Below are 144,179 nucleotides of genomic sequence, written 5' to 3'. Positions count from 1 at the left end.
GCCCTGGCAGAGTAGTTCTGGAGTAGTTCCAACGGATTGTGTGGCCTTGATCTTTCCCTAATGGGACTGATCGTGGGTAGCTACTGGGACGTAAGTCAGGACTTGATCACCCCGGCTGGGTCGCCAGAGTGAGGGGTATGATGTTCGAGAGACCAGAAGCCCCGATAACCTTGGGATACATCACTGAGGATACGTCCCAGGTGCATCTATATGCGATATTTTTATTATAGTTATTATTATTTTTTTATTTTTTTCGAAACTGTATATTATTATTTTTTTTCTTCTTCTTTTGAGTGGTGTAAACCACTCCTACAACTGGCTTTGTTAGTCTGTCTGTCTGTCTGTCTGTGCAGAAAAAATGAACATGGTTGCTACGGTCACCCAGTTCACCCGGGTGTGATTTCATTACGTCAGACATTATGTCAGACCACAGCTGATCAGGCTATATAAGACCTTACACCACTCAGTTCACACAGGTGTGATTTTTTATTTGTATATATATATTAAGTGTATATGTGTATGTCTTTAAATGTTCTGATGAATTGAAAAGGGAGGACCCTAATGTAAACAAGTCTTTTCTGGTTTTATCCTCATAGCAGTTTTTGTATTGACCTGTACTTTTGTTGAAATGTATACCCATTCTACAAACTGTTAATGTTCAATCAATCAGGAACATTGTCCGTCTCCGGCCCTCTCTGTCATTCTCTGCAGCTGAAACACTCCCACCTCCACTATTGCAACGGTATCCTCCATTTTGTGTTTACACACTTTTGTCTTCAATGTTTTGTTTACACAGACCCTCAAAGCTGGACATAGGAGGGGCCTTCAAAAAATAGATGCCTCATTGGCCGCTGCAGTTCATTGGAGCGATGTGTCTCCAGTGTAAGGAGGAAGTCATGCGAAAGTGCGGAAGGCACGCTGCGTCACTGCCACTCAAATGACCAATCACAGCGCGACTTGTCAATTCAATTCAAAGGAGCTTTATTGGCTATGCTTCGCAGGGAACCTCAGGAAAGCTTGCCTACTCTCGAGAAGAACGCCCCAGAGCCGAAGGAGGCGTCTACCTTTTTATGGCTATGGTTACTTTTACTTAAGTAAAAAAAGTGAGTACTTTTCCACCACTGCTACTACTGAATCTATAGCCTAAGGGGGGACACACAACATCAACAGCATTCATCACAATAAACACATAATCCCCCCCACCCCCCAGCACATTCCTATTATGCAAACAATAACACAGTTTTGCACCCTGAGGCATGCTGCCAACAATTCTCTCCTCAGCCTTACTACCAGTGGTGGGAAAAGTAGGCTACTCCATTTTTTGAGGGCAGTGTCCAGCTTTGAGGGTTTGTTTTGCTACCGTTTCTTATGACTACTTTTGAGGATTTGTGCAACACAAAATTGTGTAAACGCAAACATTGATGACAAAAGTGAAGACGCAAATTGTGATTGGCCAGAATGAGATGATGGCATGATGACGTATGAGGATAAGAGCGCTCCTCACTTCACACGGGTGTGATGTTTTACTTAAAGGGGAATACCACTAATTTTCTACATTGAACTAACTGCAAATTCAGTTTAGCCTAGAACTGGAGGTCTAGAACTTGGGGTCATGTGATCAGTGACATCACAAAGGTGTACTCTGCAGACTGCAGGCCAAAGAGTACATCTTCGTGATGTCACTGATCACATGACCTCCAGTTCTAGGCTAAACAAAAGGGGGGAACTTTTTTGTTATTTCCACACAACAACTCTAAGGTATATTAATGACATAAATGTTTAAAATTAGTGGTATTCCCCTTTAAGTGAAAGTATCAATACTGCAATCTAGAAATACTCAAGTACAGTACAGTAGACTACAAAAGTATTGGCATCAGAATGTACTTGAAAGCATAGATATATATAAACACTAGATGGCTCAAGGCGGAGTTTCTGACGTCGTTCACCCGGCAGCCATCTTACTTCGGGGCTACAGTACAGTATGTTCAATGGCAGCTCAAACAGAAACAGTCATAACTCGCTCAAATCTTGACGGATTTACAAACGGGTTGGTTTATTACAAACATTGTCAACGTGGCTATGATTCAGGACGCTTATCTGCTTAATTTATGTTTTTTATATGAACGTCGTATAAAATCATATACGTATATACGTAACAAACCAAACCGTTTGAAAATCGGTTGAAAATTGAGCAAGTTATGGTCATTTAAGAGTACATGCCCCATAGACACAATGTTATGTGTCCCGAGGTAAGATGGCCGCCACGTAACGACGTCGCTCTCCATTGGCCAACAGCGCGGGTGAGCTATCTAGAGTTTATATATATCTATGCTTGAAAGTACCAAAAGTAAAAGTACTTGATCAGAATGTCCCATGACATATGGGACATTCTTGGTGTGTGTGACCCACTACCGTTATTTTGATACCATTTCAAGTTTTCTAATATGTTGCAATGCTCACGATAATGTGAGCTTGTAGATCTGCTATTCTCAAGTGTAATGAGAATATAGGGCTGATGGGGTCAATGTATATGGTTTGTAGTAATAAAAATCAAATCTACAAAGTAACTAGTAGGCATATCTAAAGTTTTAAAATAAATGTAGTACAAGAGTATAGTAAAAGTACAATATTCAGGTTGTCTTCAGAGCTGTTGGGAGAATGCAACAGGAACTTGCCTATAGAGGGAAAATAATGTATTCTGCAAATAACCACCATCAGATTGAACATTGCCTGCATGGCCTTAATAATTCTCTCATGAGGACTGCATGATCATGATGCATATTTTTAATACATTGCTGGAAGGTTAATATTAACGGTACCATACACAAGCATCATATACTTGAATCTGTATAGTTGGATTGGAACACAAATCAAATCAAGCTGTATTTATAGAGCACCTTTAGAACAATTGAGATTAACCAAAGCATCAACAAAACATTATGCATGTAGACACCCACTTATAGCATCAAAGGGACCATTCAAGTAAGAAGTAAAATCTAAGTATCAACAAAACATTATGCATGCACACCCACATAGCATCAAAACACAATTAAAATACAATCGGTACAATAGCCTCAGGAGTGATCAAATGCCAAGAAATGAGACTTGAGAAGATGGAGTGCCGTGATCCTTTTCCACCCTAAAACATGATGCAGGTATTATTATTATTATATGAGGAGGAAGATAAAAAAAAAGATGAAAACTGTACAGTATTTGTTAAAATGTCATTATTATGTGGACAAGCCCAGCAATTCATTAAAGAGGGAGTGCCACAATTTTTGTATTTTTTCAGTTTTGTATGCGTCTATGAGGTGACAGTACTTCATTAGACCAGCGGATTCGACCGTTATCTCTGTATTGAATAGGCGAAATCATCCGTTATCAGCACCTTTCAATATAGGGCCAATATGGTTGAACGTGTCATTTCCAACTCTATTGTCGGCGCATGGAAACTAGGGGCTACTAATATATACTATTCTCTGCCTATCGGGACGTAACTCGGACGGCGCTGAGTCGGGTCTGGTGGGCGTCGCAACGCTCGGCACGGCGACTCGCTCGGCTAGCGCCTCGCTCGGCGGTGGCTCAAGGCCACCAGACACGGCGCGCCTCCATCATTGACATCAGTGACATTATCACCCGTCACAATAGGTGATAATGACATACTGAAACAGTGAGTATGCCAGTATGGCCATATTGGCCCTATTTAAAGGTGCTGAGAACGGATGATTTTGCCTATTGAATACAGAGATACCGGTCGAATGGGGTGATTAGATATGGAGTCGTTTTTATGTGCAATGGTGTATTAACTTTGTATTTAGGGTTTCTTCCTGGAGGCTGAACCCTTGACAGTCAAACGGGCCAATGAAATAAACAGTAATATAGTGACATCACACTATCAGCCCCTCCCCTAACCCCTCCCCCTTTATCATACAACTACAGCTGTGGGTGCGGCTTCAGTTCAGGTGGATCACCACCCATCACCACCCACCAGGCAAACCAGGCATACTTAATGAACTGGTGGGCGTGCCCACATAAAAACAACATTTTAACAAATACTGTACACTTCCTTATATAACAATAAGACCTGATGATCATGTTTTAGGGTGGAAAAAAATCATGGCACTCCATCTTTAAGTATGCTTGGTTTGCCTGGTGGATGGTGATGGGTGGTGATACACCTGAACTGAAGCCGCACCCACAGCTGTTGTATGTTAAAGGGTGAGGGGTTAGGGGAGGATGATATTGTGATGTCACAATATCACTGTTTTTTGAGTGGTGTAAACCACTCCTACGACTGGCTTTGTTAGTTTACGTGTCTGTCTGTCTGTGCTCAAAAAATGAGCATGGTTGCTACGGTCACCCAGTTCACCCGGGTGTGATTTCATTACGTCAGACCACAGCTGATCAGGCTATATAAGACCTTACACCACTCAGTTCACACGGGTGTGTTTTTTTTTTCATTGGCACGTTTGACTGTCAAGGTTTCAGCCTCCAGGAAGAAACACTAAATACAAAGGGAAGACATCATTGCACATAACAACACCAAGGGTTATAATGAAGTACTGTCACCTCATCAACGCATGAAAAACTATAAATAAATACTAAATACTAAATACTAAAATCACGGCACTCCATCTTTAACGCCTCAATGGGCACTTCTGATGGGTAAAGGGCAGGCTATATTCCAGAGCGTACGGCTGCAACAGCAAAGGCACAATCTCCTCAGCAGGTTCTTCTTTTTTTCCCCATGTCCTGAAAAGTTAACAATTTTAGACATACAAGGTTTCCACCCAACAGTGACGATGCAATAAAAGCCGAACCTTGCATGGGAGTGCCATGCCATGGGGGAAACCCGCCTCTCAGCCCGCTGCTCTGAAGCACTGCATGCTCTTGGGAAAGAGCCCTTAAACAAAGACTTGTGGTACCATCTGCTCCAGAATATGATGCAGGAATGTGGGATTAATCTATGTAGCTGCAGTGGGCGGTGGCATATAGGCTCCTATACATATCTATGCTTTCCTTTTCTCCCCTGTTTCAGGTGGGAAGTTGTTCCCTGAGCTTCATCCACAAAGGCCGGCTGGCTAAATCGCTGCTCTTCTAGGGCAATTTCATTTTTGGATCAACCATTGAGCTGAGCCACTATTTCAACCTGAACGTGGCAGCCGCAACTAAGATGCGGATGCTGCAGGTGCATCTACGTTGTAAACCGGGCACCTCCTCTGGTGGTGACTGTTGAGGACCCATGCCACCATCGCCCAGGCCCGGGGAAGGCCAGTAACTTCTGACAATAGTACCGTGTGGTTTCCGGTGCAGTCACTGCTGTCGGCTGCTGTTGAGGATTCTATAGCCAAGGTGCTGCATGGAGGGCAGTTGTGACGACATCGAGGGCCCACGAGTCACGACTGACAACGTGCACTTCTGACACAAACTGTGGGTTCAATGAGAGGCAACAACTGCTGACCGAAAATTTGGAACGCTTGGCACCTGGCACACCAACTCTCTCAAAACAGCGTGGCAGCGTGGGTGTTCTCTCCAAGTACTCCATCACGTTTTTCTCTCCAAATACACATCCTATATATATTATAATTGGCTAATGGGAGGACGGACCTCTGACATCACTCTGACTCAGCCATAACCATATCATTCCCAATGCAGTGCCGGCCAGTACTCTAGTTAGGGTAGGCAACCTTAGGCACTGGTGCCAACATTGGCACAGCAAAGGTTGATCACTGGCACATTGGCATGTGTGAGAGAGAGAGGATTTTTATTTTTAAATTAAATATTAAAAAATCACACCCGTGTGAACTGAGTGGTGTAAGGTCTTATATAGCCTGATCAGCTGTGGTCTGACGTAATGTCTGACGTAATGAAATCACACCCGGGTGAACTGGGTGACCGTAGCAACCATGCTAATTTGTTCTGCACAGACAGACAGACAGACAGACAGACAGACAGACAGACTAACCAAGCCAGTTGTAGGAGTGGTTTACACCACTCAAAAAAAAGTTTAGTTGGAAATTAAGTCCAGTCTCATGATAACATGAGTATGCAAATGACATCCTGCATATACTTCCACATTCATTCAAATTCACATTCATTGAACTCTGACCAGGGAGAGACTCTGGGCGATTGTGGGTTATTGAGTCTAATCAATCATACATCCTGATGTGAAAGAAGATATTTTTAAACAAGAAGAAAATTAAATAGATATTGCCATGTGTATGGACGATCAAAATCAGATGGACACTGACTATCAAGAAAATAAAAACATGGCACTTAATGTCAAAAAGGTTGCCAACCCCTGCTCTAGTACAGTATATAGATCAATAACAGACATATAATTCCGTCAATGCATTCCCATGGGCAAACACTATAATAGAACATTAAGGAATATGGACACAATCCCAAGATATGCTGGGACGATCTCTGCTCAGCCACAAAGCACCTGGGACGCTTTAAATGTTGCTACCTCTGGGAACACAATACAATAGTTATATTGATTTATATTCATACAAGTGCAACGCGTAATTGCGTATGTATACACGATTCAACAAATACGATTTGTATTATTTATCTACTCATATTGCTATATCAACCTTGTATAGGCCTACTGTATAAGCTTCTGCCTTCTGTCTTTAATGTTATTCACTGTAAAGCACCAACCTCACTGAGAAAAATAAGAAATATTCTGATTCTTATTTTCATAAGCCCTCAAATAATATGATCATCAAAATGATTGGTAATCAGTTATCTAAACATTGTTTTATAGTCACACCTGCTGCTAATGCAACCTAAATCCCTAAAATGTAAATGTCCATTAAATGTTCCCTTGGAGAAATCACCTGGCAGCCAGACAGCCAGCCAGACGAGACGGACAGTCATCTCGTCATCCCTGTCATCCATTCCTAACGGGAGTATTGTTTAGAGTGACACATCCCCCTGCGGGTCCCATGCACAGTAAACATGGTTTTAAGGGTCTAATAACTTTCAAAGGGACCAAATGACATTCATGTTTGAGAAAACACTGTCCGCATAGAGACACTCCATTCTGGTATCAAGGGAGTTGTATCAAAAAGTGATGCCATGATGACAGATAATTGATAAATAAGGGTTCCTTTGCGTGGACAGACACGTGGTATGTATGTTTTGTAGGGCTGTCCCCGACTAAGGATTTGTATAGTCGAAATTAATATGAATAAATTTGCTGTTAGTCGACTGATAGTCGACTGAACACCCCCCCCCCCCCCCCCCCTGCCTGTTTTTGCAGCGCCGTTCGCTACGCGTTGAGAGCTTGTAGATCCGTCTATTTTTAGTAGCTGCGCAGCCAGGGTAACAAAATAAAAAATAAGTTACAGGTGGAGATGAAGTGAAGTTGGAACGGACAAGCAGCTGCAAGCCCAGCTATACATCACAACCACTGGCTGGTGACAGTGTTGTTAGCCGCAGCAACATGTAGCCTGCCCTGGTAACTTCTCCTCCTCCCCGGAGAACTCTTGCCTCCCCGCACCGTCGGGGAGGCTGATCCACAAGCTCTCAAGGCATCGCGTCCTGCCTGTTTTTGCAGCGCCGTTCGCTACGCGTTGAGAGCTTGTAGATCTGTCTATTTTTGCAGCGCTGGTGTCGGGGTTCGTTCACGTTGTCAATAAAAAAATAACCTAGATTACAGGCGGAGATGAAGTTCAATCAGTGGGTTGAATCAGTAGCTACGCGCTAAGCTAACGATCCCCGACCCTACACTAACACTAGCAGCCTGTTTTTTATTTTCCCCCCGACTTCACGGGTGGCGCATTGGGATTGTGATGAGACACGAGACAGCAGTGTGCATTCTGTTGTGACTGTATATTATTAAACTGCATGGGTCTGGACTCCGGAGCATAAACAACATGTAGGCTACAGTACAGTAGCCTCCCTCGGCTCGGTCCCTCCCAGCCTTTACTCTGGCTGCCAGAGTGTTCCCCGATGCTGCGGTGCGGGGACTGGGAGCATACCATTATAACGGAGGGGGGGTTTTCCACCCGGCCCAAAAGAAAAAAATCGTCCCGACTGTTTTTTTTTTTTTGGTGAACATCGACTGAGAGGTTGTCAGTCGACTGAGACCCTTTCCGATCGATTAGTCGACTATTTGACTAATCGAGGTCAGCCCTAATGTTTTGTAGCAAAACTATGTATTTTAGTTTGACTTGACTAACGTCTATAATATTCAGTTGTGAGGTAAATGGTGCATTTATATATCACCTTTTATGCAAAGTGATTTATAATGTGTATTACTGTCACCCTAACACACACACACACACACACACACACACACACACACACACACACACACACACACACACACACACACACACACACACACAGTACAGTGGAGGAAGCCAAGCCTGGGTGAACCCTTCCCCCCTCGCCAGAATGAAGAAGAATCTGGAGGGGCGGGGTTCACGAGGCTAGAGAAAACCATGCCAAGGCACCAACCTGTGTCAGTGTCCTTGCTCAAGGACACTGACACTAACCCAGGGAGAGCCAGGGGTCGAACCCAGAACCTCAATTACCAAGGAGCTGCTCTATGTACCTTCTGAGCTACTGCTGGTGTTGTTTTGTGCCAGCAATAACTTCATCATAATGTATATGGTTTTCAGACATAATACAACCTTGAGAGAAGGAGGCACTGGAGCAGCTCAGACAATTTAGGCCCTTACTTTATTGACAGGGTACAGGTAAAAAGCGACAACGTTTCAATGTTTCAGTTACATCTTCGTCAGGTCATGACCTGATGAAATGGTCTGAGCTGCTCCAGTGCCGCCTCCTCTCAGGATACCTGTCCTGCTTCTGAGATGCACCAGCCTGCCATAGGCTAGAGGCACGGTTGGAACTCCCTTCTGCATATAACAACCCCTCACACTTGTCTCTTTGGACTGCTGTTAGAATGTTATTCCATAGTGTGTTGAATTCCACTGATATACTGCATGCAGGCAAGCTGTATCTCATTGGTGAGATGCTTCATCCTCTCAAAGACCCATAGATGAAACAAGCAGTGAATACCGCATAATGCATGAAGATTACAGAAATGTCACCCCTGCCTTCATATGAAATATGTGTGGACATATAAGCATCTCACTTGTGTGAATGACGTTTGAAATATAGAACCACACTGACGCAAAATGAGAAGCCATAATTCATTGCCTCATAATTCCATCAGCCGTTTATTTGTTTATTGTTAGGTGCTTTTTTTCTTCATTGTTCACATTCTTCACAGCAGTATTTTTATGTGAAACTTTGGGTCAACTTCAGCCTAGAGAGCAGCAGATACAGTGCATTGCTTTATGTGCGCAGATCGAAGCATTGTACAGCAGAAGCTAGTTTGGATCATTTTGTGTTCAGTCGTGCACCATAGGGCCAAGTGTATGCAGGTCTTCATTCTTTACAAACTCTCATTTCAGTCATTTGCACAGTTTCAACAGGCAAACACTGGACCCTTTGTGGCACAGCTGCCACTGTTTTGGATGAAATGTTGACTTCCATAATTCTGGATTGATAAAGTGTCCTGATGAGTGTCAAACACACTGAGCACTCACATGTCCATATTAACCCTGTAGTCCCTATTTTTGGGCAAACATTTTCAAAATTCCTTTGACGAATTTTAAAAGAATTGCAGATCCACAATATAGAAACATTTTGAATAGGGCTTACTGTAAGTGGTTAAAATCCCAAATTAATGTTTTTTAACGTTATTTTGACTTGCTCTTGAACACTGAAAGATGGCTGCCATAGATAGATATTTTGATATTTTGTGCTCAGAAATGAGCATTGAATCTGTATGCAAGTTTCGTAATGGGCTAACCATTAGAAGGGCAGAATTAGTTCAGAAGCAGTTGTGATGAACATGTATATTTCTTTCATTGTGTACTCCATGATCCCTCATTTCCACAAAAATATCTTTGGCGGCCATGTTATCCTAATACACGTGTTCACAGAGCACCCATCTGACCACTTAACAGGGCTGCTGCCTTGCATTTTCAGCACATGTTTATCTTAATGATCAGACAATCGATTGTATTCCGGCTTGGAACAATGGAACTGACATATTAAATTATTCCTATTCATCGGTATCACAATGAATACTCATTGTTCAAGGTTTTAAAGAGAAGAAATATAATAATACCATGACTTAATTAATAATGTAATGGTTTTGCCAATTATTTGGAGGCCCACTTGCAACATCATGGCCCACAAGTAGGCCCTGTTGGGAATCAATCACTGTTCCAGTTAAAATTTCTTTTTTCTTTTCTTTTTTGTGATTCTGCGATTCTGCTTGCCACGATTCCTGCCTACAGCCTTAGTGTGGCATGTTATTGAAGCATTCAGCTTACAGTGAACTGAGTAAAGGCCTATTCATAGTCCAGTTTTTGGTGAAGAGGTCACTGAAATGGTGGTTAGTAAAAAACATAGAGATGTGTTGTGTGAGCGGTGACCACCGCGGCGTGACGTCATGTTGTAGTTTTCGGTGGTCACCTCTTCACCGAAAACTGGACTAATAGGCCTTATTACAATGCGAACACAAAATAATTATGTGTATACAGTAAATAATGTTTGGCAAATGTTCATAAGTTCACTTGAACTGCACAATTTTACAGGGTTCCCACTTTTGTTCTGCTAATTCTTCCATATCAATACTCATGTGATTCTCACTGTGTCAATATTTGTAAGTGCCATTGTCAATTCCAGTGGTGGAAAGTAACTATAAGTACATTTACTCAAGTAGGCTACTGTACTTAAGTTAAGTACAATTTTGAGGTATTTGTGCTTTACTTGAGTATTTACAATTTACAATACCTTTACTTCTACTCCACTTACATCTTGAATCCAAATATTGTACTTTTACTCTACTACATTTATTTGAAAACTTTAGTTACTATAGTTACTTTCATACATTAACCACTTCAGACCTATATACATTTTAGCTAATTTGAAAATTGCCGATCTACTATCTGCTATTTTCAAAATTTTGAAATGGGACATTCTGTATGATTGATGATTATACTTTTGGTACTTTAAGTACATTTTGAATTATGGATATTAGCCTACTTGTAATAGAGTATTTTTTTAATATTGCAGTATTTATACTTTTACTTATGTAAAACATTGGAGTACTTTTTCCACCACTGGTTAATTCACAAATCGTTGCTTAGACGACTGTCCCAGTTTAGGTAAGATTTAACAGACCACTATAATTGGGAGTACAACTATTAAACCTGTTATGTTACATTATTATTTCTTTTATCCCACGATTTTGTAACCCATTTTCTCACCCAGTGTCAATTATCTAATGTAATCCTGGGCTCTACACTCCCTCTGCCAACCTGGGGAGAGCAACGGACTTCCTTCAATGCATGAGGAGTCCAAGCCGCTTCTTTAAGTTTCCCCGGTTGGACGTAGCGCGTGGGAGGAGCACACTATTCCAACCAGCAGTTTACAGACCAGAATTACAGCATGTTTTTTGTGACAGTACAGTACCTACCCTAGGAGACACGGTGGGAACATGCAAACTCCACACAGAAAGGCCCTTTCCCCAAAAATACATTATTATGTCTTGAGAGGTAATGGGATCTGCCAGCAGATATGTCTGCCTGTGGACCAAAAATAAAAATAAATCTGAGCACATTTTGGATGACCTTTCCAAAGTGTGCATGCACGATCTATGCTCCATAACTGTTATAAATGTTGACACAGATATTTTTCACAGATTTCCCTGACTTTTCAAGACCTGGAAAATGTTTTTTTTATTCCATGAATTTTCCAGATTTTCCATGACTTTAGGAACCCTGTATTAGCCCCTTTCCCCATCAGAACATAGCTTATACATTTAGATGCATACTGAAACATCAAAGCAAATCTTTAGCAGTTCACAAAGTTCTTATTCATAAGAGGGTTGGTGAGGAGGTCCAGAGTTTTGCAGTATGGGCCGCTTCTTTCAGGGGTGGTTACACATTAGCACTATTTTACATTGTATGATATCCATATACGGCTGCCACGTTTTGATTGAGCACATTTCAAATTAGCAAAATATGGTGGAATGAATACAATGAAGACATTACATACGTACAGCTATTCACACATTTAGGCTTGGCTTGATAACTCTTTAACATACTTTAAAGAATAATGTCTTGTGTCACAAAATATAACACTATACATAACACTAACAAGATAACAAGTTTGCCCCTCCCCCAAAGAAATCTACAAACAAATAAACAAATAAACAAATACATACTGATCTCCACACAAGCCAGGCACCTGTGAAGGAAACAACTGTTTGTAGGCACCATTGCTTCCCCTTATTGTTAGGGGTGGGTGGGTGATGGGGGACGGACGGGGGGGTCTGTCTTAATGTTAGTTTCATTCACTTGTGCATGGTAGCTTAGTCCTATAAACTGTTTGTGCTTACTCACCAACTGATGTTGAGGGTCAAAATGATGCTTTCTATACATTATCCACAGTTCTGAATGCTGATGACTGATGGAATGAATGCAAACAGAGATGGACCTCTCCTGCAGGTTGCTATTTTCTCCAATAACAAGAACAAAGAAAGGAAATGGAAGGAAAGAAAGCAAATATAGAGTGAAAGATTCATAGTTTATCGATTGCAAAAATCGGTCACAGTGCTTCCTCATTGAGACTCGTATATCATCCTCGGATACAACAGTGGGCTTCAGAAAAATCCATGGAATGGCTGTCTTCCATGGACCTCCCATATGTAGCCTAAATTACATTCATATGCATTCACAGTTAGGCTATAGGCCTACAGGACCAATGCAGTTCAACACTCCATTGCAAAGTCTACATGTAGGCTATGTCACACATTAGCATTGTCCTTGCTATGGTAGTAGTCAAATCAGTCTCTTTCGGATTATGATTCATTTAGGTTGTCACGTGCTTGACCTAGCAGCTGGGGCCAGGGCAACTAATAACATATAGCTAAGATATCAGGAAAATGAGCATTTATTTTTATTTTAAATCTCCCGATCCAAACGCTGCTGAGAGAATAAAGGACTTGTGGAAATGCACAAAGAAATAAACGTTGGATGTACTGTAGTATATTTGATGATTGTGAAGTATATATTTGTACGTCTTTAAATGTCCTGATGAATTAAACATGGAGGACGTCCCTGATGTAAACAAGTCTTATCTAGTGCTTTTTTCTGGTTTTATCCTCGTAGTGGGTTTTTTATTGACCTGTATACTATCATTGTCTCCACCAGGCCGAAGGCATGGGGAGAGAGTAGGTTTTGCACTCCGTCCGTGTGTATGTCTGTCTGTCTGTCCGTCCGTCCGTGTGTGTCTGTACCAGCTAATCTCCGACACCGTTAACCCGGTCGATGCCAAATCGACCAACAGGTGGATTTTAGCAAAACACATTTTTGGAACAAAATGCCTCAAATCATCCAATAAGGGCCTTTCTCGGCCCCACCTCTCTCCCTGTGTTTTAGGATCCAAGATGGCCGCAGCACCAGGATGGGGTGGGGCAGTGGTGAGCGGGCGGGGTCGACATATGACCTTACTGAGCTGTATTCAAGACACTTGCCTTGTGTCTGACACCTGACTTGTGTCTGAACACAGCTTTGATGGATGTGTTCTGCCCCCCTCCCCCCATCAAACAAAATGTTTGGTCAAACCATATAGGGTTCCATTGAAAATGCATTGGAGTGGCCATTAAACACAGACACAGGACAAACGCAAGACAGGTGTCTTGAATTTGTGAACGCAGCCCAGTAAGGCCACCCCCTCCTGGTGCTGCGGCCATCTTGGATCCCAAAACACGGGGAGAGAGGTGGGGCCGAGAAAGGCCCTAAGGCGTAAGAAAAAATGGCACCCTTTTCACATTGGCCTATTATAGCGCCACCAGGAGGCCACAACCTGACCTGCCCCGAGGGGCACTTTATCTTTTGAACTGTACCCATTCTACAAACCGTGAATAACATTTTCAATCAATCAATCAATCAATCAATGGTAATAGTAATAGTAGGCCTCTAGGCCTATAGACAGCAGTGGTGGAAAGTAACTAAGTACATTTACTTAAGTACTGTACTTAAGTACAATTTTGAGGTATTTGTACTTTACCTTTACTTCTACTCCACTATACATTTCAGAGGCAAATATTGTAGGCTACTTTTACTGCACTACATTTATTTGAAACATACATTAGCCACTTCAGCCCAATTAATATACATTTTGGTCATTTGAAAATAGCCAATCTAAAAGATTTCAATGTGTTGCATGCAGGCATTGTGAGCTTGTAGATCTGCTATTTTCAAACTATTTGAATTTTAAATCTTGAAACGGGATATTCTGCACAGGCCTACTTTCTACTTTTTGTATAGGCTACTTTAAATACATTTTTATACCAATACTTTTGTAGTTTTACTCGAGTACATTTTGAATTCCAGACTTTTAGGTGTAATGGAGTATTGATACAATACTTATAAGTTAAAATGCCACCACTGTGTAATTCGTAGGCCTATAGTCTATACTTATTCTCACGACCTGCAACATTTAAAGCGTATCAGCTTGTTGAACGCCTTCTTGAAGTCATCGTTGGACATGGTGTATATGATGGGGTTGATGAGAGAGTTGAGATAGCCCAGCCACGTGAACACGTCGAACAGCTCCGGAAAGAAGCACGACTCGCACACGGACACCACTATGGTGTAGATGAAGAACGGCAGCCAGCAGACGATGTAAGCCCCGAGGATGATCCCCAGCGTCTTGGTGGCCTTCCTCTCCCGCGCGGCGGCGAGCCGCTTCTTCTCCAGCAGCGCGTCGGACACCGTGACTTTCACCTGGCTCACGCCGGCGGCGCACGACACCGTGTCACCGGACACGGAAGAGGAGGTTTCGTTGGTGGTGGTGCTGCCATAATGCAGACACGTGGTGGACGCCGCCGAACCGGGTGAGTCCGTGATCAGGTGGGCCTGCGTTAGTCTCTTGCCCCCCGCTTTGCTGGGGGACTGTTTCAAGATGCGCTTTCGCGCCTCCACGTATATCCTGCCGTATAGGGCGATGAGCAGCAGCGTGGGGATGTAGAAGGCGCCGAACGTGGAGTAGATGGTGTAGAAGATGTGGTCGGTGTTCACGTTGCAGCTCGTCACCTCCTCCGCCTTCACCTGGCGCCAGAAGAACGGCGGCAGCGAGATGGAGATGGCGATCACCCACGCCGTGGCGATCATGCCGGCCGCGCGCCTCGGCGTGCGCTTTATGGTGTACTCCACCGCGTCCGTGATGGCCCAGTAGCGGTCCAGCGCGATCACGCACAGGTGCAGGATGGACGCGGTGCAACATGTTATGTCCGAGGACAGCCAGACGTCGCACATGACCTGTCCCAGGGTCCACGTGTGGCTCACGGTGTACAGCGCGCTTATGGGCATCACCAGGATGGACACGAGTAGGTCCGTCACGGCGAGCGACGCGATGAGAAAGTTCGCGGGTGTGTGCAGCTTCCTGGACTTGTATATGGTGGCGATGACGAACGCGTTGGAGAGCTGAGTGGCCAAAGTTATGAGCGCTAACGTCACGGCCAAGCCCGCTTGGAAAGCAACGCTGTCGGAGTCTTTATTCTGCTCCGCTTTCGGCGTGAGGTTCGCATTGGTGTCGTTGGTGGTGGAGGAGATGTTCAACAGATCCCCGTAAGTAATAGACGGAGGTTTGAAGTGATCCTCAGCATGCTCCATCTCTCTGCGTGCGCCGCGGTCCGGTCAGATTGCTCTACCATTAGGCTTTATAGCCAGGAGAGCAAATGAAATGCTTGTATCCATGAGTTGCGCCTTTTTGTCCTCGCTCATCCAAAACAAGCATGCGTCTCCATCATCTGCGCTGGTTAACTCCGCCACATATTTTTTGAGAAACATACCATCCTTGACCCCCCCGCCCCCCCACCCGCCCCGTCAACTTCACTTCAGACCTGACATAATTATTTGTCTATATCAATTCAATAAAATAAATTCATGAAATCGACGCGCAAAAATTGCAATCCATCTTTCTTTGATTATAGCAACTGCCCCGCATCAGCCTTTATAGGCGTCAAACTGTAAATTATATTATTATATAAATAATTCAATATATTTAGGTGTACATTGCGTGGTGTTCAGCCTCTATCCATCCATCAATCCATCCTCTGGGTCTTTGCTGTGGTGAGTTGTGCGGCGCGTCACAAGTTCAGTGCTGCTGAAGCTTGACACTTGGTTTTATACTGGCAGCGCGCAACAATGATGCTCTCTCTCTCTCTCTCTCTCTCTCTCTCTCTCTCTCTCTCTCTCTCCCCCCCCCCTCCCTCCCTATATCTCTCTCTCTCCTCTCAGTCTATTTATCTCTCTCCATGAAGTGTCTCTTTCCACTGGCCCTTATACCACTGTCCTTATCACATATTCACATATTTCTTATCTCACTCTTTCTCTATAGCTTCACCCTTTCTTGCTTTTCCGATCTCTCTCTCTCTCTCACTGTCTCACTTTTAACACACACACACACACACACACACACACACACACACACACACACACACACACACACACACACACACACACACACACACACACACACACACACACACATACACACCAAGCACGCGTGCGTTCTCTCTCTCTCTCTCTCTCTCTCTCTCTCTCTCTCTCTCTCTCTCTCTCTCTCTCTACTGGGTCTTAATGCCCACAGGTTTGGTCTAGATTATGTCTGAGAGTATACATTAACCACAGGAACCACATCCCTCTTCTCAGGTGAACATTTTGCAAAAGTCGCAGATCTACAAGTTCACAATCCATCACAATGGGACAGCTATTTTAGCCAAACACATTCGGTGTCAAAACAAAACAAAAAAGGGTATAAATAGGGTTTATGTAACTCCTCTCTGAGCTCTGCTGAGCGAGATTGCTGTTACTTCAGTACCCCGGACAGCTCCTCCTGTTTACTTCAGGACCGCGGACAGCTTCTCAGCTGCCGTTACTTAAGCACCGCGGACAGCTCCTCGCCGAGAGCTATTGCTGTTACTTCAGAACCACGGACAGCTCATCACTTATGCATAAGAGGCCATTGCCAACCTGATTGATTGATTGATTGATTGATTGATTGATTGATTGATTGATTGATTGATTGATTGATTCATTCATTCATTCATTCATTCATTCATTCATTCATTCATTCATTCATTCATTCATTGAATGAAGTTGATGAATACTTTATTAACATGCTTATTAATATTAACAGTACAGGTTTAATGTTGTGCTAAAATACAATACAACAACTATGATTGGCTTCTAATCTTGTATCAGGCAAAACATTAATGGGAAAGAGAGTTTGCTTTGCTTTGTTAAACTTGTCTTGTTCACTTTGCTTAAGTACTACAGCCCTTTCCTGTAGTTCCAATGAGACCGGCCCCTCCAGCTGGTGTCAATCACCTTGACACCAGTCAAGTCTAAATGTCTAAGTCTAAATGTCAATTACTTTGCCTACCAGCACTCCAATGTGCCAACTCCAACTCCACTTCTAAAGTTAGAAGATATGTAAACACCATCTATACAGCACTTACATTTGCAGACAACACAGATCACTAGTTTACCTATAGGTTAAAACAAAATGCATAACGTGCCAAAGTAATACCAAACAAAAGCCATACTAACAAAATAACTCTATTCTCTTCCCTGACCACTTGGTCCAGCCCGATAAGGTAATTGACAGTCTTATCAAGCTGGAAGGGCTGGTCTGATTGGAACTACAGGGAACATTGTAATCCAGGAAGAAGTGACATTCTCTTCTATGATGTCACAGTATAGTAAATCTTGTTCATAACAAACACAAAGCACACTCCAACATCAACATAATTAAAATGGGCTTAAAAAAACATGTTGACCTTTATGGAAATAAACTTTGTTTCACTTAATTCCTCTCCTCCATGCACATTTTGTGAGTGCGCAGATCTCTTTTTCTCCTACAGGTTTAATGTTTGTCTTTAGTTCAATGTTTGTTTACGCCATTGACAATGGGGGGAAAACATAATTTTGTGACTCATTACATCATATTGTCTCTTTATTGTTAATGGCATTTAATGTTTGTGTTGGCACCGTTTGTTTTACATCACCATTACATCACCTAATCAACATGAATTAGACTTTAATAAATTAGCGCCCCTCACTTCACAGTTCACATGGGTGTGATTTTTAAGTCTATATATTCCCGTTGATCGTAGGAGCACCCTACGCTTTCAAGGTGTTTATAATATCCTTTTTAATATCCTGTATATATGAGCATGATATTGACCTCTGTGTTTTCTCTGCATAATTACAATGAGTGCAAAATGTGCCCCTTAAGCATCACCAAAAGTTATGTCATATTTCCATGACACATTGTCCAAGACTAATGAAAAATGTACTTCCTTTAATACTCTTCATTAATACATTGTAAGAGGTCAACCTGTGCAGCTCTTGCAGGTGATTCATGAGGATTTCAATGTCGGTTGTATCAAAAGCTGCACAGATAAGTGTAAGTGTCAAGTCTCAGATCACTATCTTAGAGAGAGCAGTATCTGTGCTGATGATTATCAGCACAGATACGATGATTATCTTTGAAACCTGCATGACTGAAATGGCTCTTGTATCTTAATTGTTTGGCTTGACATGGGTCTGTATCTGCTTAAAATGGCACAACCTAAAGACTTATTCTTAGAGTTTTCACAAAAGCACTTTTGAATGATGCTTTTGCCTGTCTGTCTGTGTTCAGACACCACTTGCAGGACTATAAGGCGTAATAGGCGTGCACACTCCCAGACGTTCAAAGAAGAACCTCCACCCCAGATGTTTCAGATCACTTATATGATCTGAATCGTCTATGGCACTATAACATGCCACGACCCGTTTTGGCATATAGCTCCTGAACTGTATTGAATCATTTCCCCCCACCCTGGATTCCATTATTATGGCAACACTCTCCATACAGGCAACGGCCATTTTTGCTAGATGTGTGCCATTGCATGTTTTCTTCAAAACACTATTTTTGCGAGCAACACGCTTGTAGATCGGCTATTTTCAGCATTCAACCAAGTCTAAAATCAGTCATTATGCCATCAAGACCTGCAAAAATACATTTCAGTCGACAAAATCAACTGTAGATTTAGTCGACTAAAATCTTATGATATTTATCCATCCATCCATCCATCTTCAACCGCTTTATAGTCAGGTCGTGGGGGCAACAGCTCCACCAGAGAGCTCCAGACTTCCCTCTCCAGAGCAACATTAGTAACTTTCTCCTGGGGGATACAGAGGCGTTCCTAGGCCTGTGAGTCGATGTGATCCCTCCATCTGTGCCTTGGTCTGCCCCGGGGTCTCCTCCCAGTGGGAGGTGCCTCGAGGACCTCCCTAGGGAGACGCTCGAGGGGCATCCTGACCAGATGCCCGAACCACCTAAGCTGGCAGGTGAAGAAGGGTATCACCATGCTGATGATGAGGCTTTCAAGTACAGTATATTCATGAATTCCATAGCCTGAGTCAGCGATGGTGATCTGAATGTTGAAACCCACATTCAAAATTATTCTGACATATTTAGAAATGGTGATATGTGCCTCAGGGGTCTATACCGTATATATCGAAATAATAAGTACATCTGGTTCAGCGAGATATTTATAGGAGTAATGTGTGCAGGAGAGTCTTATGTGTATGCTGTACCAGCTGTAAAAGTGCTAAATCAAAGGGGAAAAAACAGATGTACAGCATCATCAACTGATTACACAAAATCTTGACTTACAAGATACACAACTACACACATCTGGAAAAAAACATAAAATTAACATGATTCATTGGATTTATTTTGACAAATAACATACATTGAGTAAGTTAACTTTTAATTTAGGATGACAAAAAAAAGTGTATATATAGTATATACACGTAGAAAGCGTATATGACAAGTTTGGCATTATGTTAAAATACAGTTGGCATCATATAAGAGTTGGTATTAAAAGTAAGTTTCCTTCACACCATACAGCACAAAGGGTCTAATCCTAAGTGAAGGGATAGTTATGGCTGGGCCAGCATATATTAGCTAAAAATGTATATGTTGTGAGCATCCAATCACTGAAGAAGAAGACCATTCCAGGGCGAAACATTGGTATTCAATTCATTTCCCCACATTGTGGCTATGAGTGTGCATCAGCTTTTTCTTCACTTTTAGACTTCTTTACCAAGGTCAGCAGCACCTCAATACTGCCGTGCATCTTTCTACTGTTTGTTTGCCTTAATAAGTGAGAAGCCATATTACCCATATTACAAGTGGGAATAAAACAGTGTGCAAGTGAGAAGTGAGCACGGAAAATGCGGCAGCCCATTACTAATTTAATATAAAACTAGATAAACTTGGCGTGTGCATAGCTGAGCCACGTTTGTTTTGATGTTTTCAGCACTCACTGGTGAACCTGCGGACAGAGTGACATACGTAGAGAGTCAGACAGCCTCATTATAGTAGTTTCAAATTTATGCTTCGCACAGCTCTGTGGAGGATAACGGCTGCCTTGAGAGCTGCACTGATGACATCTTAGTCAGCTCGAAAGCCCAATTAACCAGATACCAGCACTATACATACAGTAGTACTTATAACTTACAACCAGTACTTCCTGCCAGCCTGTTCTTAATATTAGAAAAAAGAGCAAAGACATGCACATCCCCAACCTAAACTTGGGCAGGTGCTGAGCGACGAGTAGTACACGAATAAAAATCAAAATAAAGACGCTCGCACACTGAAGGCTCTGATGCTATAGAATAGAAAAAGGGAAAAGAAAATCTGATCTGATTAACTGGCTAGGAGTGGTGGATGGTAACAAAGTAGTCCTATACATACTGTATACTTGAATATACTGTAACTTAATTTAAAGTATTTTACTTTAGTATTTAGTATTTTTAGATACAGTACTTATAACTTCTTTCACTCTTTCAATTGTACTTTTGGCTGTAATACATTTCTATAAAGGGGACAGCAGATCTACAAGCTCACAAAATGTCAATATTTATATTTAAATACAGCAATGCACTGAAAATGTACTTTGTAATTTGCACCTTTTATTAAGTAATGCATATTTTTAAAAGCATGCACGTTTGAATACTATTTAAAGCAAGTAATCCAGTACTTTAACTTGTGTACAGATTTGACTGAGCTACTTGCACTTGTAGTGGAGTAATATTTACCAGGAGTATCTGTACTTTGACTCTGGGATGGTACTTTGTCCACCACGTAGGCTACTGCATGAGCTCAAGCTGGCCATTAACCCTCGCCCCCCAGTTCCTCCAGCTAGCAGCTGGAGTCCACAATTGACCATATTAGTCCTTGGACCGGATGAAATATCGTTGCCACTAAAAGGGATAAGACATACTGTATGTGGTATAATTTCGTTCGTCTGACATTCAGGAGTGATACAATGTGTGATAGCCGTTTCAGAAGGGCAGCTGAATACGATTTTAGGGGTTTCATCTGATTATGCAAAACCATATAATTCATTGTTATCTAAACTCCAAAATGATTCACTTTTATGCACATTTCTGTGTTTGTACCATGGATGGACATGAACAACATCATAATAGAACAACAGCATGCTGAAGTATACTTCTCGTAGCCATACCGGGAAAATCTCTCTCTGAAACAGGGTAGGCCTACTGTACATCTTAAACTTCTGAATTAAACATCATAGAATCATGAGTGATATGTCTTTTTATGGGTTTATGAGGATGTAGAAACCATTTAGACATTACTTTGAAGAGTCAGGAACTCTCAAACTCAAGGTTGTTCCCCAGCACACAACTCAGGTAAGTTCTCTGTTTAGCATTCGAAAAACACATCCCTTGTCCTATCTATCAGAAGCGTGGTACACAAACCGCACACTGTTTGTGGCCTTGTTTGGGAGAGAACCTCTGTGAGTCTGTCACATATTTACAGGATGTGACATTGTGAGTGCCTTTGCTGGTCATGGAAATCTGAATGCACTGAGGTTACTGAAGAAAAACCCAGATTTTCAGGAGACATTCAAACAACTTGGCCAGACTTTGGATGTTTCAACAGAGCTCTTTGACCAAGTGCAGCAGCTCACTTGTAGCTGGTACCTGTCTGGGACCACCTCCAGTGACGTGAACGACATCCGCTACCAGCTTTTCTGTGCCAGGAGAAGGGAGGCTGATTCCAGTCAACTTCCACCATGTAGAGACTGTCTATTTATCCATGTCCAATGTGCCAATACCAGACTCGAATATGGAGATGGTCTCTGCAGACTCACCCATCTGCACCAGATCCCATACAGAGTGGATGGACAACTATTAATGGTGGACAGTTAGCAATTCACTGGATGCACACAGCCTCTGCACCAGATGTAGTCCTTGAGTTTTTGTCCTGTAAATGTCTCAGCAATGGGTTGAGATGCACAGACCTCTGCAAACTCAGAACTGTACAAACCAAGCACCTGAGGAAGAATCAATGCCTACAGTTGAACAGGACAGTTCTGATGAGGAAGAGGTTGCATAGTTCAATATCATTGACTGCCAATGATGTCTATAGACATCATTTCAAATCCAAAGCACAGACCACCATTGACATCTATAGATGTGAATGGCATCATGTGGTGTTGTCAATGTTTACGATAGAGGGCGCTCTTCCGCAACCTGTGAGTTAATGTACAGCTTCAGGATCAAAGGATAACAGGTGAAAACATGATCAAAAGAAGTCCAAGACGGTTTAGTGTAGTATTATGTGACACTGCCACATAAAATGTGTGAAACAATGTATTTCCTGGCCTGGTATCAGTATTGAAGAAAATTAAACATACTGGGGAATAACAGGGGAATATGTTGGTTAAACTAGGGTTGAATATTTAACACTGAAATATAGTGTACGGAGAATACAATATAATGTGTTTTGTGTAGTTGAACCATGGTCATCAATTTTCTGTTGACAAATGACAAGGTTTGATCACAAGGGGAGCTGTGGGGAAATGTGTGTGAGCAATATTTCCAGGAAGCTATAAAAGAACAGGAAGTCAGGCGCCGAGCCTGGGTTCCATTTTGGGCAGTAAGAAGAGGGTTTGGTGTGGTTATGTTTATGCCTCTTTTAAAGGCCAATACTATGCCAATTCAGAAGTGAACGCAAAAAATGCCTGTCTGACCGAAGAACTTTGCTGAGGGAAGGAAAGAAAGTTTGGTAGGGCAGCTTCTGAGGTGTTGAGCTCTGACAAACAATCAGAGCTTGTATAACAAAGGACCCAGCAGATGACTCTGGACTTAAATGTCGGGTGAGGTGGATATATAATTTATTTTTCCCGGTAAGCAATGCATTGTCTTTTTGTTTCCTAACTTTTTTGGACTACCTAATTGAATAAAAGAGGATCTACAACGTTTGGATTACTTTGGATACTTGGATTACTTTTTTGCGCGATTACTTTTGAAATACTTTGACTTTGGGGCACCTTTAAAGGGACATTGTAGGGGAGAATTTAAAGGGAATTGAACCTTTAATTTACGTTTTGAAGGGATTGATTGCTCAAGTGTATGATTTTGGTTTGATCTACCTTTAAAGAATATAAAGATATTGCAATTTCACTTAAAAGGAAATAGTTTACTGAAATATTTACTGTCGCAGGTACAGGACCTTTATTTCTTTATTTTATTTAATATAACATCAGACTGATTGTTATAGTATTATAGGACATTTTGGATCCAAAATGACCTTGACATTGACCTTTGACACTTGACACATGACACTGCACTTGACGTCACCTCATAAATCAACTCGGCAGAAAACCTATACTTTGATGGCAGAATCATCCAAATCGGCCCATTATTTGCTTAGTTATGCCATTCACTTAGCCGCAATTTGCAACGCTAGATTTAGAAAAAGAATCACTGACCTGCACAGAATTTCTTGACAGAAAGTAGCTCATAACATGTCTACGGTGGATTTTTATGAAAAACAAGCTCGGCAGATTGAAAGAGGATAATTCAAGCTTGGACTACAGCTGCAATGTTGGTGAGTTTAACGTTGTTTAAGACAAGCAGATAGCAAACCAAATTGGATGAGTGGGGAGTCAATGGAGGGTATTGCAACTCTAGATTCATCCCATTATAAAACAATCTAGAGTTGCAAATTGCGGCTACCATTCACTATACAATTTTATATCAGATAAAAGGGCCGAAAACAAGTAATCAGCTGCCATTTTGACATTGCTATCAAATCATTTCATAAACTACAGACATGTAGCAATACAAAAATCACATTGTCCTTTTGTCCCTTTTTATGGCAACGATATCCGATAATGAGGCATCTGGTGGGAAGTCTATGATGACCTTCACTTGCATGGAGATTCTGTGTGCAGGAGGATGTTAAACGCACACCATCTTAATAGTGGTGCCAGCTCACGGCAGAAACATCTAAAATGATATGTCTTAAAAAGACAAAAGAGTGGCCGCACACACTGACAGCCAAAGTGACGATTATTTATTAGGATGCAGAGTAGGAACCAACGTTTCGGTAGATGCCTGAAGAAGGCAGTTGCATCTGTCTTTTTAAGACTTATCTTTACAGAGTGTATAGTCCCAACACAAGGACAAACCAATTGATATTCTATCTTACCTACAGTATAGGCCTATTGTGCTATGTGTGGGATCTGCCCTCTCAAGATACACTGACTGCATAGCCCGTCTCCGGACCCCCCGGGTTGAGCTCCTTTGGACCCCTACCACGTAGGGTCCGGTATCACCGGCTTCAAGCGACATGGGATGCAATCTGATTTACCCTGACTTAGCCCTGTGCTGCGCTGTGGGTGTCACGCTGACATATTCCAAACGAAGCATATGAACGCTATAGGAGACAACGAACCATCTGACCCCCCCCCCGCGAACGGCTCAGAAGCCGTTAAGTATTTGTAATGTTTGTACGACCGTTTTGGCAGCTCTCTTCCTTCCTTCCTTGACTTCCTTATTGACATCCTATTGTACCGCCTCCATCACCTGCGACAGAGCGCCGGAACTGGCTATCTGCGCGTTCCTGCCTCTGTCGCAGGTAGCTGCCAAAACGGTCGTACAAACATTAAAAATACTTAACGGCTTCTGAGCCGTTCGCGGGGGGGGTCAGATGGTTCGTTGTCTCCTATAGCGTTCATATGCTTCGTTTGGAATATGTCAGCGTGACACCCACAGCGCAGCACAGGGCTAAGTCAGGGTAAATCAGATTGCATCCCATGTCGCTTGAAGCCGGTGATACCGGACCCTACGTGGTAGGGGTCCAAAGGAGCTCAACCCGGGGGGTCCGGAGACGGGCTAACTGACTGCAGTACATTGGACAAATATATCAAATAGAATTTTGCAGAATTATGTGGAAAAATATGACTGATGAAAAGGCAAAGCACACCAAATGCATGCAGGAAGATTAGATTGAGTTCCAATGATAATTAACTTTAAAAAGATAAACATAAATATTCTGGACACAAGTTCACTTTATTCAATAGCAATTATAACCCAAGAGCTGCCCTCAGTTAAGTGGCACTGCCACTGAGACATGAAACAAATAACCAGACCAGAAACATAAACCCACTCTCAGACCCTCTGCATGCTTGTCAACAACATGCTAGAATTAATTAGATCAACAGCGATCTATTATTATTCATGTAATAAATACACAATACTTGAATGATGGCACAAAGAAATCTAAGCAAAGCACTGCTCAGTATGTCAGCACAAAGGGCAATGACAGGTGCTAGAAATTAAAGAATGCTTGTTTACTTTATTTTGTTGTCACAGTTTAAGAGCCCTACTTACTGCTTGTTGTCAATTTTAGAGCACTCATCAATATGAAAAGCACCTGGCAATATTCTTACTGTCATGCGGCATGCCATTACATTTGGATTCATATGTAGACCCAACGATGCTTCCCTGTAACATTTTTATTTTAATTAATTACTTAATTAATAAAAATTTTCTGTTCTTTTTTCACCTAAACATCATCATTGATGTTCATTGTTTATTCTTGCAATGCCATTGGTCATGATATTTGCATATAAATACCCCCCACACTATTTGGTTTCATTTTACATTCTCAAGTGTTAAAGATCTATACGGGTCCTGGGGTCATAGCCTGGGGTCCATTTGGTTACCAACTCTGCATCATTTATGCTGCATGGGCGGGATCACCTGCATGGAACCTCCCCTAAACCAGTGGTTGTCGGTTGTCCCCGGACCACTGTTTGAGAACCACTCAGACTTTAATATTTACCTTTACTTCATTCAAGCTCAGTCAGAGACGCCATGCATGGTCTGCTAGCGAGTAGCGAATATACACCCCGCTAATTAAGTTTCAATTGTAGATTAGCCAGTTATTTATTACATTAGATATTATTATTGCGCTACATGTCACTTGTCAGTACAACAAAAGTTTGTTGGCTAATGCTAACACGTTAGCTCTGACTGCACCCCATATGGATGGACGAGTTGAACATGGAAGTAAGTAAGTATGTACTTTTTTTTTTACCGCGTGGATATTTATGTTTCTATGAATGTACTGTAGGCCGGTGGTTCTAGAAGTGGGGTCCGGGGACGCCGAGGGCGGTATAGTCGGGGATTCCAGGGAGTCTCCAGATAAACGATGGATAGGAACCATGCAATTAAATTGACCTTATGTTGCTGTAACATCACCAAATGAACCCTTACTACGGGTCCATTTCGTTCCATTTTGTACAATCTCATGGTGGTCTCATGGTGGATATGTTTGAATATTTTTGATGGGGGTCCACGGCCAAATACACATTAATTTAGGGGTCCTTCCCATGGAAAAGTTTGAGAACCACTGATGTAGGCTACAGCAAATTGATTACCTGATAAGTCATGTGATGTTATTTATGGTACAGGACTGATGTATTGCCAACAGGTGTACTGTGGATGTTATTGGCTGTGTGTGTGTCTACATGTGTACATGTATATGGAATAGCCTACATGAAATGCATGTACTATACATACAGTACAGTAATATAACAGCCCTTGGGCTATAATTCTTACTGATGATGAGTTTCAATGATATGCTTTTGTTTTCTATTGCAGTGGTTCCCAAACCTTTTCATGTCAAGGACCCCCAAATGTACACTCATTGACCCCCATTTGAAAAGATATGCCAGGGACCCCCATAAAGAGAAGATTTTGATGGCTCTAGCAGTGATTCTAAACCCGTTTCATTTCAAGGACCCCCAGTTTGACATGCATTAGTCTATGGACCCCCATTTAATGGCATTTCTAATTATGGGATCAATCCCCAGTTTATATTGTAAAATCAAAGTTAAGTGTACAAATGGAACCAACGGTTACAATTTCCATAAGGGTCCATTTGGTTCCAAACTATCATTTAGCTGGGGACCCCCTGGAACTCCCTTAAGGACCCCTGGGGGTCCCCGGACCCCACTTTGGGAACCACTGTTCTATTGCACCTTTCCATAGTTAGTTGGCGAGCCTACAATCCTAGATACTGTAGTTAGAAAGATGGATATAGAAAATTTCTCTTCAATGAGCCCAGCTTTGAGGGTTTGTGTGAACACAAACATTGGCTGATGATTGGCTGATCACCCCACCATAGCGATGATTTGATTGGCTGAGGAAAGTACATATTGAAGATAAAAGTGAGTGCAGAAAAGTGAAGATGCCAAAAGTGATTGGAATTACATTTGTGAGGATTTGATTGGCTGGGCACGGAATGTGATGTATGATGATGTATGATGATAAGAGCGCCCCTCACTTACTTACTATTCCGACACTTCTTATTGATGTTGTTGAGTAGCTCTGGTCCATAGCATTAGTACTATTGTCCAGAGCTAGTTGTTGAGTATAATAAACTATCTAATCTACACAGAGTAGGCCATAGGGTGTAAATGGACATTTCACATTTCACAAAAAGAATAATGAAAAAAGTAATCGAAAAATCATGGCCCCCTCACACATTAGAAGGGGCCGTGATTTTAAGCCATAATCACCTGTTGGAATACCTTCTTAGACACGAAACACTCACGTCAAAGTAGATTTACCATTTATTGCAACAAATGGAATACAGTTCAAATTTGCGTTAATTCCTTTCTTGCCATCTACACTTATAAACGTAGCTAGGCTATTGGGACCTATTTATGCCAACTACGCTTATGCGTAGACAACCATTTAATCCATATATGAAATCCATATGTGCCAACCGTTTGTTTACCTTTTAGCATTGCTCCGGGTAGTATAGCCCTCCTCCGTCACCAGCAGCGATGCGATTTCTAAATCCAGCTCCGTTGAGCCTCCATTATAACCCGATTTTCAAAGCGCAGTAAGACGAGCAGGGGTGAAGTGAATGCAAGCCGTATTTAAAGGATAGAGCACCGAAGTCTGACGTCACTTTCAGTAGAGGGCGTTAGTCACCAGGTTCATGTATTTTTGAGTGGTGAAAACCACTCCTACAACTGGCTTTGTTAGTGCAGAAAAAATGAGCATGGTTGCTATGTTCACCCTGTTCACCCGGGTGTGATTTCTACAACTGGCTTTGTTAGTGCAGAAAAAATGAGCATGGTTGCTATGTTCACCCTGTTCACCCGGGTGTGATTTCATTACGTCAGACATGATTTAATTACGTCAGACAGGCTATATTACACCACTCAGTTCACACGGGTGTGATTTTTTTATTTGCATTGTAATCTCCATAGGGGGATTTTAAATGTTTCTTTTTGTGGCTTTCGCCTTTTATTTAATTGTTTTCATGGAGGGACAGACAGTAGGCTGACAGGAAATGGGGAGAGAGATGGGGGGAAGACATGCAGTAAAGGCCGTCGGGATCGGGAGTCGAACCCGCGGCACACTGCCAGACTGGATTACCAGCCAAGGTGCCTGGACCACTGGCCCAGGCCCATAGGGGGATTTTAGGTCGCTTCATATAAGAACTGTGTTTGAAAAATAAACCGACCACCCCGGCCTTTCTGTCAGGGGAGTGGCTGTGCGTCGTTAAGCATTTCCATTCATATTTGATACAGCCAGTTTCTGGAGAAAATGGAATTAATGTGGCCGCAAAAGCCTTGAAACTACATATGAAGGCAATGTCGCTGCTAATATACATCATGCCCAGCTGTCAACACATTGCGTTCCTGAGATTCCTCGTTGACGTAAGCTCAGCTGGTGGTGACTCGACTCGTACTAACCACGAAACATTAAATATCAATAAAATTAAAATAAACGTAATTAACATTCCGTTTCTGTTGTGCGACGGGCAGATGCAGCCACCCGCCTACCTGGAAATGTAGTCTCTGGGTTGTTTGGCTCGTTTCTAACGCTTATTTTGTTACTCTTTGGGTATATTTGTACATTTCCACCTTCAGTCGATGCTTCATATCCATATGAGTGAAAAGGCCGGGGTGATCGGTTTATTTTTCAAACACAGTTCTTATATGAGGCCATCTAAAATCCCCTATGGAGATTACAATGCAAATAAAAAGTACATGAACCTGGGGACTGACGCCCTCTACTGACAGTGACGTCAGGACTTCGGTGCTCTATGCTTGAGTGTGAATTAGATTGGAGTATGCATTTGTGACATAATGATCAGCTGAGATGTGAATGAAAATAGGAATAACTGACGCTGACTACAGCTTTGGGATGCGACTCATGTGTCCCTGTATAAACTAACACTGTTTCAACCAAAATGTCTGTTAAAACTATACTTTAATCATATCCTTCGTTGATATCTTCATCTTCTACACCGGTGGTTCTTAACCCTTAGAAGGTGAAAGACGCCAATTGGCGTCTTCATCAGAATTCCGTAAATGATCAATGACGCCAATTGGCGTCTTCACAGTTTTTGATGAATCTAAACATATTAATATGCTCCGAAGCGCTGTTTAAATTCCTGAGCTTATATTCCAACTACATTACCCAGAAAACCCGTGTCATGTGACACACGTGTACGTGTTGCCATTGGAAGCTGGTCCCACCCCCTGTAAACAGTGGGGGCAGAGGGAGTCTTCATAGTTTTCATTGTTTTGCCTGTTTTGCCGTCTCGCCCGAGCGATTTTCTAGCAGAAAAAGTTGAAAGCAGTACTATTTATTTGAGCGAGTTTTGTGGTAGTAGTATTGATCCATACGCGTCCCAGTCGCCTTCTCCAGGCGGAGTAGCCCTGGTCCAGTGCTTACAGCGAGACTCGCTGCTCCCTCCCTCCTTTTTTCATTGTCTCCCCATCGTCGTCCGATGAGCTATACCGGGAAACCATTGAAGAAGACGATCAACCCGGAATGTTTTGAGGTAATCTTATTGTAGAAAATGCCCTTCTATAGTGATCAGAAATCATAAGATGATCGCTACAAATAGATGCTTGGATAATTACTACTACTAGTCAGATCATGACGCCAGAATGACTCACCACGATGGCCCCCAGCCATTAGCCAGCACCAAAGGTGCTGGCTAATGGTGTTGGTCGGTGCATTGGTGCTGGATAATGGCTGGAGGGGGGGTTGGTGTCGATCGGTTGGTTGGTGCAGTACAAATGTATCGTAGCAGGCATGCACGCATGGCAGTACAAGTATTTTATATTGTAGCGTGCCTTATAGGCGATCTGATCTTTAGAGTAATGTTCGCTCCTTTTATTTACTGTCTACAAAGACGGAGAACAAACATGCATCGTTTACTGAAGCAACGCGTGGTTATCATGACCTTGCTACAAGGATCGGAGGGGGGACGGGGAGTGAAGCTAACAGTAGCGTATTATATAAGATCTGTATGACGTTTCATTGACGTCTGAGCTTGCATGATAATTGCATTCATTGTATATTGTGTACAATCATGATTGTACATTGTTTAGTGTGTCTCCGTGTGATGATGATGATGACGATGATGTCAGATAGCCTACGTCCCCCCCCCCCCCCAACTGGCTATTGGCCGGGCTGACTACAGCTAAATGTTTATTTTTATATATTTAGAACTGGCATCAGATGAGGAGGAGGAGGAGGATGATGATGATGATGATGATGATGAAGACGAAGAGTCAAGACTGCGATGGAGTTCTCCGACACTGAACCGGATGCATTCATTCATTTCAGTTGTTGTTTTTTTTTAAATTTAGCCTACACACACACACACACCGTCAAGAACAACTGGAATGCAGTGGTTTGGGGACACTGGGGAGTTTGGGGACAACTGTTTTGTATGTAGGCCTATTTATTTTCTGTAATATTTATTATAATTGTATTATGTTAGTAGTCATAAAAAATAAAAGACAATCTTTTACAATGAGTTAGACCTGTCATGGCTATTTTGTTCACTATTCTGAGGTTTATGGTTTGACTAAGCGAGTTTCAACTGTGATTTACTCTGTAACGGTAGATGGTAAGAACCCAATATTTTGTTATAATACAGTATACATTCAAGTCTATATTTTGATACATATCATGGGCACAAAGTCATATCAAAACAATGTCCTTGGATGTGTTTTTTATCAAAACTGTTTCTTCACAACAGGTTTTTGAGATACATGCATGAATAGACACGGTACTGGTAAGACTATGTAAACATGGTATATATCAAAATGTGCGTTAGAATGTCTAATTTTACCCCAAAAAAGAATTGAGTTTATATGATGTTCCATTTCAGAGCTAGGGGGACGTTTAGCTGGATAGGTCAGATTGATCATGACTGACCATGCTATTTATAGATGGCAAAATATCTACAGTGGTACATGTGAGAAACTTTTTATTTTATTTTAATTGAACTAGACAACTCACCCTTTAAAATGAGATATTGCATGGCTATGTACGCCCAGCAGAAAAAAAGTTATTTAGAAAATAAAACTTCAACCGGGCATAACTTTTTTTGTTGTCCTAGAAACACTACCCAGTGTAAATGCAGGCTCTTTTAAATGGCTTCCAACACAAAAACTAAACATTTTATCAACTCAGTTCATTTTTTTCCTGGAAGCAGACAAGCCAAGCTTTCTCTGAAGGTCTTTCGTTGTCACACATTCACAACAGAGAATTTTCAATAAATCATTCAAAAACGCCATTCTGCCATAGAGAAGTCTAAAAACTATATAGAAATCCTTGAAACTCTCAAAGAGTTAAACTCTTCTTTTTTTTATTTTATTCAAGGATCCCCCACATAACCCTCAGTTACAAACTTGTAAGCCAAGGTCCTATTTGGAATCCCACAAGGAACTGCAAGCAAGAGTTCCTTTATCCGCTCACTGTTCTATTCATTATGTGGATTGATTGGTTTGAACATAAAGGAGTAGGTGTCGCACGACTCGTAGACACGACGTTCTGAAGGAGGCATTTTTTTGCCGAAATGTTGGTAATCTTATAATAACGTTTTCTTTGCATCGTGACTGAGTTGTGCAACCTCTCCTCCTTTCTGTTCAAGTTTGTCTCCCATGGTCAGCACCTCCCCCACTTTTGGCATGCGCTCCTACCTTTTTGTTTGTGTGGATTGATTAGTTGACAGTAAACCTGCACCCCTTCTTTCAGATGCCCGAGGTGCCGAGTGGCTCTCAAAGAGACATTGGCTATCTGTGGCCGTGGCTGTAATAAGGAGCAGGCCCACGGGGAAGAGTGGTAGGCAGCATGCGGAGGCTCTGGCCTGCCGGCTGAGGGACCAACATGACGACTGGAAGAACAAGGCCCACGGGCTCCAGGAGGAGGTCCTTCGACTGCGTCAGGAGCTGCTCCTCTCCAGGCTTGCGTCCCAACCAAAGAGCACAGTGGCAGGTGGGTGGGTGCCTTTAATACCCATTAAGACCTGAGACCAGATCAGTGATGCCAGTGCCAATAGCCTGCATCCTGCAACCACAACTAAACCCCAAACCACACCAACAGGTTGAGACGTTCATCCCAGCAGTGTGGTCCCCTACGTAGGGCACCATCACAAAAAACATGCAGTAATCCTTGTCTCTAAACTACCTCCCCCTGGCCAGTGGGGGCACCTGATGGATGGGGAAGTAACTGGTTGGAATAACGTGCTCCTTCGACGCGCTACATCCAACCAGGGAAACTCCCCCCTGTTAGGTGAAAAAAAGCGGCTTGGACTCTTCATGCATAGAAGGAAGTAATAATGAGGTCAGTCCGTTGTTCTCCCCGGGTTGGCAGAGGGAGTGTAGAGCCCGGTATTTCATTAGATGATTGACACTGGGTGAAAAAATGGGTCACAAAATCATGGGATAAAAAATAAATATATATATTACACTCTTCTGTACAGAGTGTATTTAGCGTACAGAGAAATAAAACTGACAGTACTGACAGTGTTTTGTTTTCAGCAGCAGCATTTTCAAAACAGCCGTTGTTGATAAGTCTGCACTGATATGAATAATATATTTGGTTGCCTACTCTACTGAAGATACAGGCTACATTCTGAATACAAATCTATAATAGGTTACCTTCATAAAAATGGATACTTCACTGTAGCACAGAATTACAGGTTTCCAAAAGTATAATCAGCTAAGAGGTCCCATGTGTGAGAGGTCTGAAAAAGATCTGCTTGGGCTCGAAACGTCATCAGTGGTGGAAAAAGTAGTCTTCGAAATCGGCATCCAGGGAATGTGTGCACAGTTTTGTAGCAACCGGGCCAACGGTGCCGGAGATTAGCTGGTAACAGACGGAAGGACGGACGGAAGTGGGCGAAAACATAGCCTTCACCATGCTATCGCCTGGCGGAGACAACAATTAAAATGTTCTTAGATCGGGGACCCGGAGTTAAAAATCGTAACAAACGGGGATCCATGGCTTAATGCATATATGAAATGAACTAGACATATCCTCGGTAAAGGAGAGGAATAGCTCAGCTACAGCACACCTGCACGCATGGACAGTTCTGAGATCCAGCTCCCTTAAATCAGTAAATATGAGTGTTGGGGTGTTGGGGTAGGGTCGCGGCCAACAAACCTCAGGACAGACCTCATGGACATTGTTTCTCATTTCGCTGTTGTCTGATTGAAACACATTTTAATCACTCTTTGATGATCCCGTCGCTGTAGGAACAGATTGTGCAGCTGGTGCGTGTTTGTGGCGTAGACAGAGCGAGGTAGATTGAGTGAGAGAGAGCGCTATGTTCAGAGATGTTTGCTTGTTGTTGAAAGAGAGAAAGAAAGAGAGAAACAGAAAGCAAACTCCACTTGCATATTTGTTTTTACTTGCCCCGTGCAGACAACAATTAGTGTCGGCACCTGAAATGTACAGTAGTACCCATCCTTTAAGGTATTTCTTGTCACATGAAATTTGTATATTGAATTTACCCATCCTAACTATTAGGAGCAGTGGGCGCTATTAATACAGCATCCGGGGAGCACTTAGAGGTTAAGTGTCTAGGACATAGTGGGCAGGCCTCTTATCTCTCTACCCATTCAGGCCACCTCAAATGACCTGATGTACTTGAATATTTCTGCCAAGGTATTCGCACAAAACCAGGCTAAGGTCTCCCAAATGGGCCATGAATAATTCAAGACCTGTACAGTCTGTGGGGTGGGCGTATGTGTGTACACACACACACACACACACACACACACACACACACACACACACACACACTAGCAGAGAACACTTTATGCTAATGCAGGAGAGGGCTGTAATGTGTACTGCACAGGGTGCTTATTCCATAGAGTAATAAAAGGATAGAGACCGAGAGCGACAGCCCCCCCGCTATACATTTCAATAGCAGTTGCTCAGTGGCGCTTTGAAGCACCCAGAAGACTGCCGGAAGTACAATTATAACGCAATGGCTCGAGTGAGCGGAAGTTAAGCCCGGACCTCAAATTTGAGGTCCGGAATGACGCACGTTATGCACATGAACGTCCGTCCACCTCCATGAACGTGCTGCAGTTCCACTTTTTGCCAGTAGGTAGTGGCAGCTTCTACGTTGGATAGCCTTACTGGGCTTGGCATATCCCCATCACCGTTTGGGGGTTAATTTACAGCATACCCGGGACCCAGCTTTCTGCTGAGCTTGCAATACACTGGTTGAAACTGTGCAATAGTGATGCTGCTATTTGGTCACACTTGCTTTATGGTTGAGTCCATTTTAGTCATATAGTTATTTGAATAACTATTCAAAAACTATGTTTTAGTGTTAGTCTAGTTTTTGTTGACTAAATCTACAGTTGATTTTGTTGACTGAAATGTATTTTGGGGGGCCCTGAAGGCGTCATAATGGCTGATTTTACACTTGGTTGCGTGCTGAAAATAGCCGATCTACAACTTGTGGATCGGCTATTTTCAGCATGCATAAAATGACTTGTCTTTTAGTTCTATTGGATCTCTACTTTTTTTGTCATAGTTTTAGTGGACAAAATCAACACTAGGTGAGGGTGGACTGAAGAGAGTTTGTATTTGGTCAGACTTGCTTTATGGGTGAGGGTCGACTGAAGAGTTTTGAGACTGGGGCAGGCCTGGGTGAAACTAGGCTACACAGCATAGTTATAAACATTTATTTTGGTATTTTAAGGAAGGGTCTATAATGCATTGGAAGTGCATTTATAATGGATTATAATGCGCTTAAAAGTTTATTTTCTCAACAACAGCTGCCGGAAAATGCACTCGCTGTCTCTCCCGGTTATTGGGGGAAATGGAATGTCTGTACCAAGCGCATGGCTGTCTGTAGTTCTCTGTACCAAGCGCATGGCTGTCTGTACCAAGCGCATGTCTGTCTGTACCAAGCGCATGTCTGTCTGTACCAAGCACATGTCTGTCTTGGTTGAGTCTCTCAAGTTTCTCATGTACTCCAGTTCTCTAGGTAAAATAAGAATTAATCTTATGGGGCAGTACAAGATAAGACATACTTATTGTCCAATGTCTCGCGAGGGAAATTTGACTTGGTCACACACAACAACACACTTGCCAACAACATCACAATGCACATACACACATTCATTGATCTCCTACATACACTTGTTCCATGATAATATTTATTAAAAAAATAAAAGATAAGATAAGAGTAACTACAATGAATTGGACAGCCAACTAGTGCTGCGCGATTCTTCACAAAATGAGATTGCATAGGTGTCTGAATCTAGGTCTCGATCTTTTTTCGATTCGTTTTTTTTATCTTGCCCATTTTGATCAAGTATGGGACAAAACATTGGTAATCCGTGTTCTAGGACCCTCCAAAATTGGGATCGCTTGGGCTCTTCTAGTAACAACCCAATTGGTCACGAGTACACTGTTTTGAAGTTGGTTTTAATTTAGTCAATTAGCTAACAGCAGGGCTCAGGTTCCAAAATGTGTCATTGGTATAACGGAGAGAGGATTACTCATTGTGTCTGCTGTGGAGGCTAATTGGCTCACCATTCTCGGCATGGTGAACAAGCTGTTTTTCCAGCAACAAGTGGAATTTTTGCTAATCTAACGAGACCAGGCATTGTTTGACCAGCTTTGAAAAGAGGGTATTTAAAAATACGTGAAGCCAATGTCGAAATTGCATTATTGAATGTTAACTGGGTTTTTTCTGCGGGGTATAATTGGATGACTTGTAATGGCAATTCGTATTGCCTGAAATGAGGTTGTCCCAATGCTTGGGGATTGGGACTGATTCAATTTCTATCCTGACTTAACCTATCACTCTGTGGTGTTTGTTTACTGGCATCTTTTCTTTTTAATTAGTTGCCGAGTGGAAATTTGGAGTGAGTTGAAATTTGGCATAATTACATTATAATTTGGACACGCTGTATTTTTACACAATCTAATCACCCATGACGCTTCATTATGTTGTGCGTTCTAGCGGCATTAGGTAACAGTCTCCAACTTGATTAGATAACATTGCACTTTTTTATTATAATGCATCACAGCCGACCATTGCTGACTGGATAGAGAAGCTGCCTGGGAAACAGACGTTTTACGGCAACTTTAAAATTACTTACTATACCTTGAAATACAAAGGTGAGCTTGTGACGTGATGAGACATTAATTTTATTCAACAGGGATCCTAGAGGAAAAACACCCTTCTAGCATGAAAGGTGACCGTCTGCAGAACACAATATGTGACATACTGTACATATTGTACTAAAAAGAGGAGGACATAGACAGAGAACAGTGGTTCCCAAACTTTTCAGATCGAGACCCAAAAGAGAGAGACGTTTGCTCGGGACCCAAACTAAAAGCTTGCAACGCGTTGTGTGCTTGTAGTGCTATTTTCACTACTTCTTAAACATTTGTTTTCTAATTTATGGGATTTTTTTATTTGTATTTTACTTATTCATGAAAGGCATTGAATTTGTTTTTAGTTAATGACATTTATGTGTTTTTTGGGGGAATGTTAGAGAAGCACACTCTACAAATGTCTGATTCCAATCTCTACAGTTCTTGAAATAACAGTCTGATCAAAGGTGTGAGCTGGGTGCAGGTAAAGCTCAACAAAATCACTGCAGTCCTTTATCAGTGTAGTTGGCAGGATTTCTCTTTGATGTTGCTTTGCCAAATTTATTGCCATGCTTTCTTTTTTTTTATCTGCGCTTGGCACCTCACTACACTTATTTATTCAGGGATCGTTTTTTTGACAACTTTAGTTGTCACTGTACAATATTTTAAAACAGTTGTCATGTTGCACACATTCTTACAATTGCTGTTATTTGCTCCACCTGCGTTGAAAACAATGTATTTTCAAACTCCAGCTTGTCACACTCTTGTCATGCTCGAGTGCTGTTTTCTGCCCCCTCAATGGCGCAAAGTTCTCTGTCGTACTTCAATGGCTCTGCACAATGAAGTGGAGAGACCTACTTGGCATTATTAAATCCATTATTGGCCTGGAGAAAGTTTACAGCCTCCTCCTCCATCTCCGAACACTGGCACGGCTATCGAGTTAGCCATGTGCTATCTGGTGTTTACCAGACAGGAACTGAGAGGGTTTTCTCGTCAGCGAAAAGTTGACACGCATGTTGATCTTCCTTAATAAAAAAAAAGGCTTATCCCAAGCGGCCAGTGGCTTTATAGGTAGCTAGGTTGCTCAGATCTGGACTGGACATGACAGCATTGTATTTATTTATGTTTTGGAGTTAGCGGACCCCATATAGCTATACTAGGTAGACAGGCAGATGCATGCATGCATGCTTTAATTATGTATACATGCATATTACATTTGGGGTATTAAAAAAAAAGAAAAGGGGGAAAAAAAATCAACAACCGTTAATTAACCGGATAATTCTATCGGCTACCCGGCTGGGAAATTATCCATTACCAACATCCCTAATATATATATCGTATCGTGGCCGTATCTATCGTGCGGTTGCAGGCAATACCCACCACTACACCATGCCCAATACCCACCACTACACCATGCCCAATGTGTGTTTTTAAAAACATTCTCCACATTCCTCCCAACATGTGACGACGCCACTACCTTCTTAGACCTATTCTCTCAGGACCTGATGTCTGCGCCTGACTCGGGCTGCGTTACAGAGAATGACATCGACCCGCCCCATCCCAGTGGGACGACCCCCCCTCTGCCCCCCTCTGTCACCACCGGAAATCGACGACCAGAGCTGGCCGCCTCAGGCCCTGCTGCGGCGTCACTGCTGGCGTTCTCTGCCTCCACCGCTCCGGGAGGAAGCCATCATCATCCTCGGGGCAAAGAGGCCATGCTCGTCCACATGCAGTTCCTCCAGAGCATGTGTGGCCTCCGCAAGGCAGTGACGGACAGTGAGGACCGTTGTGGTCCAGGTGTTGCGTGGCTCAGTCCGGATGGCGACACATCGGTGATGGGAGAGACCGTCTGCCGACTGCTGGAGTCCGTAGTGGTGGCGTGCGAGGGGCACGGTACCCGAGCCCGAGCCCTGCCTCCCAGCTCCATGCTCCAGCAGGTATAGAGCAGTGGTTTTCAACCCTTTTCATATCAAAGCCCATTATTTAATCTGCATTTGAGCCATGGACCACTATTTGATGACATTTAGACTCTCACACCCAAAACTAAAGAATATTTTGTTGTCGTTGGATATGTTTTTGTCCATAGGGGGCACGGTGGCACAGTCGGTAGTGCTTTCGCCTCACAGCTAGAAGGTCCTGGGTTCGATTCCCGCTGGGGACGCTGTGGGCTGGGGGTGTTTGCATGTTCTCCCCGTGTCCCCTAGGGTAGGTACCCTCACAAAAAAACATGCAGTAATCCTGGTCTCTAAACTACCTCCCCCTGGCCATATATATATATATATATATATATATATATATATATATATATATATATATATATATATAATTATTATTTTTATACATTTCAAAACTTGAAATGAGACATTCAGCATAATGTGTACTTTTTTACTTTTGGTACTTTTCAAATTCCAGGACTTTTTCTTGTAATGGAGTACTTCTATGTTGCAGTATTGATACTTTTACCTAAAGTAAAACATTTGAGTACTTTTTCCACCACTGTCCAGGCATGCCGGGTGGTAGCTACTGCTGTGGATCTCTGGGCGTCTGGGAAGCTTCCGCTACCTGAGAAGCTGCTGAGCTGCGTAGAGGAGTCACTGAAACAGCTGATTGGGACGCTGCTGAACCATGATGGACTCAACAGGGTGAGTAGAGAACACAGACATGAGTTACTGTATGCATGTATGTTTATGTATTCAGTCAGGGAAGACCATTGACAGAGGTGGAAAAAAGTACTCGATGTCTAATTCAGTAATAGAATGAATGCAGTACTAATGCTTTTATATTACAAATTAAATGCAATTTGTAATTTGTACTTTTGAATACTTTTACACCTTTGAAAGCATGTACTTTTTATTATTTCAGTATTTTTTAGTACTTTCTTTCAGTACTTTTAAGTAACTCCGGTACTTAACTCAAATACAAAATTGACTGTGCAACTTCTTCTTATTTTCTTCTTATTTTTACATTAGTTATTTGACTTGTAATATTTGACTAGGAATATCAATACTTATCTAAGCTCAAGTTGGGCATTGGATATTTTGTCCAACACTCATTTTGTATGCCGTGCCACCTCTAGATTTAATGTATCGTTTATATTCGGCAGCACAGAAGCACTGCTAACAGAATCTAAAAACCTCAGAAACTCAATTCATCATCTGCCAAAACAAACAAATCGAGGGCAGGGGCATTAAAGTTGTATTAATCTCATGTTAGAGTTCCCAGCAAGTTGTTATTAATAACTGGAGTGAGGACAGACATAATGGTCATAATAACCATAGATATTAATAACTGGAGTGAGGACAGACATAATGGGCATAAACTTTCAAGGTCACCATTTCCATAATGCAATACACCCAATGAAAATGAGCAAATTATGATGGTTAGAAGAGATGTTGGAGGAATTACATCAAATAGGAAGATTTCTTTGTCCGCTTGTTTTTATCAGAAGCAATAATTTGGGCTTAAATTGGGATACAAGAGCGTGCGGGGGGGGGGGGGGGGGGGGCTCTGCAATTTTAGGGTGACAATGTGACAAAGTTACAGTGATTACTTCTGTTATCTGTGTAATATAGAGTCGCAGTCCCGCCCCCGACGAGTGGCCCAGAAGAGAATTTCACATTCATCTTTTTCCCATAGAAGTTTCGGGTGGTATTTATTTAAAGACCTGTAAAGGCTCATTCATAGTCTGGATTTTCGGTGACCACCGAACTACAACGTCACAAGCCGCGGTGAAGAGCAAACCACCGCCACCGCCACCGCCCCAGCCCTTCTCTCTGTTTTTACTCACCACCGCTCAACGTTATTTCAGCTCCGGTGGTCACTCTTCATATGACCACCGCGCTCAGACTGTAGGTGCGCCACCCGATTTACAACATATCAGGATCAGGAGATGGGTCGCACACATCAAGACTGTGGTTCAAAAAGTTTTATTTCAAACCATATGACAAACGTTTCGGCTATCCAGCCTTCATCAGCTCCGGTGGTCACCTCACCACCGGAGCAGTGGTCACCTCACCACCGAAAATCCAGACTATGAATGAGCCTTAAGCCTCGGTCAAAGCCAACTCAGATGGTGACAACTCATGACAATAAACAAACTCTTCATCTCTGGCTACCAGTGTAGATTTTCGTCTTACACAAACATTAAATTCCCATTGACAATGAATGGAGAATTTTAGGTCATAGTGTCTGAGCAAATCGGCTTAGCGTCTATTTGATGATGTACGATGATAAGAGCGCCCGTCACTTCAAACAGGTGTGATTTGTTTTTTATTTGACTCTTGAAAAGTAACAGTTTTGGTCATACTGTATGAGGTCTCCACTCTGCAATATTTGAAAGAAATATTTTTCAGACAGATTTCTCAGACGGCTTGCATAGTACGGTATTCTGGTGTCTGTGTCTGTCTGACTCTTCTGCCTTGGGGCAGAGCTTTCATTCCATTTCGTCTGAACAAATTCTAAGCACTAGCAATCCTAAAAAATCAAAACGAAAAAGAACCAAGTTCAGTACAAATAAAATAAGTATAGAGATTCTGTGAATGCAAATATTCTTCAGAAATGTCACAAATAATTAATTTGTAATTTGTTGCATCTCTAGAAAATCCATTGAATCCACATTCTTTTGAAGGACAACATTCTTTATATTATGACACTGCTCCCGATGTGCAGATTAGTTCCTTGCATGGTTTCCTCTGCCATTGGTGTATGAATGTGTGTGTGAATGGGTGAATGTATCAATGTAATGCACAATCCATGTAAAGCGCTTTGGATAAAAAAAACGCTATATAAATTTACCATTTAGTCAACAAGCCATAAATAAGGGTTTCTCCAGTTGTCAATTCAAGGTACTATTGTCTGCCACAATCCTGTACCACAGTGGTTCCAAAACCTTTTAGCTCGAATAGAGCGTTTGACCGTGATCCAAACTAGTGAAAATAGCTCTTTTTTGCCATCTTTATTGCAGATATGCACAGATCACTGTGTGGGCTTTAAATTAGTGTGTGTGGGCCGTACACTCCAGTCTAGGAATGTGCACTTGACCTGATGTCCCTGTTCAGAGCACTCGCATGACATTAATAACGAGTAGGCTTACTCGGTATCACACGGCTAAACCAGGGTGTGCGCCCCCCTCAAAAGCCATCAAATGTATTGCAATTAACACAGGCATTCTATCGTATGTCCTTTTCACACGGAAATGAAATTCAGGCAGAGATGCTGTATCATATGATTATGGACTGACACTAAAGTGACATTGGTTAGTTGATGTCTAACTAACTGGTTATATTTAGTTACACACAAGTAATGAATGCTAATGAAATGAAATTCAGGCAAATACTGTATATGATTATGGAGATGGAAAAAGTTAAACTAAAGTGAAATTGATTACTTTATTGTGTGTAAGTAACTAACTTTAGTTAGTTACACACATCTTTTCCCATTTTGGTAATTAACGCTAATGTATTCAGACATATAATGTATTCCAAAAATCATGGACGAGAGGCGAGTGCGGAAACAATTGGCAATTAGTCCCGCATTGGAAAATGCCATCTCCTCTGGGACAGATGTTGCAGGGAATTGAGAGGTACTGCATGGTCTCTGTAAGTGGAGGAAAGTAACATTTACTTAAATACTGTACTTAAGTACAGTTTGACTGCTTTTTCCACCACTGGTCTCAGTACACGGGGAGGTTTTCCTTGACCAGTGGAGTAGAGAGTTGTTGTCAGGTGTAGTGATGCATGGGGTCGCTCAGGTTCAGTCTTTGGTGGTCAGCCATGTGTTCACTGTAAAACCACTGCTGAAATGATGGATCGATCGCTACGGTGCTTATGATGTGGGACTGTGTGGGCCCAAAAAAACCCAACAAAAAACATGCTTCCATCAGTGCTTTATTCAGGGACTCCGACGGTACTTTCTCCTTGATCATTCATCAGGGCAAGTCCTGTTCTTGCCCTGATGAAGACTGTGAGGTCCCTTAAAAAGGAGAAAGGAAATGGAACACCTATAAACATCACAATACCCCCCTCCCCCCATTTTTCATATATTTTTCCCCCTGTGTCTATATTTTTAAGTGGTGCAACCACTTCCTTAAGTGAGTATGTGTGTGGGTGCCTGCCTGCCTGGGTGGCTGGGTGCGTCTGAGCACGGAAACAGCATGGTTGTTTTTCACCACCGGTGCGCAACCTAACACACACACAAACACACGCACATATTAACTGTATATATGGTGATTTTGGGTGTGCCAGTATAGTACAGTAGAGGGTACAGTAGAGGGACCCCCACACGGTAACTCTGTCATTTCTCAACCGTTTCGGACGCGGGGCGGCTCGCCGGAATCGGGCCGGCACCCTGGGTGTGTTCATGTGGGTCTGGAACTCCCCCCCCCCCCCCCCCCCCCCCCCCCCGGGGACCCCCACACGGAGTTGCACCACTTACTTCACACGGGTGTGATTTTTGTCTACTTGTATTAAATGCACCTTACACTTTCAAGACGTTTTTAATCTCCTGTGAATACCCAGCTGGCCTCTGTGTTTTTCATTAGTATTGTCAACATGTCTTTATTAATATTGCTCCCCGCTCCCGTCCCCCTTATCCTTGCCGTGACCTCAAAACTTTGATGATTTGTTCTCCACTGTGCAACTTTTGTTATTCTATCTTCTGTACCCTCTGCCTTCCTTGGTCTCATGAAACCTTTATATTTCACGTCACTTTTTAGGAATTTACTTATCTGTCACATAACAATTGAAAGCATGTTGGATATTACAGAGAACATGTATTCTCTTCCGCTACCTAATCTATTTTTTTTTCTCTCATTCAATTTTTTATTTGTTTTCTGAACAAGGACAGCATAATCATTTTACAGTGTACAAAATTGAACTCAAAACACTCACTCACGCACGCACGCACGCACGCACGCGCGCGCACACACACACACACAAAACCCCCTCCCTCCCCCCCATCCTATTCACAGAATAATCAACCCACAACACATCCATTACATCACCGGGTCAGTAATTCTTTCAGGTCTGATATTAGGTCTGTCCACATTGAAATTGTGCCCTCCTGGGCCTGATTAATCCTTGCCGACGACAATTCCAGATAAGCAATGTCCAGAAAGCTTCGCAGCCAATGAGTTTTTGAAACATGTGGGGGATTCCAGCGTTGGGCTATGATCTTTTTGGCTGCCGTAAGCCCAGCCAACCAGACCTTCCGTGTCTTTGCCGTAAGAGGCAACATAGAATCATCGTTCAACAGATGTACATATGGATCCATCGGAAATTGTACTCCCAACAGATCTGACAAAGTCCTTGTAACTCTTCCCCAAAACTCGAAAATCCCCGGACATTCCCATACCATATGAACAAATGAGCCCAGGGTTCCCGGGACACAGAATGTGCAGTGTGGATCAGGTGCCAATCCCATTCGGTGCCTAATTCTCGGCGTTACATACGCTCTGTGACAAAACTTATAATGTATATACTGATGATTTGGATTCTTTGATGCTCCAGCCACATTATTCCAAACGACCTCCCAATCTATTTCCCGCCCTTCATCAGCTATATCCATATTCCAGGCCATCATTCCTGTCGAGGGGGCATATTTCTGGGCATTTAATTGATCATATAAATATGACACGGTTCGTTTAGGGGCATTTTGAAACGAGTTAAGAATGGGATGGTCCTTCAACTCTGCTCCCCAGGGAACCCCATAGGTTCTACAAGCAGATCTAATTCTGAAATAAAAGAACAGAGAATGCCTATCAATCCCGTACCTTCTAACTATGTCCTGGAAGTCCATAATACTATTCGATCCATTAATATCTTGAAGGGTCCTAATGCCCTTCTCCTCCCAACTCCTATTAGTGAATGGCCTCCCCCCAGATAGCATATAGTTATTGTTCCACAATGGAGAAGCTTTACACCACTTAGTTCCAAACCCTATATATTTCTCTACCGCTCTAAACACCTGAAGTAGATATGAGAACATTGGTCCATAATACAAATTACATTTCTTAATAGAAATACCCATCAAAAGAAAACCTTTCATTCCCACAGTGTCTAATAATTCCTGTTCTAATTTTTCCCAAGAAGCTGTCTTATCCTCATCCATCCAAACAAACAATGAGATTTCTCAACACAAAAGCCCAATGATACAATTTGAAATTAGGACATGCCCATCCCCCATCAGACTTCCCATCGCTACCTAATCTATTACTACTATTTTGATATGAGTATGTCCGTAGACCAGCTCAGTGGCCTTGTGGTTAGAGTGTCCGCCCTGAGACGGGGGGGAGGTCGGGGTTCGATCCCCGGCCGGGTCATACCAAAGACTCTAAAAATGGGACCCAGTGCCTCCCTGCTTGACACTCGGCATCGAGGGTTGGATTGGGTTGGATTGCGACATACTAGCGTCATGTCCAGGGGGTGTACTTGTACATCAAGCTGCCTCACGCTACAGAAACAGGAGATGGGCCTCATGGCTCGGCAAGGCTACTTACTTTTACTTATGTCCGTAGTCCGTACTAGTAAAATATAAGTTATTAAATCTTATTTATTTGTGTATTGTTTAGTCTTTGTTTTCTCAGATTATATATGCACTTAATGATACATAGCTAGCGGAGTTAGTTCAGTCAGATATACTCGAGCGGGTTCATGCTATGCTCAAGGGACATGAATGTATTCGAGAGGTTAATATGCTGCATTACTATGTGGGTGTACAGTATACAGTGTTTGCAAGACCCAAATGTCATTCACTGATATGGCAGCTGTCAGCTGACCAATTGGGCTCACCTACAGTTGGAGGCCATCGATATTGTCCTTTTCTTTTTGCTGAGGTTTGCGTGATCTGCGCAAAAGGACAGTTAACCCATTTTGGGCGGGAACCCCTTTTGGTGTTTTAAACATGTTATAATTTAGCTATTGAAAAATAGCATATCTACAAGCTCATAGCGCGCCACCGAGTGGCGCGCTACGAGCTTGTAGGTCTGCTATTTAGAAGGATTTAGAAGGATTTTTTTTAAATTTTGAGGTCAGGCCTAAATGGGTCAAATGATAAGGGACAATATCGGTGGCACCCAACTGTAGACTGCATGTATTCTTCCTGCCTTCCTTCTGCCACCCGATGTAGTATGAATCCACCCATCGATGGGTGGATTCATACTACATCGGGTGGATTCATCCATCGATGGGTGGATTCATACTACATCGGGTGCTTCTGCATATGGTTCCTGGTTGTTGTTATGCACCGTTTGCTCCCACCACCACCCCAGCGCCACCTGTGGGCTCTGTTATTTCTTTTCCACATGGGGGGGTTGTTATTGTATATCTATCTCCCTGCTCTTTGTTTAATGATGGTTTTTAATTGTGCCGAGCAGGGAGAAAATTGCAGCAGAGCCGAATGCCAAGATAATATATTATATGCACACTTGTATTCTGATTCTATAATACATATTGGTTAAATGTGTTCGTGAGTTATCTGACTGAACTGTAGTAATGTAATGGATTACTATCTCAAAAATGGTGTAAAGCTGCTTTGTTAGTAGGCTAATGCTTAAAAGCTGCTGGAAAGTCAAAATTAGGGATGTTCGATATTGACTGTTTTGCCGATATCCCGATTCCCGATATTGTCCAAGTCCTAATTTCCGATACCGATAAATGCGGTCGTGGAATTAACACATTATGCCTCATTTTATTGTGATGCCCCACTGGACACATTCATAAATGTAAGGTTTTCCAAATAAAATTGAGAGGGACCTACAGTATAGCAGCAGTACAAAATTGCAAAAGTATACAATGTCAAACTTGGCCTTTTGTCTACTCAAATATGCGTTAAAGGAAACCAAAGCAGTGCACCAAAGCATTATAGTCATTGTAGGATTCCAGCAATCCAGTCAAACCCTAGTCAAATACACATCTTCATAATTTTTCTGGCCATATAGGGTGCAATTTTCAAATGGTGCTACTGTCTACTACAAATACTATTAACATTGAGTGACTTCAGTTTCTTCCAGCGGTGAAATGTCCCTTTCACCGCAACATCAACATATCGCATGGTTCAACACTTTGTAGGTTGTGCCCTGGCTCACCATGATGTGAACCGTAGTGGCCTAGCTTATCTGCATACTACGAAACGTCTAACATGACTGGCAGGTTGGCAGAAGGAGGCAGAATGGGTCCCTGGACAACTGGTCTGACCTTGTTCTGGTCAGGCAGCTACTCAAACAAAAGCGTATTCATGAACACAATTTGGCATACACAGTTACACACCATACCATTGGCATTACAACAAAGATAATCCATTTGCTTGGACGCAGAGATGGGAAGGGTTTCATTAAAATGGGTTCATCTTTCTCCCAATTTTTTGATTGAATGGAAATGGCTGAAAAGGTTTTTTTTCTGTTTATAAAACAATTGGCATTTGGGACTATTTGATTTCCCCTTTTTGTTATATAGTTTTGTGTAGAAATGACATATACTATAATAATCCGATCACTGATTTACGTTTCCAGAATCATGAACATAATAATCCTTGATATAAATTCACCTACTGTAATAGAGGTTCGTCTGACCTTCCAAACGAGGACATCTTGCCTAAATATCAAATCGCATGTCAGGTCAAAAAGAATTATCTCTTGTGGCGAAAACAGTTTTCACAGATTAAAAGCAATAGTGTATATCTGAGACAGCCACAGAGGAGACAAGATGCAGAGCCTTGGGTGTGCGGTTAAGTACTCTTGAGTCTGAGCAAACTGTTTTTCGCAGAGAGATATAAGTCTCTTGTGATGAAAAAGCAGGCGATGACTGATGACAGAGTTTTAGGCACTGCAGTAAAACTATCCATTTCACTAGCTGAGGACATGTGAAGCCTCAAATTAATGAGTCACCAGCTGGCTTCGGAATGATGTTTTGTTATCTATCCAAGGGGCTGGTACTGTAGAATAGAAGGAAAAAAACCTTGCAGCCATGGACACGTCCTATCCATCTATCTGCATGACTGTCTGTCATGTCTCTTTAATGTTTTTGTTTCTCTCTGACCTTGCCTGGTGTTACTTTCCTACATGACTTGTCTTGAGCATTGGGAAATGCCTTGATTTATGCCCTTTAGCCGCATGGCCTCTCAATTTTGGGAAGGTCATTTTAAGAGCAACTACAGGAAGCCTACAACTTCACAACATGTCCTATATTATTGTTTAGTTGTATAGTTTGAAGATGAGATTGTAGATAGAAAACATTTTTTTCGCTGTTTTATTTTTTAAAGTGCACCAAGGCAATGACAATATATTGCACTAAGTAATTTGTCCGGAGGAAAGAATGTTTAACCCTGCTGAATATATCCCACCCTGTTTCTTCTCCGTGCTCTAAGCCAGAAGGGGTGTGCGGTTGTGACTGGAATGGAAAGCATTTCCACGGGCAGTATGGATGGCAGTATCCACGGACAGAACAACACCGTAACTCCACTCCGCGTGACACCTTGTTGTATTCCAGCTGAGAAGTGAAAAACCTGGTCGATCTTGTAACATTACAATTACCTGCACTACAGTAGGCCTACATGAATCACAGTAAGCTGTACGTTTGTGAGACAGGAGGGCAAGATGCAGAGCCCTGGGTGTCAGATAGTCCTGTGTGAGACAGGAGGGCAAGATGCAGAGCCCTGGGTGTCAGATAGTCCTGTGTGAGCAAATAACATCTTACTAACACAGGAGAGAGCCAAGCCACACTGGATGGATTGGATTTTGTTTTATTCAAGTAAAACTATAAATACCACCTGAGTATTCCAATGGCATCACAATATGCATACAAAGTAATAGTACTCAAATTTTCCGAAAATATTATTATTATTTTTTTCAAAAATAACTGATCGACAAGCTCATCGACCCTCATTTGAAAAATATTTTGTGCCAGAGACCTCCAAAAGCAATGATTTGAGTTAAAATATTACCTTTAGCAAAACAACCACTCATCACAGGACAAACTATATACAGCAGACATACTTTAGCAGGAAGTCCCAGTTATGTGAGCGCACGCACGCACGCACGCACGCACGCACGCACGCACGCACACTAAGAGATTTGCACTGATTTTCACGATTACCACTATGTGACGCTTGTATAGTGTGTATATATCTGCTATGTTTGAACAGCAAAAGTATAAAATATGGTTACAATGATTGGGACGCTACAGTATATTAACTAATGTTGCTGGGGACCTCCTGGTATCCCCCAAGGATCCCTGGCAGCCCCCAGACCCCACTTTGAGCACCATCTACTTCACTTACTACATAATAAGCCCATTGGTTCTCACTGTCTTTTTTCAAGGACACTGCAGTGGACATCGAACCTGTCACTTTCCAGTTACAAGCCGTAACCACTCTTGCTGCACATCTTAGATGTCCAGTCAGCACCTTTTTTCGATCTTTTTTTTATATTTTGATATCTAATGAGAACACAATCCTCTCCGAGACGTCTGCCTTTCAAAAACAAGGACGCAGGCGATATTTGATCCCCAAAATACAAATTTGAGGGTCTCTTTTTCCTCCCCATCCCTTTGATCAAGACACGGTAAAGTTTGTCGGGATCGGGACTCGAATCCGCGACACACTGTCATGCTGGATTACCAGGCGAGGTGCCTGGACCGCTAAGCCGGCTCAGGCCAGATCTGCTATTTTTTCATTTGAATCCTGTAAAGTAACAATTTTGGACATGATGCTTCCACCTGACAGAGACTATATGAATGTTCCCATCTGATTTACACATCCATACAGATTCAGAACGGTCGCATTTCAAAGAGTCTTTTCTGCGACTTTGTTTAATTTGAGGCTTTAAGAACCTAAGGATGTCACACCTAAGGGCATTCACACCACTGGTGTAATGATACAATTGCAGAGTGTATTTTTTTGTAGGGGATATGGCTATCCCATCTTTAAGAATGCACTGAAAACTAATTTTGCAACCATGCAATAAAGTGCATTTAAAATGTCCCCAAAAGCACCTGGAATGGGCCTGTTTCCGCAGGCAGTAACCAGCGGGGAAGCCTGTGGTGACCAGTAAGGGGAGTAGATGACAGGACATGACAAGACAAGATGAAGAGTAAGATGATGACATTGCAAAGTCTCTTCACTCTCCCAGTTGGCTGACTCAACCCTAAGATATCACGCTAAAAACCTCTCACAGAACAGCGACATATACTCTAAATTCCAGAGGTGGAAATATCTTTTTTATACTCAAGTACTGTTGTACAACTTTGGGTACTTAAGTAGTATTTAAAAAATTAGATACTTTATACTTCTAACTCCACTACATGACAGAGACGAATATTGTACGTTTTACTCCACTACAATTATTTCACCACCGTACTTACTAGCTACTTTGCAGATTTGTGTTATTAATACAATTTAAACCCCCAAATCTATACTTAGGATGTTTGTAAATTGCTGATCTACAACCTTGCAACGCGTTGTGATGCAACAATGCGCTGTGAGCTTGTAGATCTGCAATTAAAAAAGAAATACAAATTATACATTTTGAATACTATTACTTTTGTTACTTTAAGTACATTTCTATGCCAATACTTTTGTTCTTTACCAAAGTGAAAGTTTGAATGCAGGACTTTTACGTAACATGAGCATTTCTACATTGTTGTATTGCTACTTTTACTTGAGTACTTCTTCCACCACTGCTAAATTTGCGTGGCAAAGCCTGCCTCAGTTCTCCATATGATGATAATTTATTTACTGGAGAAAGTATTAGAAACCATTCCAGCTTAAATGATTCATTTATGTGCCTGTAATTGCTATTTTAAACCTGTCATGAGTTGAATTTAGCGCTACTCAGCACACACCCGTATATCGATGTAAACCTGTCATGAGTTGAATTTAGCGCTACTCAGCACACACCCGTATATCGATGTATAGACTGGTACCTCCCACCATTTCTTATTGCTTCCGTCATGTGAGTTTGTAGATAGGGATAGGGGTTGATTTTTAAAATGTATTATTAGTTTTTCTTTTTCATTTGTCATTGATTAAATCAGGGGTTCTCAACCCGTGGGTCACGACCCCTCGGGGGGTCGCCAATTTAATTTGGGGGGGTCCCCACATTATAAAAAAAAAAAGAAAAGATATAAAAAAAATATATTTTTTGCAACTGAATGGCTGGAAAATGGAAATGAAGAGTTTACATATAGTACATGCATACACCTTTCCTAATGATTATATCTGGTTTCAGTATTTATTTATCGTGTATTGTCTCTATTATTAAGGTTATTGTAGCAGTCAATTTATATTGGGGGTCGGGCGGGGCGGGGTCCCAAGACATTGCCAATGCATTTCCGAGGGTCCCCGGCCAAAAACGTTGAGAACTCCTGGATTAAATCATCAGTTCGAGTGAACTGTTGCATCCTCCACAGCCCTAGTCTTGCAGGAGCATTGTTATGGTGCAGACTGCAGTACAGAAGGATGCTGGTGAGACGAGGGAATTAGCACTTTGAACCGAGAGCTCAGTTGTCAAATGTTTTGATATACTTTGGTGGTATTAATTTCCTCAGTGAGATAATGAAGAATTGCAACTAATTGTCTTTAGTAGATTTATTTGATACAACATATGGCAATAATATATTGAAATGAGCATAGGACAGCGTCCAGTTGCCTCAGAATGCAACGCGAGGCCGACACCGATCCCAGTGTTGGTAAAACCTACATGCAGAGAGTTCCAGGAGGCTGAAAGGTTCACCCTAACGATAAGACTTGTAGTTCCAGACTATATACTGTATGGAGATTGTGGAATAGTTGTTTGGCTGTGCAAGACTACAATGATACAAATGTAATCGGACAAACTTGATGCAGTATTTTGGCTAAGCAGTTCTCATTTGCCAGTTAACACTGCTGGGGCACCCCATTCAGACCTAATTATAACAATGTGTAGTTATGATTGCAACTAGATATAGTGCCTCCACCAGGGCAGGTCAGGTTGTGGCCTCCTGGTGGTGCTATAATAGGCCAATGTGAAAAGGGTACCATTTCTTCTTACGCCTTGGATGATTTGAGGCATTTTGTTCCAAAAATGTGTTTTGCAAAAATCCACCTGTTGGTGGCGCTATAACAGGCCAATGTGAAAAGGGTGGGATTTATTCCTCAGCCTAGTAGGAAAGTCTGTGAAAGATTTCACGTAAATTGCACGCTGCATTCATGATTTGAGGCTTTTTGTTCAAAACGGGCCAATCCTGCAAACTTTGAAAGCCAATGTTAGCCAATTAGGATGGAATATGAAATATTAACGATTTGCGGGACTTTTGGACAGAATCTGGAGGAGTAATATAAAAAAAATGTTTTTCAAAAGTCGGCCTTTTGGGGCAGAGGTTCATCGTTGGCATACAGGGAGTGTGTGCGCAAAATTTGGCATCGACCGGGTTAACGGTGCCGGAGATTAGCTGTATATGGACGGACGGACACACACGGACGGACGGACGGACGGACGGACGGACGGACAGACAGACAGACATACTCTCTCCCCATGCCTTCGGGCTGGTGGAGACAATAATTCAGTCATATATAAGGTAATTCTCAAAGGAAGTGAATATATATATATAATAAATCAATACTAGTAAATCGATAATTATACCGTTACCATTACAGTAATGGTATGATTTAATATGCCCACAGTATTCATTCATTAACATTCAGTTCATTAACATTTTTTATTCCTGTATCAGTTTTAGCAGAAATGCAATGTCCAATTGCAATGACTTACAGGTTATACAGAGCGGCGGGTCCACTCTTCTACTGTGCTTCTCTTCCATGCTGTGCAGGTGGTAGAATTATTATGTGAGGTGTTGATCACTGCTTTTTAGTCTGTACTTCACCAATATAAAAATCTGTGGCAAAATGCTGTCTGTCCATTGATAGTGTTTTCATAAATCTGTGGAAAGCTCCCGAGGCTATAACCTTAATACAGTAGTGAGTAATGTGGAACGCCATCCCCTGGTGATCCATCAGTGGCAATGTCTCTCCAGCCACAGTTTACCATTAACCATTTAACCCAGTAAGACCTGAGGCCGATTCTAATGGCAAATGGCATCTACAGTAAATAGTTCTCACACTTTCAAGATGTTTCCACAAATGGCGAAATAGCAGGTGTACATATTTTACATCTGCTATATTTGAATAGCCAATACAAAAGTCTAAAAAATGTGGATGCTTCCCATATTAAGGGGTTAAGAGCCGTAGATGTGGATGCTTTTTTGTTTGTTCGTTTTTCTACAATATTTCCTTGGCATAGTTGTCGACGAAATCAACACTGCTCTTTAGCTCTCTATCCTTCTCCAATGCACAGACAAACAGGCTCAGTCTAGCGGCAACAAAGCAACTCATTTTCAGTGTAAGCCAGGGACCTGATTGAAGCTACAAACTGACAAACTACCAGGTGTGACGTGCTACAAATCAAAGTTGAGCTGGCCTCAACTCTTTTCAGTGTGGCAATGAGGCACCACCATTCCATTCCCCTTCTTCTCTCTCCCCCAAATTCATGTTTTGTTCCGTAATTCTTAGAAAAGAAGGAAAAAAAAACTTTACCCTGCCCTTTCATTTGAGACAAAACTAGATAAAGTGCCCCTCGGGGCACAGGTCTCCACCAGGGCAGGTCAGGTTGTGGCCTCCTGGTGGCGCTATAGGCCAATGTGAAAAGGGTGCCATTTCTTCTTACGCCTTGGCAATTTTTGATTTGAGGCATTTTGTTCCAAAAATGTGTTTTGCAAAAATCCACCTGTTGGACACACACACACACACAAACAAAAGCAAGGGCTCACAATTCACTTTGTAATGCTCCAAGTCAGTTTATTCACAATCACAGCAGGCAGGAGCAGACACACACACAGACACACGGACAAAACATACTCTCTCCCCATGCCTTCGGCCTGGTGGAGACAACAAATGCTGCTTGGCAGAGGGTGGCAGCTGTTGTGGGAATATGGGTTCTTGTGACTGTGAGCATTTTAGTAGGCCATGCTTGGTCATTCCGTAACATAGTCTGAACACAGCATGAGGCTCACCTCAAGGTTAACCTCCTCAACACTTTAACCACTTAAACCCTTTATATATAGTCGTGTGACAAATTGCAGTGTGACACAGGTTGTAGATCCTGCTGTTTTCGCTTAAAAAAATAAAGATAATGTTGTTAAAATGACTGCTAAGCTTATTAGCAACATAGACATAAAAAGGTTAGAAGCCTCCTTCGGCTCTGGGGCTTGTGCTTCTCAAGAGTAGCCAAGCTTTCCCGAGATTCCTTTGCGAAGCATAGCGGAAGCATGACCGGAAGCTTGCCTGTCCTCGGACATATGCAACCCCATGTGTGTGTGATCAATCATGGCAATCTCCTCATCTCGAGGACCTTCCAATTACATGTGGATCAGAGTTGAATTCCACAGGCCATCATTCACTGACCCAAACATTACTTCCACCTGATAAATGGCTCTGAATCCCAAGAAACCAGCCGACATCAGAATGCGCCGATGTCCAGTATTTGGCCTGTTTGAGATTTATTGTTAAGTCTTTCTCCCTACAGAAATAACTGCTGCCTTTTTTCTCAGGGATGTGGAATACAAGAGCATTTTTTTATAATATCTTGTTCATTTTATGTACAGTACCTTGTATGTTTACATGTACCATTGAAGTCACCACATTCTTAGATGTTGATGATGATAAATGTAGCATAGATAATGGCTATGAAATGAATATTTCATTACATCTCATCGCATATGCATCAAAAGCTTTTATAACGGTGAATTCAACATTGAGGTTATTTAAAATCCTCTCGCTAATAACACACTTTTGAAATGTCAGGTTTTCAGGTTGCACTGCTGTCTCGTTAAACCCAGCTGGGTGAATAACCTAACCAACTTCACCATGGTAAACGCTAGTCTGTTGATGTTCACTGCATACACAAGCTACAAGCAAGTTACATGATAGGCAACGCACATTACGCGTGTATACTATCAGGATTTGAGAGGCAATGATTGAGTAGCCTACTAGATTATAGTAAGTTGGCAGTTGTTATAATATTGTAGCTCTGTTCAGGACTGTTGGACGGTGTTTTCGTTATTAACATGGATAAAATGGATTTTGAAGTTACAATGGGTTTGTAGCCTATAGGAAGGGGGCGGGGCAGCTAAAATTAATTTAACATATGAATAAATACCGAATGAAGCAACTTAATATCTGTCTGGAGTGTTCACGAAAGCCTGAGTAGACGGTGAAATTACCTATTACTATTTCTGAACACACTGTCTGCTGTGTAGCTGAACACACCGTCTGCTGTGTAGCTGAACACACCGTCTGCTGTGTAGCTGAACACACTGTCTGCTGTGTAGCTGAACACACCGTCTGCTGTGTAGCTGAACACACAGTCAGCTGTATAGCTGAACACACTGTCTGCTGTGTAGCTGAACATACTGTCTGCTGTGTAGCTGAACATACTGTCTGCTCTGTAGCTGAACATACTGTCTGCTCTGTAGCTGAACATACTGTCTGCTGTGTAGCTGAACATACTGTCTGCTCTGTAGCTGAACATACTGTCTGCTCTGTAGCTGAACATACTGTCTGCTCTGTAGCTGAACATACTGTCTGCTCTGTAGCTGAACACACTGTCTGCTGTGTAGCTGAACACACTGTCTGCTCTGTAGCTGAACATACTGTCTGCTCTGTAGCTGAACATACTGTCTGCTGTGTAGCTGAACACACTGTCTGCTGTGTAGCTTAACATACTGTCTGCTCTGTAGCTGAACACACTGTCTGCTCTGTAGCTGAACACACTGTCTGCTCTGTAGCTGAACACACTGCTGTGTAGCTGAACATACTGTTTGCTGTGTAGCTGAACACACTGTCTGTCTGCTGTGTAGCTGAACACACTGTTTGCTGTGTAGCTGAACACACTGTCTGTCTGCTGTCTAGCTGAACACACTGTCTGTCTGCTGTGTAGCTGAACACACTGTCTGTCTGCTGTCTAGCTGAACACACTGTCTGTCTGCTGTCTAGCTGAACACACTGTCTGTCTGCTGTGTAGCTGAACACACTGTCTGTCTGCTGTCTAGCTGAACACACTGTCTGTCTGCTGTCTAGCTGAACACACTGTCTGTCTGCTGTGTAGCTGAACACACTGTCTGTCTGCTGTGTAGCTGAACACACTGTTTGCTGTGTAGCTGAACACACTGTCTGTCTGCTGTCTAGCTGAACACACTGTCTGTCTGCTGTTTAGCTGAACACACTGTCTGCTGTGTAGCTGAACACACTGTCTGTCTGCTGTGTAGCTGAACACACTGTCTGCTGTGTAGCTGAACACACTGCTGTTTAGCTGAACACACTGTCTGCTGTGTAGCTGAACACACTGTCTGCTCTGTAGCTGAACACACTGTCTGCTGTGTAGCTGAACACACTGTCTGCTGTGTAGCTGAACACACTGTCTGCTCTGTAGCTGAACACACTGTCTGCTGTGTAGCTGAACACTGACTGTCTGCTGTGTAGCTGAACACACTGTCTGTCTGCTGTCTAGCTGAACACACTGTCTGTCTGCTGTTTAGCTGAACACACTGTCTGCTGTGTAGCTGAACACACTGTCTGTCTGCTGTGTAGCTGAACACACTGTCTGCTGTGTAGCTGAACACACTGCTGTTTAGCTGAACACACTGTCTGCTGTGTAGCTGAACACACTGTCTGCTCTGTAGCTGAACACACTGTCTGCTGTGTAGCTGAACACACTGTCTGCTGTGTAGCTGAACACACTGTCTGCTCTGTAGCTGAACACACTGTCTGCTGTGTAGCTGAACACTGACTGTCTGCTGTGTAGCTGAACACACTGTCGGTCTGCTGTGTAGCTGAACACACTGTCTGTCTGCTGTGTAGCTGAACACACTGTCTGTCTGCTGTGTAGCTGAACACTGACTGTCTGCTGTGTAGCTGAACACACTGTCGGTCTGCTGTGTAGCTGAACACACTGTCTGTCTGCTGTGTAGCTGAACACACTGTCTGCTGTGTAGCTGAACACACTGCTGTTTAGCTGAACACACTGTCTGCTGTGTAGCTGAACACACTGTCTGTCTGCTGTGTAGCTGAACACACTGTCTGTCTGCTGTGTAGCTGAACACACCGTCTGCTGTGTAGCTGAACACACTGTCTGTCTGCTGTGTAGCTGAACACACTGTCTGTCTGCTGTGTAGCTGAACACACTGTCTGCTGTGTAGCTGAACACACTGTCTGTCTGCTGTGTAGCTGAACACACTGTCTGCTGTGTAGCTGAACACACTGTCTGTCTGCTGTGTAGCTGAACACACTGTCTGTCTGCTGTGTAGCTGAACACACTGTCTGCTGTGTAGCTGAACACACTGTCTGTCTGCTGTGTAGCTGAACACACTGTCTGTCTGCTGTGTAGCATTAACATTAATATACTTGGCATCTTTGAAAGACAAGAATGCAAAATAATAGATAGGTTCAAGGTTCAAGGTTCAAGGTGTTTATTGTCACACAGATGTACAGGTACAGCATTGTGAAAAACTTACGTTGGGTGATGCTCCACAATACACATAAGTAAAAAAGTAAATAATTAAATAACGATACTAAGTATAAAAGTTTTAAAAAGTTTAAGGAACTCGGATCAGTATACAAGGCCGTAATACCATGGCATGTTCAATGTTCATTCATTTAGGCTTGTTAAGCAGCCTTACAGCCTGGGGGAGGAAACTGTTCTTTAGTCTGCTTGTGTTGGCTTTGATACTTTGGTACCTCTTCCCCGAGGGCAGCAGCCTGAAAAAAACTGTATGGGGGTGTGTGGGGTCCTTAATGATCCTCAGTGACTTCCTGAGGCATCGCTGAGTGTACAGTTCCTCCATGCTGGGCAGCCGACACCCAGTGATGCGCTCGGCTGAGCGCACCACCCTTCTAAGGGCCTTGTGGTCTCCGTCTGTGCAGCTCCCATACCAGCTGGTGAAGCTGCTTGTCAGAAGGCTCTCAATCGTCCCTCGGTAGAAGTTCCTTATGATTTTAGGACTCAGGCCGAACTTCTTTAGGCGTCTGAGACCATATAAGCGTTGTTGCGCTTTTGCAACCACCACAGTTGTGTGTGCCTCCCATTTTAGTTTTTCGTGGATGTTCACCCCAAGTACTTGAAGGTTTCCACCCTCTCCACCACAGCGCCGTTGATCGTGACAGGAGGATGTGGGTCCATACATTTCTCTGTCATGTTCCGTCACTCTCTGATCTTTCTGTCTCCGTTTTGTTGTTTGGAAGTGAAGCGAGTGTGATGGTCGCATACGCTACGTCATAACTGTGTGCAGGAGGCTGCGCAGGCTAACAAGAACAGATCTACAAGCTACCACGCATCTGTTTTTACACGTTGATAGCTTGTAGATCTGTTCTATTTTTGCATGCCATGCAACAACTTGCTACTATAAGTGCATAACTGAACGAATGAACAAAAACAAATTACGCTCATTTGTATTGAGTAACGCAGCGTGTTTTGGCCGAGTATACTACTTCGTTGTGACTGGGAAAAGTAATATTACAGTAATCTATTATACATTTGAAAAGGTGTACCCAACCCAGGAAAAGGGACCCAAAGTCACCAGCTACTACGTCACTGACACGCTGGGTGCCAAAGCCGAAGCAGGAGCAACACACACTGCAACAACACACTAACACGTCACAGACTTACCCTCCGCGTCGATCCACGGCTATCTCCTCATGTCGCGCCGCACGCCCACACTCAACACCACCCGCGTAAAAATTGTCATTGCACTGCCACTAAAGCCGGCTCCCGTCCAGACTCGCAAACAATATCAATATCAATAATAAACACAAACACGCCACAAGCACCGACACCCCCGCCTAATTTGTTGCCACGTCTATGAAAACAAGCACAGAAAAAATGCCATTCAACACGCTACTTACACACACTACCACTCGCTTACAATACGCGGACCTGGCAACACTACATTCCCTCTCCCATTTGCTCAAAGCCCACCACGTGACCCACACACACATACCAAAAGTAGAAGAAGAAGAACAACTACACACCGCACACACTGATTCTAACTTGGACAGTTAAAATAATGCAAACACGACCGCGTCGACACCTGGCTTGGTACAAGCGGGACGAACCGAGGCGCATATATGGATAAGAACAACAACACCAACACTACACGCACACGCGCGCGCTGCAACAACGCGCTGCAACAACGCGCTGCAACAACAAACAGCTACGTACTGTGTGTGTGTGTGTGTGTGTGTGTGTGTGTGTGTGTGTGTGTGTGTGTGTGTGTGTGTGTGTGTGTGTGCGTGTGTGCGTGTGTGCGTGTGTGCGTGTGTGCGTGTGTGCGTGCGTGCGTGCGTGCGCGCGCGTGCGGGGGGGGGGGGGGGGGGGAATTTGGATCGCCTCGCGATGCAGCGCAAATGGCACTACACTACACAGGCCTCGACAGTGTGACTAGGTACTCGCATTTGCGACTTAAAATATCACCGTGCGAGTTGTAAAATTCACTTTGTAGCACCGGTGCGACTACAGAATCCGATCTTTAAAGCTAAAAGTTGCGCAGTTTACATCCAAAAGAATGTGTCACTCTCTCGGTTCTGCACCGCTGCTGGAGAAGTATAGCACTGTCGAAGGCAGCGCAACTAATCCCCCCCCCCCCCCCCCCACACACCCCAGAGAGGGAGGAGAGAGAAGAGAGCGAGAGAGAGAGAGAGAGCACACACGTCTTCACCCCAGAGAGAGAGAGAGAGAGAGAGAGAGAGAGCACACACGTCTTCACCCCAGCGAGGGAGGGAGACAGAGAGAAAGGGAGAGAGATAGAGAAAGAGAGAGCTTTCCAGTCCTTACATTTTTTCTCAAATTGACCAGCAGAAAAGTGAGCAAACTATAATCCACATTGTTAGACAAAGTAGTGTGCCCTGAAACTTTCTTGGAAATGTGCATGTTGCCTGCAGTGGTAGCCAGCCGCGATGTAAGATGAGCCTGTGCATTTCACGGTTTTCACCCTATATAACTTGAACGCAATCAAGTCAAGACCATTCATTAATGACAGCTGTGTAGGGGTGACGATTGCGTGATGCTTCTATGTACAGGATTCTGTAGGTCACCACTTTTGGTGTGACACACACACGGCTTCTGTTTACAATGCGTTGTCAACACGTGCTGAGTTGACAAAGATTGACAGATTTAGGAGAAGACTGATAGTTTATCCTTTAGTAATTAGGCTGTGGAAGTATTCACACTAGGCTACTTTTGGATTTATTGGGATTGGCAATTTGGGGAAAGGAGGAGGAGGAGGTGATCAAGCTCCACAAGACCACATTATTGGTAGGCTCAAGGCTGCATTTATTTTCCCTTTTTTTTCCTCTCGAGGGTGCATGGGATGATGTGAGCCCCTCCAGCAGGCTAGGGAGCCCCGCTCAGGTTAGCGGAAAATGACCGCGGGGTGCGGGTTGCCAGGTTTTTTTATAAGTAAAATATTAAACAAATAAAAATGTTAAGTGTCGAGCCCTGACACTACACTAATAACAACAATAATATCAACGGTACAGAGTTCAAGTATTTATTTGCCATTTCAAAACAAGTTTGATAGGAAATTGTCATGATACTTCCTCTCACATACAAGACAACACAATAAATAACAGCACAAAGACAAGAACAAAAAGAGACACAAGAAACAGAACCAGACCAGGACCAAGCTGCAGCTTTGACGCATGTATACAGTACAGACAGTAGAAGAAACTGGTTAGTGAAATTATGTAGCAATTTTTAAAGTGCATAATTATAATTAAAGTGCATACCGTCTAGTTTGTGTTTGAAGTGCAAGAGTGTCGTTAAGGTACCTGACTGCTTGGAGGTATGTGCTGTCTCTAAAACGGGAGGTTCTACTCCCAATGCTGCCATATCTCCTACCTGATGGGAGGAGATTGATAAGGTAATGGGCTGGATGGGAATAGTCGGCTATGATTTTTTTAGCCCTCTTCACCAATCTAGTGGGATAGAGTGATGACAGCGATGGAAGGCTCGAACCAATTACCCTAGCTGCCTGACGTGTAACCCTCTCCAACCGTGTCCTGTCCTGTGCGGTTGTATTACCGTACCAGACAAGCATGGAAAAGGTGAGCACGCTCTCAATGACTGACCTATAGAAGTGTATCATAGCTGTTTTACTGACCTTGAACTTTCTGAGCTGCCGCAAGAAGTAGAGACGCTGGTGGGATTTACTGACCTTGAGGCTGGTGTTGAGTTCCCATGATAGGGATTCGTGGATGGTGGTTCCGAGGAACCGGAACGAGGAGACCCTCTCAACCTCTACTCCATTTATGGAGAGAGGAGGGAGGAAGGTTTTGTTCTTCCTCCTAAAGTCAACAACCAACTCTTTGGTTTTTGAGATGTTAAGTATGAGATTACGGTTCTCACACCACCTCACCAGGTCATCTATCTCATTACGATAGCCAGATTCATCACTGTTTGTGATTAGGCCTACCACAGAGGTGTCATCTGCAAATTTAAACAACAGGACTGAATTAGTGTGTGATTGACAAAAATATGTGTAGACAGAATATAGAAAAGGAGAAAGAACACAGCCCTGGGGGGCACCTGTGTTCAGAACCTTGGATTGTGAGATTAATTTGCCGACTTTGACAGCTTGTTTTCTGTCACTTAAAAAGTCATAAATCCATTTGCAAATGGATTGTTTAACACCCAGTTCCTGCAGGGTTTGGATCAACTTAACAGGAACGATAGTGTTAAACGCAGAACTGAAGTCGACAAATAAGATACGAGCATATACAGGCACAACCCTGGTTTCCAGATGTTGAAGGATAGAGTGCAAACACAAGGACACTGCATCGTCAACACTTCTATTTGCCCTATATGCAAACTGATGGGAATCAAGTGAGATGCTGGACATTAATCTACACACCAGCCGCTCAAAAACCTTCATAATGACCGATGTTAAGGCAACAGGCCTATAATCATTAAGACAGGTGATGTTGTTATTCTTCTTTGGGACTGGGATGATCACTGCTGACTTAAAACAAGCAGGCACGATAGAGTGTAGCAAGGACTGGTTAAAGATGGAAGTGAGGACTGGTGCCAGCTGGTCGGCACAGTGTTTAAGGGTGGCAGGCGACACGCCGTCAGGCCCTGCTGCCTTTCTGGTGTTTTGCTGGCGGAGCAGAACTCTGACGTCATGTTCTGATACAGTGGGAGGTGTGTCCCCCTGCTCTTCCAAAAAGGAGGGGGGCTGATAAGCCCCACCATCGAAACGACAGTAGAACTCATTGAGCCTCCCAGGGAGAGAGGGGTCACTGTCTAGAACATGGTTCTTGGTTTTATAATCAGTGATCGCCTGCAGCCCTTGCCAAACACCTCTGATGTCATTAGCTTGAAGTTTGTTTTCAAGTTTAGCTTTGTAGGAAGCTTTAGCCCTAAGCACGGCACGTTGGAATTCATATTTTAATGCTTTATATAGCACCAAATCCCCCTGCTTAAAAGCATCATGTTTCCTCCTACAAAGCACCCTCACTTCTAAAACAGAGAACAGTACAGTACACATGACTACAGTACAGTACAGAAAGAAAGCTCACATCAGAATATTAATCCATGTAATAATAATAATAATAATAATAAAAAATAAGAACACAACACTAATAACAACTATAATATCAACAGTACAGTTGATCAGAATATTAATCCATGTAATAATAATAATAATAATAATCATAATAAGAAAAAATAAGAACACAACACTAATAACAGTACAGAGAACAGTACAGTACAGTACACATGAGTACAGTACAGTACAGTACAGTACAGTACAGTACAGTACAGTACAGTACAGTACAGTACAGTACAGTACAGTATACTGTTCCTGCGCCTTGCCATGCTCTCTTTCATACACAAAACCAAACAAGGTCACTCAGCCAGCTTGGCAACTTTGCGCTTTCCAAGCAAATGCATAAATTAAAACATCATGGGTTGCCATTGCCTTCTTCCCATTTGCGTATCGCATGGCGCTAGGATGAGCGGGCCGAAGGCCCGCGAAATTCTAGTATATTACAAGTAACTCATTACTGCTCATCAGTAAATCCCTATCTCTGACCTCATTAAAATAAACCTGCTCGGAAAATGCACGTGGCAAACCTATCCAGATGGGCGGGTTGCAAACACTTACGATATTTTTAAGTGTGAGATATCTTGATATCTTGAACAAACCGTCTAGCAACCTGACATGCTCTCTATCTCACATCCTTTCAGTTTGGACGTTTTGATGGAAAAGTTATTATAACCTATCCATACTACATTAACTATGTTCTAAATTGAAAATAGGCAATTTCACACTTTGGCAGACTTGACCATGCTATAGGTTAGATTTTGAAGAATTAACTTTATTAAAGAATAAAGAACTTTGGATAATGATTTTCTTCCTAAAGGGCTCTGCACTGCAGTATGTTGGAGTTTTAGAAATAAAGGCATTCTGTAATGTCATCTGACGTTGTTCACTTGGGTACACACAGGCATATTGTTTCTTATAATGATATTAGAAATTAACTTGTATAACACTTTTCTGAATGCAGATTTCACAAAGAAATTTGCACAGTGCTGACAGTGCTGCACTATCCACTTCCGGCTCTTGCCGGCTCTTCTATACTGTAGAGCTAATTTAATTTATATTTTTTAAATTGTATTTACATTCTAGACACTGATTAAACTTACTGCATAAATTCCGCTTCAGTGTCTTGCTCACACACTGACGGGGCAGAAAGTCAACTAATTAGAAAGGGGTGCTCGGTGGAGAGCGCATATGTCTGCCAGGCCAGGTGGCCAGGTGTGTAACCTTGAGAATGTTTGAACTGTGTGTGTGTGTGTGTGTGTGTGTGTGTGTGTGTGTGTGTGTGTGTGTGTGTGTGTGTGTGTGTGTGTGTGTGTGTGTGTGTGTGTGTGTGTGTGTGTGTGTGTGTGTGTGTGTGTGCGCTTTAGTTCCATCTTGAGGAGAAGCGGACAAACACTGTGGTTCTGCTGGGAGGAAGCAGCCTGCTGAAGTCTGCCATCGTCCACCATGTTCTCTCTGAGATCAACAGGCTGGCGGAGCAGCTTTGGAACAGCTGCCAGGTAATGTTGCACCTACTGTAGCCTGGCCCAGCCAGCATGCTTTCTGGTATCGCATGGAGCAATTAAGCGATGTATAATATTGGTTCACCGATCTGATGAACTGTTTTGGACATGAGGTTTCCACCTGACAGAGACGATATCTGTACTACACTGCACAGTGTGATACTGAAAAATATGCATGGCAAAGGAAACTCAAAATCCAACACCTAAACCTTAATTCTTCAACTTAACCCAGGACCTCACCCTGAATCTTTGACTAATTGCAACCTTGGCTCAAAAACATATATATTTTTAGCCATGCCAATGTCCCTTTACCTCAAGGGTGACCAGAAAAATGGCCCCGCATGGTGAATTTTGCCTGGTCCCCACGCAGATGGTAATACACGCACAGGTCAGAGAGAATAGTACTTGGGCACTTCAGGAAAGAGCCCTTCAACTGGCTGTAGCACGCTTACACACACACACACACACACACACACACACACACACACACACACACACACACACACACACACACACACACACACACACACACACACACACACACACCATCCTGCCCCCATCCATCGCTGTTGTGTGTGCATAAGGTGTGGAGGAGAGGTTGTTTTCGTGCCGTCTTTGAGCTGACCGGAGGTCAAAGTGCTGAATGGGAATATGATTGCCGTCTGTGTTGAGAGTGCACAGCCCACATGTCGTGACCGAGGGTTGAAGCACCTTGTTTTGTGTGTGTGTGTGTGTGTGTGTGTGTGTGTGTGTGTGTGTGTGTGTGTGTGTGTGTGTGTGTGTGTGTGTGTGTGTGTGTGTGTGTGTGTGTGTGTGTGTGTGTGTGTGTGTGTGTGTGTGTGTGTGTGTGTGTGTGTATCTTGGTTGCATGCTGAAAATATCAGATCTACGGCGTAACAGCGGTGAGCTAGATCCGCTATTTTCCCGAGTGCAACCAAGCGTAAAAGGACTTCTCTTTTAGTTCTTCTGGATCTCTTCTCCACTAGTCTTAACAACACTAACATTTTAGTCTAGTTTTTGTTTGTTGACAAAATTGTCAGTATATTTAATCATAGTTTTAGTCATAGCTCAGTTGTTATTTTTTTTTTATTTAGTTTTCTTTAGTGACAAAAGGTAATCGAACATTTTTTTGTCTTAGTTTTAGTCCACAAAATCTTTTCTTTTCTCTTTCGTCCATCTTTTCATCTTTTCATCTCGCCCACCTTTCTGTCTGATCTCCCTCTTCTCTTTTTCTCTTTCTCTTCCCAACCTTTTCTAGATCAAGGCCCACATGAAAATCCTGGAAAGTGTCCGTGGCTCACTCATTCTGATTTGGTCAGATTTGTGGGGCGCGTCCATTTTCAGAGCATGTTTATATTAATCGATCACTCAATCGATTGTGTTCCGGCTTGGATCAATGGAACTAACACAGTATACAGTACATTAAGTTGCTATTTATCTGAATCAGAATAGAAACTAGAAAAAGTGCCCTTCTGGGCACAGGCAAAATGTTTAGGAGTAATATAAACATGTTTTTTTGTTTGTTTGTTTATGTGCAGCATTTTGAACGAAACAGGCCACTCCTGAAAACTTTGAGAAATCCAACAGACTCGTCTTGATCACATGACTACAGAGATCGTGTGTACCGATTTGCGTGAGATTTGGATGAAATCTGTGCGACTAACATAAGCAATGTGTTTAGCAGAAATCGGCCTCATGGTGGCGCTATAACCGACAGATGTGGAGGGATGCAGGGAAAATGTTTTTCCATGGCCTCTTGGGAGTGCGCATACATAAGTTGTATACAGATTGATGCAGTTATAGCTAAAAACAGGAATTGGCCTGTTATAGTGCCACCATGAGGCTGATTTGGAAAATAATGAGTGGCATGTCGTCCTCGGCCTAGTGGAAATGTGCGTGTATAATTTCACGGAAATCGCACACTGTTTTTGTGATTTGTGGCATTTTGTTCGAAACGGACCATTCATGTGAGCTTTGGAAGCCAATATTAGCCAATCAGGATGGAAGATGGGAAATGGTGCAAATCCGTGTTGATCACATGACTATGGAGATAGTGTATACCGAATTGTGTGATGTATGGATAAAATGTGTACGGGTAATCTACAGAAATGTGTTTTGCCTAAATCGGCCTCATGGTGGCCGTTGAGGAATATTTGGGGCAGAGGTTCATCGTTGGTATCCATGGAGTGTGTGTGCACAGTTTGGCATGGATCGGGCCAACGGTACCGGAGATTAGCTGATAACGGACGGACGGAAGGACGGACGGACGGAAGGAAGGACACACACACACACGGACGGAGTGCAAAACATACTCTCTCCCCATGCCTTCGGCCTGGTGGAGACAATGAATCCTTTAAGGTTACAGGAGCATTCAGTGTTTTGGGTGATTTGGAAAAGCCCCCGGTCTGCCCCGGTAACAAGATGTGCACACGCTCTACAGTGGGGGGGGGGCACGCAACAGGCCAACAGCACGTGCACCAAGGCCCGCCCTGCTCGATCATGATTGGAGGAAGGCCCCTCTCATCCTGATTGGATGAAGGCTGGCTAACCCTAGCCAAAAACGAAACCTAAGGTTTTTTGACCAAAGGGGTTAACTGGGGACATATGGAATATGGTCAGCACACTCTATAGTAGGGAGCATTATCCCAAAAAAATATATATATTTTTTAATTAATTGAAATCACTGAATATACCTTTTTTTTTAGGGGCACTAGCCCCTCCTCCTACTATATGTCCAGCTTTTGGTGTGTGCACAAACTTGGTCCTACACAAACATTAAAATGCCATTGACAATGAATGGATAATTTTGAGTGTTTGTGTAAACACAAACATTGCGCAACACAGACATTGATGATGAAGGTGAGGACGCTAATTGTGATTGGCCGAAATGAGATGACACTTCACACAGGTATATTTAAATATTGTTATATTATCACAACAATACACTTCATTTGCAATATACTCACGGCCCACCAGTGATCCCCGAACCACAAGTTGGGAATGACCATCTTACAGTCTGACCCCCCCCCCCCCCCCCCCTCTCTCTATATTGATCTCTATTGTTCTCTCCCTCCATGAAAGCTTTCTCTCTGTGGTATTCTGTGTATGAAAGGACGCTTTGGACACGCTGGCCTAGTGAGCGCTTCCTGTGGTCGCGGTAAAATCCCCTGCCACAGAAAATCAATACCTTCCTGTCTGTCATCTTTTCACTGGCATTGGAGACAGCCTGAGTCATTTAACTTCAGTGGGCTTTGTTGGCATGAAGGTTATGTGAACAGCCATGTTGTCACGGTGTAGAGACGGAGGGGAACCACGCATAAAATAAATGACTAACGGCGGAGAAGGCACTGTGAGCGGCCATCCGATATTAAAATAATATAAACATGTTTGCCTTTGATGGCAATTGGATGATTTGAGGCATTTTGTTCCAAAAATGTGTTTTGCAAAAATCAACCTGTTGGTGGCGCTATAACAGGCCAATGTGAAAAGGGTGGGATATATTCCTCAGCCTAGTAGGAAAATGTGTGAAAGATTTCACGTAAATTGCATGCTGCGTTCATGATTTGAGGCTTTTGTTCAAAACGGGGCAATCTTGCAAACTGTGAAAGCCAATTATAGCCAATTAGGATGGAATATGAAATATGGGACAGATCCGAGTTGAGCACATGACCATAGAGATACTCTGTAACGATTTGTGAGATTTTTGGACAGAATCTGGAGGAGTAATATCAAAAAATGTGTTTTACAAAAGTCGGCCTCCTGGTGGCGCTATAAAAGGCAGATGCGGAAAATGCAGGTCAAAGGTTTGTCCTTGGCCTCTAGGGAGTGTGCATGCAACGTTTCACGCAGATCGGTGCAGTTTTAGGTAAAACATGTGAAAAGCTGCCTCATGGTGGCGCTATAACAGGCCGTTCTGGAAAATGTGGGGCAGAGGTTCATCGTTGGCATCCAGGGAGTGTGTGTGCAAAGTTTGGCATCGACCGGGTTAACGGTGCCAGAGATTAGCTGGTAACGGACGGACGGAAGGACACACACACGGACGGACACACACACACGGACGGACGGACACACACACACACGGACGGAGTGCAAAACATACTCTCTCCCCATGCCTTCGGCCTGGTGGAGACAATCAAGGTACTTTATTAGAAAAGTTTGAAAAGCCAACATGTTTCGACTCACAAAGGGCAGGTAAGGTAAGCATACCTGCCCCGATGAAGACTCCTTTGTGAGTCGAAACATGTTGGCTTTTTAAGCTTTTCTAATAAAGTACCTTGATTTTATATCCACCCTCTCCTCATTTTTATACCTTTTTGAGTGCTCGGATCGACGCTCAAGGCACACAATGCCTTGGTCGCTCAAGGCATTGTGAGCTTTTAGATTGGTTATTTTAGTTTTGTATAGCACTTGTATAGCACGTTTCTAAATGCAGATTTCACAAAGTAACTTACACTGTTGGCACTGACAGTGCTACACTACCACACTTCAGCATGTAAATGATTTTAGGTGTTTCGCATAGCAGCTCTTCTATACCGTATTTATTTTAAATTTACATTCTAGACACTGATCTACACTCATTATGTAAATTCTGCTTCAGTGTCTTGCTCAAGGGCACACTGACAGGGCAGAAAGTGAACTAGCAAGAGGTGCTTGTGGAGCACAGATTTCTTTGAGTGGTGCAACCACTCCTATGCGGAGCTATGTGTGTCAATCTTTTCCCAGATTGACTTTCTGATCAAGCGGCGATGTTCACAGCACAAACAAAGCCTTTTTAATATGTTTCTCTTATGTTGTGTGCATGTGTTGTGGTGTTTGCGATTTTGTATGGACTGCATCTCATCGGTTTTACATCCTACACCGCAGCAAACCTGTAGGACAACCTTTGACACCATTATTTTCAACATTTCTATTTGATTCCACGGTATCTTTTGTATTCTATGTGAAAGGCTGGCATTTTCAGAACGAGCTTTCCTCTGAGAGGCAGCGCTGAGTGCCAGGTCACCAGAAGCTCCTGTGAAAGGGGTTGAATCACATGAATCACATTTTGGCTCCCCTCCTGTTGAGTGCCATTCCTCCTGGCCATCTCTTTTTTTCCTCGAGCCAAGTAAAGGAGAATTTCTATGATTTCACTTTGAGTGATTTCACTTCGAGGCGGCACCGCGAGAATGATGCAGTGCTAACCCTGTCTACTCCTGATGCTGATAATATATGCTGGTGGTGCGGTGAAGCAGTACAGCTCGTGATCTAGAGATAATGATGTGGGAATTAAGCGAGGCTCTCAATTCACCATGAACCGTGCAGATCTTTAAGCTCAGGACAAACCCCCTTTTTTAAAATAATTTGGGGACCCCCCAAAATAAATTCGGGACCCCCCGAGGGGTAGCGACCCCCAGGTTGAGAACCCCTGTATAAGAGTAATGTTAACTCCATCCTGACACCGGCACTGCAAAAACAGGCAGATCTACAAGCTCTCAACGCATATAGCGAACGGCGCTGCAAAAACAGGCTGATCTACAAGCTCTCACGGCGTCACGTACACAATGCCTTGAGAGCTTGTAGATGAGCCATTTTTTCGACCCGCGACCAGCAGGTCATTTATTTTATTTTATAACACAAATATATCGTCCATAGGCGATTTTGGGCCAGACGATTGGCGATAGGAAAAATGTGGTATATCGCCCAACCTTACATTACAGTAGGCTACAGTAGAGGTAACTCTACACACGGTAACTCTGTCATTTCTTGACTGTTCTCAGAGCGGGGCGGCTCGCCGGAACCGGGCCGACGCCCTGGGAGCATTCCCGGGGTCTGGATGTTCCGGGGACCCCCACCCAGTGACCCTGTCATTTCTCGTTTATAATATTTTTGAGTGGTGCTAACCACTCCCATTACCATCACAATACAGCTGGATGGCACTGTTGAGCAGCGACACACACACACACACACACACACACACACACACACACACACACACACACACACACACACCAGTATAGTACAGCACCACTCAATTCAGACAGGTCTGTTTTTTTTAGCACCGAATCATTGGGAGTCAATTAACTGAATATATGCCGCCATCTGGTAGCTCCACTCAGTAGCAAGTGCCAAGAAAAGGCAATAACCCAACCCTCTTGACAGCCCTGTTGAGCCTTGTTGACTCGGAAGTGAGATGACATGTAGCTTCAGTCCGGGAGGTCATCTCCCGATGTAAACATTGGTTTTCTACTTGCAAGGTCGGATTCAAGTTTTATTAAGATCTAAACATTGTACTTTACCTCAATCTGGGACCTCAAGATACTTTAGATCACGTACGAGGAGATTTTGGATATTCGATGACGCAAGTCACACCATGGGATACCGGAGGCTAGCCACGGATGCTAAAAACAACGAACGGTAAATAAAATAGTATTAATTCTGGATTAAATGACATTAAAGAAACCCGAGATTTCTCGGGTTGGCAAAGGAGGGTTTAAGCAGTAAACCAGAGAAATCGCAGATTCGTGCATAGATTGGGTTAAGTGGTTATGGTGACCTGTAATTGCCTGTTTTAGAAAGTCAGTGGAGACATTCTGTAAATGGCTAGGTAGAGGTTTTTTTTTTAACTAGCACTGAATCATTGGGAGTCAATGAATCCACCATGAACAGGCAGTTAGACTTCATGTCTCAGTGGAAAGAAGAGAGAGTGTCAGGGGAAAGTGAAGTTCTAGGCAAACAAACCATATGGTGTCACAGTACAATGATGGCACAAGGACAGGACACCACCTGCTCTGCACACTCATCATTTTCAGTGTGCGTTATTATCAAACAGGTGGCTGGGTGGGCGAGGTACAGGAGAGAGAGATGGGAGACACTGACGGCTTAGTCATTAACTTTTAATTTACGCATGTCAGTGTGACATTTCAAAAGCTTTTTTTCGGTAAATCCTAAAAGAAAAATGGAAGATGTGCATGCTCTCTTAAGCTCCAGCAACCTTTCTTACTGAAGAGTGGGTGGTAATTGCTTTTTAAGGATCAAGCTTTTTGATGTTTGACTTCTCTGTATTAGTTCCCGACCCCGTGATGACGGTGTTCTCAGCACTATTCTCAACACTGTCATCTTTTCGGTGTTGGGTGAAATCACCCCTGAGCTACATCTCTGAGAAATATGGGAGGAGATGGGGAGGGAAGCCTCTCCTCGCATGGTTGCTATGGTTAGCAACAAAAAAAACGAGCATGGTTGCTATGGTTAGTATGTGACGTCACTGACATCACAGATATCACGTCAGAGTGAATCAATCTCTATATAATCAATCTTTATACACAGTAACTATAACAATAAATGTGTAGTTGCACCACTCAGTTCACACGGGTGTGATTTTTACTAGTTGACTAGTTGCCTAGTTTACTAGTCGACTAGTTGTTTAACTACCTATTATGTAAAAAAAATAAAGGTTTTTATACCCAGCCAGGGACACACATTGCTGGGCAATGGAGTAGCTGCACCACTCAAAATAAATCTATGGTGTTTGTGATACCATAATCCCAGTAAACATTATCATGTCATCAAGAGTTTTTTGAGGGGCGCTAGCCCCTCCTATATGTCCAGCTTTGAGGGTTTGTGTAAACACAAACATTATCCTAACACAAACATTTAATGCCATTGACAATGAATGGCCAGTTTTGAGTGTTTGTCCTAACACAAACATTATCCTAACACAAACATTTAATGCCATTGACAATGAATGGCCAGTTTTGAGTGTTTGTCCTAACACAAACATTGAATTCCATTGACAATGCATGGCCAGTTTTGAGTGCAAACACAAACATTGCATAAACACAAACATTGAAGACGAAGGTGAGAATTGTGATTGTCTGGAATTAGCTGATGTATGATGATAAGCGCGCCCCTCACTTCACACGGGTGTGATTTTTTTTAACTAACTCCAGTCACTTTCAGTTCAGCACAGCTGAGGTGTGTGTGTCACTGTCCAGCTGACGCTCATCGACACTCATTAATGTTACTTGCATCATGTTGTGTTTGGGCATCCCTATAGTCAAAATGGGCATATTGTATACAGTAGTAGTAAATTGACTGTTGGAGAGGTGACAGTGTCACAGTGCAGTGTCTCGGGTGGAATCCGATCCCAGACTAGCAGCTAGGGGTTTGTGCACTTCTGAGGGCCAGTGTGTGTGTCAACCAATACACTTTTTTCAGGCCTAACTGCCACACAACTTTTTGAAAGAATACAATCTCCCTCAGGCTCAGGCCATGCTTTTATTTCTGTTGCTCGGCTCGGCTCTATAATCCTCTGTATCACTGTGGACATTCTCCTGGGATTCTGTCCTGACATTTTTGCAGATTCCTTTTCTTGTTCGTGCGGTGTGGTTTGTTATTTTGGCATTTGTAAATGAAGACTGTGGACTTGGATGTTTGAAGAGCGTAGACATACCTCATTCTTCTGATGTTTTAAAATATGGTCAACGTGCAGTCGTGCATGCTTACGCCCGCAAGGGCAGCGGCCTCGACACCATTCCAGGCATTGGTTTCTATAGAACCCTTAACAATTCTTACGCCCCAAGATTCTTTCAAAAATAATGGTGCTAGAGTGTGCAGCAGATGTGGACATTTTTACTCTGAAAAGCCCCGCCTTCCATTTCCCCTTGCTTGTAGATCTGCTATTTTTCAATAGCTAAATTATAACATAATGTTTAAAACACCAAAAGGGGTTCCCGCACAAAATGGGCTGCATTACTACGTGGGTGTATTTAGTGTTTGCAAGCATAGACATATAAAGGTAGACGCCTCTTCCGGCTCTGGGGCGCGTGTCAAAATTGAAGGCACAATTTTCCCAAGATTCCATGCGAAGCATAGCGGAAGCATGAGTGGAAGTAATGGAAGTCCCGGAAAAAGACGCGCTGTGATTGGCCAGTAGTCAGTTGAGTGACAGCGAGAGACACAGAGGAGTCGCATAAGTGCCTTCAGCGCTTCCCTATGGCACTTCCGCTTGACTTCCTGCCGTCAATGGAGACACGTCGCTCCAATGTCTCTTTTAATATCTATGTTTGCAAGACCCACATATACCAATATGACATAATTGGGCGGGGTATTTAAGCTCACCTAGACTGCATGCATTCTTCCTGCCTTCCTTCTGCATATGGTTCCTGGTTGTTGTTATGCATTGTTTGCTCCCACCACCAACCCAGCACCACCCATGGGTGGTTATTTCTGTTCCCCATGGGGGGTTGTTATTGTATATCTACAGTATCTCCCTGCTCTTAATGGAGGAATGTTTAATATTTGTGTTTAATTGTACCGAGCAGGGAGAAAACGCCAAGATAAAAAAAATGTTATATGCACATTGCACACTTCATTCTATAATAAATATTGGTTAAATCTATTTGTGAGTTATCTGACTGAATTAGTAACTAAAGTTTTCAAATACTTGTAGTGGAGTAAAAAGTACAATATTTAGATGGAGTAGAAGTAAGCCGGCATCTCTGTCTTCTCTACCTGTGATGTTTCCCGTCAGCCAGAGAGCTATACAGTAGGGCCAGAGTACTACTTTGTGCCGACATGTTTACTTCTGCTGTGATACAGTTGTTTTGGTTTGCTTGTCTCAGCTGAAAAATCACTCCACCTCCAAAGCGCCATCAGGCGCTCCCAGATGGGTGTTTAGTGTTTACTTTGTTTCAGAAGAGTGTTGTTTCAGAAGAGTGCCTTTGGGTTTTCAGCTGGGGAAAAATATATATATATGGTTTGAGAGACAATTCTGTGAAAAAGGAAAGTACATTGATTCAGGCAGCAGTAATGGGCCGTCCAGCACTATAACTCTAACTCTAACTGTAAAGATATGGAATGAAAAATGGTTCTAACTCAACTGGATTTTTCAACTATATATATGTATTGTTGCTGACGAGGAAAAACCTTATCTCCATATAAAACTTGTTGTGTTCATTGTAAACTAATGTTCTACTTGATCATACTACAGCATCACACACAAACAATCTGCTACTTTTGATACTTTTGATTCGAATCCTGAAAAGTAACAGTTTTGGAGTTTCCACCTGACAGACTATTATATGTGAATAATAATCGTATCTCTGGATAATGGCATCGGCGTCAGCCATGACAACAACAACAACAGTGCATAGATTCCTGGTGGGGAAGTTTGGTCAGTGTTACAGCTCATTAGTGCAATAGCAAGGCCAGTGTACTGCAGAGAAACATGAAGGGTCTTGCCTATTGATTTGCACTTCAAAATGTCACTGACATCGGTCGGCTACAGCTGCTGCTGCATGCTTTCAGCCAAGGCCACGGGTTGTCACGGGTTGCTGTGGTTCTGCTGCGGTTCCGATCACCCAAAGCTCTGTTTTCTATCCTCTTCTGAACTCTCAGCATTCACATCCACACATGTTGACCCAAAATTGACGCACGCACGCACGCATACTTCAGCGTTTTAGGACGGGTGATTTTATGAATGCCATTTTTGCAAGTTAGTGGCATTTTTAGTTCAAGCTGAAAATAGCAAATATACCTGTACAAGCTCACAGCACAGTGCACTGCACCAGTGTGGTTAGAGCTTGTAGACCTGCTGCTGCTGTGCAGCTATGTATGAAACCGTAACTCCAAACCCTAAACCAAACGTTTAATCCTAATCCCAATTGACCTATAGCTAAGCCCCTCCCCAAACTGATATGGTCCAATCACAGCTAAGCATAACATGGGTTAGACAAACCTCGCTACCAATAGTTTGATAAAACATTGTTTTAAAAAAGAAATGCCACGCACATATTTTCCACTGCATATGGAAGGCCTTGTTGACGGATTTGGAAGAGATTTTGATGGTCTGGTTCCAAAAATGAACCAGTATTTGTGTAAAATCCATGATATTTACATTGGAATGAATAAGCCTGGCTGGAAAGTAAGTAAGTCAATTTTATTTATAAAGCACCTTTCGAAACAAAGTTACAAGGTGCTGAACAATTGACACAGTATAAACAATAGAAGCAATTTAAAAACAAGGAACATATCACACAGTTGTGACGATATAATTCAGTAGTGCAGTGAGCAGAACAAAAACAAAGGGCTCAAAGGTACATGGGAGAAATATTTCCGAAATAAATGAGTCTTTAGGAGTCTCTTAAAACCGTCAACTGACTCAGCATTTTTCAACGCCAGGGGCAAGGCATTCCATAGGGTGGGAGCTACGGTACCACAGCGAATGCCCGTTCACCCTTTGTTTTTAGCTTAGTCGCGGGTATCTCTAGAAGACATTTGTTGGAGGACCTGAGAGGTCTAGCATTCGTCTTAGGAGGCAGTAGGTCAACGATATACAGCAGGGCCAGCCCATGTGGAGCTTTAAAACAAGTAATTAAAAGTATTTTAAAATCAATTCTGGCCTTAATAGGAAGCCAGTGTAGTGCGGCTAATACTTGAGTTAAATGTGCCCTGCGGTTTGTGTTGGTGAGGATTCTGGCTTCTGGAGTTTTGAACTAGTTGAAGTCGTGATAGTGATGATCGGCTCAGAGTGGTGTAGAGTGCATTGCAATAGTTCAGACGGGAGGATATGAAAGCGTGCATGATCTTTTTCCAGGTCTTGAGGTGAGAGAATAGATTTAATTTTACAAAAAAGGTAACATCAATAAAAGAGATTATGTGCAGGTGAGAAATGTGGTTCTCACCAAAGATAATATACAAATAGTAAGTAGACAAAGTAATCAAACATAGATAAATCACACACACACACACACTTATTGGAGTTTTGTGCCAAGAAGACCAGAGAAAGTTCTGAGCCGAAGCTTTTTCACTCTTTGGAGTAGGACTTTCTGTGTGAAACGAACTGATGCAGCAATGAGAGAATTGATTGGGTTTAGTGTAAGCCTATCTGACTGCGCCATATGACATCGCTAGGCCAGGCTGGACAAACATTCTGTGGAATTTGTATTCTGCCTGTGTCTCGTCTGGCTTCTTGGTTATATGTCAGGTCTCGGTTTCTGTGTACTACAATATGTGAGCAAGCGAGTCCACACTTGAAAGAGATTAGTGTGTTCTTCTTTTCTTCTTTCGAATTATTGTCATTAGTTGTCACCTGCTGAGTTGGCTTTGTCCGAGGCTTTAAAGGTCTTTAAATAAATACTTTTTGAAACGTCTATGGGGAAAATGAATGAGGAATTATTTCCTGGTGCCCTCATCATTCTGAAAGGGGGCGGGACTGCGACGCTCTATAATAGACCCCGAGTGGAATAGTATGAGAGGCAGCTACACTCCCTTACAATTATCCTCCAAGGAACAGGCAGTTGTTTTATGTGGAATGGATTCATTCACATGAAAAGAGAAAGCACAATAAACACAAACTACAAACCACTTGTTACAGGTAACACAAACTGGTAAACATGACGGGTACTGTAAGTGTTAACTAAACAGGTGAGCATTTGATACAACTACAAAGCAACAGCAGGTATACAGATAAAGGTATTGTATAACAGCATCCGAAAATACAGGTAGGCCCAAAGCCTGAACTAAGATAGTATACAAATGGGTAGAAAATAAGTTACAATATCACAATGATGGATAACATTTCTACTTACTCATTTTGCCACTCAAAGGGCTAGAAACCAACAAATGGCTTTGTATGAAACATCACACAACTCTCAAACATGATTCTAAACTACGTCCGTCTATAGACAAAGACCCGCCCATGGTAACGCACCGCCTGCCTCGCCTGCCTCTGGTCTTCATCGGGTCTCAGAGACCTGATACATTTTGCACAAAGTTCTTAATTTGTCACTGCTGATGTGTAAACTTGAAACATTATTGTACTGGAAATCCTATATCCTATAATTAGATTAATACACAATTATCAAGACAAACACTTTATTTAGAACACACCCAAATAAAATCATACTATGGCATACGTGTTCAATTATTCATATTCAATCAAAGCAAACGGCATAAACCATATTAGTTTGCCTCTTCTACAAAAGATTTTCAGTTTCAAGGCTGCATTCTAGAGCGTCATCTGTCGTGCGTGCCAAGCTGTCATTCTCTGTCCCTTGTATTCTACCATACTTGTATAAGTTGTATTATTTCCCACCACGGAGTAACCTTGCGTCACTGTCACCAGACTATCCACCATAGCTATCCACCTCGGAGGTCTGGTAAGACGGGCAGTGTCGGTAGGCCAATCAGAGGCAGGCGGGGGCGTTACCATGTCTATAGACGGACGTAGTTTAGAATCATGCGTTCCTAACATGTGGAAATGGATCACTTTCTGTACTATATAGACTGCAGCGCAGCAAAATAAACATCACCCCCTGGAGACAAGGTGGTACCAACTTAAAAACATTGTTGCAACTATGCATACAACATTTTCAGGTGGAGGTCTGTGGCCAAATATATATCAATTTGGGGGTCCTTCCTTGGCACAGAAAAGTTTGAGAACTACTGCTGTAGGGCCAGCAGGTTTGCCTGACTGGCATTTTAAGTGTGCCCCAGCTGGAACGACCACAAAGTTGGCAATTTGAGTGGATGATGTAGGATAGTGGCATCGATGGATTACCAGAACTGGGTCACTTTCAGGCTCTCCCGTTATTATGCGAGAGCTTCTGGGAACTGGGATTACTTTCTGAACGTGTAATGTGGAAGAGATTAGCAGGGGCTTGTTTGCACCTGTCAAATGTTGGGTCTAAGCCTGGATAGATTTTTAGCTAATTTCTCTTCAGACCAATGGAGTCGGTATACCTCTTTGAACTAACAACATGCCATGCCTGAAGAAGAATGTTACAAAAAGAAGGAAATCTTGCTCATAGACAGCAATTTCCAAATTTGTAGTATATAATAGGGCTTAAGTGGTTAAATTCCTTCTGATTATCTATGCTTTTCAAACATCTCACATTTTGCCTCAGTGCGTGCTGTGTTCTGTGGGATATACTAAATCATTGACCACTCTAAATTGCCTGGCTGGTGTAAATCGTTTATTTTCATAATGTATGTTTGTACGTTTGGGTCCCGGGAAGACACCACATTTGTCTTTTGCCTCTGGAGCTGAAAAGCCTTATTGGAAACCCCTCCCTTCTATACGGTATTTATCCTCCGTGTACCTTTGCCCTACTCCAGCTGTCAGCGGAGCAGGCATTCTTTCCATCTGTCAGAGAGAACACCCAACGAGCTGACTCAGGCCTTTCCGAGCAAGACGTTGTAGGAAAGGACACATCACTGGAAACGGATAGTTGAAGGCCTTCTACGGCAGCGATTCTCAACCTTTCTTCATTTCAAGGACCCCCGGTTTGATGTGCGTTAGATCACAGAACCCCATTTGATATATGATTTTTGTTATCTCTGGGAACCCAATCCACACTGTAATATGCATCCGGCATAGCAATAGTTCAGGCTTCTGCGGCAGTCGGGCTATTCCACGCGCTCCGTCAGCCTCCACCTTAGAGTATAAATGAATAGAGACGGCACCCGGAGGAAACCCTGAGGCGCAATGGACATAGTGGCCGAATTTGGTATTGCAGCGCTGGGCCAAGAACATGAACGCGCTGGTCCGTTGACTATCATTGCGCACGTTCATGATGACACGTGAACGCGGTTTCAGTGCAATGGCAGCGCGTTCATGTCTTTGACCCAATCAATCCCAGAATGCACTCTGTTCCTAACCGGAAGGAGGAGTGAAATCGCCTCATGCGCTTCTGAGCAACTTAATGCAAGTGGATGGAAGGAGAACTCGGGTGCCGTCTCTATTCATATATACTCTAAGGCCTCCACCCAGTTAACGTGAGGCCAGTGCCAGGTAAACGCGCAACATAAACAGAGATGAAGAAGCATTATCCGGTGATTGTCTTCCATTTCCGCGTCGGGGTCGCTCGCGGCTGTGAACTGCCGATCAGACTATTATTATGCTTAGCGTGACCTCGAATTAATGTTTTATTATGCTCCCAACATCCTACTTTATCCCATTCTGAGCACAAAAAAACATTAATGTGCGTGTGCACGCAGATTTGGTATGTAGGCTGTTTCTACCTTGGGAGGCCTATGGAGGCTAGCGACGGAAGCTAAAATAAGGTTAAACTATTTTTTTAAAGCTGGATTAATGCTCTTTAATCAAATCTCTTGATCTTGTGAATGGCCAAGATGGTAATAATAGCTTTTCTCAAGATATCTCGAGGTTGACGTGTTCATTTATAATAATATGTATAATATTGAACCTCTGCTGCCGGGCGGGTACAGTCCCCACAGAATCCCCTCCCTGTCATTATACAGTAAGTATAACTCTGGATCTGGAAACCATGTCTAAAATGTGAAATGAATTCTAAATGGTTGGCTGAAGCAGGTTGTTTTTGACACTTTAGCCACTGACCTTTTGTGACCGTAGTCTGGTGTCCCTGACTGTCCTCAGACCAGGGGAGGAACAACTACTCCCGAGTAAAAGTAGCAATACAGAGTATTTATAAAAGGTATCGAAGACAGAAAATTGTCCTTAGTTAACTTTCTACCACTAGCCTCCTATACATATTTCAGCAGAAGGGTCCATGCGCTGCTGTGTCTACAGCCATGCAACTTCCCTGGTGTAGATTTGGAGTTCACGGGCACTTTGGCAGAGTTGGTTGTGGTTTTACTGCTATTTCAACAAGTCATGGACATGGACAGTACAGCAAAGGTTCAGGGTTCAAGGTTTCTTTATTTGTTACATCAATGTGTATAAGTACAGAGGAGTTAGGTGCTATCTATGATCACTGCACTCCATCGTTTAGGTGCATGATCTGTAGGTGCCAGTGTCCTTGACTAGTGTTGACCACCCAGGCTGCCTCTGACCTCACAAAAGTGTCTTGTTTATCTGTGTATTATTGAAGTGAGCTGTTAAACTAAAGCAGTAGCTGATTATAATGGCATCGTATTCGTATTGTACCATTTAATTATATTCTCAGTGACTCTGAACAGCTTTCATCTTCTGGTAATAAAAATGTAATGCTCAGTGTAAATTGCTGGGTGGCAAAACGTTGCTAGTTTGTTTTTCCACTGTCAAAACAGATGATGGAGGGCTTGGTGTTTTTTTTTACTGCCGCCTGGCGCCGTCGCCCTTGGATTTACCCGGCACACATACAGATAAGCACGGCCATCTGGCTGGTGCTGTTGTGTACTGTCAGAGGGCGTGACAGTCTCGGCACACTCCACGAGACCCTGGCCCCAATTCAGACAAGCAAAAACGACAGCAATAACTGACTGAAACCACGCAGAGCACTATAACTGCCAGTCTGTCTATTATTATGCGCCCAGTGTCTGTTATCACTGTCTATCGCTGTCTATGTTTTATGCTAACTTGCAGTTGGTCACGGCACCCATCAGCGAACTTGTGTTTTCTTGTTCCTTGATATATTGGGGTGCAGGTGAATGCTGTCTCGAAGCTGGAAAGGGTGACCTTTTCTTTGCTTGCTTGTGTGCCTTCCTTCTTTTGTCCGACTTTTGCGTTCGCTGCCTGGCACCACTCGTCTCGAGGATGTTGACGTGAGTTGAAAGCGCCGGCATCATTCAATCACAATCCAGCAAAGGGCACATGAGACAGAGGTCCTTAAATGCTTAACTATACTGTCAGGCATTTACTGCCCTGTTCTGAGCAATATTATACAAACGCCTGTAAAATAAATAAATATAACAAGGCAGGGGAAAAACAACCGCTTTCAACCTGATGTCCCTGTTTCTCGCATGTCATTATAGGCACATTTTATTTTGTATGGCATTTTTTCTTTTTTATGGCAAAATGAACAGATATTCAAGGCTCCCAAGTAACACATGGCATAGCAAGGCATTGTTGCTAGGCGGAGCTTGCAGATAGAGTATTTTTTGCATCCATTCATCGTACCGGTACGTTTAAGTATATAGGGCTTGATGGTTAACAATGTACTGTGCCAACTGTGGTACACTCGGTCTCATCTGTCATGTACGTCTCCCCAAACAACTCTCTGTCTAATAAAATGTGAACTCAGGCTGACTTTGGAGTCAGAACTTCTGTTGTCTCGCCAAGGGATTGTCATGGATGAGTGCCCTTAATGATAGTAGTAGGTTTGGCTCTGAGGATGATAAATGGGTCTGATCAGAAATGCAGAGTTTTCAGTGAGAGGCCAGGCCAGAGGAAATTAATGGTATACCAGCTGATGCTTGTAAAGGGCAAATCTAGTTTAATTTGGTCTCTTGGCCTCCAGAAAAAGATGTGGGAAATGTTCAGGGAGCTCATTTCTGCTCTGGATCTGTCTGTCTGTCTGTCTGTCTGTCTGTCTGTCTGTCTGTCTGTCTGTCTGTCTGTCTGTCTGTCTGTCTGATCCCCCTTGCAGTGCATCCATATTGTCGTGAGTAGACTATTTTCAGGCTGCACACAGTACTCACTGTTTTCACTTTGACTTCAGTGGGTTGGAGGAAGTGGAAGTTGTTTTCAAATGTGGGACCCTGAGGAAGACTATACTGTCAAAATGTTGGCTTTAATAAATATATTTTGCATCGTACTGGCTATATTATAGTTCTACCGTGATGCTACCTCCTCCTCAGTACCGGTGTGCGCTCCTTCTCCAGTGTTTACCTGGCAAATCCGGGAGCTTACAGTAGTCGCAATGTTGGTTAACGCAGTGGGTGCTCAGCTACAAATTCAACTTAAAGACCGGGTGAAATGGTTAATTTGGGCATTTTATTTTGAAGTTTCAGCCAGTTTAAGCCAGTTTCAGTCGCATCGCATTTCTGCGATGCACGGTAGCTCTGCTACACGCACGAAGACGCATGGAGTTTGTTTGTTTACAAGGCAGACATTCGGCCAGCTCTACCAGTTTACTGCTATGTGGCTTATTTCTAACCTATAATGTTTTGAGATACAGTACATATTTTAGCGCGATGATAAAGTTTAAAATGAATTGATACTGTCTGGATGTCTTCTTGAATGAGACTAAAAACAGAGTAGTAAAGAAAAGGAAAAGACGAGGAGCGAGTTACAACGCGTTAACAACACTGTCACCAGCCATGGTGGTGATGTTAGCTTAGCTTGCTGCTGCTTGTTCGTTCAACTTCACTTCATCTCCGCCTGTAATTTATTTATCTTATTTTGTAGCCCGATACGTTCCCTCAGTCCCTACGCTCATTCTGTAGCTCCGAGATGCTACAGACTACAGAGTGTAGGGACTGAGGGTGCTGCAAAAACAGGTAGGACGGACACCTTGAGAGCTTGTAGATCTGGCTTTTATGTGATCCGCAGTGAGCTGATCTCACTTTACTTTTATAACACAAATATATCGTCCATCTGCGATTTTTGGAGTTTAGTGTCGTTTAGCATAGTTTAATGCAATCAGGTAGGACTTGTTGTAAGGCCAGAAAGTAGGTTTTTACCAGCTGCTGTGTAAGCACAGCTGGTCTATGTTCTCTCTGCTTGGCTTTCACGCCCACTCGACCTATCTTTCTCATTGGCTGCTGTATTGACTAATGACTACCTATCGTCCTGATTGGCTGCCTCGTCTCTAGGCAAGAAGACACTTGCTCCCTCTAGCCGACCTCTCAGCGTGTGTGTGTGTGTGTGTGTGTGTGTGTGTGTGTGTGTGTGTGTGTGTGTGTGTGTGTGTGTGTGTGTGTGTGTGTGTGTGTGTGTGTGTGTGTGTGTGTGTGTGTGTGTGTGTGTGTGTGTGTGTGTGTGTGTGTGTGTGTGTGTGTCTGTGTGTCTGTGTGTCTGTCTGTCTGTCTGTCTGTCTGTCTTTTAGCATTACCTTAAACCAGCTGAAAAACTCTGATCACGTGATTTATAGGTTTCATGCTGTGGTAGAGCACCTCGTAAACCACCGAAAACACATGAGGAGAATCTTGTCAGTGGCACTGGCACTTCAATGGTTGAATGTGAAACTACTCAAACCCTGCTTTGCGGAGGCCCAACAAGGCCTACTAGCGATGCAATCAGTGTTACTGTTTTGATTAGCGGGAGGTTGAATTGATGTTTTATTAGGGGCCGGTCATGCCCATTTCATCTCATTATGAGCCATAATGTCAATAAAGACGGCATGCACACGGGGATTTTGGCCGTTTCTTACGTGGACGCTAGCGGTGGCTAGCAACGTTTAGTTTTCTCCTCTGTGGTTCACATCACCTACGATCATCTCCCCCTACTGACTGCCATCTGACAGCACTGTTGAGACCACATGGCACAGTGCACACCCGCATGGTGCATGAATCTTCATTTATTTTTAATTGATCAGTCACTTCTTTCTATGGCCTAGGAAGGATTAGTTGGGCTTTGTGGAATGGTATTGCACATTTATTTTTAATGCAGGGCTCTTTACTTTTAATAATACGAGTGTTAAGTAAAACAAATCACTCAAATTGGCATTTATTGTACTATGCCTTCCGAAGAGCAGTAGCCTACGACGTTTTGTGGCAACTTTTAATTAGGCTATTTGTTTTATCCCCCCCACATCATTATTAGTTGCTTTAGAATGACACAAGGCAGAAGGATTTACTATTCAGCGTGAGGGAGTCATGCTAGTGAACTGTGGCACTGGGAGAGCACAATATTATAAATGGGGACAGCTATTTAATATTGAAACCGTTTTTCAACTAATTGGCTGTTAACTGCACTGTAATTTCATAGGGCAGTACAGCATTCACACAGGCTGCCTCAGCTTCACTTGTTGCAGCTATATTATTATTTCCCTTGCTGCTAAACTGCTGTAGGAGTTACATTAATCATCTAAGGTACCGACTTACAAAACCACTTGTAAAAATACATTTCTGGCTACTTTAAATTAGTTTTTTTATGGTAAATGTTGCATTTATATATGTATGCTTTACATAGATTGTGCATTACATCCACCCATTCACACACACATTCATACACTGATGGCTGTGCATTACATTCACCCATTCACACACACATTCATACACTGATGGCTGTGCATTACATTCACCCATTCACACACACATTCATACACTGATGGCTGTGCATTACATTCACCCATTCACACACACATTCATACACTGATGGCGGCGGAAACCATGCAAGGCACCAACCAGCACATCAGGAGAAATTGGGGGTTCAGTGTCTTGCTCAAGGACACTTTAACACCAACTCTGGGGGAGCCTGGGTTCGAACTGGCAAACTTGCGGTTACCATCCAGCCACTCTACCCCTGAGGCACTGCTGCCGCGCAGTTTATTTATCTAATGCAACAGAACTGTTGGAGCATAGTTAACTATGTAGCCAATTTACATTTGTATTTCATTTTTACATGTTACTGGAAAATGATGATTATTGGTCGCAATGTCATCCAAGCCTGAATAGAGGCCATTTAGCCACTGCCACTTTTAAACACCAGCCTGGCTGAAATGATTATGCTAAATGATTATGCTAAATCCCCCTTCCTGGAAAGCTGGAGTTTTGGCTGACATCGCTTCCAAAGACCAGCAGTGGGTGACGGAGTGAACTGCTCCAGCAGGTTCTCATGCACCCGCTGCAATGATGATAGCCAAATGTGTGTGGGGAAAACGTCTGGGTACTGTATTTCATGGCAGAGATGCAGTGATTAGAATATGTACTATGTGTTATGCTGACAATGAGTTTTTAGATGAGGTGTAATATTAGATTGTATAAAGCAGTCATGATCTATGATAGCGGTATTGTTTGAGTAAAGGTGCACAAAGTGCATCAGGGTGGTGGACTAAATGCAACGGTTTGGCGTAACAATATTCGATGGCAGAACACATGTCATGTAATAATGTTGCGTAATGTTCTTCTTCACAGCATGGTTGAGTGCCAGGGCGCACGGTAGTAAAACTTAGTAACACTTAGACTCGCCCCCAGTAATTGCAACTTTTGGGGACAAAAGTCTGACACTGTGCGACTGTACCCAGTTTGTTCCGGACGGTTTAATGCCCACCCTTCCACATCCGATAATTCACACGACGTACAGACATTAGTTGCTTTTGGAAAATAGTAACATATTAGTAATATAATATTAATATACATAATTAGTAATATATTCTCAACATGTAAAGTGTAATAAGTATATTACTAGTAAGTGGAAAAAGGTAATATACAATATATAAGTGATAAGTTACTTTCCAACACTGACCATAATCATACTTGTTTCAACAACCATGGAGGAAAATGGTATTAATTATGTTCATAACAGTGGCAGTTTGCACTGAGCGGCAAGCGATGCGCACAGCTAGGAAAAGTTGTGAGAAATTGAGTTTTAATCCCACCCGAACAGGATGAAGTGGCTGACCTTCGTGATGAACCATGCAGTATAGCCTTGGAAAGGTTAAATAACCGCAACATAAGTGGTCTGTTTCAAAACGCCCAGAATAAGATAAAACAGCACACATCCTCCGATTATACTTGAGAAAGACCAATACGTGTCGAAACGTTGTATGTCCTGCCTGCTGTGAATACATTTACCTGGAGTGTTACAAAGTGAGTTGCAAAACGCCAGCATACAGTACATGTATACAGTGTATACATGTACACATGTACACATGTATACATGTATACAGTACAGTACATCAGAGCACTGGGATTCATGAAGATATATATATTTTGGAACCAGTTGGAATCCTGTGTGCGCGCGACTCTTTCTGTCTACACCTGGTGCTGCAGTCTGTCTGTGGGCTGCGTGCACGCTCAGGGCTCCAGACTAACTTTTTCACAGGTAGCACTGGTGCCACCTACCTTTTAATTTGGTAGCGCCACCACAAATTAGGTAGCACCATTATTTTCTTTGTATAGCGTGGTATTTATACATGACCTTATCATGCCCCCACATCGGGGCCATTTATTTATGTAGTGGTAAAAGGTTTTAATCATAAAACCCCTACAAAGGTCACTGTGTAAAAAAAACAGCAACCTACCTGGTTATACTACAAGTGTAAATGGTTTCAACCCAACACAAAGTCACTCAGTCAATAAAGGCAATACTTATATTCCACACACAGAAAGTCAGTTTAAGGTTTTGTGTTGAAAATTAAATGCAGTCCAAACCTTTGGGATTAATAAAGAGAATAAATCAGGCATCAGTGCGCTTCACTCACTGGGAGATGTATTTTGTTGGCCGATCATCATGTATGCCTTGTATGGACACAGGCTACCTCCTCGATGCAAAAATAACAAGCTTTGGAAGCTATTTTTCGTGGCACATTATGTTTAATCAAACAACAAGTTTACCTCCTCACTCAGTGTTTGGGTCGGGAGTCGGCTGTCTGCATAGATGATCATCATGCAGTTAGATATGCGCGCTGTGCTCCAGTGAAATTGTCCAGCTGAGAAAGATTAGTTAATTTGTGTCGGATAAGCTGCGTTCAGACCTGAATATATATTCGCCTTGGTTCGTCCAGTTTGTACCGCGCTGTGCCCGTTTGTGCAATTTTCGTCTTTGCATTGACTTTGTATGTAATCGCGGCACTCTGACCATCCAAGTCTGAAGGGCTTATTGGTGGGTTTTCGTGAACGATCGTTCTTTGAACGCGTTCAGGGACAACACTGGGCATCAGGCGAACGTCAATGTTTTTATCAATGGAACGGGCAAGCACTGCGGGATGTTTTTTTCCCCTCCACTCATCCTTCCAGCAAGTCGCACCCGTGCGACCTCATTACCTCATTTTAACTCGCACATTAAGAAATTAAATATCATATGCGACCTATTAAGTCGCATGCTGGAGCCCTGTGCACGCTCACACAGCATGTGTCCCGGGGGGTATAAATACGCGTAACGGGAGTACATCATAATTAGATAGCCACATCTCCTCTGTAGGTAATGTCTGCATGCATTCTTTTACAAAACTTTTTTATGTCGGACAAGGACCCCCCCCGATTTTTTATGTATTTGGCTACAGACCCCCATCTGAAAATGTGTTGTGTGCCAGGCAGGGACCCCCAGAAGAGAATATTTGCAAACATTTTTGATATTCCTCAAACATTTTCAAGAATAGCAGATGTACAAGCTCACAGTGCCGCACAACGTGACACAGTGTCGGACCTCACTTTGAGAACCAGTGCACTGTTTGTTGCTGTGTTTGTTAGGCTAGGTCCACTCCTAACCCTGGAACAGACGAAATGCTGTGTTTGTTAGGCTAGGTCCACTCCTAACCCTGGAACAGACGAAATGCTGTGTTTGTTAGGCTAGGTCCACTCCTAACCCTGGAACAGACGAAATGCTGTGTTTGTTAGGCTAGGTCCACTCCTAACCCTGGAACAGACGAAATGCTGTGTTTGTTAGGCTAGGTCCACTCCTAACCCTGGAACAGACGAAATGCTGTGTTTGTTAGGCTAGGTCCACTCCTAACCCTGGAACAGACGAAATGCTGTGTTTGTTAGGCTAGGTCCACTCCTAACCCTGGAACAGACGAAATGCTGTGTTTGTTAGGCTAGGTCCACTCCTAACCCTGGAACAGACGAAATGCTGTGTTTGTTAGGCTAGGTCCACTCCTAACCCTGGAACAGACGAAATGCTGTGTTTGTTAGGCTAGGTCCACTCCTAACCCTGGAACAGACGAAATGCTGTGTTTGTTAGGCTAGGTCCACTCCTAACCCTGGAACAGACGAAATGCTGTGTTTGTTAGGCTAGGTCCACTCCTAACCCTGGAACAGACGAAATGCTGTGTTTGTTAGGCTAGGTCCACTCCTAACCCTGGAACAGACGAAATGCTGTGTTTGTTAGGCTAGGTCCACTCCTAACCCTGGAACAGACGAAATGCTGTGTTTGTTAGGCTAGGTCCACTCCTAACCCTGGAACAGACGAAATGCTGTGTTTGTTAGGCTAGGTCCACTCCTAACCCTGGAACAGACGAAATGCTGTGTTTGTTAGGCTAGGTCCACTCCTAACCCTGGAACAGACGAAATGCTGTGTTTGTTAGGCTAGGTCCACTCCTAACCCTGGAACAGACGAAATGCTGTGTTTGTTAGGCTAGGTCCACTCCTAACCCTGGAACAGACGAAATGCTGTGTTTGTTAGGCTAGGTCCACTCCTAACCCTGGAACAGACGAAATGCTGTGTTTGTTAGGCTAGGTCCACTCCTAACCCTGGAACAGACGAAATGCTGTGTTTGTTAGGCTAGGTCCACTCCTAACCCTGGAACAGACGAAATGCTGTGTTTGTTAGGCTAGGTCCACTCCTAACCCTGGAACAGACGAAATGCTGTGTTTGTTAGGCTAGGTCCACTCCTAACCCTGGAACAGACGAAATGCTGTGTTTGTTAGGCTAGGTCCACTCCTAACCCTGGAACAGACGAAATGCTGTGTTTGTTAGGCTAGGTCCACTCCTAACCCTGGAACAGACGAAATGCTGTGTTTGTTAGGCTAGGTCCACTCCTAACCCTGGAACAGACGAAATGCTGTGTTTGTTAGGCTAGGTCTGTGGTGGATTATTAATACTCATAACAGAGACTTTAAGAAATAATCGAGGTAGAGAGTGAACTGAACCAATGTCACGTTTATTACAAGGAACATGATCTGTACCAGTCCAGGGAGGTGCACGGATGCCAGCCTCCCTAGCTGTAGACATGAGTCTCTCTTATACACAGTGAAGGAACACAAATACATTTGAGGTGTGGTCAGTGGACATGGTCAAACATGGGTCTTGGGTAAGAATAGGTCATCTTGACAGACAATCAACAGGTGGAAGCCTTGCTCCAGGCAGTGTAGTATTTTCTGCCACTACAGTCCGCCATTTCAAATATGTAAATTAAATTCCTAATATTAATTTATACCAAGGAACATGAGATACTATACTGTCTGCAAATTTACTACAAAAAGATGACTTATATATGGACTATCTCCTAGAGTAAGAAAGGTTTACATTTAAGTGTATTCAATGTTCACCCACATGATAATTTTCTTTTTATTACACACAACTTCTGATGGCTGGTAGGGGCGAAAACCCTTTTTCTTCTTATTGGGAAATTCCAACCTACGACCCTCGATTTGTCTTGAGCGATCACTCATAAGCCAGCATCAGGTGTAGTCTTTTTCCGTGGTTCTTTCCTCCATGCAAATGTTCTCCTCTCCTTATGTTTCTGTCACACGTTGTGGCATGGCATTTTAGTCTTTTTTCCCCATGGTGGGCCCAGTATTTCGTCTTTATCCGGCTCCCATCGCTGTCACTGGGGGGTGACTGCGGGGATTGAATGCGTGTGGGCCTTGTAGGGACGTCTGGAGTCTCTGGACGGACATGATGATGTGGCTTGGCTCTCATTGGTGTCACTGGCCCATGTGACATATTTATATGTCTGTCAGGTTTTCTTAGAGGGAGAACAACTTGCAGGTAATTTTGTTCACTTGAATTATTTCCACCGTGGTTAAAAAGGTGGTTATACAAAATTCATTTCAATATTATTATTATTATTATTATTATTTTACATTAATTGTCTTCAGCTTCAGCTTGTTATGTAGACAGCTCTAGAATTGCACTTTATGTAGTCATAGCACTTTATAGTACACATGTATAATATATTATATAGTATAGTATGTATAGTTTACATAGATACTCCAATGTTACGTTCTTAGTTTACGCATGATTCATGATAACTACTTTTTATACATGTGATGTATGCCATGCTTTTTGTTATTGCTTAATGTAAGTCGCTCTGGATTAAGAGCGTCTGCTAAATGCCTAAATTGTAATTCATATAACACTAGACTGACGTCAATGTATGTGTGTATATTTACCCATCATACAAACCCAAATCCTTTCAGTGCTTTCTCTGGTTGTCTTCATTTGTTTGTTTGTTTTTTCCTTGTTTAAACACATCTCCTGATATGTTTCTCTTAATTTATTGGATTTCAGAGCTGGAAAAAAACAAAACAACACACTACCCCTATTCTAAAACATTTGTTCTATACTTTTCCCCAGATGATAATACATAATTAGGAATTTTTTAAGATCTATCTTGATCACAGTTGGTCACAATCTTTCACAGTCTGATTTATGGTTAACTCCCTCTCTTATGGTTATTAGCTATATTGACAGGTTACACATTATTGCATCTTTACACTGTATTTCATCACTACTAGTATCCTCCTGTCAATACAAATATTTCAATAATGTATGAGATCGTGTGGGAGTGAGTGGGTTCTTACCTTGTCGATGTAATGTCTATAGATACTCATTTTTCCCTTTGTCCTTCCTCCTGTAATTGCATTGTATCACAACACTCTTCCTAGACGAGTTATTCTAAGTTTTTAGTGAGTTAGTCAATATCGCCATATTAACCATGCCATGCACACTGGGAAAGGAAGATATTCATTAAATTGTCAACACATTTAGACCATCTCATTGATTCACCATCCAGTCCTGGAAAGTAGGAAAGAACAATTTTCATTAGAATGACTTCACCTAAAAATAACACTGTTGTACACAGTGATACCTTAAAACATTTTACTTACTTATAGGCCTACTCGATAAACATCACATTCCACACATACCCGGGCCATTCATTCTCCACACTTGCCACTGCGTAGGTCTTCATTCTACTTCGCTCCATATCACACCAAATCTGTGTAGTGGCCTAACCCATAGGTCGCCACTTGACCCCCGGCTGGGCCCCACCTGTCTGCTTAACTTGGTTGCTTCCTTTTACATGTGTCACAGACACTCTTGTTGTCACAATTTCTTTTAGACTGGTGACCTGATTTCATGCCCCTCATGAAGACAAGTTAATGTTACCTAGTTAGGTTGACATGACAACCCTAGGACCCGTAATTGCTAGGACCCTTAATTGGCTCAAACCTCCCCTGTCAGCCCATATGAGACCTTCTTGCACCAAGATGCTCCCCCTAAATGGAACTAATAATGCACACAGCTATATACTAAGAAAAAACTGACTCACACTCATGTGCAAAGCTATACCATCCTATGCCTAAACTCTTTATAGATCATACATGATGAATTATTTTTCAATAACCTTAGTTACTTAAATACAGTATATGCTATCCTTTTCTCGCTAATCACTCAACTAACACTTACAAATACTTAAAATACTTACAAATACTTAAAATACTTACAAATCCCTAAAATGAATTAAATTAAAATGTTCCAATTCTTAAAATGAATTAAATTATGTTCCAATGCTTAAAATGAATTTGAATTAAATTATGTAATGAATTAAATTATGTTCCAATGCTTAAAATGAATTTGAATTAAATTATGTTCAACTTAAACTATACTTCTTAAACTATACATGTCTTAAACTATACATGTCCCCCCTCTGACCAACCTAAATTCTCACACGTCTCCCCCCTTCTCCGCTCGCTCCATTGGCTCCCGGTCGCTGCCCGCACAGAATACAAAACTCTGATGCTGGCATTCAAAGCAACCAAAGGCATGGCCCCCCCATATCTCACAAGTATGATCGTACCCTACAAACCCTCCCGCTCACTCAGATCAGCCAACGCAGGGAAGCTGGAGGTACCTTCACTAAAAACGCCGGGACAACGCTCCACACGTCCCAAACTCTTCTCCCTTCTGGCTCCAAAACTATGGAATGCACTTCCCATTGCAGTCAGAACTGCAGCCTCACTCCCAATCTTCCGCCGTAGTCTGAAAACCCACCTCTTCAGACTCCACCATGGCCCGTAGCACTTGCCCTAGCCTAGCCCCTTAGATAGCACATTATGTAGACTTAGATAGTATTTTAAACAGACTTATAGCTTGTTATGTAGACAGCTCTAGAATTGCACTTTATGTAGTCATAGCACTTTATAGTACACATGTATAATATATTATATAGTATAGTATGTATAGTTTACATAGATACTCCACTGTTACGTTCTTAGTTTACGCATGATTCATGATAACTACTTTTTATACATGTGATGTATGCCATGCTTTTTGTTATTGCTTAATGTAAGTCGCTCTGGATTAAGAGCGTCTGCTAAATGCCTAAATTGTAAATTGTAATTGTAAATTCTTTCGGATATAGATAGAAGTTATCCATAGAATTGCTCATAATTGCTAGAACCATCGCTTTACTTTAAACATTTTTAATTTTACCTAAGCTATTTAACGGCATCAACATCCTATTAACACTATTTGTCGCTTTACTTTAAACATTTTTACTATTACCTAAGCTATTTTACACTATTTGTCACTTCCTCCTGTCAGTCTATCTATAATTGAAACAACGTACTAGGTATGTTTTGTGCACGCAGATCTGCTATTTTTAAAAATCATTTTCTATCTTTCGGTACATTTTTTTCCCCTAACTTCAAATAAAATGATCTCACATCTATAAAGAAATAAACTAAGGATAAACACATCTAGGAATACATTTTGAAAAACACACACTAACAATAAACTTTCTCCGGTAAGTAGGAAGGCCGATTTAAGATTTGTGACCATTATAGTTAATCAAAATATAAAACATATTACAACAGTTAAATGGTTTTTAACTGTTAAATCTTGTTCATTGAAAATAGCTGATCCGCGGGTTCACTCAACTGATCTCTTAAAATAAAATGCTAGTATTTACATTACTCGTAACTTAAAATAGTATTTACATAATGTTCTCTTTGTTATAATAGTATTTACATGACTCTGCTGTAGGTTCTCATTGTTAAAATAGTATGTACATGACTCTGCTGTAGATGGTTTACACTATTCTTGATATTTACATGACTCTGCTGTAGGTTCTCATTGTTAAAATAGTATGTACATGACTCTGCTGTAGATGGTTTACACTATTCTTGATGTATTTATTGATATATAAATAAACACCACGATCAACTAGACATTCAAATTGAACCTCATAACTTATCATACAAATGTGTATGCGTCTTAATTAATTGACCAGTATGCTTGCTGCTTGATTGTTTGATGGAAAGTCCAGACAATAAAAATCCTTCCTTCTAAAGTCCTCCTCCGGCACATAATTGCATGGACAAGTCCCTGTCTGAAACAAGGATGCCGGCTGGAAGCGACAACTGTTTACGCCCCTTTTTGGGATATTACAAGCCATATTCTATGTACAAAGATGAAGCTCGCACTTTCAACACTGGTAGTGTTGCTAACAGTAATGAAAACACAATCGGATTCAGAAATCCGGTTGCACAGGTATCTGACCATTGTTCATACAGGAAAAAGACTGACTACAATGCAACAGCAGCTGTAACCATGCACCGTCAGTGACAGTGCATGTGTGTATTACGCTATGTTACTGAACTGTGGAGTATGCTGCACTTTGTAAAAATGGCAAAATATAACTCCTAACGTTGTTGAAGTGGGACACATATATCCCCCTGACTTATTTACAAAATCATTCCTGCATCCCAGGACTCATTTACTTTTAAAAATTACTCTTCTAAGAAATTAAAAAATTACTGGACACATCTAGAATCAATTAAACACATCTATAGTTAAATTAGAAGATAGTAAACACATCTAGTTAAATTCAGGAAGAAATTTTAGGAAGATAGTAGAGCATTGAGAATCTATTTACATCACTGCTTGGAATCAAAAAGTGAAATGCCTGACCCCGTTCTCTAGCTGATTAAAGCAGATAGGAGTACAGGCCTATTAGTTAAATGTTGACAACAAAAATGAGTCAACAGGGCATTTGCCATGAGTGCGAATTATCCAGAATAATAATCATCACCAGTCCTCGTGGAGGACAGTAACGGTTCACATTGGTTTAAATTCTAATTTTGCTCACAACACATCTTGCTGACCAGAGACAATGTTTTATGACAGAGACACCTATTAGGGGACCTTCTCTTGCCCCCCCTTAAACACTGATGCCTGTCAATCACACTGCTACTCTGAAATGAGGGGTGCAAATGGACACTGAGCCCCCACTGTTATTTTAACAGCTGTGATCAGGCTATTTCTGCGGACAAGGTTACATTTTGCGTCTGAAAATGCCTATGCTATCTTGCCTTAGGCGTTGGGTGGGCTGGTGAACTAGTCAAGCCCAATGATTTAGGTACCCCTTGATATGTGAGTCTTACTTTTACAATATGAGATACTCAGTAGTATACGGTATCTATCTGCCTGTGTTATATATATTCTTCAGTGCTCCTGGGCACGCATGGGAGGGAGACATGACGTCATGCCATCCACCGTTTCCGTAACAACAACTTATTTCTTACTTTACTGTTCCATATCTATGTCGTATATTACCTATTTTGTTTAAGGGTGCTACAGTAGTATTTACGCATTTTAAATCTACATAATTAGTCAATGTATAAAGTCGAACCTTGTGTGCTCATGCCAATTTTGTATCCCTATTTGCATGATGTATCTGAGTGGCCATTGACCACTCTGCATTAAACATTACATAGGGAATCATCCCCTATTTGGCTGTGGGTTTGTCTGATTTGACCTATTTGTTCATTAATATTACGTTTGAATCAAGACCAATTTACTACAAAATGAGTGAGTCCTTAACCTCCCCTCATTCAATTGTCTGATATATTATTGACTATAGGACAGTTGTATGATCATATCGACATGCCATTCCTTATCCAAATCAAATCACCAGTATCTCATCTAAAACAAATATGACATGTCAGCTAGCAATAGGCATAGTGCTGGTTCACGTAAATACTATACTGCATGTCATCTCAACTCACAAGCCAAAGGACAGTATCCTGTTACCCACGTCGCAAAACTGCTTCTTTTAGGCACCAACAATGTCAACGCCGTCACCATGCACCAACGGAGGTGACGAAATCAACACCATGAATGACGCCAAGAGACCGTGGCCCAGGAGCACTGGGTTGCTGCTCACCACAATAAAGTTGAATTGAAGCTATCCATAATGCTGACAAGAAATAGCACTTAGGCTCATATGCCACTTTACTCACCCAGTCACTGCGAGACCACCAACGCAAACCACCGTCACAATCGCACACCGCCCCAAGAGATGCCCAATGTTCAATCACATGAAAGGAAAAAGAACAATCATTAGTTCATCAAGCCTGGAATGTTTCCTTTTTCACAAAATCCTCCATTGTCCCTCTGTCCGAGTGCCTCCTGTCACTCACGTGTCCATGTTCACAAAATGTCACTTTTCGGAAAACAGTCCTTTCCCGTGTGTTGGGCCCCAAACCAACACATGCCTATATCGTTCAAACATCAAAGTGCGGAAGCAGTCTACTGACTGTACATGTGACTTATTGACCTCTCTTTTAGCAATCGTGCGATGTGATAAGTGGTGCACTCAATGGTCCAGCAGTACCCAGGTTACGCAAAACACAGTACTACTCATTTATATGTCTGGTGAATCAACTTGGCCAATAATACCCTTTACATATCTAATTGCACGTCACTCACACTAACGTATGAGTTCTGTGTCTCACTTCAAGTTTTCTCATGAGGGAATTGCGCTTGTCCATATGATCAACTCAACACAACTTCAAACCATGTCTTCCCTAATGGATGACCTGTCCGTATATGGGACCGTAATACGCATGTAGTTGAATACTGTAATTACTGGTTACTGTGTAGATTATGGTTATTACAAATCATACATTAACCACTCCAGCCCTATATACATTTTTTTCCATGTTGCAAATAACTAATTTACAAGAACAACACATTGTGAGCTCGTAGATCTGCTTATTTTACAGTTATTTTATAATTAAAAATGAGACATTCTGCTAAATTGTTTTAGTTTTATAGTTTCTTAAATACAGCCACAGCCAACACTAATTTACTATTAAGCCTACATTTGAATTCTGGACATTTACTTGCTACAGAGTATTCCTATATCGTATATGTATAAGTAACACATTTCAGAACCTTTCTCCACCACTCATATTACTGTAATAATAGACTTATTTACACTCACCAGACTTCCCAGCTCGACCCGTCCCAAGTGTGTCCACTCAGAGCAGCTGCTGTCAATGGTAGGGGAGAAGAACGGGGCTACTTTCTGAACTGCCTGTCCTGAAAAATGTCCCTTACTTGAATCTGATCTTAAGTTCCCTGAGGACCTCTCTAATCTTTCCACAAAAAATGCCATACCGATATATTCTGTATAGCGACAAAAACGAAAGGTTCCTAGGAAAAACACAAACAGGGGTTCCTGTCTTGACTGGGTAAAAATGTGATGACAGTTACAAATATTACCTATTGTAAGGAGTTACTTACTACCTATACATTTCATGCTTTGAGTATAATTTTGCCTATCTATTTAGTCCAAATATAGAGAGTGACAAAGCCCAATTACACTCAACTTGCCGTGACTCTGGGAAATTGTTATATTGTCATTATTTTATAATAAGACGTAATAAGATAATATATATATGACCATGATGATCAGCTAACCACGTTACTGTTTGTTAATTACTTTGAATACTCGGACCTTAAAACAACCCTACTATTAACCATTACTACTATCTAGCCTGCTATACTGCCAACAAGACAGCACTTACTGGGATGTGCGTCCCGGTAGACCTGCTATTTTGAGTCTGCCGCTGACAACTGCTAACTGCTGTCCATGGGTGGTGACACTTAACTAAAATACCAGGACTACATTCTTCATACTTACTTGTTCACAACGCCACATTTATACTAGGAAATCACCATTTGACTTTTTACAAAAATAGTATTTTCCGTTCATCCACACGTACGTGTCCACCCACTTCCATACTTCATACTCAACATTCCACATTCCACATTCATACCTGCTGCTCGAGTCTTACGCGTTATCAGAACCTATGAATCAATCTCATATACAATTTGCTGTTTCACCATTCTCTTTTAATCTTCCCTGTGGGCTGTTTGGTCCCAACAGGAGAGAAAATAAAGAAAATAACGGTGGACGCTGTCTGTATGATTTCCTATGCTATTCCCTATCCTACTGATATAGGCTATAGTTTCTCTATATAAATGTCTATGAAAGACTGTTACCACTCGGCAACGATGAAATACGATGAGGAGGGACTGTCACCAGCTCCTTCAAATACGATGAATACGATGAGGGACTGTCACCAGCTCTTTTAAATACGATGAATACGATGAGGGACTGTCACCAGCTCTTTTAAATACGATGAATACGATGAATTAGTACTTTGTACGGCTGTGTCTCTAACGACACAGCCTCAAAATACAAAATGTTGTACATTGAGTCAAAACACTCTTACCCCAAAGTTCGTTTAGGTGTTGTCCCTGTCGGACCAGCATCTCAGATCCATATGCACAGCGCTCTCATCTGAAAAAGAGAATGCTGACGGACAGTAGAAACACGCCGCTCACATGCGCCATAATTGTGGTGGATTATTAATACTCATAACAGAGACTTTAAGAAATAATCGAGGTAGAGAGTGAACTGAACCAATGTCACGTTTATTACAAGGAACATGATCTGTACCAGTCCAGGGAGGTGCACGGATGCCAGCCTCCCTAGCTGTAGACATGAGTCTCTCTTATACACAGTGAAGGAACACAAATACATTTGAGGTGTGGTCAGTGGACATGGTCAAACATGGGTCTTGGGTAAGAATAGGTCATCTTGACAGACAATCAACAGGTGGAAGCCTTGCTCCAGGCAGTGTAGTATTTTCTGCCACTACAGGTCCACTCCTAACCCTGGAACAGACGAAATGCTGTGTTTGTTAGGCTAGGTCCACTCCTAACCCTGGAACAGACGAAATGCTGTGTTTGTTAGGCTAGGTCCACTCCTAACCCTGGAACAGACGAAATGCTGTGTTTGTTAGGCTAGGTCCACTCCTAACCCTGGAACAGACGAAATGCTGTGTTTGTTAGGCTAGGTCCACTCCTAACCCTGGAACAGACGAAATGCTGTGTTTGTTAGGCTAGGTCCACTCCTAACCCTGGAACAGACGAAATGCTGTGTTTGTTAGGCTAGGTCCACTCCTAACCCTGGAACAGACGAAATGCTGTGTTTGTTAGGCTAGGTCCACTCCTAACCCTGGAACAGACGAAATGCTGTGTTTGTTAGGCTAGGTCCACTCCTAACCCTGGAACAGACGAAATGCTGTGTTTGTTAGGCTAGGTCCACTCCTAACCCTGGAACAGACGAAATGCTGTGTTTGTTAGGCTAGGTCCACTCCTAACCCTGGAACAGACGAAATGCTGTGTTTGTTAGGCTAGGTCCACTCCTAACCCTGGAACAGACGAAATGCTGTGCCAACAATTCAACATTCATTTCTGACGGTAATCATAGTGTGCAATTGAATTTGCACAGGTCAGCTCTGCTTAGTGCAACCAACCATTGCTGCTGTACTGTGACTCTACAGTGAGCGCTGCACTGTGACTCTACAGTGAGCGCTGCACTGTGACTCTACAGTGAGCGCTGCACTGTGACTCTACAGTGAGCTGCACTGTGACTCTACAGTGAGCGCTGCACTGTGCCTCTACAGTGAGCGCTGCACTGTGACTCTACAGTGAGCGCTGCACTGTGACTCTACAGTGAGCGCTGCACTGTGACTCTACAGTGAGCGCTGCACTGTGCCTCTACAGTGAGCGCTGTACTGTGCCTCTACAGTGAGCGCTGCACTGTGACTCTACAGTGAGCGCTGCACTGTGACTCTACAGTGAGCGCTGCACTGTGACTCTACAGTGAGCGCTGCACTGTGACTCTACAGTGAGCGCTGCACTGTGACTCTACAGTGAGCGCTGCACTGTGACTCTACAGTGAGCGCTGCACTGTGCCTCTACAGTGAGCGCTGTACTGTGCCTCTACAGTGAGCGCTGCACTGTGACTCTACAGTGAGCGCTGCACTGTGACTCTACAGTGAGCGCTGTACTGTGACTCTACAGTGAGCGCTGTACTGTGACTCTACAGTGAGCGCTGTACTGTGACTCTACAGTGAGCGCTGTACTGTGCCTCTACAGTGAGCGCTGCACTGTGACTCTACAGTGAGCGCTGCACTGTGACTCTACAGTGAGCGCTGCACTGTGACTCTACAGTGAGCGCTGCACTGTGCCTCTACAGTGAGCGCTGCACTGTGACTCTACAGTGAGCGCTGCACTGTGACTCTACAGTGAGCGCTGTACTGTGCCTCTACAGTGAGCGCTGCACTGTGACTCTACAGTGAGCGCTGTACTGTGCCTCTACAGTGAGCGCTGTACTGTGACTCTACAGTGAGCGCTGCACTGTGACTCTACAGTGAGCGCTGCACTGTGCCTCTACAGTGAGCGCTGTACTGTGACTCTACAGTGAGCGCTGCACTGTGCCTCTACAGTGAGCGCTGCACTGTGCCTCTACAGTGAGCGCTGTACTGTGACTCTACAGTGAGCGCTGCACTGTGCCTCTACAGTGAGCGCTGTACTGTGACTCTACAGTGAGCGCTGCACTGTGCCTCTACAGTGAGCGCTGTACTGTGCCTCTACAGTGAGCGCTGCACTGTGCCTCTACAGTGAGCGCTGCACTGTGCCTCTACAGTGAGCGCTGCACTGTGACTCTACAGTGAGCGCTGCACTGTGCCTCTACAGTGAGCGCTGCACTGTGCCTCTACAGTGAGCGCTGCACTGTGACTCTACAGTGAGCGCTGCACTGTGACTCTACAGTGAGCGCTGCACTGTGACTCTACAGTGAGCGCTGCACTGTGACTCTACAGTGAGCGCTGCACTGTGCCTCTACAGTGAGCGCTGCACTGTGACTCTACAGTGAGCGCTGCACTGTGACTCTACAGTGAGCGCTGCACTGTGACTCTACAGTGAGCGCTGCACTGTGCCTCTACAGTGAGCGCTGCACTGTGACTCTACAGTGAGCGCTGCACTGTGACTCTACAGTGAGCGCTGCACTGTGACTCTACAGTGAGCGCTGCACTGTGACTCTACAGTGAGCGCTGCACTGTGACTCTACAGTGAGCGCTGCACTGTGCCTCTACAGTGAGCGCTGCACTGTGACTCTACAGTGAGCGCTGCACTGTGCCTCTACAGTGAGCGCTGTACTGTGCCTCTACAGTGAGCGCTGTACTGTGACTCTACAGTGAGCGCTGTACTGTGACTCTACAGTGAGCGCTGCAGTTACATTTGGGGCTTAAGCTTCCTGCATGCATTTTGCCTTTGTAGAGAAGAGCAGCACATTTTGCGCTGCCTCAGGTTTGGAACATCACCGCTGTCCCACGGTGTACCCCTGCTGAAGGAAGGACCTCACCATTCCCTCAGTGCAAGTTTCGACACCTAATTTATTGCATGCTTTACAGAAGGCAGTGCTCTTTAGTATATTGCCACCGTTGCGTAGAAACTTTTTATATCCAAAACAGTTTAACCTTTCTTAGGACATGGTGGACAGGACGGGGGACGGGGGGGGTAATGGTGGGACCTTTGTACCAATGGATCCAGTGTAGTTATTATTTAGGGAGAAAGGGAGTGACATCTCCCCTCAAACCGCAGCCTAATAATGCATGTCCAGTGCATCACGGGAACAGGACACGCAGTGGCGATAAAAGAAGCAGAGCATTGGAACAGCTTGGACAATTTAACCCATTAAGACCTGAGGCAGATTCTACAAAATAAATGTCTTCGTATCCTAACATCCTAAAAATGATGTTGCCATATCAGTGGTTCTCAAACCTTTTCACGGCAAGGATCTCGAGTCCATCAACCATTATATAGACGGAGTCTACGTTGGGGTATATATACGGACTATATACGTGTGTATATATACGGGGAAAAAAGAGTTAAAGGTGCTAGCAGGCTAGTCGATAGAAAGACGGACAACGTTTCAACGTCAGTGCAGTGGTTCAGCTTCATCAGACAACGTTTCAGCGTCAGTGTAGTGGTTCAGCTTCATCAGACAACGTTTCAGCGTCAGTGCAGTGGTTCAGCTTCATCAGACAACGTTTCAACGTCAGTGCAGTGGTTCAGCTTCATCAGACAACGTTTCAGCGTCAGTGCAGTGGTACATCTTCATAAGGTCATGTCAGATGAGGCGGCAGTGTGGCATTTAAAAACAGGTGGTGAGTAGCAGAGGGCAGGCATTTCAATTAGCCGATGTCTGTGGGCTGTCAATAATGAGACGTGAAGCGCGTCTTTCTGTACAAAATGAGCTGTCGGTGTGAAGAACATCATACATTAAGTCAGCAAGGTTAGGTTGGTCGACAATATTTGTGCAGCCATATGCCAACAGTATGGATGGCATGCCACACTGTACCCAGCGCGCGCGCGTGCGCGCGTGCGTGCGTGCGTGCGTGCGTGCGTGCGTGCGTGCGTGCGTGCGTGCGTGCGTGCGTGCGTGCGTGCGTGCGTGCGTGCGTGCGCGCGTGCGTGCGTGCGCGCGCGCGTGCGTGCGCGCGCGCGCGTGTGTGCGTGCGCGCGCGCGCGTGCGTGCGAAATAATTGTGATTAGGCGATTATAAATGTACTTCTTTCACCACTGGCCTATGATAGATAGAGACATATCTATACAGGTATCTTATAATTAAAGGACCGTTTGCTGTCTTTCCTTCTGTACACTTCCTTAGCATAGAGCAAGACAGCTGCTCGCCTCCTCACAACGCCACCACGCACGGACAGCCTCACAGAACCTAGCGTCGCGCAGCCCTGTCCTCCAACCTCAATGTGCCCTGCATTGCACACGCCAAACATTCTAACAATCATCTTAATTAAATTAATGAATAAGTCAAAAACAACTCATCTCACCACAAATCACGTGTCACCAGTGTCACCAGTGAAATGCATGGGAATGGGAATTGAAACCTATTTGTTGATCCTGTTCTTCTGAAGTGTATCTTCTGAAGATATGTATCGTGTCCATTCAAAAACTGTGGTTTTATCTCTTTAAATGAAAAGGATATTATAGATGTATTGGGTGTTTGCATTCATTTCTCAGAAATATAAGATGTTGTTACATATAATGGAACACGTAAAAAAAGAGAATTACGATCAAATACAAAAATAAGATTCACAGCTTGGGGAAATTTCACTGAAATGGATACTATTTCCTCTTTCCCTATTTTAGTTTTAAAAAGAACCATCGTGTCCATTAGAAAACTGTAGTTTTATCTCTTTAAATAGTCCGTCAGAAATAAAATAATCTTCAATCAAATTAAAAAAACTTTGATTAAATTCTTGATTAAGTATTTTGAAACTATTTTGACAACTGTTGAAGGAGATGGTAATTCATTTTAAACAATTCAAAAACATTATTTCGTTACGTAATTAACAACAATCAATTAAGTAATGATGTAATTAATACGGGTGAGTGACGGGTTATAACTTGCTCTCAATGGGGACGTAATAAAGATTTGTTTCAGTGTCTGGTGGATTAAAGGAAATGCCTCTATGTATATACTGTATGTACAGTATGTAATTTGTAAGTTGATTAGCGGTATACTGTGGTTACTTGGGTCGTTTGATGCGTATGTCCCGTAGCAGCATATGACGTGATGAACATATGACGTGATTAAAGGACATGCCTCTATGTATATGTAATTTGTGAGTTGATTAGTGGTATACTGTGGTTACTCGGGTCGTTTGATGCGTATGTCCCTTTAATCCACCCGACACTGAAACATATCATTACGTCACCATCGTAAACCAATTATACCCTGGCATTGGTACATATCTTCATCACGTCATGGGACATACGCTTCGTAGCACCGGACGAAAACATACCCGCACGGTCTGCTTGCGTATGTCCCGTGGCAGTGTATGACGTAATGATTACTTGTGCTTGTTATGGCAGTGGTGTCAGATTACATACATGTATACATAGGGGCATTTCCTTTAATCCACAATTTATTTACATAATTTAATGTTTGTGTTGGCACCGTTTGTTTTACATCACCATTACATCACCTAATCAACATGAGTTAGACTTTAATATATTAGCGCCCCTCACTTCACACGGGTGTGATATTTTTTTTCTGACCATAGGGTGCAAATTTCAAATTGTGCTACTGTTAACTACTAAAAATACTATTAACATTGAGTGACTGCAGTTTCTTCCAGCGGTGAAATGTCCCTTTAATAAGTGTGTTTAATAATCATTGCAAGTCATCATTGTCATTGTTAATTTATGAAATACTGTACAGTATATGAGGTTTCTGCGATATACAAACCCTCAGTGAGCGAATTATTGGCTTCCACAAATAGCTTTGTCAGAAGCCTACAGTATATCTCATCCTGTCTATTTCTCTTTTCGTACAAGAGCACGCAGTGTTACCTCCAAAAACTTGTGATGAGAAAGTGAATCGATTTTCTCCCCTGTTTTTTTTTTGGGGCTACGATATCTATATGAATTGAGGGGTTTTGAGACATGTCGTGGAAAATGTTTTTTGGGGCCAGTGATAGACTGCATCAGCAAGATTTCCTTTCCCCAGACAGGAAGAGCGGATAAGAGACACCTGACGTGTCCAGGAAAGAACACTGCTGCCTAGACTTTAACTCTGCCCATAATAACTGCATTATGAACTTGATTTCTGCCGGATTCTGATCATCCATTGCAGTGGTTCCCAAACTTTTTTAGCCTGGGACCCAAACTATAGTTCAAATCGCAGCTCTACAAGCTCACAACGCGTCGCTTCACGATGTGTTGTGTGCTTGTAGATCGGCTATTTTTACTACTTCTTAATACTTTCATCGCCAATCTAGTGTTCATGTGATGTTACCGCAGGCAGCCAGGCAATATCTGTGTATTTGCGCCAACTACTTCCGGGTCACACAGCCCAACACAGCGAGAGGAGGAGCAAAACGTTGTACGAGCAGCAGCCGACATGTCTTAGCTTTCGCCAAAGTGCTTTACACAATCTATGTAAAGCACTTTGGATAAAAGTGCTATATAATTGCACCATTTACCATTAGGCCACAGACCCCCATAAAATATACAAATGGAACCAAATGGACCCACATTGTTCCATTTGGTTCCTAACTATCAATAATTTAGCTGGGGACCCAAACAAAGACCCCAGTATAGTACCATAGTATGCACTCTGGTAGTACATTTGTGACAGGATTCACTGGCAAACTAATCATTCTTTACCCAGATAACTGCAAAGGACCACAGTTCCACTAATATGCCCAAAGGTGTACGGTTTTACCACATAAACCCTATAGTGTCCCTATTCTGAGCATGTCATAGTAGGTGAACATTTTGGTAAAACATTTGTTGAAAATAGGCTTGTGGATGGCTGTTTTAGCTGACATACACCAAAGTATAAGGGGGCAGGGTTTAAACGCTTAACAATGTAGACCTGAGGCCGATTCTAAAAAAAATCTGAAAAACATATTTATTAAAAAATTACAAAAAATGGTGTTGCTATAATATACTGTACATAGCAACAACTACCCCAAAAGGGGTTCCGCGATTGAAAAGTAAAACCCCCAAAAGTGTTTCCCGTCCTAAATGGCATTAATACTTAAATGTGACTTATCACCATAACAAAGCACTAAACAAGCCAAGGACAGTAATTATTTCCTGTCCATGTTCTTGAATGACCCACCACTGCACAACAACGATAAACTGTTACCGTCAGACATCGTCATGGCTCATAAATCCAGATGACCAGTAGATTATGATTCGCAGCAGCTTCTGAGCGGCAGGGCTCTGAGCAATAAAAACAGACTCATTTAATCTACAGTAGCCCTGGTGGACAGGCTGGGGTGTAAACATGGCAACAAAGTAGAAACACCATTTATCCATGGCTTTTATTTATCACCTACCATATTACAGTTGTAGATTCATATTCATCATGGGGTCACTGTGACCTCGGCAGTGGCTCAGGTGGTGCAGCGGTCCTGTGGGAATTGGAAAGTCGGTTCCAATCCCTGGGTTAGTGTCGCAGTATCCTTGAGCAAGACCCTAACCACTCCTGATGAGCAGGTTGGTGCCCTGCATGCTTTCCTCTGCCATTGGAGTGTGAATGGATGAATGTGGTGCATATTATAAAGTGCTTGCTACTATATGCAGTTATGCGCCTTCTTGCGACAGTCGAATACACCGAGCTGAGCGTTGCCTAGCGACTTTACGGTAGCAGTGGCGCCTGAGCCATTGAGCAAACGGAGCAGCTGCTCCAGCAGATTAAAATGCACCCCCAGAGAGAGAGAGAGAATTAATCCAAGGTTTGTCATATTATGGTTTAAAGTAGGCATAAACTTTAGCTGGTCAGTCAGTGTGTGCAGACTCAGAGAGAGAAGCAGCACTGCTCTGCTGATTAAATTGATATGACCTAGATATGTCATATGCGCATCTGACTGGCAAGATCATTAGTTATTTGGCAACACCTGTGTGAAATACCAGAATATGCTTTTTCTTTTTTTTGGTGGCCATCTACAGGCCGGCCATATGTACTACAGCTTTCAGATTTTTCGTTCACAAACTTCCACAGCTGGAAGTTTGTTCCACAGCTGTGGCATTGAGATCCTTTTTTTTAACCCATATAATCTGCTATGATTTCTTAAATTATTATTCATGACATGAATGTGCAGTAGCCTACCAATGCTTGTTAGCCCTGCAGTTAACCATATGGGTATTTTTAAACAAAGTAGTGACTTCTTAGTAGTGGCTGTCATGCTTTTAACAGAGTTAGAATCGTGCTAAAACACCCGACTCGGCCCAAAAAAACGCCAATTTTGCGCGAGCGCTAAGCGCAAATCTGTGCTCCCCCACCTGGGAACAAAGTTAGGCGCCCCTGTACGGTAGATATTAGCGAGACCATTCAGAATTAAAAAAACTAAAAACAAAAAAACAAACAAGTAAAACACATTCCTGGCGCTCTGGGCTTTCAATAAAAACACGTAAAACATGTGCTTGGCAGTGAATGAGTTTAGTCAAGTTTAACTCAAGCTACTTTCACCTGTGGTTGATTAATACTTGACCCGGAGTATCCACAATTGACTTTGACGCAAGTACTGAGGTTGAGTACTTTGTCCATACACCACTGGTGGTTGGGAAGTATTGCTCGAACAGCTTTGACAGTGAGCATATTTTTTTGCAGTTTCTCTCAAAATCGCCTTCCCCAAAGTTCCGGCAGTTTGACTTTCAACACTACCACTTTATGCCATTCTACTCTGGAGTGACAGATTGAGTTTAGTGAGCAGGTTGAGTGTCTCACACAGGTAAGCAAGTTTTGCGGCTCCCATTCCTCATCATTTAAATGTGTTGCCAGTGGTGACTTATCCTGAATGAAATATCTGCAGAGGTTCATGTAACTCAAACATGCTGGCCAGCGACCGGTTCATCTTACCACTTAACAGCAAAGTATTTTGAGTGCTTTTAACTAGAGATGTCCCGATAGTGTATCGGTATCGGAAAAGTATCGGATCGGCCCTTATTTGGTCATATCGGGTCATATCGGTATCGGCGAATATGCCAGTCTAACCACCGATCCGACACAGGGGTAAGGGGTTGATAACCTGTACAGCAGCACTGTGTATGCCTTGATCCCGCCTCTAGCTGCCGCTTATTGGCCAGGCCGTTTTGTGGCCGGGCATCAAGTCTGCCTGAGAGTTCCCAGATGGGAGCAGGAGGGGGGAACCCAGTGTACTCTCTGCTGCCCCATCTGGCGGAGTCAGGTTAAGGGGTTGACACCATGGCAGGTAAATAGTAATACAATGTTGGGGCATGTGGAGTTTGCTTTTCGAGTTGCCCAAACTGCAAGTGCACATTTGAGTGAGGAGTCTGCTATAAACACAACACAAGATATATAGCTAGATAGCTACAGGTATAAACACTATTCCCCGTCGGTGGGGAATATCTTCAAAATAAGATTTTTTTTCCTTTTTTTATTATTATATATATTATTCATTCAAGTTCATTTTTCCCCCCTTTTTTTTTAATAATACGCACGTTTTTCACAGATTTTGCCCTCCTATGATAGGGCCCCCCCATGATAACTATTTTTCATTTTTTTTGTGAAAAGTCTTGATGAAATACCTCAACTTGCCATGTATTGCTGTACTTGTACTCGTTTAGTGATGGCTTGACAAAATGTTTTAGTGTTCTATGGTTAATAATAACTTAATATATTTAGCTACCAATAAATACATTTGTACTTTCACTCGAGTGACATATTTTACACAGGCCCTTTGCTTTGTAACAGAGTATTTTAATATTGCAGCTATACTTTAACTTAAGTAAAAACCAGTGTGCTATGGAGACAACTGGGGAGTGTATCCGTCCAGCTTCCGTGCGATAGGCTCTGTTTTGAGGGACAATCAGATTAGCGGTGCGGCGGGCGGGCACGTCGAGAGGGCACTGGCTTTTGGGATCGAAGTCGACCTCCGTCCCTCCCGCGACACTTTCATTAGAGCCATATCCACCGGGGGAAATGAGACCGCTGCCTTCTGCTGCGTCAGAGTCCCGTTGGAGACGTTAGTTTGATTTAGTTTTAGTCAGTCTTTTGAATTCAATTCCATTTTGTCACGTTGTAGTCATCTGAAAGGTTTGTTTTAGCCTACTTTTGACTCGACTAAATAGTATCCCGTATCCATTCATGTATTTCGTTTTCCTCTGTGACACCGGGTACTGCACTCCCTGTGGTGGTGTGGAACGCGTGTGCCAAATTTGAAGTCTGTGTGGTGAACGGTTATCGAGTTACGTGGATTCTAGACATACACACGTACAGTACGTACACACAGAGGCATTTATACTGTAGATATATAGTATTATATAGTATTCTTGAGCCGTGCACCCGGCAAGTTGTATCTAAATGGACTAAGGCCCTCATTTATCAACGCTGTGTACGGCCAAAAATGGGCGTATGCCAAGATCACCGCCATTTTCATTCCAGCATGACTTTCAACTTTGGCGTATGTAGGCTTTGTCCTACACCTGTTTTTCTGCTGTAGAAAAGTAGCAGAGCACATTGACTGACAAGCTGACAGGCTGTCACAGGCATCTAAACATAATGTATTCACTCCTAAAATGTATATAAAACTAGAAAAAGTGCCCCTCGGGGCACAGGTCTCCAGGCCAGGTCAGGTTGTGGCCTCCTGGTGGAGCTATAATAGGCCAATAGGGTGCCATTTGTTCTTACACCATTAATGGCAATTGGATGATTTGAGGCATTTTGTTCCAAAAATGTGTTTTGCAAAAATCCACCTGTTGGTGGCGCTATAACAGGCCAATGTGAAAACGGTGGGATATATTCCTCAGCCTAGTAGGAATGTCTGTGAAAGATTTCACATAAATTGCACGCTGCATTCATGATTTCAGGCGTTTTGTTTCAAAAGGGCCAATCCTGCAAACTTTGAAAGCCTATGTTAGCCAATTAGGATGGAATATGAAATATCACACGGACGGACGGACGGAGTGCAAAACACACTCTCTCCCCAAGCCTTTGGCCTGGTGGAGACAACTAATAAATATGAAATATGTGAAAAAATATATCTTGTAAAGGCATACATCAATGATGTGTCATATGAAATTGGTAGGAGATTTCCAACTGTACAAGCAATTAAAAAATATAACATGTTTACAATCTTACAAGTTTAGATGCTTAATCAAACCAAAGTGCTTTACTGGCTGTTAAAACATATGCGAGCACATATGTGCGAGATGATTTTGACCAGGGGAGCACGGTGACATCAGACGCCTATAAATAATCCCTGTGATAATATAACATTTTTATTTTGGCATAAATGGACTGCACACCTTTATTTCCAAGTGACATGACAATGACTAGCCGTGACATTTTTCAATGCTCCGACCAAAAATACTCCAGGATCAGCTGTTCCTGTGACCGTACGCCAAAACCCACGCTCGAATTTAAGACAGAATTTACACTCCGTTGATAAAGGATGGCCTGAGTGTTTGCTTCTGCCATAAAACACACAGGCCGACTCAACCACTTTAACTTTTGAAATGTTTGGCTATCTCCCCTACATTTCCCCTACATTTGCGTGACACTCAATTTCAACAAATAAAAACTAGTTTAAATGTACCAGTCATTCTTAGTTGTGTGCGGGTGTCGCTCTCCGAAAATAGACAATATACAATCTCACAAGGTGTCACAGAGTGACACGGTGTGAGCTTGTAGATCTGCTATTTTCGGCGCACAGACGAGTACAAATCATTTGCTGCTGTCACGGCCGGCCAAAATACTTTTTAGTCTACTAAATCAAAGTCTGCACTGAGTGTACATATATCTACCGATGCCTTATCTTATGGTATTTAGTCAACTAAAACTAGACTAAGACTAAAACATTTCAGATGACTAAAATGTGACTAAAACTAAATGGAAACAACACTGCACAGAAAACACACACGCTAAGGCCTCACTCACACCTATACAACTAGCATACAACAATGTTGCATGGTAGATGTAAACAAAGGGTAAGTGTCATGGCCGCCCCATTGCATTTCCAATGGAAGTCACATGGTTTGACACAACATTTTTGTTGTACGGCTTTCGGCTGTGTTTCGACTGCCCCCCTCCCCCTCATACAACAAAAATGTTGTGTCAAACCATGTGACTCCCATTGGAAATGAATTGCGAGCTTGCAACAGTCAACAAGTCTCATGCATCAGCTATACAACAATCTGTTGTGCCGGTGTGAGTGAAGCCTTAGGAATACAAATGCACACAAGCATGTGAAAACAAATAATAAAAAGGAATGTGTACTGTACACACAGCGATGGCCTGTTGGATCAAAGTCACGGCAGAAGGCGGAATCGAGGCTTATACCTCGGCGTTGGTTGTTTATCATCCGTCTCATGCCAAAGCACAACAAACATTTACTGCGATGCTATGAACAAATGGTCCAGGGAATAGGAACGCCTTATGTGTACAGAGAAATATTTACTCTCAGTGGCCACTTTAGTATTTAGTATAGCGAACCTCCAAACAGAGCGTGGTATGGCTGCCACTCGGTATAGTAACGTATTGTATGGACCAGGCAGTTCAGTTGCAGTTCCACCAAACATCAGAATGAGCAAGTGACGTGATCTGAAAGTGACTTTGAACACGGCTGATGATTGTTTGTGCTAGACGGGAAAGAGCTACAGCTCTGGTTTGTTCTCAATGTGGCGTCCTTTAGAACTGAGTCCCAGTGATGAAAAGAAGAAGAAAATGTCAAATAGAGCTCAGTGGCCTAATGCAGTGACTCTGAAACTATTATTTTGGGGGGTCCCCAGATGATTAGCTTAATGTGCAACATTGTTTTCTCACTCAACAGTAAACAAACCAACATACAGTGTATACATCTGCATGTTGACTTTTAAGACCCTTTTAATACCAAATTGTCATATTACGTAAGGCAAACATTGTGAAAACAGCCGATCTACAAGCTCACAACGCTTTGCAGTGTGAGTCATTGTGAGCTTGTAGTTCACAAATGTAATGGCTACAATTCTAAGTGCTTGTCAGGGTGGGGGGTGTGTGTGGGGTGACAGGCTGTGGGGGGGGGGGGGGGGTGGTTGTGTGTGTGTGTGTGTGTGTGTGTGTGTGTGTGTGGACGTGAAGTAAGGCTGCACAATATATCGTTATCGTATTGCGCACTGCCGTTCACTTCCTTGTTTACGGCTCAGAAAGAATGGCTCGTATCTCCTAATCTAGGGAACTCACCGTGGTTTTGACCAGATGGGCAATGGCTGGGTTTCCCAAAGAAAATGTGTGTAGCTTAAACACACCCCTCTAGGCCACAAACAGAAGCCTGTGTGCAGCCTGATTGGCTGCCATGCAGACACTATGCTCTTTTTTTGGGAAACACTGTCAAACACAACATAGAAATAGACAACCTAGACTAGAGCACAGCCATACTTGTCCTCATTGCGCACGTAAGGCCTCCTGCATGAATACATTTAGAAGCAAACCTGTTTCCCTAAAGCCTACACACACCTGTCGACATGTGGCAGTTAGTTAGTAAAACCATTTGCAGAGAAATGTGAGTGGTGACTTTCTTCATTTCATTTAAATATAAAAACATTGAAATGTTTAGGCCTACTTCAGCATCAAATAAATTAAATTGCCATATATATTTATATATACAGCTCCATTTCACTGAATTAGAATATTTTGTAAACGTTCATTTTCTTCTGTAATATAATTAAACAAGTGAAACTTTCATATATTCTCAATTCATTGTCAATGAATTAGAATATTTTACGAGACCACTAAAAAAATGTTTTTTTAAATGAGAAATGTCGACCATCTGAAAAGTATATTAATGTATGCAGTTAAAACTTGGTCTGGACTACTTTTGAATAAATTATTTCATCAATGGGGCGTGGCATGGAGGTGATCAGCCTGTGGCATTGTTCAGCTGTTATGGAAGCCCAGGTTTGCTTTGATAACAGCCGTGATGGAGCTGTATATATATATATATACTTTTTTTTAAGAGTGAAGAGAGCCTACTGTCAGCTGTCCAGCAGTCCAAATATTATTAAATAAAATGTCAGAGGCGAAGTGATGTCTGCAAGGTAAATGTATAGGCCTATATGAAAACACTACTGTCCCATTGTGCAAGTGAATTAAATAAAGTTCACAGTGAAAGGAGGTGTTGTTGAGAAGAACCACACGCATACTCGCTATGCATATTTCCTTTGGGAAACCCAGCCAATATTTCTGACTTAAGGATGCCTCTCGTTTGAAATATTAACGCTTCTAGAGAGACTTTAGCGTGACCATCGCGAGGTAAACCACCGGTTTTGGTGGGGAACAAAGGATGCCTCTCGTTTGGAATATTAACGCTTCTAGAGAGACTTTAGCGTGACAATCGCGAGGTGGGGAACGGAAGGCAGGGCATTTCCGAGTAAAATCTCCCATATCTACTGGCAGTTGCTTAGTGTGAAAGATGCTGGCAGCATCCGATGTGTTAAGCGCCATATACTGTAGATGAGAAAGTTGTGACAACTCCACTCACTGCATGGGGCCAGTCCAATGGCGGCTCTTCTACATAGACGAAGTTGGCGAAGTGTGACAAAGTCCTGGACCGGAAATTGGCAGAATGCACTGGACTCAGGCAACAGCCCAGCTTTAATGATTTTAAATCCTTTTATTTTAGATTGTTTTTTTTTTAGTAATAGTACAACATAAACATTACAGAGACTTCAGTTGTCACTGTACAAAACTTTAAATCAGTTGTCATGTTGTACACATGCCTACAATTGCTGATATTTGCGCCACCCTCGTTGAAATCAATGCATTTTAAACTCCAGCTTGTCACACTCCAGAGCTGCATGAACAGCGCTCGAGTGCCGTTTTCCGCCCCCTCAATAGCGCAAAAATGGCTCTGGGCTTCAGCCCCCATTGACATCACTTATAAAATATGAGAGAAATATTACAAAAGGTATAAAACCTGGGAAATAACAGCAAAGTTTGGTGCTGTTCAGTCCAGTGGTTTAGGAGATTAGCTCTGGGACAGACAGACAGACAGACAGACAGACGCACACGCACACACACAGGCGGCTGGCTGGCCTCTTGTAAAAAGCAGCTAATGCAAAAGCTCTTACACTGATTCATGTCCCGGACACTCCATGCTTTTTTATTGTGTTTTTTGGGCAGCTCTTTCTGTTGAAATATAGTACAAGAGCCTCCCTGTGCTTTCATTATTGTTGTGCAAATGGCCACCATCTCTTTATCACCGTGACAAATTGTTGCCATTTTGCTTGGCCCCTGTTCATCGCTGCTTACATATTTATGTGTTGTGTCTATTTGTATTGGTTTGATCAGAAGTTAGCTTGGCAAGGCAATATATCTTCTCACATAAAACTGTCGACCCTCATGCATTGAGTGAGTTGACAAATGATCCTGCTCACACGCACACACTGAAAAAATGAATATCTGCACTCTCTAGAGTATAGTTTTCTCATGAGCTTCTTTATTTTTGAGGGGCGCTAGCCCTTCCTATATACAGGTTTAATGTTTGTTTTTCCTTAAACAAACATTAAAAACCCCATTGACAATGGACAGAGTTTGTTTTGCCACTAACACAAACATTAAATACCATTAACAATGAACAGAGTTTAATGTTTGTTTTGTCCATGTTTGTCTTGTCTATTAATTACGTCATAAAATATGTATATATACATTGGTAGTGGAAGATGATAACGGCGCCCCTCACTTCACACATGTATGATTTTTAATGAACACACAGCAGCAGTCTACCTAGAGAAACAGACGTGTTTCGGCACGTCGGCCTTCCTCAGTGTTTCAAACTAGAGTATGTCTGACAAAGGTGACATATATATATAATAGGCTACACACACCCCACACCTATTTCTCACGCCGTGAAACCCCAAATCCAAATAATGTTACACTTATATACTGTCAGAGCATACGTATTTACACACACCTCGACAGTAGGTGCAGGGCCAATAAGGGAATCATGGAAGGAGGTGGGGCCCGCACACCATTCTTAGGCAAAGGAATGACTTTATTGGAGGTTGGGCCCGCACACCATTCTTTAGGCAAAGGAATTACTTTATTGGAGGTTGGGCCCGCACACCATTCTTAGGCAAAGGAATGACTTTATTGGAGGTTGGGCCCGCACACCATTCTTTAGGCAAAGGAATTACTTTATTGGAGGTTGGGCCCGCACACCATTCTTAGGCAAAGGAATTACTTTATTGGAGGTTGGGCCCGCACACCATTCTTAGGCAAAGGAATTACTTTATTGGAGGTTGGGCCCGCACACCATTCTTAGGCAAAGGAATTACTTTATTGGAGGTTGGGCCCGCACACCATTCTTAGGGCAAAGGAATGACTTTATTGGAGGTTGGGCCCGCACACCATTCTTAGGGCAAAGGAATGACTTTATTGGAGGTTGGGCCCGCACACCATTCTTTAGGCAAAGGAATTACTTTATTGAAGGTTTTGATCTCACAGGATCTTCATCATTGATGCAGATCCTATGAGATCGAAACATTGTCTTCAATAAAGTAATTCCTTTGCCTAATGGTGTGCTGGCCCTAACGCCTAAATACTGTACCATATATCAGACATTTAGGCGTTTATTCACCACCTCATGCATGCTATTCCTATTTCTCCGATACATGTATGATCCTCAAGGACAATCATTGTAAAAATCAAAGCAATATCACCACATGTCTTTGTCCTCCATGCCATGCTGTTCATCAATCATCATACAATGATGTGGTGGTGTTGTAGTTCGAACCCAGAACCTTGTGATTATGAGGCAAGCGCTTTACTGAGTGTAGTACAGAGTCTCCCCAAAGTGTATAACACGGTTGGCTGTGCTCTAATGGCTGTGCTGCACTTCTCAGAGTGCATAGATTTTGTGTTTCATCCTGTTCAATCAATTAAGAAATCAGGACAATGTGAAAATTGGTGCAAATAAATGGGAAATGTTAGCCTGACACTGAATTTTCATTTAGTTTCACTTTATTTTAATGGTAGCGATTCAGGGCTGGAGCCAGGCTGGGCAATGTGTCATTGTAATGTAAATTAGTTCATATTTGGATTATGTTTCTATCTTCTTTTTCTCTTTTATTTTGTAAAGTATGCAAAATAATGACAGGATGTCAGGAGTCCTGGAAGAAGCAGAAAATGTGTTCTGGGAGACTAATGTTCTGAAAGCTGATATGCAATAATATTTTCTGTCTCTGCAGTACTTCACTCCTCACGTCCTTGTAATAGAATATTATGACAGTGTGTAATTGCAATGCACCAGTGACCAAAATGACTGACTGGTTTTGTAGCTACTTGAAGAAACTTGAAGAAAAGGCGGTCAGCTCTGCATTCGACAGTAAAAGACCAAAGTTGCGCTGGGACTCTCATAAATGTGCTTCATAACTCCAGATCCTTCAGGGGGAAAAATAAAATGGGCCTTTCACTTTCACTGATGGATTGAAAAAAAGATATATTAGTTCTAACTGTTACCTTATCGTACCTTCTGAAGTTACACTGGAATAAATTGTTGCTTTCTGGTGGAAAGAGTAAAAGAGTAAAAGCTTTCCGGCACCCCAGAGCTCCTATTTTGAAGGCATCCCGGCACCGATTGTGTTAATACAGAAAAGTAACAGTTTTGGACACACACACACACATGGTTTCCACCCGACAGAGACGATATTAAATCCAGCAGCTTTCTCTCAAACTGACTGCTGTCAGTCAGGCTTTCCTAGCAGACGGACGTCCAGGAGAGGTGATTGACATCTATCCCTGGAGTCATCCTCTCTGCTGTTGACATTAATTTGTGCCCAGTGTGGTTGCAGCATGCCTGGTTAGCCCACAAGATGGATTGGGTCTCATCTGTGGATGGGGGAGGCTGCACCGTGAGAATACAGCGAACAGTCACGTACTGGGAGATTTTGGGGTGTGCTTATTGGCATTGCTTGCCCCTGAGGAAGGGTAACCAATCATCGTTTTGAGTTCAGAGCTGATTATTCTATTGATTACTTTTTCAATCAATTGAATAATTGAGAAGAACTCAGTGCCACGCTTTTTGTTTTCATATATACTTACCTTTTAAGTAGTCACAGAATATTCATCTTCACTACGATCACACGCTTGTAGATCCGTCAAACTGTTCAATAGTTAGAGTCCATTGAAAACGGAATGTTGTATATCTGCTACAGTATTTCACTACTTTTGTGTGACACTCTTGTATGATGAAGTAGGCCATTCATTTATGGAAAAACAGCGACAATATACATGAAAGCAATAAGAAATAATACTAATGGCATGCAAATATTTTTTGCTAGAAAGTGAAAGGAGGATTTGGGTATTCGGCTATACTGTACTGTACTGTATGTCGGACGGAAGATATAGCCGCAACTGTGACCCGTGGGCATTTCCCCTCTATCAGCTCTGTCCAGGTGGTGTAGACATGGTTTGGATAATGTGGTTTGGGTCCCTAGAGAACGCTGTGTGACCAAACTTCAAGCTCAGGCGTCATATCAGCCATCCCAGAGGCAAACGAGATGTGGCAGGCGTGCTTGTCTGCGCTGGAGTCTGTCTCCATCATATTATCAGTAAAACCCTCCCCCGAGTGACACCCAGTGCTTTCCTCAAACACACACACGCACGCACACACACGCGCGCGCACACAGAGGAGCGTAGTTGTTCAGCCTGATGCTAGTGCGTGTGGAAAGTAACCAAGTATTTGCTCGAGTACTGTACTTTGTTGCTATTTACAGGTATACGGTACTCGTCCTATAAATTAATTATGTGAGGCATTCATGACGAGTAGGCTCGTCTTAAGGCATTTGATATCGCTATAAGAAAGCCTCGCTGTTTTTCATTTTTGGAATCGCTCCGGTGCCTAGACACGGCTGCTAGGTCCCCGACCGCACTGTTTCTGTTTCTCCATAGCCATTAGCTTAGGACAGAAACATGATGCTCACCATATCCAACAGACATATAACCACATTTATCACTGTGCAATGCTCACATAGCCTGGTTAATAAACCAGACCGAATCAGCCGTTGGCAAAAAAAAGTTGCCTACCAGCGGATTTCGGTCTGGCGAGGCTCAGTAGCACGCCTCTTTCCTACAATCGAGAACAGGTCGGACAAATCGGGACACGGTATGCAATATGGGCGGGCTTTGGTACAGTGACGTTCAATGCTTGAGACTTTTGACTGACAGTAGCTCTGACCAATTGCGTCAAAGAGAAAATGTTTGAACCCGCCCCCCGGGAAATGAAATCCAAGTGGAGCCAGCCCAGACTGATATACCGCGACAGTGTTGTGTGATATTAGTCTGGCTTATTAGCCAGGCTAATGCTCACACCCCATGGACAAAGCAAATCCACAGGCCCCCAACCCGCCACAACATGACGGGCTAAGTAAAAGCCCCCAGATCCCCACCCCCAGCACGCAACCGGCTACAGACCAGGCATCGCCGACTCTTTTACAATACTTTTATAGACACAAGAACCTCTACACAAAGACAGAAGGACCCAAGTACAATATTAGTATTCTACACATCTTTGTATGAATCTGTCCATTTCCAGTTGTAACCTTGCAGTCATTTCCTCCATTACATAAAATGTAGTTGTTTTTTAACAGATGTTTTACAGTTTGAGTATTTTTACTTTGGTACTTATTTTCACGTGAATACAGGACTTTTACCTTTAACAGAGAATTGAATTTTGTAGTACTTATTTTTAAACGGAAGAAAACTATCTTGACTACATTCTCCACCACTGCCTGATGCATTCTTTTGTTGTGGTTGTTGGCACTGAGATGAGTTTCTTTCACGTGTTAATTTTGTATTTATTTATCTTGACCTCAGGCGGTCAAGAGATGGCAACATATGAGTTCCTCAGAGCACAGAGGCTCAGATGAGATGAGATTGGATTGATTTTCTGTCCAATGAATCAGGAGATTGTTGCCTGACTGCCGTGAGAGTAAAGTAAAAAAAAAAAGAAGAAAAAAAAAGAATGGTGACAGGATGCTTCTTTCTGCAAGATGTGGGAAAAAGAAAATCAATTTCAGTTGTTGTTGGTGTGTGTGTGTGGGGGGGGGGGGGGGGGGGGAGGGCTTTGTGAGATTGTAGATCTGCTATTTTTGTCAAAGAGATTTGGTGTACAGAAAAAGCGGTGCAAGTGCAGTTGTAACTATTTTACCCTGTCACTGTTTTAACCCATTTAGGTAGGACTGAGGCCTTCTAAATCCTGGTTTTCTGGAAAAACATCAAATATATATTTAAAAAATCACACCCGTGTGAACTGAGTGGTGTAATATAGCATGTCTGACGTAATGAAATCATGTCTGACGTAATGAAATCACACCCGGGTGAACAGGGTGAACATAGCAACCATGCTCATTTTTTCTGCACTAACAAAGCCAGTTGTATGAAATCACACCCGGGTGAACAGGGTGAACATAGCAACCATGCTCATTTTTTCTGCACTAACAGCCAGTTGTAGGAGTGGTTTACACCACTCAAAAATTCAAAAATGTTATGTTGCTATACTACTGTACATAGCAACAAGAACCCTAAAAGGGGTTCCCGTCCTGAATGGTCAAAGCACAAAAAGGGGTTCCCGTCCTAAATTGGTTAATATAGGATTGAAGTGGTTAATATAGGATTGAAGTGGTTAATATAGGATTGAAGTGGTTAAAGGAGAAGTCCATGCTAGAAGGCTTTCTTACCTTTATTTGTAGTTGTTACGTCCCCACCAAAGAGGTCCAGGTGTTATTTTGTGCAAAAGCTCCTTATTGGCTATTTCCCCTACCATAAGCCCTAAATGAATTGCATTGAATTGAATGGGAATTGAAAGGGGCTATGGGGTGTTCGCTTATTTCCATTGCTCAAAATTATTATTTTTTTGTATATATCCTCTCTTCATAATGTAAATAATATCCCAAGCGGCACACTTTACTACTTATTTAGATGCAAATAAGCGAATTAGCACAACACCCCATAGCCATTCAATGCAATTCATTGAGGGCTTATGGTAGGGGAAATAGCCAATAAGGAGTTTTTGCACAAAAAAACACCTGGACCTCTTTGGTGGGGACGTAACAACTACAAAGAAAGGTAAGAAAGTTAAGAAAGCCTTCTAGCATGGAATTCTCCTTTAAGCCTAAAGCCAAGCCAAAAATAATGACGCGTCATAATGAAGTGTTTAATGGCTCTTGATCAGAAAGGCCAAAATCAGACGCTAAAGGTCTCCACACACCGGGCGCGAATCGGATGCGTTTCTCCATCGGTTTTCCGAAAAAAACGTGGCCGGTGTGCAACCACCTTTACTGTAGTTTTTGAGCTCCATGATCAATGGTTCTCAACGTGTGGTCAGACTCCTTTGTTGTTTCAGGGGTCCCCTCCCCAGGTCAGACTCCTTTATGTTGTTCCAGGGGTCCCCTCCCCAGGTCAGACTCCTTTATGTTGTTCCAGGGTCCCCTCCCCAGGGGTCCCCTCCCCAGGCAAACTATTGATAGTTGGTCGGAATGTGAACCAAATAGACCCTTACAAATCTCTAACTCTGAGAGGGGTACAACTGGAGCCATTGCATTTGTATGCTCTTGAGTTATTATGGTGTAGTGTACGCGTTCTCAGAGTTATTGGGTATTGTGCGCTCAGAGCTATATGGGGTCCGTGTAGGGCTGACCTTCGATCACGCTTTTGATGATCGACGCTTCGAAACGAATCACGATCGATCGTCAACACTTCGTCATCCGACGGGGGGGGGGGGGGGGGGGGGGGGGGTTGGGGGAGCGAGGCGAGCAGTGACGCACAATGAATTACGCCAGGGCTCCACCGGACGTCTCCGTCGCGTGCGTCAAAAAACGCACCGGTTCAATTTTAATGCACGCATTAATGTCACGCAACGCGGGCAGTGGAGCCAACCTTCATTGATTAAAAAGGGAACATTCCCTGACGGTGACGGAGACGAGACGCTGACGCGCCCGGTGGAGCCCCGGTGTTAGGCTTAAAATAAATAAAACAACGATATAGCAAGGAGAAACGCATGCTTGGATTGGTCTCAATTATTTTATTTAACAATAAATTGTTGCTTTCACCCAATCCGCCCAATTGTAGCAGCCTTCATGAAAGCATAATAATTAGGCTTACAATAAAACATCCGACCGTAACAAGTCAACATTAAATAAAACTGCCTGACACAGGCATTACCTCTCAAATAAAAAAGATATAATCCAAAGCAGCACAGCACACACACGACGAACGGCATTTTGCATTTATAACTGAAATAAACTCGCAAACGGCACACGCAAGTGTAAAGGAAAGGCATTTTCCTTATCTTGCCGTAAAATTAACTGAAATAAAGCGTCATTTAATCGAGGCTTTATGAAAGCAGCGAGACGAGTGCTTGCTGCGAGGCGCACGCAATCAGAGCTGCCTGGGAGAAATGCGAGGCCCTGTGCTTTAATAATTAATTAATTAATATCCAAAACTATACAAAGATTATCACATTTCTATCTATAAGGACAAACCTTATTAGAAAAAATAGTAATAGCATATGAAAGCCTTTTGAAATGTGTAGGCCTGTAGGTTACTGAATTGCAGGTGCTGCCAAATAAGTATAATTACTAGGCTACCAAATGTCAGTCAGTTGCGCAAATATAGGTCAGATCAATTACCAGAGCTTCTCACTGACTTCTCACTGACCAGCTCTTCTTAAAGTTTACTTAGCCTACTTTAATAATATGACATAGTGTTGGATCTCCATCCTCCAGACAAACAAACCTTGGATTATAATTGGATTATGCCTATAATTCTTCTTTCTTCAAACCAGCACGAGCCACAAGATAAGAAACTATATAATGATTCACTGTTCGCACAGCACCCAGGCAGGTCGCGTCGCAGGAAATGAGAGAGAGAGAGAGAGAGAGGAGAGAGAGAGAGAGAGAGAGAGAGAAGAGAGAGAGAGGAGAGAGAGAGGAGAGAGAGAGAGAGAATTGCTTTGAGAGAGAGAGAGATAATTGCTTTGAGAGAGAGAGAGAGAATGACAGACAGACACGTAAGCCGTTCCATTTCAACGAATAAAAACATGCCGTCTCGCAGGCGCGACTCCGTGAGGCCCTGTGCGGCCGCACCGTTCGCACAACCTAAAAAGCGTCTCTGTCTCTGAGAGTGCAATATTATAGTTAGTTACCGTACTTATTAGTGCAGAAAAGAGACAATAAATCCCGCTTTGGAGAAGATGCGTTCCGAATCCGAAGGCATTGTAGTGGCAGGGAATCAGGGATGGATAGAATCCCTGATTCTATCCAGAATCAGGGATTCTACACTTTTGATTTATTTTGGGCGGCATGACTGCAGGCTGCAGCTGTTCTTGTTGACTTCCTTGTTGTTACCACGAGTGAGGGGGGAGAGGGGAGGAGGTGTTGCGAGGTCTGCGAGGCGCCAGCATGCAGCATGGCTCTCGGACCAAATGGGGCCGGCTCGTGGACCAAAAGCGCCCGCTTTTTTTTTTTAAATGACTATTCAATTTTTTATTTCAAGATCGATTCCCGTGCATATCGATCGATCGTCGATTAATCCATTTTTTGGGGTCAGCCCTAGGTCCGTGGCCCAATGTCATACACTACACCAGGTTTTTCAAAGCGCGTTTGCACTGTACGCACACATGCACTTTTAGATCCAGTCCTAAAGTGTGCGTATGCGGGGCTCGCGCTTGGTGTAGCTCGGCTGTTAGAGAACCACTGGTAATGAGGATTTATTTGCTGTGCTGGGTCACATCCAGTACAGAAATGAAAAGTAGAAACTTGCACGGAAGGAAACAACACCAGAATGAGCCACTGCTGTCCTTTCTTTGGGTTCCAGCTGAAGGACTTTACCCTGGTTGACGTGCATTCATACTGTCAGGCATTTGCCAGTATGTACTGTACTAAGCTGTACTGAACTCTCTCTAGAACGTCCTCAGACGAACCCTCCATCGTCACTTCCAGTCACCCCGGTTCTCCATACATCTGGCTAGCTCGTTGGTGCTTTGCGCTCTAGAACTAGAACTCGAGCCCTAGCGCCACGCAACGCCATACTGTACTGTACTGTAGCGCAGGGGTCTGCAATAGTTTTCACATGAAGTGCCACCATATCTAAATTAAATATCCCCAACTGATTGTGATTGTCCATAGGATTCACATGACAACCTTAGAAATATTGTTTTGGACATCAGGATGCAATGTTAATGGACTCAGAGCAATAACCCACCTAGGCCTATCTGTCTCCCAGACTCCCTCCCCATGCAGTCACTTAGGAGTTTGAATGAATGTACAGTATGTTCAGGATGTCATTTGTAGATGTGAGAGGAGTAAATGTAACGGACAACTTTGTGGGAATATGTACTTGTGAAAGATCAAACGTGTCTGTCTCACACTTATGCCAGTGTGCCAGTGATCACCCTCCCCTGTGCCAATGTTGCCACCCGTGCCTAAGGTTGTGAGGTTGCCTCCCCCTGCTGTAGCGTACTGTACCATACTGTAAAGTACTGTGCTGTACAGAGATTATATCATGGCTGTGCCTCTGTTGTAGCTACATGATTAAAGTGAAACATGCATTTATGTGTTGTCCATTTTTGCACATAGCCAAAATGCATGAATAATATTAGGCGTAGCTGGCGTTCCTTAATTTTAGTTACATTTTAGGGAGAGCGCGGCACACACACACACACACACACACACAATCAAGACTAAAGCGTGCGCAGCTGTTGTTAATTATGCCCTTGTGCAGGCTCTTGCGCTGGTTACTGATGTTACACCTTTTGACATGTGGAGTTGTTGTTTGGCTGAAAGCACTGCAGCGTGCACAGTGTACAAAGTGGGGTGTGTTGGCTTGGTTGATAGTTGAGACAAACTGTGTGACTGGCGCTGGTGTGGCGGGGTGGCAGTAAGGGCGCGAGACACGGCACATGACAGACCCATAGATAGTATGCACACGTCGGAGCTGCCGCTCGTGCTGCTCTGCCGACGTGCACATCTCCTTACAACGGTGAAGTACGTAGGCGGCGGCGTACTGTAGTAAATGGCGACATAATGATGTGCTTGTATAGTGCGTGCACGCATATACGGCTGGTGGCCGACACACGCACACAGGTGTGCAAATGATTAAGCACGCACAGACAAGTTAGCAGACGCACCCCATGCAACATGTTTTGATTACCGGTTGCTGTTGCGCGAGTGAAAGGCTGATGCCTGGCGGCACGTCACGTGTATCATCAGAAAGTGATGTGTGTTTTTGGAGGTGATGTCTGAGTATTCCTGTGTAGTTGGCGGTGGCAAGCATGGGTCCTTGTATGTTTCTTGTTTGTGGAGTGGGCGATTGCATTGTGTGTGTGTGTGTCACAGTCACACTGCAGCACCATAATGTGCGAGGAGTGAAAGGGGGAGGGACCCGCGGATAGCTGTGCTATGGGCGCTCTGTGCTGGTGGAGTCTTTGGGGAAGGTGATGTGGAAACGGGAAAGTGATGACGATTTTGACGTCACAGCAAGCTGGGCAGTTGGATCGTGTTTTGATCTGCACTCTTTCACATTGATCCAGGAGCATTGAGACCAGAGGGGGGGGGGGGGGGGGGGGGGTAAAATATGACTGTCATTTTGGGCTTGTTTGCAGTTTGCCACTCAGTAGGCGTTCCTGCATAACTTCCGGGTATGATGATGATGTCTGGCGCATACCCTCTATTGCCAGCCATCTCAGGCGTTTTCACTCACCTTTGAAAAATCATAGAATATTCTCCATCACAATGAAAGAAACTGCGATAATCAACTTTAGTTACAGTATGGACCGTTGAATTCATCCGCCGCTGGCAATCTAATCCCATTCCTGACTATACAAAGGGCTGCTGCTGCACACTGTCAGCCATTGATGGCGCCATTCGAACAATCACAATACCTCCATGTGGCCTTCAGTGACTCCTGGCGACTGTGTGTGTGTTATTAGTCTGCCTTTGTTATGAAGACAGAGTGACATGCATGGAATTTTACACCGTGCACTCTTTGAGTGCTCCATTGATGCTGGAGAATGTCAGGCCTGAGCTGCCTCACTCTTAACACATCTAGTGTACCTGCATGGCAGCCTTCACGTGCAATTAAAATCCGCAGTTTGTGGTTCATAAGAAGCTTAGCTTTGATGGTTTTGTGCTAATTTAAATTCATAAAAGGTCCAAGGCACCGTGCCATATAAAACCAATAGTGTTGCTGTCGGTTGGAAACCTTGTCCAGGTCCAAAACCACTTTTTCTTTCAGGAAATAGAAATAAGAAACTGGGTTACAATGGAGTGAATGTAGGCATTTACAGCGACGGTATGCTTCTGTTCCCCTTTGCACTAACGGTAGTAACAAGCACTACTTTACCACCAGTCAGTTCAATCTGAAATGCAGCGTAGACCTTTAGCTAATCATGACATCAAGGTATATAACTCTATTGTTAATCAACCTTTCCGGCTCCGCGAGCCTACATTGTGGGGATTGAGGAATCGTGGGTGTGATTCTTGTAACATTCTTACCTCTGTCTTTCTCTTCCTGTCAGCGGTGAGCCTCTCTACTCCCACGGGAGCGTTGCGTTGGCCTCTCGCCTCTCCTGTCTCTCTCATTCACTGTCTCTGCTTTCAGCTCTCGCAACTCACTGCCTCGGTGAAAAAGATAACTGTGTGTGTGTGTGTGTGTGTGTGTGTGTGTGTGTGTGTGTGTGTGTGTGTGTGTGTGTGTGTGTGTGTGTGTGTGTGTGTGTGTGTGTGTGTGTGTGTGTGTGTGTGTGTGTGTGTGTGTGTGTGTGTGTGTGTGTGTGTGTGTATGTGTATGTGTGTATGTATGTATGTGTGTGTGTGTATGTGTGTGTGTGTGTGTGTGTGTGTGTGTGTGTGTGTGTGTATATATATACATTGCACACTTTTTCATTCATATGAATGTTTAAATAAGATAAAATAAAAAATGCCCGTTAGGGTAAGGTTATATAGGCCAGGGGTTCTGAATGGTTTTGGCTGCGGACCCCCAGAAATGCTTTGGCCATGTCTCGTGACCCCCGCCCCGCCCCCCACACACAATACAAATTGGCCACTATACAATAAACTTAATAATAGAGAAAATACATCATAAATAAATACTGAAAGGAGATATAATCATTAAGGAAGGTTTATGCATGTACTATGTGTACTATGTACAGTGTTTGTGGTTTCCCCCCAAAAAGCACTGGAAATATTTTGAGATTAGTTTTTGTCCATTTGAGTCACCCACGTTGACAAAGGTATTGGCCTTGAAATAATTACATTGTTCTCAGCAGAGCAGAACCTAAAGCCATTGATTTAGAAGTACTTGACAAATGGTGCGATAGATTAGAGATGACGGCTACTTGTTCTAATCATTAAAGTTGGCCATGAAATATCTGGGTCATGCCTCAGGAAAGTAAATAAGTGCAGTAGCGTTCGTTTACCTATCCCACTTGTGTGGCGTTTAACTTGATCCTCCTCACACATTTACAGGTTCAAGTCAGTGCAGTTATGTTGTAGTTATAGCATTATGTTATGCTTTAGCTATTGAAAAATAGCAGATCTACAAGCTCATAGCGCGCCACCGAGTGGCGCGCTACGAGCTTGTAGGTCTGCTATTTTTGAAAAATCGAAGAACGACTGACATAGAAACATAGCTTTTTCAGAAAACTGTCAGGATGTAGAAGACATTTTTAGAATCTGATCTCAGGTCAAAATGGGTTAAGAGAGCCTTCACACCATAAGATGAATGCAATGATATGTGTTGATGAATACAGATGAAACGGGACATTCCGCATAATGAGTGCTTTCTACTTTTGATATTTCAAGTACATTTTGATGCTCATACCTTTGTACTTTTACTCAAGTACATTTTGATTTCCGGATATTACTTGTAATCGAGTATTTCTACACTGCAAAATTGCAATTTACAATTGAATGTAGGCATTTGGCAGACTTAATCCAGAGTGATTTACAGTAAGCATGTAATTGTACACAGGCATGTTTTCAAACAATCGGTTGGTGCTTCTGGCCACAGACGGAGGGACGCACGAAATGTCGCAGAATCCTCCGTGTATGCACTGACAATTAACTGCAGAGCAATGCATAATTAACCTGACTCCGCCAGATTGCGGCAGTACTGAGTTCACAAGTTCCCTGCCTGCATCTGGGATCTCTCAGGCAGAAACGATGAACCCAGAAGCAGCGGGACAAATATCTGATATCTCCATAATAATTTCGAGTTGTAGTCTTGTTAGGTTGTGTTTACATTGCGCTGTGGCACAGCTTCAATATGTCATAAGTCTCGCGTTGATCCCACCTCTAGCGGCCCCATACAGCCGCATATCGCTCCGGACAGAATTGGTCCGGAGTGTCATCGTCTCTGCCTGAGAGATCCCAGACTCACCCTTAGCTGGCAGAATGCAAATGTTGTCCAGCAGGGGGAGTGGTTCTACCAGGCTAATGCATAATGGAACAAAAAAAAAAAATATGCAATGAATGAATTTCATAGTTAAGCCAGGGTGGTTCATTGCCAGTGCCAGTCTGCTCTCATCCTAGGACTGCCATGCTCTCATCCTAGGACTGCCATGCTCTCATCCTAGGACTGCCATGCCAATTTAGATTTCTTCAAAACCTTTAGTGTAGAACAATTATCTGCAAGGAACATAGAGAATAGGCAATTATCTGACTTTGCATTGTAACACAGACGTTGGACACTGACTGACTGGCCACATCAAAGTTGCCCTGGGGGGGGGGGGGGGGGGGGGGGGAGGCATCAGGGGCAGACAGAGGAACCTACTATCGACAATACTGTACCTTCATCTTCACGCCTGAGTCGAACCACCTTGATCAGCAAAGACCTTCTCAAGATCACTCAACCATTGAAAAGCTGCATCATCTCCCCTTCGCTTTCAGAGAGCAGAGCAGTGCTGCTGGAAAGGAAAGGCACTGAATTCATGGGACCTCCCATTCCCTCTCTCACTCTGTTAAACAGGAGGCTTCACGTGGCAGGTCGTATTGAAAAAAGGGGTACATTAGCAGAACGTATTACCTTTTCCTCCAGCACCACCATTAGGCCAAAAATTTAAACATGAAATATGAAATAAAAAAAACATGAAATATACTTGCAGTACCAGTTCACTAGCTCCAACCCGCAAGTCTGTTTTTTTTCTTGGTCCCTTCGCGGAACATCTCTAATGGATGTTTTCAGCTATACAAGAACTATATAAAGTCTGTGTCATGCTGTGAAAATCCAAATCAGGTTTTGGATTTGTTTCTCTCTCTGAAACGCTGTTTTAGATTTTGTTCTCAGAACCGAATCTAGGTTCTGCTTATTTTCTTTCTTAACAACTTTGGTTATTTAAAATAACCAATAATTTGTTTGTTTTCAATTTTAACATGGGGATAACGGTGTAATCCCCAATCGGAGCTTATTTTCTGAATAAATCAAAAGCACTTTGAAATCTGCATAAGTTCCCATGCAGGTTGTCCCGATGTGCTGGTTGGTACCTTGCATGGTTTCCTCCGGCATTGGTGTGTGAATGGGTGAATGTAATGCACATTCTATGTAAAGCGCCTTGAATAAAGGCGCTATATAAATGCACCATTTATAGCTCTAAATGGTAAATGGTGCATTTATATAGCGCCTTTATCCAAGGCGCTTTACATAGATTGTGCATTACATAAACATATGTTTTCTCATGCCAATGAAGCTCAATTGAATTGAGAGGACCAAGGGTTTAAGTGGATACATTTTCGGTTCCAAAGGGCCAAGGTCACAATTCCGAGGCGGTGAACAGGAGATGGCGCAGGCCAGGGTTTGCACGCCCACATACCGATAGCAATTGTTCAATTAACCTGAACAAACATACTGTACTGTACCATTCAGGTCTAGAGGTGGAGGTGAAGGTCAGAACCACTCCACCACTGTGTGTTGACTTCTGGCTAAATGGTCTGTCCTACTGGACTGAAGGGGGTGGCGTGGAGCAGGAGAGGGAGAGTTTAACACATTCAGACCTGAGGATGATTGGAGAAAAAAAGCCTTTTAAATCCTAAAGCCTCGACACGGGTAGAACATGCAAACAACACACAGAAAGGCACTTTCGCCAACTCCACCCAGGGTATGGACACTGAGGAGAGAACACGCCCCCAGTGCTCACGGTGTCCCCAGTGGCATCAAACCCATAGCACCTTATAGCTGTGAGGCGACAACACTACCGACTGTGCCACCGTGCCCCCTTTATACTTCAGCCTCGTTTATACTTCACCGTGCAACACGTCCTATATGTTGGAAAATAGCAGATATGCAAGTTCACGGCGTGTCTCATTCGAGACGCCCAACTCCATCGTTATGTTTAATACACAGGGCGCAAGAGTTTCAGAAATGAACAACGTATAGACGCATTCCCAGACAATATATCACAATGAATAGACCCTTACTCGTCTGTAATAAAAGTGTACAGTGTTTTTTTCTGGGACCACAAACTACACTGTAAAATCCAGTCTTAATTTGACTCAGAGTGTACAAACGCTTTGTTCACACTGTTACAGTTACGGGCAGAGGCGTTTGTGCTGGTTCTGGACAACAGTGTATCCGACAGACTCGACACCGGGCACTGCACTCCCTGTGGTGGTGTGGAACGTGTGAGTCAAATTTGAAGTCGGGTGGGCGAACGGTTCTCAAATTATGTGGATTACAGATTACAGACATACAGAGACGTGGCACATTTATAGATAGATGTATTGGAAATACAAAATAAAAAAATGAAAACCTGCTTCTAGATTTTTCAATTAACATGATAATACATGAGCACGATTATTGTTCGGTTTGGTTTCGATATATTTTGGGTCGATTGTCCAGCCCTAGTCTCTCTTTCTCCATGTCGGTATCTCGCCTCTCTCTGATTTACACCTGCCCGACTCTCCCATGTTAACGTTTTTGTTGTTGTTGTGTTTCCGGCTTGCTTTTCATCTCTCTCTACCCTGCTCTCTTCCTCTACATCAATTCATCTACATCAATTCATCTCTATCTGGCTTCTCTGCGTTTCTCCTCCTCTCATTATGTGCTCTCAGTCCGCCTGTCCCTCTCTGAACCTCCATCTGCCTCTCCGTAGCCAGCAGTCTGTTGTTTACTGTACATTTCATTCTTGTCCCTTATTTCTCTATCACGATGCTTTTCAACCGTTTTTCAAATCATAATGTTTTCGGCATTTCAGCCACGGACCACCATTCGATGAGATTTAGCCTCAACAGACCCAAAAATGAAGAATTTTGTTGTCGTTGGATAATTCCATTGACGTGGTACAATTTACAATTTAGGCATTTAGCAGACGCTCTTCATCCAGAGCGATTTACAGTAAGCAAGAACAAAAAACATGGTAATACATAAGAGAGATAACAGTCAAATTCAAAATAACAATTATTTTACATTCTCGAATTGTGTGTAGACTTCTTATAAATTAAATAATGCAGATGTTTAACAGTAATTTATCTCTTGAGAGTGTAAAATGAAACCAAAGGGGTCTATTTGGTTACCAAAGGGGTCATTTAGCTGGGGACCACTTGGAACCCCCTCAGGGACCACTGGTGGTCCCCGGACCACTGGTTGAAAACCACTGCTCTATCTCACAGATTCTGTCTTCATTATGTGCCTCTCTCTCTCTCTCTCTCTCTCTCTCTCTCTCTCTCTCTCTGACTCACGCTCTTAGTCATCATTGTATGCCCCTTAACTCTCTTCCTGTCTTGCTTTCTTCCCCTCTCTTCTTTCTCTCTGTCCATCTCTCCGTTTATCGAGCTCCATAGCCGTCACTCTCAGCCACGGCGAGGCTGAGAGATTTTCATCTCTCCCGTTTCTGGCTGTTGGGGTTACTTGGCTCTGTGTTTGATCTGTAATAATTATCAAGTGGGCAATTTAGTACCATTCTGGTCTCGCCTCTATAATCAGGGTTCTGGAGATGCTACAGAACCTTGGAGCTATGTGATGCACTGCATACAGTTCCAGGAGATCTCTCTCTCTCTCTCTCTCTCTCTCTCTCTCTCTCTCTCTCTCTCTCTCTCTCTTGTCTATGATTCGTCGAGTGCTGTGGGGAAACATGCTAGCTAGGGCTATGAACCTTCGGGTGCTCCACTATTCGATTTGAATAGTGGAGCACATAATCCAAGACGTTTTAACTTCTGACTGAGTCTGACACGCTTTACTTTTTCGCACTCAGTTACCAGAACAATACATTCAAGTAAAATCTGCTGTAAAATAAATAAAATTGGTAGGCTTAGGCCAGCTGGTAGTAAAAATGCACACATGTATGGTATGCACAAACCCATAATGTATTGCACAGGTACTTTTGAACTCAATTATAGTAATAATATTAGTGTCTGGAGACCATGGAGGCGATTCTTCTTTTGAGGACTTTACATGATTGCAGTATCTCTCTAGAGCTTCACGAGTGTTGTAGTTGCACTTCAACAGCTCATACAAAGCCAGTTTGTTGTCTCTGACGTGTGACCTTTAGTTTGGCAATGTTTTGGGTGCCCACTTGAAATTGCCTCAGCAGTGATCTTCCTGATACGGGTCGGGACAGTGCACTGGGTTGGAGCTCTGATTGACGGTGAACAGTGAACGTGTTTACTGTCCTGCTGACAAAGGTATCCTCAAGAGGTGAGAACCGTGTCAGATATTGACATACAACAACAGAAGCTACCAGGACAACCTTGAGAAAGACTAACCCCCTCAACCCCATTTGGGGTATTGCGTCATCATAGATGGAGTACAGCGGACAAACTTTTAGGGTTATTTTCTTCCCCCTTGAGTGTAAAAATAAAGTAAAAGGTTGTCCTGTTCACTCTATGACAACCCATCTGACCACTTTACTCATTCTCTGCCAGAGTATACATAAACAATTCAGCTCCTGCCAGCGATTCTTCGTACCTTACCTTTCAAGTAGCCACAGGATATTTATCTCCAGATCGATCCCCTGATCATTGATAAACATGGAGGTTCTCTCCGCGCTTCCTTTCATTTCGACCTTCGGTTCTGTAGTTATTAAATAGCATGTCTGGCCAAAAAAATGGAGAGATTAGAAAATAAACCGTTATTTATATTATTTGAATAATCGTGTGTCGATTATTCAAATAATAGAAAAAGTAATTGATAGAATACAATAATGGACAATTGCAGCGCTAGCAGCTGCAGCCACTTTATAAACTAGCTTAGTAGGCAGGAGTGTTGGCAGACCAGAGCTAATGAGCCAGTAGTCGACTCGATTAACGTTCTATCAGTCAATGTCTTACTCTGTGTTGTGTTGGGAACACATTTAATCCATCAAGGATGATTTTCTCCGAGTTCAAATTGAGGTGAATTTTGTTTTACTAGAAAGAAAAGGAGAGACAGAAAAAAGGAGTGTGTAGAGAAGGGGGGTGGGGAGCTTTGCAGCACAGGTTTAGAAGTCAAGTCAAGTCAGACAGTGAACTCAAATGCAGAGACAGACCAAGGAATGTAGTAGAATAGAAAGATAAAACTGACAAGTAAAGATGAAAGGAATAACTTAGGTCCAAGCTTCTGAAGCTGCGTAGAACATATACTGTAGCACATACATTCTTTCTTGCTGTGTGGATCTCAGCTCCACCAAAATAAATTGCTATATGATTTGGGACGCAAACGATTTCCGGGTCAAGCTGTAGGACCGAGTGCAGAGTGAGATTTGGGGTATTGGAATTTGGCTATAAGGAAAGAAACGGAGAATGTCATATAATGGACAGGGCTGCCATGATATTAGAAGTCAGGACACCGCGCTCACTAAGGGTTCGTGCCATCAGAGCAGCCTGAAGGCAAGGGGTGGTAAGAGGACTGCTTAAAAGAAACCAGGCAGCACAGAGTGAGTGTCCAACAACTGACTAAATCTCTAACCCCTATGTTCCTCTGTCATAAATACAGACCAACTGAAATGAAAAATACCTTTTTCACATTTTTAGACCATATCCGTGGTAATCATATGGACATACCTAACAATGAATGCCACAAAATGGCTACATTTTCATTTTTGTATATTTTTATATCAAAAGTCAATACAAATCAAATTTAAATTACTTCCTATGAACGAAAACGTGCTGCGTGATGACGTGTCGAGGCTCACATGCATATTAATGAATCTTGATTAAATTCACCTGTTTGATTCCCATTGCACATCCGTCCAAACACAGAGGTTGTTTTGATTACAGAACCACTCCGTTTTTAATCTCATTCAAGGTGACATCTAGACAGTGTATTACTCGGTTTAAACTTAATCATCACGCTAAAATATGTATCTGAAAACATTATAGGTTAGAAATAAGCCACATAGCAGTAAACTGCTAGAGCTGGCTGACTGTCTGACTACTCCATGCATCGTGTGTAGCAGAGCTATCGTCCCATCGCCTGAAGGGATGTGACGCTCTGATTGGTTCAGAAACTCAGAGCCAGCGTTTCAAGCTGAAACTTCAAAATAAAAAGCCCACATTGACCATTTCACTGGTCTTTAAGGGCTAGGCGCAAAGGGCCCGCAACATATTTAAATGAGGAAACAGCTTGTGCAAAATAGGATTCATTAACAAAAATCACACCCATGTGAGGTGACGTGAGGGGCGCTCTTATCATCATACGTCATCATGCATTTTCAATTGCAGGTCGGCTGGGGGGAAAGCCACAAGCAGGTGTTTCCCCACCAGCTACTAGGGACAGAATGGCTTTTGTAGGTGACGGGCTGCAGCTGTCAGGCCGGCGTTGTCATGGCAATAGCCCAGGTAATGGCTCCTATACACACTGTAGGACTTTTAACGCTTTGTGTGCCCACACAACACTTTAAAAAAAAAACCCAGGGTGCCCACTTTTTACATTCATTTTTTGACATATTTATTTTTTTCACAGACGTCTTGGGCACTACATACGGGACGTTTCCCAGGATGTCTTGGGCACACAACCTCTAAAGTTGTTGGCGAGTCATCAGATCGTTATGTATTTCACACTACTCTTTTTAAAAAAAATCATCTGTCATTATATCTTTGTGGCTTTCACACTAAACGATTGATCACCAAGGTATCACACACTACAAGAGTACCAAGATACGATCCAGATCATATAGGCTACATTTTATTTATTTATTTCAATTCATTTTGACGTCTCACGTAGGTGCAGGATCCCGTGATACATGCGCGAGAGTGGCAACACTGACACAGGACGTCTCTCTCTCTTTCTCTTTTTCTCTCTCTCTCTCCATCTCTCTGCGCACACACACACAGGAATACACAGGGCAAAATAGAGTGAGACAGAAGTCAGGACGCTAAATCTTGATTTAAATTAAATAATGATGTGTGTGTCTGTGTGTGTGTCTGTGTCTGTGTGTGGAGCGCACATGGTCCAAATGTTTGCGCTGCAGCATAGATTCAGACGGTTTTATCAACATTATTCAAGCGAGAGGCTTTGGTAATATAGCTAGCTACCAATATGTATGACATGTGAATTTACCCACGGAATAAAGGTTATATATTTTCATCTGTCGATAGTCAGACAGCACCGCTGTCCTGTGCTCTCATTGGCTGTAATATGGACCTTCTCGGAGTGCCGTCGCAATCCTATTCATATGATGTCCAGTCGGCGAGAGAGTCAAATATCAAACCTGCTAGGTATTCAGAAATGCTCAGTAAGGCATCGGCAAGCACTTTTTAGACTTTTTAGTCGTCAAGGCTTTCACTCTAAAAGTACATCACGTTCTCTTTCAGAGACGGTGACACATTAACATTTCATCCTAACATATCTGCAACTTTGTCTTGCTTCACTAGCGCCCCATTCATAAACATTACACCCAGCAGACCGTGTAAACAGCCATTATCAAATTAGCATTTCCGAAGCCCCCCCCCCCCCCCCCCCCCCCCGTTCATAATCCTGACTGTCCAGGGGAAGTTAGTATTTAGCAATCCACTGCGTGTGGTTCTGTAGCATCTGGGATTGGACAGTTAACGAAGATATATTGAAACTTGAAAACGATTTTAGAACCAACAATAAACCGACTTGATGCGTCAGCTGTCCACACAACACTCTATATTGCTTTGCAGTCCAATTTTGGACCTGCGCCCGTCGATAATCAGATCCATGGACCGACCCGTCACCCGTGATTATATCAACCCGTCAGGCATCTGTGGGTACCTGACCTGTCGAAGAACTGCAGCCAGTGACAATCACTGGTCTGTAGGCCATTTTAACCGACTGAAAAACTGTGCATATAAAGTATACTTCTTCTGCTTCACCGATGACCGGCAAGATTACATCACACTCGGGTGGGTGGTTTGTGTTTTTTAAATGTCAACCTTGAATCTGGCATAAAAGCTTGTTTAGCTCTCCTGGAAGAACGTGTTTTCAATGCGGCGGGAAACACTCGGCTCATTAACCCATTATAACCGGGAAAGCATAATGTAATTTCAGATTTTTGATGAATCTTGAAAGTGTGAGAAATACTGATTTATCCACCTCGGGTCTTAATGGGTTACAGAGATGTGTGTGTGTGTGTGTGTGTGTGTGTGTGTGTGTGTGTGTGTGTGTGTGTGTGTGTGTGTGTGTGTGTGTGTGTGTGTGTGTGTGTGTGTGTGTGTGTGTGTGTGTGTGTGTGTGTGTGTGTGTGTGTGTGTGTGTGTGTGTGTGTGTGTGTGTGTGTGTGTGTGTGTGTGTGTGTGTGTGTGTGTGTGTGTGTGTGTGTGTGTGCGTGTGTGTGTGTGTCAGAGATAGAAAACATCTTTGCAGCTTCAGCCTCACATCTTTTCATTTCATGTCTGTCAGCCCCCCAATCCTGGTATAGATCTGCTGCAGACGAATCAACGGCTGTCTTTGCCCAGGAACAAAGTGGCTGTTGTTGATGATTTGAGACGGCCGGTGCTCAAGACGGTTATGAATTGCCATGAATAATATTTCCACGGGTCTCCTTGGAATAGCCGGAACCTTGTGTACAATGTGTAGTCTTGACAGGTGGCTGTTTGTTCTCCAGTCCCCACAGCATAGCATCAATCCCTGTAATCATGCTGTTGTTTGGCGCATGTGTGTGTGCGTGCATGTGTGTGTACGTGTACGTGTGCGTGCGTGCGTACAGTATATGTGTGAGTGTTCAAATATAACATTAGCAGATGGAATAAACCGTGTGTTAGGGCTGCGCTAATCTCTCAAGATGGATCAATGACACCGAGGATCTGTCAGCACTGAAATCCCAAACGTATTGGATTGAATACTGGAGCACCTGGGAATAAGGATAATAATAATAATTATTATTATAATAATATGAGATGAGATATACTTTATTAATCCCCGAGGGGAAATTTAAGTACATTTTCACTTCATATAATTTGACACATCTTAATGGATCACTTCACCACTTTTCAACCTATCTTCATATAATTGGTCAGCACCTCTAAAAGTTGGTTCACAACTGGAACTAAAAAATACTTCTTCTTGCCCTGGAGTGGGAACCAAAGTGGGCGTGTCACTATTCAGGTTGGAAGATGTGATATAAACCACCATAAGAAAATACGAACGGAACCAGTTATACTGCCTCCAGTTTCCTTGATAAGTGGCAGGGGCGGTGCACGTATTACCCTATTGGCATGAATGTTTTTTCCAATAGAAATATCCTAAAATACAGGGTCGTATTAAGTTCAGTCACACGAGAGAGACTCGGAGTAGAAGCGCTGCTCCTTCGCCTGGAAAGGAGTCAGCTGAGGTGGTTCGGGCATCTGGTTAGGATGCCTCTCGGGCGCCTCCCTAGGGAGGTCCTCGACGCACGTCCCACTGGGAGGAGACCCCGGGGCAGACCAAGGCGCAGTTGGAGGAAACACATCGACTCACTGGCCTTGGAACGTCTCGGAATCCCCCAGGAGGAAGTCACTAATGTTGCTCTGGAGAGGGAAGTCTGGAGCACTCTGGTGGAGCTGTTGCCCCCGCGACCCGACTACGGATAAGCGGTTGAAGATGGATGGATGGATGGTATTATAATCGGGGACTAGACTATTTGACTTTCAATGTTCTTTTTCCGCAAATGAGTCTTGATAAATGGGGGTCTTCTTATAATCAGAGTCGTCTATATTCGGCAAAATACATTAATCAAGTCTGCTGGAGTACTCACTCTCAGAAATTATTTCCTCAACCTGATCTTTCCACTCACCTGCTACTGTATATTAAACCTGTGACCCAGTTATCATATGTATATCTCATGATGTGAATATAAGCTTTACACCAAATATGAAACGGTTTCGCCGAAAATCTACTTTTAACATTGGCCCAGTTGCTAGGCAACGCCTTCGTCGCCCCAGCACCAGGATTGGTTTTGCACGGCCCCATAGAGCTCCATTCAAAGTAGGATCTTCTTTGGCTATTATCTCTGAAACTACGAGCGCTGTCCGTGGTGATGATGATCCATCCAAGGTTCGGATGTGATTTGTGATTTTGTATTGCATCGCTCCCGTCATGTTAATGTTTCTGGCGAAACAGTGTGAGTTACTGTCGATCCTTAATGGCGGCCTCCAAGCCGGGAAACCGGAAATGAAAATGCCCAAATAATAGGAAAATAGCCCTGGCAAGGCTTACCTACAATCTGCTGCCACCTAATGGCAGAGAAAGAGGTAACGATGTCGACATAAACCTGTAGATGGATTTCCTCGAGTTATCATGACATTATGTGCTAACGTTCCAAATGCATTACATAAGTTCAGAGACACGCACGCACGCACGCACGCACACAGTTGCATAATTCTACTATTACACTTAATGACTAACTTTGACATCACAACAACAGTCACATAGTTGCACACATTTTTCTTGTCACGCCCTGCAAGCCCTGTGGAGGATTACATTGCTCTAATATTGATTTATTTGTGTAATCCTTTGCATTGTAGAGTCCCATGCCATCCTCTCTCCTGCTAGGAGTTTGTCTAATTTAATCTGATCACATTCAATTCTTGGCTGTTATTTATTTCCCTTAGGTGATAATTATATTGATTTATCAGTGCGATGGCTGTGAATAGTATTCATTACTCTTGGGTGGTTTATTTTATTTTTTCATTATTATATTTTTAATACCAGACTAACGTAATATTGGGGACCAACTGCCGATATAGTGAAGTGTTGTTGTTGTTGTGAAAGAAATGTGAAGTTATGTGATCTGTGCACTGGTTTTGCATGGATATGACTTTGCAAATGTACCGAGGAGGCTGCTTTCATAAACAATGACTGTTGATTGTACTGTATATTACTGCATATTACTCTACTGTATATATCGTTGTCAGGCAGAAACATTGTATCTCCATATTTCAAAATTTCTTTCAAAAATCAATTGTACATTGTAAAACAGTATCACGCAAAGTAGTGAAAATAGCAACGAGAGGTGTTTTGAGCTTGTAGATTGGCCTTATTTTAGATTTTTGCTACGCGTTCCTGCCAGTTAGTGCTGTATATACTTTTGCTCTTCTTCAGTGTTGATGATTGGTGTGTAAAAAAGGTGAATAAAGAAACTACTTATTCTCTGCATCCAAGGACTACTATCCGTCTGGAGATTTTTCCAGTATTTTTTCCAGCTTTTACTATTTTTCAACCAGTGCCTTTCGGCAAACACTACCCGCACTGAGACAAAGTGTGACACCTTTGTTGTTCTACTCTACTCACTTTGTCACTGAAGGGAACACTGAAGTGTTAATTTAATGAACTCTTGAGCGTGTACAAATCTAACCAAATTAATGTAACCAAATGGACCTGTAAGGGTTGTCCTTGCAAAGTCGCAGCATGGAGCGTTGGCATTATTTGTCTTTATTGGCCTTTTGCATGAACTGCCCTCTTTGTGTTCCTTATTGATTCCTAAGCTCACTAGTGTTTTTTACCTTAGAGATCAGTGGTTCCCAAACCTTTTCTACTGTTTCTGGCGAAACTGCTTTTAATATGTTTGCATCCTCATCTAGGTGTGACCTACAGCAGGGGTTCTCAACCCGTGGGTCGCGACCCCTCGGGGGGTTGCCAAAATATTTTAGGGGGTCCCCAAATTATTAAAAAAAATATATATATATATATATATATATATATTTTCACGATTTTTCAAAAATAGCAGACCTACAAGCTCGTAGCGCGCCACTCGGTGGCGCGCTATGAGCTTGTAGATCTGCTATTTTTCAATAGCTAAATTATAACAATGCTTAAAACACCAAAAGGGGTTCCCGCCCAAAATGGTTTAAGGTTATTGTAGCAGTCAATTTATATTGGGGGGCGGGGCGGGGGTCCCGAGACATTGCCAAAGCATTTCCGGGGGTCCCCGGCCAAAAACGTTGAGAACCCCTGACCTACAGAGTCAGTTCAAACTGGACTCTCTTAGAAAATAAGATAAAACACTACTTACACATCTCCTGTTACTGAACGCTGCTAAAATAAATACTGTTATGATCTTTAAATGTCTTATGCTTATTTGTTTTAATATCTTTAGGTTACGGAGAGCACAGTTCTCCAGCAGTTTGTGGTCAGTCAGTATGAGAACTCCATCTACCTCTTCTGGATTCTGGAGCAGCTTCTCCTGCAAAAACCAGATGATCCAGGCAAGTTCTTTATTAGAGTTTTCATTTTTCATACATTTTGTTGAGGGACGCTATATAGCCCCTCCTATGCCCAGCTTTGTGTGTTTTTGTGAATCATAGTGATGATTTGATTGGCTGGTCGACCCATAGCGATGATTTGATTGGCTGAGCAAAGTACATATTCAGTATAATATGTAGATAGTAGGGCAGAAAAGTGAATACACCAATTTAGGATTTGACCCAAAAGAATAGTATTAATAGATCCAGCTCAGATTGAGCTGAATTGAACAACGCGCCGATGTTAGCGGCTCAATATTACATGCTTCTGAAGACTCTTAAATAGACGATGATCACATGATCACAGTTAGTTTTTGGGGGACCGGAAACGGCAGAGTATTCCAAGAGAAATAGAGCGCTGTCTATAGTGGTGGTAGTCGACAGCGCCGGGGGTTTTAGTGGCAGGTTGTGAGTTAAATAAGTGTAATAACGGTTGTTGCAGGGCAGGGGAGGACGAGGGGCTCCAGGAACCTCAGCCACCAGCAGCCCTGGACCTCCACAACACAGCAGAAAGAACTCCTGGACAGCCTGGAGCAGCGTGTCTACCTGCTGGCGGATGAGTTCCCTCTGTTTAGCCTCTATATGTGGCGCATAGTCCCTCTCCTGACCACATAGCATAGGCCCTCTCCTGTCCACCTAGCATAGGACCCCACCAGTACCACCTCATAGCCCTCATTCTCTCCCCAACCTGTAGCACGGACAGTAGCATAAGCCATCAACTAGGATAGGCGTTTTCTTTTCTGCCCCCAACCAGTACCACCTATAGGGTTAAAGAGCATTATCTGTGTGATTGAGGAATTTAAAGTAGGGCCCACATTTTTTGTGGTTCTTCCTTTTTTTTCTTCGTTGAATATACACATACTATAAGCATTTATAAAATAATTAAAAGGTAAACTTTTGTTTTTTGGGGATTTTTAGATGAAAAAAGAGGAAAAAAAGGAAAATGTGTGTGAATTTGAGTTTAACAGTGAAATGTGGTGTGTGATATTTATAATTAGAATTCACAACTATCGATTATTTTCGAAAAGCATGCTTTTTTTGATGATTCGGTTTATTTTCTCATCTATGGTATAAATGTACAGAGATTTCACACATTTAAGGAAAAATATTTTTTTTTCCTGCTCCAAAATACCAAATACTAAATTATTTTTAATTCAAATCGATTGATATTGTTTTTGAAAGATCAGTTAGATGAACTGTTGCACGTACGGCATGTAGACGTACAGGAACTCTGGAGACGTGGGAGGACTGTTGTTCCGTCCCGATATAGCCACAACACTAGCTGTACACAATGCTTTGGAGTCGCACACAGACCCCGCGGTCATGTCATGTATTGTGATCTTTACTGTCACAGAGATGCTGACAGTGACCGACAACACTAAAGTCTAGTTTACAAAAATAAACATTCTTGAACATGTTTGGAAGGCTAAAAAGAAAAGCAAGGGTCCCTGTCAGAGCTCTGCTCAAGCCCTGTTATTGTGAGACGAGGAGGACCTGGTTGACACTGGAAGCCAAGACACAACGACCGAACAGGAGAGTGTCGAGCCTGATTTATACGTATTCGTGTGACGTGTCCTGCACCAAAAATAGCCAATATACAAGCTCACAGTGTGGTGTGTTTGTGACTTTGTGTTGCCATCGTATAGCAGAATAAAGAATTAAATTAAAAGAAATGTATAGCCCCACACTCGTAGCTGCCAATGCCACACAGGAGACAATTCTGTGTCTTCATCACATACTGTACTATACCTTCTCTGATTAGGAACTTCACATGTGCAACAATAACTTGGTAACGCTGACTCCAGGTTTCCATAAAACGTTGCAGTGACTGCATTGTTCACCCAGAGATGTCAAGGACGTTAATTCTATGCAATTCAAAATGTATTTGTTAAATACATTTTAGCCACTGAGTTGCAACTGTTGTTGGACCGTTTTTTTTTTTTTTTTAACATGGTGAAATTAACTGTATATTGGTCAAATCCATGGATAGTGCACGGATGAAAATAAACACGACTAGAACTAATACTTAAGAGCCTCCAACATAGTCTCTGTTGGGTGGAAACCTCATTATGTCCAAAACTGATACTTTTCAGTATTCAAATTTAAACTTAGCTCGTGTTTGAGTGTTTCGAGCTTGTGTACCTGCTACTTTTTATGCTTTTGTGTGACACTGTAGTACAGTGGTTCTCAACCAGTGGTCCTTGAGGGGGTTTCAGGCGGTCCCCAGCTAAATGATGGAGAGTTGGTAACCAAATCGACCCTTATTAATCTTTAACTCTTGAGAGAAAATTAAACAAAATGGACCAGTGGTTTCTTTTTACGCTCTCATTATTATTAAACATCTGAAATTACTTGATGTACAAGAATTAGAGAATGTAAAATAATTGTTATTTTGATCAACACCTGTTCAATACAGCATGGAATTGTGGACAAAATCCAAATGTTCAAATCGAGAATGTTGCATTTTTATTTAGTGAAAGTGGAGAGTGGGAAAATACCAAGCATCAGTGGGAAAATACGACCGCACATAAAACACCAATCTATGTTGTTTGTGTTATAGAATTTATTCATTCCATTTGCAGCATGTGGTTTGCGGGCTTAGTTTTATAGCCGAGCAGAAAGAATTGAGACAAACCTGTGTGTGTGTGTGTGTGTGTGTGTGTGTGTGTGTGTGTGTGTGTGTGTGTGTGTGTGTGTGTGTGTGTGTGTGTGTGTGTGTGTGTGTGTGTGTGTGTGTGTGTGTGTGTGTGTGTGTGTGTGTGTGTGTGTGTGTAAATCTACAAAGTAACTTGTAAATAAAGTCTTCAATAAGGGTAAAAAGTATTTGCCTCTGAATTGTAGCAGACTAGAAGTATAAAGTATCAAATTATGTACATTTCTTAAGGAATGTACTTACGTACAGTACTACAGTAACTGTATACTATTTAGTTAACTAGAAGCTCAACCCGCCCGTGCTGGGGCTTGCGTCTAACGCCATGCGTCTGTGAGAGAGACACACACAAAGCGTACATTTTGAACGAAGGCAGACAGCGATTTCTGTCCGTGCTGGGCAGGTTGTGTTGCTGTTGTTCCGTGTTGTTCTTTCTCCGTGAATATCGTGTGTCCGCTGTCCGTGTATACAGTAATTGTTTTAAAGGTTTCATGACATTAATTTTCATTAATTTTTATTTGTATTTTACACAACCTGAACAACCTTGATTTTCTGTGGTCTGGGGTTTCTCTGTGTGTTCTGAAGCCTCTTGAGTTGCAATGAAAACAGGCAAAACCCCTCAACAGTGACATCTGCTGGCAAATGGTTATGTCATATGGGATTTGTGGACTGTTACATCAGTCCACAGGCAAATCAGAGCACTTGTTTGAGCCAGAAAACCCCAGACCACAGTAAATCTACTGAATGTTAAAAGTTCATGTTTTTTGGGTGCAATTGAGCTCAGAAAACCATAAAAATGACTAAACCGTTATTTTTATGTCACGACCCCTTTTAGGTTGTAATTCAGCCCCATTGCCCCCGCCGGTGGGGGCCGCGGCTGTCCACCTCATGAACAGCTCTCAGCGGGTAAATGGAGACCCAATTGGTCTCCGGATCCAACTCCGATGTTTTTGATTTTCCCCCCTGGACCTAACCTGACTCCGCCAGATGGGGCAGCAGAGAGTACACTGGTTTCCCCCCTCCTGCTCCCATCTGGGAACTCTCAGGCAGACTTGATGTCCGGCCACAAAACGGCCTGGCCAATCAGCAGCAGCTAGAGGCGGGATCAAGACATACACAGTGCTGCCTTGATCCCACCTCTAGCAGGAGGGGGGAACCCAGTGTACTCTCTGCTGCCCCATCTGGTGGAGTCAGGTTACCCTGGACCCCCCTGGGGTTTAATAGGTAGCCCGGTCAAGTCAGTGACGTATCACGGCCATAAAGCACAGGCGTAAACAGCACTTGTGCATACTCCACATACGTCACGGTCTATGACTTGGCCAACTGTAATGCGCACGAGGTGTGCGCTCACAACTTGTTCACTTCTCAATTGTAATAATAGATTTCCACTACTGCTTAATTGTTTACTAGGGGTGTAACAATACATTTTAACAGCGATTTTAACACGTATCACAATACATGGTTGACAATACCATACATGGACGATATTGGTTAATTCTGGCGATACAATACGATACAATTCAATGTTTCAAAATCAATACAGTAAATATTTAGCCTAAACATAATCTGTGTGAAAGAGCAGGTTTTTTTTACTCTTTTTTTCAAGTCCGTATATATACGGACGCCAATGCTAGGTGGCGTCATATCCCAGGTCCGTTTATATACAGTATACGTATACGTCTATATAATGGTTGATGCCTACGGAAGCTTTTAATTGGGGCGGGGGGGGTGGCGTGCAAACACGGTCTTTTTAAAGTGAACGCGTATGCTGGCACTGGGAACTGGGGTTTATGCTAACAGCTAGCGGTAGAGAGAGTTAAGGAAAACATTTATTATTTTGGATATAAAGTAAACGGTGATTCTCTGGAAAATACATAGACATTAGATTTGAACACATTATGGACAAACCCGTACCTTGCCATGTACACGATAGACCAAATGTAGTGATATTGAATGGAAAAGTAATTCAACCCATTATTTTTCTTCCTAAATGTACTAAATACAACACACAAGTACTGATTGATGCAATAGATTAGTTGCATTGGAAAACGATTTGATACAGATTTCATCCATTTTTCAATGCAGTTACTAGTTACACCCCTATTGTTTACTGATTCAGCCTCCGTTCAGATTCTGTTTGGACTGTAATTCACTAATAAGGAACATCTGTCATTTGGGGAAAAAAACAATATGGCTTCATGTTGACTGAATCGCCAGCCCTCAATTATGCTCTGTAATGGAATAACGAGGTAATGTCTGCTGTTGGAATTTTTTTTTAAAGCCAAACGAATCACTTTATAGCAGTGTTGAGTTGCTTCTATGGGTACTTTTATATACTGTACAAAGGCACGATGGCACCACAGAAAACTAGACTTTCAGAGACTGTGTGTGTGTGTGTGTGTGTGTGTGTGTGTGTGTGTGTGTGTGTGTGTGTGTGTGTGTGTGTGTGTGTGTGTGTGTGTGTGTGTGTGTGTGTGTGTGTGTGTGTGTGTGTGTGTGTGTGTGTGTGTGTGTGTGTGTGTGTGTGTCATCACACACAAGTATCAAAGGTAACCGATCCAATTCACTACTTTTTAAATTCTAATCCTGAAAAGTAACCGTTTTGGAGGTTTCCGCCCGAACAGAGACGATATGTGGACCGTTTACCTCAGGATTACCTCTACCCTCCCCAAAAACAATCAAAGCGACTCTGTTGTGTTGTTGGTGACAGACGTGACCGTTCCTGCATCTCAGAAACAGTCACCCTCTTGGGGTATTTTTGCACACCAGAGTGTCTAGAGTTTACAATGCACGGTCATGAAACATCCAGTCAGGGACCGCTCTTTGGAGTCAGGGGACGATGGCAGCCATGTACATCTCATTGAAAACGGAAGCCGATCGGGGTAAAACTACACAGTAGAATCCTGAATATTCTATGTGATTCTGGGCGGTGATGGCATACGTGGCCGGTTAAGACACATGCGTTCCCGGTTAAGACTCGCTCATGGCTCCGACATGTGTGGCCGGTAAAAGCTACATTCAGTGATTTCACTTAATTCAATGACCACTTTTGTTTTGTTGTGATAATCCTCCCTACTAGTGTGCTGACCATTCCTCCCTGTCCCCAGTTAACCACTGGGGGTCAAAATACCTTAGGTTTGTTCATAGCTACTGTAGGTTGGCCCAGCCCAGCCTTCATCCAATCAGGATAGATAGGGGCCTTCCGGCCAATAATGATCGAGCGGGGGCGGTCCTTGGTGTGTGTGCTGTTGGCCTGTCGCATGTCCCCCGCAGACTGCAGGGTTTACCAAATCACTGAATGCACACATGCGTGGCCAGTTAAGACTCACCCATAGAGACACACAGGGACTACAAATTTCACGCCCCCAAATGAGACAGCGGCCCCACTTCTGGTCCGTTTCAACGGTGTACTGCAGCTGCCAATGCAATCCCTATGAGAGGCATCATAAAATACCCTCATTTAACTGGTTCATTACTGAGGCTGTAGCGATTTCTTTTTGTGTTCCAATAAAGTGTCCCATATATTTGATTTGACCTTTTCAATGTCACATACCTGCCATCTCAATATACAACCCACAATGTACTATAATATACTCCATCAGTTTGTGAAAAGTGCTAGCATTGTAAATCTCAAGTCAACGTGGTCGCAATACGTCACTGTCGCATCCCTTGAGGTTTTCAATACCCAGATATATTTGTTGTATTTCGTTTTATATGCTA

General features: G+C 42.8%; 2 protein-coding genes across 4 annotated transcripts; one reads left to right on the top strand and one right to left on the bottom strand.

Annotated features, from left to right (window-relative positions):
- Nucleotides 1–14,525: 14,525 nt before the first annotated feature.
- Nucleotides 14,526–15,716, bottom strand: LOC306941017 (5-hydroxytryptamine receptor 1B-like; the record flags this gene model as incomplete). The annotated part of the gene is made up of 1 exon (XM_079526320.1): nucleotides 14,526–15,716. One exon carries the CDS (start codon nucleotides 15,714–15,716, stop codon nucleotides 14,526–14,528), a length of 1,191 nt encoding a protein of 396 aa, XP_079382446.1.
- Nucleotides 15,717–23,148: 7,432 nt separating this feature from the next.
- Nucleotides 23,149–139,441, top strand: mei4 (meiosis-specific, MEI4 homolog). 3 transcript variants are annotated; one of them, XM_079526265.1, is made up of 7 exons: nucleotides 23,149–23,290; nucleotides 32,508–32,747; nucleotides 38,367–38,818; nucleotides 39,386–39,523; nucleotides 63,868–63,999; nucleotides 137,665–137,773; nucleotides 138,252–139,441. In XM_079526265.1, the coding sequence occupies exons 1-7, from the start codon at nucleotides 23,284–23,286 to the stop codon at nucleotides 138,422–138,424; spliced, it is 1,251 nt and encodes a 416-aa protein (XP_079382391.1). In that variant the 5' UTR covers nucleotides 23,149–23,283; the 3' UTR covers nucleotides 138,425–139,441. The 3 variants fall into 3 exon arrangements, with proteins under 3 accessions (XP_079382391.1, XP_079382390.1, XP_079382389.1); XM_079526264.1 differs by lacking the exon at nucleotides 23,149–23,290 and adding an exon at nucleotides 26,220–26,492; XM_079526263.1 differs by lacking the exon at nucleotides 23,149–23,290 and adding an exon at nucleotides 26,220–26,496.
- The last annotated feature ends 4,738 nt before the right edge of the window (nucleotides 139,442–144,179 follow it).

Source organism: Electrona antarctica (assembly GCF_951216825.1).
Source record: "Electrona antarctica genome assembly, chromosome: 17".
NCBI lineage: Eukaryota > Metazoa > Chordata > Actinopteri > Myctophiformes > Myctophidae > Electrona > Electrona antarctica.
This window is presented reverse-complemented; position numbering and strand designations above follow the sequence as displayed.

What these genes read in the sequence shown, in the direction of transcription:
- mei4 (XM_079526264.1), top strand. Translation starts at nt 26,468, where the DNA reads ATGGATGGACGAGTTGAACATGGAA. An exon ending in CCAGCTCCATGCTCCAGCAG is followed by an intron (nt 38,819 to 39,385) that starts GTATAGAGCAGT and finishes ACCACTGTCCAG; the next exon opens with GCATGCCGGGTGGTAGCTAC. An exon ending in ACCATGATGGACTCAACAGG is followed by an intron (nt 39,524 to 63,867) that starts GTGAGTAGAGAA and finishes TGTGCGCTTTAG; the next exon opens with TTCCATCTTGAGGAGAAGCG.